At 43.4% G+C, this 144,179-nt stretch overlaps 2 protein-coding genes and 1 long non-coding RNA gene across 6 annotated transcripts; 2 read left to right on the top strand and 1 right to left on the bottom strand.

The window, feature by feature from the left end:
* The first annotated feature begins 18,836 nt into the window (after positions 1-18,836).
* Positions 18,837-111,644, top strand: RAPGEF3 (Rap guanine nucleotide exchange factor 3). 4 transcript variants are annotated; one of them, XM_075591698.1, is made up of 27 exons: positions 18,837-18,857; positions 58,538-58,591; positions 62,046-62,152; positions 70,529-70,650; positions 71,320-71,497; positions 72,554-72,638; positions 74,145-74,205; positions 75,377-75,453; positions 76,377-76,523; positions 76,663-76,775; positions 78,009-78,097; positions 78,435-78,513; positions 83,907-84,057; positions 84,910-84,992; positions 87,316-87,355; positions 89,581-89,662; positions 91,022-91,168; positions 92,945-93,042; positions 94,394-94,519; positions 99,888-100,069; positions 101,395-101,485; positions 102,247-102,297; positions 102,770-102,857; positions 103,715-103,779; positions 109,114-109,168; positions 110,122-110,193; positions 110,926-111,644. In XM_075591698.1, exons 2-27 carry the CDS (start codon positions 58,583-58,585, stop codon positions 111,045-111,047), a joined length of 2,520 nt encoding a protein of 839 aa, XP_075447813.1. In that variant the 5' UTR covers positions 18,837-18,857; positions 58,538-58,582; the 3' UTR covers positions 111,048-111,644. The 4 variants fall into 4 exon arrangements, with proteins under 4 accessions (XP_075447813.1, XP_075447810.1, XP_075447812.1 ...); XM_075591695.1 differs by lacking the exon at positions 18,837-18,857 and adding an exon at positions 26,297-27,812; XM_075591697.1 differs by lacking the exon at positions 18,837-18,857 and adding an exon at positions 50,783-50,843.
* Positions 79,511-83,114, bottom strand: LOC142489986 (uncharacterized). The gene is made up of 3 exons (XR_012799969.1): positions 82,665-83,114; positions 82,351-82,465; positions 79,511-79,842 (listed from the first exon to the last, which is right to left on the bottom strand). It is a non-coding gene; the product is annotated as an uncharacterized LOC142489986 (long non-coding RNA).
* A 17,342-nt stretch (positions 111,645-128,986) lies between the features above and the next one.
* LOC142491117 (baculoviral IAP repeat-containing protein 5.1-like) lies at positions 128,987-131,534 on the top strand. The gene is made up of 4 exons (XM_075593419.1): positions 128,987-129,124; positions 129,270-129,379; positions 130,150-130,267; positions 131,328-131,534. Exons 1-4 carry the CDS (start codon positions 128,987-128,989, stop codon positions 131,436-131,438), a joined length of 477 nt encoding a protein of 158 aa, XP_075449534.1. The 3' UTR covers positions 131,439-131,534.
* Positions 131,535-144,179: the final 12,645 nt, after the last annotated feature.

The raw sequence follows: 144,179 nt of genomic DNA on the forward strand, positions 1-144,179 counted from the left end.
ACGGAACTGCGGTCCTTCCTCGGTTTCTGTGGGTATTACCGTCGGTTCGTGGAAGGGTACTCTAGTCGAGCTAAACCCCTGAACAATTTGCTGAAGATATACCCTGAAGATACTGGGAGAAAGGCCACGTCGGCCCGTCAACCGTTTGGCGATAAGTGGACGCCTGAGTGTGAACGGGCCTTCCTGAACTTGAAGAAAAGTCTGACTGAAGCACCAGTGCTTGCATATGCTGACCCAGAACAACCATATGTCCTGCATGTGGATGCCAGTCTCAATGGACTGGGTGCTGTCCTGCATCAGAAGCACCCCGAAGGTCTTCGGCCTGTAGCCTACGTCAGCCGCAGTCTGACACCCAGTGAGCAGAAATATCCGGTACACAAGTTAGAGTTCCTGGCTCTTAAATGGGCGATCACGGAGAAACTTCATGATTACCTCTATGGTGTTACGTTTGAGGTAAGGACCGATAACAATCCCCTCACGTACATCAATACTTCCGCCAAATTGGATGCAGCCGGACATCGATGGCTGGCGACACTATGTAACTACCGATTCTCCATGAAGTACAAGCCAGGGCCTCTGAACATTGGGGCCGATGCTCTATCACGACGACCAGGATTGAGTGCTACCCCTGATGATGAATGGGAAGAGATCCCTGGACCTGGGATGCGAGCAATGTGTAGTATAGCGGCCGTCATCAATGATCAGGTCGCATTCTCTGAACTAAGAGTTGCCGATTCGTTAGGGTGCAAGTCGCAGGCGATCCCTGCTGCCTACTGCGACCCCGCAGGGATGAACATAACCTAGGACAAAGTCATAAGATGGAAAGACTTAGTGGACTATCAATTAAGAGATCCAGTAATCAGCATCAACCGACAAGCCGTTCAGCGAAAGAACCCCGCTCTGTTGAAGAGTGCTCCCCGAGATCTGGTCGCGTTACTCATGTGTGAGATGGACAAGTTCGAGATAGATAATTGTTTGCTCTATAGGGTAGTCCAATATCATAACCACCCTGATAGGCGACAACTAGTTCTACCCCAAAACTTGAGATATATGGTGTTGAAGTCTCTACACGACGAACACGGGCATCTCGGTGTAGAGAAGACTTTTGGACTAGTCCGAGACCGGTTTTTCTGGCCCAAGATGCGGGAAGCGGTGGAACAACACTGCCGCCATTGTTCCCGGTGCGTTCAACGCAAGACGTTGCCTACCCGAGCAGCTCCCATGGCCCATCTTAAGAGTTCTGGTCCAATGGACCTGGTGTGTATGGACTTCCTGTGTATCGAACCTGATAGTCGAGGAATCGGTAATGTGCTGGTCATCACGGACCATTACACCCGCTATGCACAGGCCTTCCCCACAAAAGACCAGAAGGCTATCACGGTCGCGAAAGTTCTATGGGAAAAGTTCTTCGTTCATTACGGTCTTCCAAACCGACTTCACTCCGACCAAGGGCGAGATTTTAAGAGTACTCTGATCCGAGAATTACTTAAAATGCTGAACATCGCCAAATCCCGGACGACTCCGTACCACCCCGAAGGAGATGCTTTGCCTGAACGATTCAACAGGACCCTGTTGGACATGCTTGGAACTCTGAAGGGAATGCAGAAAGCAGAATGGAGTCGTCACGTTGAAACGTTGGTACACGCGTACAACTGTACTCGCCATGAGTCCACTGGGTTCTCCCCGTACTTCCTCATGTTTGGGCGGGAGGCAAGACTCCCAGTAGATGTGCGTCTTCGAGTATCAACGGATGGGATACCCAATACCACTCATTTCAAGTACGTGCAAAGGCTAAAGGACAGTCTGCAACAACTTACCAACAGGCTGAGAAGTCTACAGCCAAACTGAATGCTGGTAACAAGAGACGATATGACAATAAAGTCAAGTATCGAGAGTTACGTCCTGGGGATGCAGTGTTACTTCATAATTTGGGAATCCCCGGAAAACATAAACTGGCGGACCGGTGGAGAGATGGCGTATATGAGGTAGAGTCACAGATGCCCGGCCTCCCGGTTTATCGCATCAGAGACACCGATGGCAGGGTAAAGGTTTGGCATCGTAATCACCTTCTCCCCATCCCCCAAGTGGGAGACGAAGAAGAGGAACTACAGGCCACACCGCTCAACGGTGGGTTCGATCTGTCAGAGGTGGGTCAAGAGACTGTAATTAACGAGACTCACTCTGAAACTCCGGAAGACCCTATGGAGCAACCCTCTCAAAGGGACCATCCCGCAGAAGGGGCATCTCCCGAAGGAGCTACGGGTAAAGGGCCCCGTAGGCCAATGCCTACTAAGGTGGCACCAACAGGCCAGCCTTTGGATCCACAGAGCCCGTGTTTTGTACCCTCAGAGACATTTCTCCCCTCAAGGGAAGAGGCTAGGCCTCAGGACTATGCTTATTACTCCCCCGAGGGAGTTGTCGAAGAACAACTCCGACGGAGTCAACGAGTTAGGTACCCGCCAACTAGGGTTACTTACGATCAAATGGGGGCACCCCATTATGAGGCTCAGCAGTGTTCTCGTAGTAAGATACAGTCTGTGATTGTGATGCTCAACGAATTATGCAATCTCGTTTAGAGTTACCTGTGCTAAGTTATATAGTTACTGCATTTTTATTATATAATTTGTGTACATTGTTGGGAAGTTATGTGGTCCAAGCGAGGACGTTGGAGTTTTCACCAGGGGGAGGATGTAGCCAGGTCCCCCTCGCGCACTCACCCCCTCCTTCCTCGTTGCGAGCACGCGGTGTGGGCGTGCGGCCGGTTGTCATGACGCGATCTGGTGGTTGCTATGGCGCGGTCGGGCGGTTGCCGGGGACGCGATTGGGCCGGTTGCCGAGGCCGCGATCGCGTTGCTGGGGTCCCCGGCGGCCGGTGAGCAGGGCGCCGCCATGTTAGGGCTGTTGTGCATGCGCAGTGACAGAGCCCAGCGCGGGAGGCCCAGATAGCTCGCGCATGCACGAGATGAGTCTGCCAGCCCCCAGGGTGCATAGGGGCAGAGACACCTGACTCCAGGGAGCCAATAGGGCTGAGGGATTGCCTGGGGATAGAATAGATACATTTCGCGGGGTTTTGCAGCCACGCAGGCAGTCAGGATCCGGACCAGCTAGGGGTAAGAGGTGGATGCAGGGGTCAGTGACCCTCTGCATTAGGCCAGCAGCCCCCAAGGTCCCAGTTAGGTCCTGAGCCACCTAGTAGCTTGTGGAGTATAGGGACAGGCCCTAGATAGGGACACTGCCCCATTTATTGGTAGCTTAGTCAGGGACACAGTGCTGAAGCCGTGCGGCCCTGCGAGGTGGGTTCTGGGCTCAGAACACCACCAAAGACCCTGGGACTAAGGTGATATTATCCGCGCTGGAATTCACCTAACGCGGTGTGGAGGACAACGTCGGATCGGGCGGATCTCCAGTGATATCGCGGTACCCGTGGCTGGACCCCGGGCAGGTAACCTGCAACTCACGTGCACCAACCAGGCCTATCACCAGACATAGTGGCTGCGCAGTCACACATACACATGCACAGTGGTATTTGACTTTGGGGGTGCGAGACATTTGGGTGGGGGTTACTGGACACGGGGTGGGATCACTCTGTGGGAGGTTAGCGTCCGCCGTGACGCCAGAGGTGGTAGCGTCCGCCGTGACGCCTAGTGTGATTAGCGTCCGCCGTGGCGCAGTGTGGTTAGCGTCCGCCGTGACGCCCAGTGTGGTTAGCGTCCGCCGTGGCGCATGAAGGTTGTGTTGTTATGTGATATATGTTTTGCTATGCAGTAAAGCCAGTCCTGTTTTATATTTGCTCACTTTGTGTGGTTGTTTCCTGTGAGGGCCTCCTCCCACTCCGTTGGGATCCCTCCCAGGTGGAGGCGTTGCACCCACAGATGTATAACATGCATGTACCCCAGGTTCCCCGTGGCGGAAGCTCAGCCCTCCTGTGAGCCAACAGGTAATGCACCACACCTGAGTAACCTTGTATGTTCCTACACCTCCACAGTATTATCTGCGAGCGGGTGGGGGAAAACCCGTTACACTAATATTCCACATGCCAGTACATATTCCTTGGGAAAAGCTACAGCATTCTTGTGATTCAAGGATCCTCTCTAGCCACCAGCCATCTTCAACCATGCCATGATAGAGCCATACAAATATTCAGTATTTTAATAATCTGGGACACCAAGGGTTAACAGACATTTTTAAATTAGCTATTTTTCTTATATACAAAATACAACTAGCATAAGGTATTTATTGGCTCATAAAACAAGGAGATTTTAGATGAGGGCGGCAGAGTACCAGGGCTTAACCTATGGATATCAGTGATGGCCCTCTAAAATTATATGTATATGTTGTAGAGCTGGGTGTTGGCCTGAAAGGGGACCTCACATTCTTAAAATCTCCCCTGTGAGTAGCAGAGAAAAGTGACATGAAGTTAATCTTTCTTTGTCCCTATACATTTACTAAATATGAAATATCTGGCATATGATAAAGTTCACAAGAAGGGGAAGTATATAATTTTAACCGATGGGTTACGCTATTTAGGGTAAGACCAAGAACCACAGGTTGATCTATGTTATATCTCTGTTATCTGACATCTCATACAAAAGTAGTAGAGCTGGCAAAAGTGGTGTCTACATGTGTATATTAATTATACATATGCAACAGTGAAAGTGGCATCCTTCCAGAACAAAAGTTATGGGTTATTTTCTATATGCAGACACCTTTTTGATTAAAAAGAAAAGCAATTTCTTCTCCTCCGGCCATAAAGGAGTCACTGGAGATTGATATGGGGGGCGATGAAGAATACACCAAGAAGGTGAGCTTATCCTGTCCTCAAGGCAGAGGATATGTCAGAACTATGACACGTGAATATTTTCAACTCAAGACCCTGTTATGTGGAAACATAATTAGATTTTCTATTTTTCTCCTGTTATTATATGAAACTGTTTCCATTTATTTGCCTGTATGTTTTTTGTAACATTCTTTTTTTTCTGTAAACTAAGCACTCTACTTTTTTGGGGGGATATTAAATCTAAAATGTAATAAGTATTGTTTTTTGGGTTCTAATTGAAATTTGCACGTTTTGAAGAGAGTGATTACATTTTCGGACACGTTTTGCTACAATAGATTTTTGTGTGGATATTCTTGCCCCACAAGTATTAGAGAAAGGGACATATTTATTCTGCCATATTTATTCTGCCATAAGACAACTACTGGTGCTTCAAGACACATTACAGTCCATTGACATGAATAGGGTGTAAGGTGTCTTCCGGCAGAGAATCGCTTAGTAAATATGGTCCCATTCTTGTTCTTTGTTGAGATCTCAGCAGCGCCTCCAAATGTAACAGGTTTTCCCTCACCCTTTGGTAGATTTCACTGTTACCTAGTGTTGTTGTGCGACTCACCTGCAAGGCTTACAGAATACTGAAGGTCTGCTGGTGGTAGTGGGGGCAGACCGGACAGGCTTTAAAACTCCCCTTAGTTCTTCACTTGGTGCAGCACCTCCATTCCCCGCAGACCAAACAGAACTGGGTGCAGTCCCTGCAGGGAAACCCTCCGGTACTCCCCCTGATTAACTGCACTCAGACAGGAGTATAAAACAGGAACAGCTCTTTAGGGCTGGGTCCCGCTGCGTCTGGTGGCGCGCAGCCGAGTGAGCGCTACTTACCATCTCCTTGTAGCCTCCCGAGCCAGTCCCAGTCCCTCCTCACTGCACAGCTGACTACTTGCTGTGACGCGTCAGCCAGCAGGGGATACACGAGGATCGTGTTCCCGTGCGGCGACGCGTCACATGGTGCGCGAGGGAGCCAATCACAGACTGGCTCCCATCAACCAATGGCAAGCCAGCTAGTGATAGCCAATGGGAGGACATCATTTTCAAACCAGGAAGAGGGAAAACTTCAAACTTGCAAACAGCAGTTACATTGCTTTTAAACACACCACACACACACACACACACACACACACACACACACACACACACACACACACACACACACACACACACACACACACACACACACACACACACACAGACACACACACACACCCTTGGGCTGCGGCAGTACTGTGAGCTCTACTTTGTTGTGCTTGTTTTGGTCCCGCCCCCGTGTAATGTCCGCGCCCTCTCTGACACATTTTGGCCATGCCCCCCCCGCTCGCAAAACTGCTCCCTATGGACCGCAGATAGCGTGAAGTGCCTCTCAACACGCCACCTGTTTGCAGTGCGGGCGCGCTGTCTAAGGCAGCGGGGTCTTAGCCTTATTCTTCAACAGCATACAACAGATACACTTCTTCCAAGGGTCCCTGGACTCAACCCAAGGACTTTGAGGCCCCGAAGGTCTATCCTTAGCTCCCTTATTCCCTGGCGGAATAAGGGGTAGTATTCCACACCCCTGTGGGAGAGGGTCGCTCCAGCACTCAGAACGCCTAGAATTTGGATCTGCAGCCCCTTTTGTACCCAGGGGGAAGGTCTTGGGTCTGAGCCCCTGATAGAGCAGAACACAGGCCCTAAATCCAGCTCCTGTCACTCAAGTGACAAACCCATCTGGGGAAAACCCAGATTAACTCTAACACTTCCTGCACTCGAACTCTGTCTTATGTGTTAGGCAGGGCAGATTAGTAGCCAAGAGGATACATGGCTACACACTCCCCCTGGTGGAATCTCATGGACCCCACTGAGAACTCAATTTATACATCATCCCTAAATTGGATAACATGGAATCATGCACAACAGTTTATGGCATAACATTTGATGACATAACAGTTCATAGCATAACCCTTTTAACCAATGAGGTATGTCTGGATCCCTCCCATAATATGGAGAATCCATACCCCCTTCAATAATAATATTTTGGATCATGCTTCTTAACCAACCTACCCTCTTGATCAGGAATGGTAATGGAGTACACTCTCTTGGGACCCCGTTCAGGAATATATTCTACCCGGTCCAGGCAGATATTTCTCTCTACCCTTCATACTCACATTAGATAACAGACTTTCTCTTCGTTGAAGTACTTAGAGATACTACACCTGGAGGCTAGGTACTCTAGGACACCTTCCCTCAACCACTCCTCTCGGTTGGCCTCCATTTCCCTCAGTATGGGCTCAGGAACATAGGGGTTATCATACCATGGGACTGACTATTAATTGGTCAGCCCGGCAGAGTTTGGTTAATTTATGGCCACAGGCCTTGCCCGGTAGCACCCAGAATGGTGGTTTGTGATAGGGCTGTTCTTGATAGGATCACCATCAAACTGACCCCAGTTTCCACAGTCCTGGGCAGATTTAGATACCTTCTGATTGTCCTGGGCAATGTCTGTGGAGGCCTTAAGCTCTGCAAGGTCTCTGGGTATGTCAGTCTCGGTATGTCTACCACGGCGTGTTTTATTCTCCTGCCTGAGAGTGCAGTTAATCAGGGGGAGTACCAGAGGGTTTTCCTGCAGGGACTGCACCCAATTCTTCTGGGGCCTGCGGGGAATGGAGGTGAAGAACTAAGAGGAATCTTAAAGCCTGTCCTGTTCATCCCCACTACCACCAGTGGACTCTCAGTATCCTGTAAGCCTAGCAGGTGAGCAGTACAACAACACTAGGTAACAGTGAAATCTCCCAGAGGGTGGGGGAAAACCTGTTACACCTGTTTGGTGCTGGAAGCAAGATTTGGTAAACATGTTAGGTCTATTATGTTTGCCATGACAATACAGCACCTGTATGCAGTAAAACGAGCGATGCAGAAGCGTGGTTTGGAGTAGGGAGATGGTGGACCTGCATAAAGACGTTGTGCCATATTTACCAAATCTGCTATGCTTATGACCCATTCACATGAATCAGTTGTAAGGTAACAGAGTCAGGCAGCAAGTTTCAGCTGGTTAAGAGGAGCAGAAGGCAACACAGGTAATGCTCAAACAGATTGCATGTGTAGCCAGGTATCCCCTGGGTTATTAATTTGCCGTGCACACATAAACCCTGGTATCAGAGCAGGTAGTGTTAGGGTTAAATCCATGCTCTTTGCTGCGGCAGTAAACAACTCCCTTGAGTGACAGGGGTGGGCCTAAAACCTGGATATTGCCCTATCAGGGGCTCAGACCTAGAACCCTCCCCTTGGTACAAAAGGGGCTGCAGCCTAAATTAAGGGCTGTTCTGTGGTATCTGAGCAACGTTGGAAGTATGGAGCCAGGGCTCTGCTTCACCTTCCTTCCCCTCCCTTAGGGGAGTGGGATCAGCTACCCCACATTCCATCAGGGAATATGGGAGTCAGGGATAGACCTTTGGGGGATCAAGCCCTGGGGGTTGAGTCCAGGGTACCAAAGTAAAGAGTATGCTGATATGTATGCTGTGTACTGAAGCGGCAGTTTCTTCAGGGAGGGAGTGAGTGTTTTCCACAGCAAACTGCACCCCTCTAGGCCCTGTGGGGATGGAGGTGCTGCAACACCGAGAAATAAGCTGAAAAGATCCCTAAAAGCCTGTCCTGATTATCCCCAAACAACACCGGCGGATGCTCAGAACTTCCTGTGAACCAAACAGGTAGCACCATCACCAGGTAACAGCGGTGATTCTCCTTAGGGTGGAGGAACATGGGTTACACATGTAAACAAAGAAGTTAAAGAAAGCAGTTTAAGAAATCTTTTTACTGAGAAATCCCATTAGAATGTGAAGAAAGCAATTGTCACTCCTAAGCATATCATTTCTGTTAAAGCTGCTGCAGCAAAGACTTCAATGATATCCAGCATTTATTAGTGCTCAAAAAGAGAGTTCGACAACAAGAACTGGAAGACTACACCCTGTCAAGATAAATCAATGGTTCAACCTTTCATTTTGTAAATCAAAGGATTGCCACAGGGAGAAGAATAACTACTTGAATACATTGATATGTTAGGCCTTGTGAGACTGGTCACATCTTGTGCAGTCAACCGTCTCGATTCTGCTGTTTCTAGAACAATGTATAACTTCCTCCATTTTCCTGGAAACCACTAATGATTTTGCTACAAGGGAGAAGGCCGACAGAATGCAGCCCATGGACCTTGTATGAAAGTTGTATAGAGAGGACAACAGGACAGTAAGTAACCTCTTTAGTAATTATCATGCCTGCTACCTCAAAGTCAACAGTGTTAGTGTTTAATGATCCAGTCCTGGTTTTGTATTCCCATTTGCTAGTCTATTTGCAAACTTGGTGTTACGATGTAAGATCTAATGAAAGACTGTCCTGTATTATTATCAAAATGTTAACTGACAAGTACTGTAAGATACTTGGGGTACATGTATTGGCAATGTAAAAGATACCCCTCATACTGGGGTGTGTTATTCAGAATTCCTTGGCAAAAATGTAACTCAGAGAACACTTCTTTAATACTGCTGGTGCTTAATGTATTTGCATTGAAGAGATTAGCTGTGATTAGCTGTGTTACTGTAATACAAACACCGTAGTACTGAAAATATGTATAGGACTCTAACTGCAGAACGTTCTTGCAAATCTCCACATCACTGATTTTAAATTGCTGATCAGTGTGGAGTGAAGGAGAAAATGAGAATGCCAAGCACATTGCATGTAAGATGTGTGTTGCAAACATTTTTCTTTGTGTCTCTTTTGCCTTCATAGAAAAAAAGGAACTATTTGCACTGTCAGCAGAGTGATGTTGAAGTCCAAACACCATCCTGTATGGCTGTTTTTGAGAAGAATAGAGGTTAACACACGGTTAACACTAGAACCCAGATAATTGCACTCAGAGTATTATACATTATTTTGGTAAGCTATAATAGTGAGAAACTGTACATAATACCGCGCTTCCCCCTATAGAAGTTTGCTGCAGGTAAAAAGATAGCCTTAACATATATAAAAACAAAAAGAACGATTCCTGCGCTCCTACCAATTAGGCTAAGATAAAATAATAATCTCATGAAAAAGGGTATTTTGTTAAAACCTTTGACCAAAGCATTTGTAAGCCTGCATGCCACGTCAAGGCATACCCGTTAATGCAGGTACCTACACACACACATATATATATATATATACATATATATATATATATATGTATATGTGTATATATATATATATATATATATATATATATATATATATATATATATATATATATACAGTGTTCGACAAACCCAGTCGCCCGCAGGCCCCGGGTGAGTGGATTTGACATCGTGGCGACCTCCTCGTGACCGCCCGAGCAGCGCACGCGGTTCTTTGAAATTTTCCCTGCTTGCGCTGAAAAAAAAAAAAATACATTTTAAATCCAGCAGCCTGATTGGCTGACAGGACTTGGCGGGCTGCCAAGATTTTTTTTTCCCCATCCAGGCTCAGACCACGCAGGTGCATCCTCTTCCTTTCTGGAGCTTGAAGAGGTTAGAACTCTATTGCATCCCGCGGCCCCGCTACCCGTGTGAACCCCGCCCGGCTTGTGTTCCCCCCATCCCCGTGTCTGCCCGTGGGGCAGGAGGTGGTATCGGGGGTGTTCCCCCCGGGTCTGCCCGTGGGGCAGGAGGTGGTAGCAGGGGTGTTCCCCCCGGTCCCCGCTTCCCCCACGGTCCCTGTGTCTGCCCGTGGGGCGGGAGGTGGTTCCCCCGGTCCCCACTTCCCCTCCCAGTCCCCGTGTCTGCCTGCGGGGCGGGAGGTGGTTCCCCCAGTCCCCACTTCCCCTCCCGGTCCCCGCTTCCCCTCCCGGTCCCCGCTTCCCCTCCCGGTCCCCGTGTCTGCCCGTGGGGTGGGAGATGGTAGCGGGGGTGTTCACCCCCCCCAGTCCCCGCTTCCCTCCTGGTCCCCATGGCTGCCCGCGCAGGGGGGAGCGTGGTGGTGGTGCTGGTCGCGGCCATTCCTCTCTCCTCCTAGAGAGAGAGAGAGAGAGAGAGAGGGAGAGGGAGTGTGTGTGTGTGTGTGTGTATGGGAGAATGTGTGTGTGTGTGTGTGTGTAGGACACCAGAGGTACCCCCCCAATCAGTCACCTCCTCCCCCCCCAGTCAGTCAGTCACCCCCCCCAGCAGTCAGTCACCCCCCCAGCAGTCAGTCACCCCCCCAGCAGTCAGTCACCCCCCCAGCAGTCAGTCACCCCCCCCCAGTCAGTCACCCGCTCTCTGTCAACCCCTGTCTCTCTCTGTCAACCCCCGTCTCTCTGTCACATCCTGTCTCTCTCTGTCACCTCCGTCTCTCTCTGTCACCCCCGTCTCTCTCTGTCATCTCCCGTCTCTCTGTCACCCCGTCTCTCTCTTTCACTGTCACCCCCGTCTCTCTCTGTCACTCTCCCCTATCTCTCTCTGTCACTCTCCCCTATCTCTCTCTGTCACTCTCCTCTCTCTCTCTCTCTCTGTCACTCTCCTCTCTCTCTCTCTCTGTCACTCTCCCCTCTCTCTATATATCACTCTCCCCTCTCTCTCTGTCCCTCTCCCCCTCTCTCTCTCTCTCTGTCACTCTCCCCTCTCTCTCTTTCTCTCCCCCCTCTCTCTCTCTCTGTCTCTCTCCCTTCTCTGTCTCTCTGTCTCTCTGTCTCTCTCGTCTCTCTCCCCTCTCTCTGTCTCTCTGTCTCTCTCCCCTCTCTCTGTCTCTCTCCCGTCTCTCTGTCTCTCTCTCGCCTCTCTCTGTCTCTCTCTCGCCTCTCTCTGTCTCTCTCACCCCCCTCTCTGTCTCTCTCTCCCCTCTCTGTCTCTCTCTCCCCTCTCTGTATCTGGATATCTTATTTACCCTGTATATCTTAACTGCCCTATACCTACACCGAAATAACCTATACTGCTTTCTTCCAGATCTGACTCTCAAGCTTCAGACGGGAGACATCGGAATCCCCCCTAACCCAGAAGACAGGTAGAGAACACCTTCCTCCAACTTATAACATTGCGGGAATGAGGTACCTGGACATTGAGGGACTGCATATCAGGTAAGATCCCAGGTGGGATTGCTGCTTTAGATATTGTGAAGCAGGGGCTTCCAGACACTGGATAAAGGGTGCAGGAAACTAGTCATTCACATCTTGCTTTTTTTTGTAAATCCGACATATATATATACTAGCTGAGAGACCCGGCGTTGCCCGGGATGTAAATGCGTAATAGGTAGTATTATTTATAAATCGTGGAACAAAAGGTGACTGTTTGTTGTAAAGGTTGGATAATAATATTGAAAAGAAAGATGGAAGAAAATGTAATACGATGTTGTATAAAAATGGTTTATTGTAACCACATCACAGTACAATGTATATTTTGGTGCCATAAGTGATGTAAAAATCTGAGTCGTGTGTCCTGCTAGGGTGTGAGGCGGCGGGTGGCGCGTGGGTTGTGAGTGTTGTCTGCGAATGGGGGTCCTGCTAGGGTGTGAGGCGGCGGGTGGTGCGTGGGTTGTGAGTGCTGTCTGTGAGTGGGGGTCCTGCTAGGGTGTGAGGCGGCGGGTGGCGCGTGGGTTGTGAGTGCTGTCTGTGAGTGGGGGTCCTGCAAGGGTGTGAGGCGGCGGCTGGCGCGTGGGTTGTGAGTGCTGTCTGTGAGTGGGGGTCCTGCTAGGGTGTGAGGCGGTGGGTCAGTGATGTCGGTGCGTAGGGGCGGGAGGCAGCAGGTGTGTGTGGCGGCAGGTATGTGTCGAGTGTGGCGGGTGTCTGTTGAGTGCGTGCAGCGGCTGTGAGGTGGTGGGTGAAAGGCAGAGGCGGCCGGAGTAAGGGCGGGTGAAAGGCAGAGGCGGGGGTTGGGAGGCGGTAAGGCGGGCATGAAGGCGAAGGGCGGCGGGAAGGGGAGGAGGGGGTGGAGGAGGGGGGCAAGGGGTGGAGGAGGGGGGCAAGGGGTGGAGGAGGGGGGCAAGGGGTGGAGGAGGGGTGCAAGGGGTGGAGGAGGGGGAAGGGTTAGAGGAGGGGGGGGAAGGGTTAGAGGAGGGGGGGGAAGGGTTAGAGGAGGGGGGGGAAGGGTTAGAGGAGGGGGGGGGGAAGGGTTAGAGGAGGGGGTGGAAGTGTGGGAGGGGGTGGGAGGGGAAAGGGGAAAAAGAGGTGGAGGGGGGGGAAGAGGAGCGGAGGGGGGGGTGGAAAGGGGAGCGGAGGGGGGGGGAAGGGGGGGGTGGAGGGGAGGTGTGGAGGGGGGGGGAGGTGAGGGGAGGTGATCGGGGGTGAGGGGTGGGTGAGGGGAGGTGAAGGCCGCTCACTCACCCGTCCGGCAGGTCCCACGTGGATCTGAGGCGGGAGGCAGCGTGTTGTGGCCGCTCCCCCGCTGTGTCCCGGGCGCTCACTCGCTCCCCCGCTGACTGTAGCGGCGCCGGGGGGGGGGGGGGTATCGGGGAGACACTGACACTGGAGGGGAGGGGGGTGGAGGGGAGGTGAAGGGGGGGTGGAGGAGAGGTGAAGGGGGGTGAAGGCCGCTCACCCATCCGGCAGGTCCCACGTGGATCTGAGGCGGGAGGCAGCGTGTTGTGGCCGCTCCCCCGCTGTGTCCCGGGCGCCGCCATCTTGGGTACTCGGCGCCGCGAGGCAGCCTGCCTGGCCACTGGCTGTTCCCCCGCCGGGGAGGGGTGAGTTGTAGCGCCGGGGAGGGGGGGGCATGTATATGTGTGGGGGGGGGGAGAGGTGGGAGATATAGAGGGGGGTCTCGCACAGCCGCTGACACTGGGTGGGGGGGGGGGGGGGCGCTGAAGGGGTAATAATAGTGTGTGTGTCCCGCTGACTGTAGCGGCGCCGGGGGAGGGGGGGGGGCGGGGTGAAAGCGCGGGAGACACGGGGAGAGGAGGAGGTGCGCGCGGGTGCTGCTAACACTGTGAGCTCCGCTAATGTAGGTAACACCCCCCCTACACACGTGTGTGTGTGTGTGTGTGTGTGTGTGTCTGTCACTGTGTGTGTGTGTGTCCCTGTGTGTGTGTGTGTCCCCCTGTGTGTGTGTGTGTGTGTCCCTGTGTGTGTTTGTGTCCCTGTGTGTGTGTCCCTGTGTGTGTGTGTGTCCCTGTGTGTGTGTGTCCCTGTGTGTGTGTGTCCCTGTGTGTGTGTGTCCCTGTGTGTCCTTTGGCCCGTCACTCCGCCTCAGGCCAATGAGAGGTGTGCGGGGGCGGGCGGGCCAAGGGACCAATGAGATTTCCCCTAGGGACACCGGACATCCAGGCAGGCATGCATGCATGCAGGCAAACATACAGTGCTTTCACTAATATAGTATAAGATATATATATATATACACACACACACACACACACACACACACACACACACACACACACACACACACACACACACACACACACACACACACACACACACACACACACACACACACACACACACACACCAGGACTAATTGTAGTATAATGTAATACAATAAATAAACTTATGTCAAAAACGAATGTTGTTCTTTATAGGAATTTATTCAATTAATTTTTTTTAAAGCGCGGCGGGACTAGGTGGCGAGTAGATTTTTTTTGTTCGGCGAGTAGATTTTTGGGTGATTTGTTGACCTCTCTCTCTCTTTATATACTTACAAATGCTTTGGCCAGAGGGTTTAACAAAATACCCTTTTTCATGAGATTATTATTTTATTTTAGCCTAATTGGTAGGAGCGCAGGAATCGTTCTTTTTGGTAAGCTGTAATAGCCTGGGATATCAATTGTCCCACTAGAGGAGTAAATTAACCCCTTCCCAATGACACACTGAAGTGAGTATTTATCTTACAAAACCAAAAAAATAAAGTTTTACTATTTATATTCAACAGCGACAAAGGCAATGTAAAAGATACCCCTCCTCTAGTGGGACAATTGATATCCCAGGCTATTATAGCTAACCAAAATAATGTATAATACTCTGAGTACAGTTATCTGGGTTCTAGTGCTAACCGTGTGTTAACCTCTGTTTTTCATATTTGTATATATCGCAGTGCACCTTTGTTTACTATTTGTGTGTATTAGGTTGAGCGTTGAGTTATTCTCCAAGTTGAGTACTGTTTTTGAGAAGATCAAGTAATATTTTTTATAGATACTAGTGTAGCTCAGTTTCCCCCACCCTATGGGAGATATGACGGCTACTGTGTGTGTGTGGTGTGTTACCTGTGGCTCACAGGAGGCCTGAACCTCCGCTGCAGGGAGCCTGGGGTGTACCTGATCCATCTGGCGACAGCGCCTCCACCTGAGCGGGATCCTACTATGTTGGATAACCCCATCATAGGGCCCCTTGCAATAATACACACTGATAAAGATAACAGTTTACTGCATGCATATGAAAAAGGTAACAACAATATAACATCCACACCAAATAGGCCACGCACGGCCGTAACCCCACAGTGCCCTCCAACACAGTGCCCACACCTGGATGGAATGTCCACAATGTACTGAGGTGCCCTATGGCACCCAACCACCCTGGTGTCCACAAGAGTCAACCCACCCAGAGTGTGTGTGACAGCGCTGCCCACAACCGCATGTGTGGTGGTGCACTTGTAGGTGTGATACCTGCCAGGTACTCCAGCACCTGGTAGCACCAACTGAAGACAAGGGGAAGTCGTCCGGTCCAACGCCGTCATCGGTGATGAATCCGCCTCAGTGTGGGGTGGTGTCCAGCAGGAGGGTCCCACCTTAATAGTCTCTCTCTGTTGGTGTGGTGATCTGGTCCCAGACCACCAGATGCCAGGTTGCCGCCGTGTCCTGGCTGTGTCCCTCACGCTTGTTGCTACAGGGCAGTGCCCCTATCTACTTGGATGGTCCCTGCAGCAGCCACAAGCTAAACAGGGAGTCGGGCCTAGCTGGGGCTTAAGGGGATCTCTGGCTTAGTGCAGTGGTCACAGACACCCTGCACACAAACCCTACCCTCTCCTTGTCCCAGCTTCGACTGTCGTGCTCCTCAGTGCGCCAAATGTATCAATCCAGCTGCCCCGTAATCTCTGCGGCCCTATTGGTTGTCTGGCTGTATGTGATCTATCAGCCTCGGTGCATGATGGGGATTGTAGTTCCGGCAGAGCCTATTCTGTATTGGCCGCCTCTAGGAGGTCCTCTGCGCATGCGCGATCTCGCACTGCGCATGTGCAAGCCTAGTAACATGGCGGTGCCCTGCAAAAGGAGCTGATGGCAACTCGGTTTAAATGGTTAAAAGCTCACTCCATAGCATCTCCCACTCTCAGGGGAACTTGCTTGCTTGCAGTATGATTGTGACAAATCTAATACAGAGTGCTTTTCCTGGTAATGTACAGGTTAATAAAAGCTTCAATCAGACTTAGAACTATGCAACTAATTTTGACAGATTTATTATAAATCATTCTTCCTGGTAATGCACAGGTTATTAAGAATTTATATTAGTGTTAGGGACCCTTGAGATGTGGTTTGCCGTGTAGTGGCTCAGGGGCTTTCAACACTTTGGCCAAAATGTTAAACTAAAAGACCATTTTATTTAATAGATATCAATACATATATATTTAGGCACTGTACCGTGTATAAGTTTCACTGGATGTGCACTAAGCTCTGTCTGTCTGTTTCATGTTCTGTCTCTGGTTTTAAATATATATTGCCATGCTCAGTAGCACTCCTCTGTGACACTTATATGCTTATATATATATATATGTTGTGGTTATTTGGGGGTTCAATATGAGCTTGTAGGTGTCCTGTATGTTTTATAATTACTGTCTAAATAATATTAATTCCATATTCATCCAGCTCTGTTAAGGTTAACGTCAGGAAATAGTGCTTCATTATTTAAGTCCTACCTAAATTGCGTTGCTCCCAGCCAGACCCTGAAGTAAGGCTGTTGCTGGAAGGGCAGAGAAACCAGTTTAGTAGAAGGCACATCTTATTTGCATATTTCACCGGTATCTCTCTCTCAGCTGTGTTAGCAAGTAGATGATGTCTCACGACATGGATCACAGGTTAACCCATTAACGGGTATATAAGTACGTTTCTCTCTCGTTCACTCTAATTTTTCCATATAACTACCTTAGTGAATAAGACCTTAACTCAGTTAAAATAATATCCGTTCCTGTTTTACGTAACATTATTTTTTTTTGCCCTGATTTAACAGAGCTTAGTGGATCTAGACCTCAGTTTCTGGCAGGTTTCTGAGAACTACATCATGTAAGTATTAGTGACTGAAAGGGCACCGACAATACTGTGTAAATAATGCAAATGTAAGAGTCAAGCACATCAAAAATGAAGAAAAAAAAAAGGCAGTAAAGTCAATAGAAAGATACAAAAAGAAAGAACGGGTTCCAAAAGACAGAACCTGCAGAAACGCCAAAGCAGGGCACTCGGGGTTGGTGAAAAATATTATAATAAATTTTGTAAGTACCATTGGTCGAATAAAGACAAAACAATGCTAAAATAATTAAAAAAAAAAAAACTTATAAACACTATTCCAGATTATCTAAATATAGTCATGACTGTTGGGAGGCTGTTAATTTGTCACACAGCACAAAACAGTAGTCAAGGAATCTGACACTAAATATGTCAGTAAATGAATAATCACAGCAATCACAGAAATCCAGGAGGGGTTAGAAAAACCTCTCCCTAATTAAGGGATGGTTATCCAGCTGGAAAGTGATCCCACAGATAATATTAAGCTTTCAACCCCTGGTGGAACAAGAGCAGTGAAGTCATGAAAAAACTGAACAATTACTACTTGAAAAGGCTGACATAGTAAAATAACAATGCTGTGGCAATTTGTAAACATGGCTCTTTACAAAATATCCAATGAAGAGTATAGCATGTAGCAAAAAAGCTATGCCACTACTGTAAAGAAAAGTCCTGTGTAAGTGCAACCTGAATGAATGAAATGAAAGCAATGAAAATCAAGCTAAATGGTCTTGGTTCCTTGGTACCTTGGTTCTCAGCATCTGGGTGTCATGTTGCCATAGCAACGTGACATCACATGACGCCACAGCGTCATTTGACGCCGCGTTGCCATGGCGATGTGTCTCCAGATGCCAGCTGAACCACGGTAAAGTTTACAGAGGCCTTCGCCGCTTCCCCGGCACTTAAATTAAGTGCCTTCGAGAAGCGTGCAGGGCCTCTGTAAACCCTGTGCCCACCGCAGTTAATCTGTCGCCCCACAGTTTGCGCACTGCTGCTCTAAAACACGCACCTTACGTTCCCTTGATGTCATCCCTATATATAGTAGGTTACATGGGCAAGATAGTACATATATTAGCCCTTTTGTGTGGCAATTAAAGAAATCTCTCACTATAAATGTTCTAGTTCCACTGCTATTCATAAAAGTCTTCTTTTTAGAAATGAAACAACAACACTTGCATTTTTCACATGGAAAGGTAACCTTAGATATTTTTTTTACGGGCACTGTTTTGTCATAATGGCTATGAACAAGTTGATCTCTTATGTTCTTAGCCCTTCTGCCTGTCATCTGTACTCGCGTACCAATAGAGCTTTCCGGACTCTTTTCACTTTGCAGGATACGCCAGTTACGCTGTAATACTGCCCTGATATCATCCCATTGTTGGGAAAAAGTTGAAATAAACCTTACAGGAGAAAATGAAGTAATAATAGGGTCTTTGATTTTTGGGACTGGTAGTGTGTTCCTGTCGATTTTGATTTACCCTATAGAGGGCTCTTTTGAAGCATCTATTACTATAACCCCTTTCATTAAATAAAACGTATTGGTCCTTAACCCTGTTATTTTAGGCTAGTGTAGTAGAAAAGTTTTTTTAAGGTGATAAAGCTGGCCAACCGGGATACCCCTTTTTAAAGAGATGGGATGACGGCTATTAAAATGCAGGAGACTATTTGTGGCTGTACGTTTACGAAATACATCTGTTGCTAACCTAAAATCATTGGTGATCATAATTTGTAAATCCAGGAATGGAACTGATGTATCTGATATTTCATGTGCCAGACATATGTTTAGATGGTTACAGTTAAGTATATTAATGAACTCAATACACTCACTGACGTCTCCCTCCCACATGAAGAAGACGTCATCGATGTATCTTATCCGTAAAGGAATTTGGTTAGTATATTTTGTGCGTTCATCAATGAAAACATATTTACTCTCCCACCATTCAAGAAAGAGGTTAGCATATGCTGGTGCACATTTTGCTCCCATTGCAGTACCTCTAATTTGGACATATTACAGCTGAACCCCGTTATAACACTGTGCTCGTGACCACAGAATGAGACCACGTTATAACCGGGATCGCGATAAAATTTTAAAAAATGGCCATCGCAATCAGGGGTTCCATGTCCGCTGGAGGGGGAGAGCTGGAATAACTCTCCCAGCTCCCCTGAAGCCGTGTCGCAACGGCGCCCCCACACAGGACTACACAGAGCATCAGCTGATCTATGTGCTGTGCAGGAGAAGCTGGTGAGTCTGAGAGAGGGGGCTGGGGGGAGGATCTCAAAGAGTCTGGAGAAGCCAGGATGTCAGCTGTCTGTGTGAGTCCCCTGGCCCGGAGACAGCTCCCCTCTCCTCTCCCCCCCCCCCCCCCCTGGTGGAAGTACAGGGAGGGAGGGGGGGAAAGTGGTGTGTATGTCTCAGCAGGGATGGAGAAGCAGCAGCATGATGGTGGGCTAATCGTCTGATGTAGCATGAGATGCGGCTACTAGGATGCATGAGGGGGGAGTCAAAAAGGCAATAAGACAGAGGCATGGGAATCAAGAGGGCAATGGAATGGATTGGGAGGTCATGAGGGCAGTGAGATTCATGGGAGCTAATGGTTGTATAGGGATGCATGGGAGCATCATGGTTGCACTGGGATACTGTTCTGTTTTCATTGTTTTACTCATAATTGTCTAATGGGTGAGGGTATACATTATGTAAGTATTATATCAGTGTAAACATGTGTGTATGTGTCAAAGTGTATAAGGAAGGATATATGTGTATGCATGTGTATCAGATGGGATAAATGTATATAATGTGTGTATATTTGTTTTTGTATATACTTCATAACTATGTGATGTGTAATAATTATTAAATACACTGTACAAAACAAAACACATAAAATCGAAGTGGCGCTGGCAAGGTCACTTTCTGTGTTTTGTAACTGATTTTAGTGCCTCCAGGACAGTTGACATCTCATCCTTTTTTAAAGTTTACCCTCTTTGTGAACACTGTTCCTTTCAAAGTGGGTTTTCTTCTAATATCCCTTACCAGTATCCTCTTTTTCAAATTGCCCTTCAAAGATGCAGTGTGCGCGTGCGTGCTATTGGTGAAGGTACTGTGATGTGTTATTAAAGTTTGCCCCCCCCAAAAATGGGAGGCACACTCAGACCACGTTATAAGCAGATCTGCATTAGGCCTGGGACCCGGTGCGCCCGGCGGCGCGGGCGGCCACACGCGAGTTCCCCACCAGCAGGGGAATCCTGCGGAGCCGGTCCCGGTCACCCCTGGCTGCACAGCTCACTACATGCTGTGACGCGTCAGCCGCTACGGGATACAAGAGAATGGTGATCCCTAGCGTTGACGCGTCACGTGGTGTGGCTGTGAGCCAATGAGGAGGGGAGGCTTCGGGAGGAGGAGAGGCTTCGGGGAGCGGGGAGGAGTGTGGGGGGAAAGCAGCGTGAGTGCCTGTCTGTGTGTGTGTATGTGTGTGCCTGAGTGCCTGTCTGTGTTTGTGTATGTGTGTGCCTGAGTGCGTGAGTGCCTGCCTCTGTCTGTGTGTGTGTCTGTGTGTGTGTGCCTGAGTGTGTGTGTGTGTGTGTGTGTGTGTCTGCGTGTGTGTATGAGTGCCAGCGCGAACCCGTGGAGGGAGGGGGGGGGGAGAGTAGCGGGTCCCTCCGCTCAAGCCACGCCCCCCCTCCCGCTCAAACCTCCCACTCCCGCCCACCTCCCGCTCCAGCCCCGGCTCCCTACAGACCGCATATCGCGGTCTGTGTCTGTCAGCGCCCCGCCTGTCTGTAGTGCGGGAGCACTGACAGGGGGAGCGGGGCCTTAGCCTTATAGCGGATCATGCTATAACAGGGTTGAGCTGTATTTTTTGTCAAAAACAAAATAATTGTGTGATAAAGGTGAGGAGACAGATAATTAAATCACATTGGTTTTTGGTATCTTAATGTTGCATACTCAAAAAATACGTCACTGCATTTAATCCGTCATTGTGGGCTATATTGGAGTACATGGACTCCACATTGCATGTAATGAGAGAGGTTCATTTACAAACCACAATATCCTGTAGTCTCAATAGAACATCCGATGTATCCCTCATGAATGATGGCAGACTCCGGACATGTGGCTGCAGAAATTAATCAATACATGTGCAGATCTTTTCACATAAACCCCATATCCCCGATACTATGGGGCACCCTAAGGGGCATTTCAAATCCTTGTGGATTTTTGGGAGACGGTACAGTGTCAGGATTCTTGGATTTGTTACTTTCAAAAACTTAGACTCCTTCAGAGTGATAGTTCCTTCTTCCAATGCTTCTGGGAATCACTTGGTCCACTTTGGCCTTAAAATTCACTGTCAGATAGAAAGTCAATAGAAAGTAATTTTAATGACTTAATGAAGTCATAGCAGCATCCAGCGTTTCGGTGCATGCAAGCACCTTCATCTGGGATATAGTATACATGACCAATATACAGTGGTGAGAAAAAGTTTGTGAACCCCAATGATAATTACGGAAATTCCATAGTTTTACCATGATAACCTTCTTAAATCAAAACCAGTCTTTTCTTAAAGATCCAATAGGGTTTATATTGATCAATTCCATGTCTTTTGAAACAAAATGATGTATGAATTAGACAAATAATGAGTAATTAAGAATCATGGTATGTGTAAAAGTAAATGAAACCCTGGTTTTATCAGCTAAATTAAAGGGGATAATTAGAATCAGGTGTTTAAATAATTAGGTAGATCTTCAGGCATGAGTTTGGGAAGCCCCACCCCATATAAAGATCAGAAACTTTGTGAGTTTGGTCTTCACCATACAGGTGTGTGGAAACACGTCATGCCACAATCAAAAGAAATCTCTGAGGACCTCAGAAAAGCAATTATTCATGCTCATCAGTCCACAAAGGGTTACAAAACCATTTCTAAGGATTGGCTCTCCACCCAATCCACTGTCAGAGATACAGTATAGTCTATAAACGGACAAAGTTCAAGACCACTCTACCCAGAAGCGGTCATCCTACCAAAATCTCTCCAAGAACAAACCGGCAAATCATCCAGGAAGACTCAAAGAACCTCAGAGTAACATCCAATGATCTGCAGGCCACTCTTGCCTTGGCTAATGTGAGTGTTCATGACTCAACTATCAGAAAAAGACTGAACAAGAATGATGTTCATGGCTGTGTAACATCTTAAGTGTCTGTAGAGTTAATTTTGGAGTTATCTCTGGGTGTTCTCTTTCTATAGCTTTAATCATGGATGCATTCTGAATATCTGGACTAACATACTGATTCATTTCTTCAAACAGTTATGTTTCTGTGCGCTGATTTCTTCGATCAATTGAAAGAGACCTTAAATCTAAGTAACAACTTTCTGGTATGTTTCTGTGCGCTGATTTCTTCGATCAATTGAAAGAGACCTTAAATCTAAGTAACAACTTTCTGGTATGTTTCTGTGAGCTGATTTGGCAAACCCCTCTCTTAATTGTTAGTCAAATGCATGTGATCAGAGTATTTAAGACAGTCTGTTTTGGCTTTGAGCCATATGGCTGTGTAACATCTTTAGTGTCACATTTAAAGTGTCTGTAGAGTTAATTTTGGAGATGAAGATTTGAGGAAGATCTGGACTCTGTACAACAACAACTTTGCAACTGTGAGAACTTGACTTTCTAAATCAGTGATTCCAAACCAGGGTTCTGCGGAAACCTGGGGTTCCGTGGTGCAGTCCCAGGGGTTCCGCCTATGGACACGGGCCACCCGCACTCACTGTACAGCCTGTGAGGGCTTTCCTGGCTCTTACCAGCTCTCCCCCACGCCCTCCCCCGAGCCCGCTCTCAGGACTGCAGGAGCATGCTCTAGCAGTGAAGCACTTCTAGAGCTAGCGTGCAGTCCTGCCTGTTCTGCTGGCAGCTCGTCGCCACATGCCCTTCGCCGCCTCCTGCCTGTCACCTCCTCCTTCCCGCTGCCGCCTCCTCTGCCGGCAACCGCAGGATAATTGGAAAAATACCCGGGCGCTATCTCTATCCGTAGTATGCAGAAGGTCTATAAATGACTAGAAAGAAGTAAAAAGGGTGTAATACAGCCTTTCGGTAATTCGTAATTGTCTTGTGATGTCCTCGTGTGACTCGAAACCCCAACAGGATCTATCCAGGACCCTTAATGGTAATGGAACACAGGGAGAAATGGGGGAGCACAGTATGAGGGAAGGTAGGTTAAAAGTGTATTTCCTTTCACTGAAAATCAAATGTGGTGTAAAACACCTCAATTGAGCCTTCAGTCTATGGGGTAAACTTCTAGGGTGGTAAACGTACGTGAAATAAAGTGTGTAAGTGAATGAGAGAATAAAAGAATAACTCACACGGTCTTGTGTGAGTTCTATCACATCAAGGTTTCTTTGACTGCTGGGTCTTCCTTTAGAATGCAGATCCTTCTTCTTGTCTTCGTTCCTCGCTGTCTCTTAGGTGTTCTTCGTTGGATAATTTGCTCCTTCACGATAATTTTTCTCTCATAGAAATGAAAAGGCAGCTAGATGTACATATGTAAATATTAACTGTGATACAGGGGGAGACTGTGAGGTGATATATTATCGCAAGTTAGTGCTGTTGATAATAGTAATGTCTCACTCACACGGCCTAATGTGAGTGTTCTCCTATAGCGGTGTCTTGTTATCACTCTGGTCAGGGATTGCAGATGAATACAGAAAGTATATCTAAGGGTCACCTGGTAATTTAGGTGAGGGAAGGGATTCTGGTTCCAGAAGCCTAAAAGAAACTTCTACAAGTGCGTACTCACACTGGCCCGTGTAAGTATTTGGTTTCATTTATCTTTCCGAATCCCTTCCCTCACCTAAATTACCCGGTGACCATTAGATATACTTTCTGTATTCATCTGCAATCCCTGACCAGAGTGATAACAAGACACCGCTATAGGAGAACACTCACATTAGGCCGTGTGAGTGAGAAATTACTATTATCAACAGCACTAACTTGCGATAATATATCACCTCACAGTTTCCCTCTGTATCGCAGTTAATATTTACATATGTACATCTAACTGCCTTTTCATTTCTATGAGAGAAAAATGATCGTGTTGGCAACCGCAGGATACCAGCCTCTCCTCCCGCCTGAGGTAGGCATATGGGGGGGTGGGGGAGATATGAGATCCAGGGTGCCGGGGGTGTTGTAAGTTACAGGAGGGGGAGGTGATGTGAGATGCAGGGGGGAGGGGAGGTGATGAGATGCAGGGGGGGATGTGAGATGCAGGGGGGTGGGTATATGAGGATGATAATGATGGGTGCTGGGGGAGATATGATGATGATGATGATGATTTTACCCGTGCAGCCCTATTTTTTTCATATGTATTGGGGGTGAGGGTGTCTTTTTAAAATGTATTGGGGTGGTGGGGGTCTTTTTAAAATGTATTGGCGGGGGTGGGTATTTGTATTATGTATTGCGGTGTGGGGGTGGGGTTTTTTGGTATGTATTTTGTGGGGAGGATTGAGTGAGAGTGGGATAATTGACAGAAGGTAGGGGTGAGTGAGAGGAGAGAAAGGGGGGAGGGATTTAGTGAGGAAAAGAGGGAGTAAGAGTGAGACGCAGCGGAGAAATACATGCAAGGCGGGAGGGGGGGTGAGTCCCCTTTATTTTTTATGTGGATCAGATCTACCAAATTAGTAACAGACATAAGACAACAGACACAGACACAAAAAGTTGGATTATTTAATATTAATAAAAGATCTAAAGAGATTTATTTTAAAATACAAAGTTCAAGGTTACTAGTCCCTGTAATCAGGGCTCAGTAGCAAGTTGGACATATATATGTATAATCCAATGATCAAGATCACAAATACGGAAGACAGAGCTATAATGAGAACTACGTGAGACTTAGTGAACACCTGTATTGATATAACTCCTTGTAGTATATGAATAAAGCAGTGTATAAGTCTCTTAGAGGTGGTAACAGACCTATATATAGTCATGCCTACCTTCTCAATGAAACCACCGCATTAATCAAAGGCAACATCCAGGAGTAATCAGGTAAGTACTCACTCATGTAGCAGCTCTCCCTTAAGTGGTGCGTGCATCACGCCAGCATTGCAGGGAAGATAATGTCCCATAGGGTCCAAAAAACGGAGCACAGCGATGTGATAGATGGGGGCTACAAACCAGCAAAAGCGATTAAAAACGATTTATTGTGTGGTAAGTGAGGGGTACAGGGCTACTCTGACGCGTTTCGGGAACAAGTCCCTTTGTTAATGGATATCAACTACGAAGTCTCCAAGCATGAATCTGATGCAGGAAAAACGCATTTTTTTTTCTAAGTGCCCTCTTGCTGCTTCTCACCACCATCTTGCTAACTTTTTGTGACGGGACGATTTGGAGAGGAAATCTCCATTCTAGAGAGGCGATCAGCCTAGATAAGCTGATCGGGAAAATATGAAAATATCAGACATGAACCAAGGATTTATGGTGTGGGGATTACCTGCAGATAACATAATTGTCACATTGATTCCAAATAGCTCTACATCCCTGTCCTGAATTAATGGTAAATTATGTCAGATTTACAGTTTTTAGTGATCTAATCAGTGCTGGGGAATGGATTTCAAACCAAAGTCATTTTTGACTTTGAATGTCAATGAAAGCAAGTTATTTTGTCTATAAAATTCCGAATATTATTGGGGCAATATATGTACATATGCAGAACACACATGCAATGATCAAATATCTACATTATTTTAAAATGTAATTAATAACAAATTCTTAATAAAGAGTACTAAAGAAAAAGGTGAATTTTGGACATTTGCAACTTGACAAAATATTAAAGAAATAAAAATGAATAAATCACAGTAAGCCATGGGTCCACCACAACACCGATACCGGGAGAAGTGCTTGATGGATTGCTATGATAAAGTCAGCACAAGATGAGTCGCTGTTCTTTCTGAAGAGGCTTATTATTTTTACTGGGACTCATCACAGAGGTCACCCTACTAGTGCCTGTTTCAGTCTATAACATAGTTCTCAAATCCCTTTAATAGTGGTTATAACAAATGTACTGCAGAGTAATGCTGTGGCACCCCCATCCAACAATTACAGGATTTATTACGAAATGTCATCCCTACACCTCTCCCTCTCCCTCCCATATTTTCTCACCCTTTGGACAAAACATCCATTGTATCCATCTCTCGTCTCCAATTCTACCTTCTATTCCATTATTTTACTTAATCTCTTTCCCCCTACCTTTGTCACTCACCCTTTTTCTCCCTTGCCCTATCTACTGTATATATTTATCTTCCTCCCCTCCCTTTTCGTGTTTCTCCTGCCTTCTGCTCACTTGGGAGTGTTCTGTTCTCCACAAAGTCTTAGGTCACCTGCCAAGTGTTTGTGTAAATGGTAGCACCGAGAGGCAGTGTCTCTGCATGACAGAACTTCCTCCCCTACTGGAAGTCCTTTTGCCAAGCAGCCCCTGTCACCGCTTCTCTGCCACAGTAACCTCAGCACCGCTGTCACTGGGAGTCTGTCTTCAACTTACCTGGAGTTTTCCAACCTTGTTGCTTTGTGAAAGGATCTGTAGTTTACATGCATAGGGGTGAAGAGCGTTTTAACTCTTTCATACTTGCTGCTGCCTCCACCAACATTCTGCCTTCTGACAACCTGCCTGGCAGCTTCTCCACGAGTGCCTCGGGCTTTGTAGTAATATGTACAGCCGGCTGAGATGTGTACATCAGTTTGAAGGTGGATGGGTTAAAACTTGCCTTATCAGAAGGTGTTAGGCTGCAGCCCTGTGCGGGTCTCTCGGGGAAGGACTGTGCAGAGCCCTCTACAAAAGCTACTGGCTGCAATGTTTATTATGGCTCTACAGCAGCAACATGGCTTTTAAACATCTCTACAATTATCTAACATCGCAGCAGCAATACACGAACACTTCTTTCAGACAGGACAGTGACATTTGGCTGGTTCCATCGCTGCCTCTTTCCAATAGGGATAGGGGTAAAGGGATTTGATAGGGGGGGGGGGGGGGGGCATATATGGTCAATGGGAAGAAGTCAGGAGGACTGATGGTTTACTAATGAGACAAATTGAGCTTTTTTATTAAATCGGATGCCCAGTATGCACTAGGAACCGAAAGTCTCTCCTGCATGTGGCACACTCCGCACTCCTCTCCTGTGCTGCCAGCTTGAGACCATCCGGAGACAGACGAGAGGAGTCAGCCTGTCAAGGGATCCGCTGCTGACCAGCTCCTAATCCAAGCCTGCATTTCCTCTCCTGGACTAAACCTTGCCTGTCCACACTAGATTGAGCAAACAGAAAGCACCATACTGTACTAACGCACAGCATTTTATTCAACAACACTTTTCATTGTCTTTTAATTCTACAGAAAAGTCTGCAATCCATCATTACTACAGTACTCTGTTATTGCTACATTTTATGTCTATAAGATTACTTGGGCTTCAGACAGACTGTGTCCCGATAGGAGACGATGAGACGTCTATTGTACAATCCAGGACCTTAAAGATCACATATATGATCCTTCACTGACGTTTTTTTGTTTGTACATCATGCCGTGTTCATTGGAACAGTAAATCACTGCCCCAAAGAGATTGCTATCAAACTCCTGGAGATAAAGTAACGTGGCCAAGGTCACACAGAGCTGATTTGCCTTGGGAGTGCTGGGTGGGAGTGGTGACACATGGTATTGTGCGTTTGATGGTCGTCTCTCCCATTGGGGTCTCGCATTCCGCAGTGAGATTCATCTGAAATGAGGAACAGGATCAAGATGCATTTCTTGAGGAATTACTCCTACCAAATCCAGGTGGAGCAGGGAGCCGAGGAAATTCCCAGCAGTATCCTGGGCACACGATGGGTATGGATTTTCTCTTTTTGTGTGTGCTATTTTGTGCCCATTTGTTCCTTTTTCCATAACTGCTTTGCTGCCAGACAGATCAGTAATGCATACTAGGAAAAGAGTTGCAGGGCAGCTCCTCCTACGAGCAAAGTGAACAAACAGCATGGATTTGTTTACTGTTTAGATCTATGTCATTTTAAGACATTAAGATTTCCGATGAGTATACTGTATTTTAAAGTATTTGTAAAATATATTTAGGGCCTTGTTTACTAAGCGGTGCTTAGTCATAAGAAACATTATGATGCTGTAAGATGCTGCATCGTCAATACATGCCCTAATGTTTCCCTGTTAACCTGCTTTATTAAAAGGTTATAGCATAAGACTGTTTGCAGCACCTGCTTTTCTGAATGCAAAGTGTCATGCCTAGTTATTGTCTTTTTTCTTCTTCTTGAGAAGTAATCATGATACCATCTTTAACCAAACAGTTAATGTTAGAAGACAATTCATTTCCCAGAAGGTTACAATTGCAGTGTTGCCACTGAAAAGAAAAACATATTCATTTTGTTACAGAATGCGAAGTGATAGTTTACATTTCAAATGCATTGCATCGTTTTCAGTACAGAAGAAAAGATCAAGGCATCACAGATTTGCAATGTACAACTACATTTAAAATCCATTGATAGCTTGATCTTTTACACTGTATGTTCCTTATGGAGAATGGCAGTTCACTCCTCTGTGAATTCCTAGCATATTATTGTACATTTTAGTCATCTGTATCATAATGCTTGTTACCCGGCTATTTATATTGTTTTAAGGAAACCAGTTTCATGGGTAGGTTGTTCACATTTTTATGTCTGTTAATAGTCCTGCTCTAGGGCACTGAAGAGCTTAGGCCCAGATCCACAAAACTCCATTACGTCACTTTAACCTAACTTAGTGTCACGTTAAGGCTTTGTCCATAGTGCAGGATACAGCACGAGCTACGTAGCTCGTGCCGAAACAAACACTAGGACGCCAATGCATATGTGCATAATGGGTGCTCACAAGCGCGTGCACATGCGCTACAGGGAGAGCGACGCATCGTAATAGAAACAACTTTGTATTTCAAGCGGGATGCCGGGTATGTATGCACTGTATTCATGTCTTTATTTATATAGCGCCATTAATGTACTGTACATAGCGCTTCACAGTAGTAATACACGTGACAATCATATAAATAACAAAAATTACAAATAACAGATCATGGGAATAAGTGCTTCAGACTTAAAAGTAACATTTAGGAAGAGGAGTTCCTGCTCCGAAGAGCTTACAATCTAATTGGTAGGTAGGGAGAACGTACAGAGACAGTAGGAGGGAATTCTGGTAAGTGCGTTTGCAGGGGGCCAAGCTTTATATATCATGAGTATAGTATTAGCCACGGTACTACTCGTATGCTTCTTAAAGCAAGTGTGTCATAAGGTGAGTCTTAAAGGTGGATAGAGAGGTATTGAGGGGAAGGGCATTCCAGAGGTGTGGGGCAATCAGTGAGAAAGGTTTAAGACGGGAGAGGGTTTTAGATACATATGGGGTAGAGAGAAGACATCCTTGAGCAGGAAACATAACGTCCATACTTGTTTAAGGTAACATCAGGGTATGGCCCCTGTTTTGTGGATCAATGTTTAAATGTTATTCCACATCACTTTCATTAATACTTAGTGAAATGTGGCATATGAGAGGGGGCCAGTGATAGAGAGACGATAAGCAGTGTAGCAATGTGCAAGGTTTTAGTTAACCTACTCTGTGGTTAGGGTTCATATATAATGTGATGATAATGATGATAATAATAATCTATTTTTGGCTTACCAGTGCACATCTCCTATATACCCATTCTCCCTTTGCAACGCCATTTTTCTTCAATGCTGATACTTTTCGAGTCTCCCTTAACCCTTCAGGTGCCCCAAGACATCGCCACTATGTCATGGGTCTGGCACCCCAGGGGTCCCATGACGTAGTGGCTACATCATGCCCGCAGAGTGCTTGTTTTCCAGGGGAGATAGCGTCCTGCGTTCCTATGGACATTTCCGGGGTAAGAGCCACCATGATCACATGACTGCTCTGAGGAGCGGTCATGTGATCGCTATTTTGCATTGATTGTTTTTTAGTTTAGAGCGAGGTCTCTTATTGCCCTTTGCAGCACGGTTTTATTTTTTTTAATCTGTTACTTCGTTCAGGAGATATAAGCAGTTGAAGTATTAAGTGTCCGGTAGGTTAAAATTAGACTCTCCCCAGAGCCCAGTGCTGTCTAGAGGTTACCATGGTAACTTCAGAAGCTTGAGATGAAGAAATCTTGATTGCTAAACACTAAAAGAGCAAGACATACTCAGGGGGCAGGGTACTAACATTATGGGGGTAGATACATAGAGCGCTGTTAAATCTGTTCGTTTCCCCGAGTTTAACGGGTATCCACAAAGCTAAATGTATTTGAAACCAATGGCCATTAGTGATCTCATTAGCAGAGACTTAATGCCATGTGAAGTTAGCCCTGGCTTGCGTTAGCTTCCAATAACAAGGTGTTAAGCCTGACTTACCCAGGTGTGAGGTTACTTCCATGCAAACCCTGAATGGGCGTTTAATTAAAGTAAAAAAAGAGAAGATAGGAGAGGAAATGAACCCGGTAAATAACAATATGATAGTTAAATAATAACTAACTGTGGTCTCACACATATCCAGCGCCTGTAAATGACCTACAGAATGTCCGGGTCTGGATGTGAGCAACGCCACATGTAGCTATGACCTAACTAACGTAACGTTAAATCCCTGCGTTAACTATAACAGTGCTCTGTGAATAGGTGTTAGAGGAAACATGTCTTTTGTATAGCATTAACTTCTGTTATAGTCGCGCAAGGGCTCATTACGACTGAAAACAGCACTTACCGCATCGTTACTGAGCTTTAAAGATCTCTGTAAGCACTTAACAAGACGTTAACTGAAGTGAACATCTCGTTAAGTCATTAACAGACCTCTGAGAAACTACCCCAAATGAGTTAAACTCATGTAGCACCCTTTTCCCCACCCTATGTGAGATGGTGTCGCTACCGGTGTATTCTTTGGTGTTGGTGCATACCTGGCTGGTAAACAGGAGGCCGGAGATCTCCATGATGTTGTAGGGCGGACATCAGGACAGGCTTACTGGTGATGGTTCCTTGGTCAGTGACAGTGCCTCCAGCCCAAGAGGATCCTGGCTTGACCAAGATGGACCTCAGGGGCAATTCTTCTTGATAAACCTGCTCAATCATTACACCAGATTGGGTATAACTGGATTTATTGGTACATGCATGATGGTATACACAGGTCACAGTCCCTGAATGCAGTACCCAGACTTGAGGCCTTGACTATCCTCTTCTTAGATACCTTACCCCTAGTGGGGCAAGTCCCCAGCCTACTGCCTCTGGGGAGAGGCTCTCTGCTGCGTCCTCATACTCTGAAGTACAACCCAGTATGACCCCCACTAAACCCTTACTCTATTCTATAGAGGAGAAACTCCCCTACTTCCCTGGGGAGAGGCCAGGCCTACAGACTGTCATAGACCCCCCTTACAATAGCAGGCTAATCCTGAACTTTATTGGTAACATACACACAGAACAGTATAACAGGCCCTGCAGAAATTACTCTTAACACTGCCCACTCTTTACTGGGACTTACAGTGTTAGAGGGATCAGGGAATCAGAATCAGAAGGACATGGCTACACTCATTTGAGGAGATTGCTGCTTTAAAGCTGCAGATCAAGCAATATCCTACATCTGTTTTTTTTTGTAATAAATCAGTTCTGAAAATACTTGTAGCATTTTTTTAAACAACTCTGAATGACATTTTTAATGCATTATAATGTAACAAGTCTTGTTTCTGTTACAACCATTTACAAAGTCACACCCCCTTCCTCTTATGAAACAGGCTCTGGCACACCCCTTTTTGAACCATGCCCTCTCTAGCAGTGCACTAGCTCAATTGTATCCAATTACTGCCTGATCACATGATCTTCCCCACAGAACTTTGTCATATTAATATGCTTGTGCATTCCACTAACTGCAGAATAGTCCTCTGCAAGCCATTTAGTGAACCCCTGAGCTGAATCGTCACCGATTGACCACAGGAGAATGGATTGATCGGCAACTTAGCTAATTACTTATTGTGTGGATTGTATTGATGCACATATTAAAGGGGGGGCGGTAGCTTAGACTGATGCTTTAAGTGAATAGTGCCTAGAAATGCATGGCAAAGCAAAGAACCCTGGCAATAAAAGTGTTAAAGCAACAATCGTGCCTGTTTAGGAGGGACCATCAGAACAGTATCACACTGGTCTTACCACAGGGAAACCTCTTGTTTAGTGGATATTTCCCCCACTCTTTGAAGCATTTTGGGAAGTAAAAGTCAAACATGTTATTGTAACTAAACTTTTATTTATTTATTTTTATTTATAAAAATATTTTACCAGGAAGTAATACATTGAGAGTTACCTCTCGTTTTCAAGTATGTCCTGGGCATAGTTAATATGACAAATAATACATGGTTACAAATACAGTTACATAAATGAACAGGGTATACATTATATACAATACATTGCATGCACAGTTAGAGAAGATGTATATTATAGGCTTATGTAACAGTTACAGACCAGATTAAATTGTGAGACAGCCTTAGTTTTGAAAGAACTTAAACTGGTGGTGGATGTGAGAGTCTCCGGTAAACCAAGGAATATTGGCAAAGCCATTACTGTCTGATGAGCAATGCACGTTTGTAGACAGCCATGCTTTCCTCCCTGAACTACTGGGTATAATGGGTCAATTTCCCAGGGTCTCATAATGGTAACACAATTGTGAAGTGATATGTCGTGTGCATTGTGTGAATTTTAATGTCCATTACTGTTAAACCAGGATATGTACATGGCTTATGGGGATTTGCAACCAACACACATCTCTGCAAGTACTGTAGTTAAATAATAGTTAAAAAGCTATGGGTAAATAAACATACGTGTTTCTCCACAATAAGGGAGTTTCACAAAAGACCGGGCCCAATTCACAACTTGCCAATATAATGGGTTTACTTAAACAAATGTAATCATCTTAAAAGGAAACATGTCAACTTGTCTGTTTCCTTTGCAAATGAAGGAAGCAGAATGCAGATGTATCAGCAGTTCCCTCTGCAGTGTAGGCCTTCACTCACCCGTCCCCATCTAAGGACCGTGACTGAGAGAGAGGGGCACTTTGCCTGTAAAAATATTTACTTTAAATCATGGGTGCTCAACTCCAGTCCTCAAGCCACCCCAAGAGGTCAGGTTTTCATAATATAATAATAATAATAGCATGTTTTTGTATAGCGCTGCTAGTTTCACGTAGCGCTTTACAGAGACATTTTGCAGGCACAGGTCCCTGCCCCGTGGAGCTTACAATCTATGTTTTTGGTGCCTGAGGCACAGGGAGATAAGTGACTTGCCCAAGGTCACAAGGAGCCGACACCGGGCTCCCCTGTTGCAAACTCTCAGTGCCGGTTAGTGTCTTTACTCACTGAGCCACTCCCTCTTCCATAATATCCATGCTTCAGCACAGGGGGACTGGAGTTGAGCACCCATGCTTTAAATAACCATCTCTATGACCATAAGATATTTCATTGCAGTAAAAGACTCTGCTGATGTGTGAGTGTAGTATATGCAAAGCTATGTTGTATATTACAAGCAGTAATAATATATTGAGCAATATAAGGTGCACTAATTTCCACAGATTGTGCCTGCTTGCTTTCATAAACAACATGGACAGCTGTATGGAACTGTAACAGAAATCAGGGGATGAGAACCTTGAACTATATAATATAATGATTTTGTGGGGTCACTTTATATCCACCTCACGTTGTCTAGTTTGCAACCACAACATCAAAACAATGAAACTCCATGGTAGCGTCTATACTGCACACACGCGTGCACGTGTGCGTGGGTAGGCGCGATGCGTGCAGAGACAACATTTTTCATCTTTCTCATGCTATGCCCTGGTCACGTGCGCGGTTCAGCCAATGAGGGCGGACCGCTCACGTGACGTCACGGAACGCCCCCCCACCTTGAGCACCTTCACCACACCCCCATCGCACAACCCTACCGGCCAGGAATCGCCCCAGCTTCTTCAGCGCGTGACGTCATGAGCAAGTGCGCTTTCACACTGGCAGCGTCCTGAATAATGTAACTAAGCTCAAACTGACTAGTCCAAAAGAAAGAAGAGCCATCTAGGAATGGGTTTTCTGCTCCTGTGCTCCTCCTCAGCCTATGCACTCTGTAAGGGCCGTTCTATAGTGTGTGCGGCCGTGCGCGCCTGTGCGAACGCGCGTGCACGTGCCGCACGCTTTTTGTGTGTATGCTGTGAGCGAGTGAGGTATTGTATCTATGTGTGTATGTATGTGTGTTAAATAAGTTTTGAAATAAATAAAGAAATACGTTAATAAATTGTTTATTAACATTGTACACACACACACTTCAGCGGCGCTAGCGGCGCTAATTCTTTATTTTCTTAATCTTCCCCCCTGTCGACCGGTTCCACGCTCACTGCCATGCGCGCGCGGCAGCATTATAGAAAGGCTGACTAACCTCAGCCAACTAAAACTGCCGCGCGCACATGGCGTAGTAAGCGTACGCAGAATAGAACGGCCCTAATAGAGCAAGCAGAAGCTTTAGGAACATAGAAATGTTTACAATCGATAGGAAGTAAATAAGGGCGAGCACTTCCACTCATGTTTCGGTTGTAAAACTATTTTGTGTTTTGGTTCTAGAAAAAAAAAACGTTCTGCTTTGGTTCTGGATTTGTTAAATGCTATTTGTTTGGTTTTAGTTTTGGAATTTATGGGGGGGGGAAATCACAAAATCAGCTGGAAAATGATAAAATAGTATAATAAATCAGAAAACCGTAAGGAATCTAAAATAAAACTGAAAAAAATTAAATAATAAAAAAAAAGAAAAAAAAAGAAGAATGTAGCAAGACACATTCAGAAATTAGCAGTTGGCCTGGTTTTCTGGGGCTAAATAATTTTTGGTAAAAATATTAAGGGTTTGGTTTTGTATTTGGCTTTGGAACGCAAGGTTCTGATGTCACATACCCGGTTTTGCCAATCTCAAGTAAATAGTGGAGCATTCAACGTACTCATTTGAATGTCATTATCTGGACAATGACGTCCATGTAATAATCACTGTATAACATATGCAAGTTTCAGAGTCCTGTGAAATACATGAAGATACATGCAGTTTCTTGTCTTTTGGATGTTTTCCTCTAATTTATTATATCTGTACATGGAAATCAGGCTACTGAGTTGTCCAACGAAGAATCTTGCATAAAATATTTGCGCGGGAGAAAAATAATTCACGTGGAAGCTTTAGGAGAGCATAGAAAATGATTGACATGGCGGAAGAGGTTTGAACAGGCTGCTTGATACATACACATTACAGAACTGTGAGTTTATTTTATTTATAAAATGTATTACCCGGAAGTAATACTGTACATTGAGAGTTACCTCTTGTTTTCAAGTATGCCAGTTTGCATTGTTAATGGGGGGGAGGGGGTTACCGCATTAAAAAAAAATGGTTGCAGGGGCATCTGTACAAAACATATGACCTGTGATATGGCTGTTTACTACCAATGGTATCTCATATTTTAACGTGCTGCCAATGTGTTGCACTTCTCAATGCAACATTAGTTAACCCCTTCACTTTTGCAAAGTGTTGCAGGCTCCCTGTCACCGAAGCCTTAATGTACCTGTACCATATGCTGCGATAGACTGTTTTCCGTGGACCATTGTCTTTGTGTTGTCTCTCAATTCCATGCATCCAGCTATTAGCTTTTCTAAGAACTCATTCTTATTTCTATTACAGCAGCCCTGGCTGTACCTGTTTAGTTTATAAATAGATGTTTTGGCAGAGTAGTGTGTGCGTGCGTGTGTGTGCGTGTGTGTGTGCGTAAGGAGGGTTGCTGTAGTAGTTGTCTGTATATAGATAAAGGTTTTAGCTTGAAGAGGAGTCTTACACTGCCTTTGTCTGCATTAAACATGGCTTATTTGGGGGGGGGGCAGGAGGATTTAAATTAAGTTGCCCCCATTTTGGGGTGTCTAGTTGCCATGTCACAGATCTGATTTAGGTTAAAAGAACAGCAGCTGTCATGGAACAAGTAAGCCAATTTCTGCTCTCTCTGATCACCTCCCCCCTTCTTTGCAGCTTCTGCTTGTCAGCTCCTTAAGTTCAGCTGCATGCATTTGTTCCACACACACACAGTGCCTGTGTGATGTATCAATATGTTGCCCTTTCTGCCTCTGAGCATGTAACCAGTGAGTTGCTACAGCAACCTCTGAGATTCTTCTCAGAATGGGCTATTCTGCCCTCCCCCTGTCTTTGCTGACAGTAGTTTGTCCCATCTCACTTCTAGTGTGACCCTTGCTCCTCACTTCCTTTTCCACCCTGGAGACAGTGAGTACAGCACCTATCTCTGTTACACTCCCATGGCAAGGCCATCTCTTTCTACCTGTTTCTAACTACAAATCACTACTACATCAAATCCACAAGTGCCTATATTTTCTGCTGCTTTTCCAATAAAGTGAAGGAAATATTATAGGACTTGGAGTGATTTGGAAAGGGAGCTGAGTTAATGCTATCTGGGGCAATTCACACATCACACGTGACCCTGGCTTCAGAATAGCAGCACTGATTTTTTTATGTTAAGAAATGTCAAACTCCGAACTGGCTGAGGTCATCTCACACTTTTATAAGAGCCCGTGGGGATAGAAGTGGCTGGAGGTAAGAGACGCAGAATGGAAGCAACTAGCTGAGTGGAAATATTTGTTCAGGGTGCTGACGTTCACAGGGAAAGGAACCGTGACATTAAGGGCCAAGGCAGGTAGCGATAGAGCATACCATTCCCTCCTCTCTCTGCAAACTGCACCCATTCATTGCACAACATCTCTGCATCGTACACACCCACCCTGCCCTACTATATTAGTGGGATCCCCCTCATCTAGAGACAATATGCAACCAAAGATATGTTCCTCTTGCAAGTCAATTTCTGGCTAAATTCTGAAGCCCTGGGGAATACTAGAATAACACATTTGTGAATTATATACACACTGTATTATTTCTAGTTATGCAGAGGATACAATACAGTGCTTTTAAAGTACAAGGGTTTCAACTCATGCATGGGATCTGGCTGCAAATTAGCAGTTTTCATGACAACTTGGGTAGTTGTCCTCCTGTGAGTATTCAGATAGAAGATGATGAGAACCAATAAAGGGTTTTGCTTGTCCCACACACTCTAGTTCTGAGTTTTTTGGTGAGTAACACGCTAGAAAAATAGAAATAAATACATAAAATAAACAGTAAAACAAAAAATATTTAGGTGATCGATTTTGCACTAAAACTTCATAGGTTGCAAACTATTTTTCCCTTCATTGCTTATTTGCCATACATCTCTTCCATCTCTTGCTGTGTTTCAGAAATGCTGTTGTATTTAAAGCAGCAAAACTACATCCCTCCATTTTTTTCTTATTTTTATATGTAAAGCATGTGACAATGTATCATTCTACATTCTTACCTAAACTGGCAATCGTTTGGTGCTCCAGTTATAAATCTGTGAAAATCCTTCTTGTGCGGCTAACATGATGGCTACCTTTTAGTTTCAATCAATCCTTGAGCCAGTGTAACTCAGTAGCTACAATGTATCCATATATTACTAATGTAATAGTCTGTTTATACAGTTTTCAGCTCAAACTGCTGGAAATACAACCCTAGTGCATTACTAAAAATAAGAATTTATTCTAAGGTAAAAAATGGTAATGCGCACTTACAAGAAAACAAGAGGTAAAAATCACATAAGGGTTTCTTTGCTTTTAAGAGGTACAATACCACTGCTGAGGCTTGAATTCATCTGGCACTCTGTTTGTAGGAAAAGTCAGTGTTTATTGGTGTCAAATGACACTGGCTCCAACTTCCACACAGCTCCAATGTGCTCAGTTTTCCTCCAGCCTCTGTGTTAAATCAATAGCTCTCTAACAGCTAATTACAGCAGCACAAGCAAAGAGTCCCTCAGTACACAACACAGCACAGCACCTTGTGGCCACGTGGTCATGTATGCATGATGACGTCACCCGACGACGTTTCATCAGCTTCAGCTGACTCTCTCAAGGGGATATATATATCAAATGGAATAAAATTACTTTATGCTCATTTGAATGTCTTAGACAGGTCTGCAACCCCACCTGTCACCATTATCACCCAGCACATCACCTGTCTAAGACATGCAAATGAGCATACAGCAATATTTCCATTTGATATATGCTTTGCTGTGGAGGGTTTTTGTCACTTTTCTTACCCATCATAACTTAACCAAGTATATATACAGCTCAACCCCATTATAGCGTGGTCCTCGAGGGCCACCCGATCCGACCGTGTTATTACCGGGGTCACGCTAATAAAAAAAATGGCCGCCGCGTGCCCTTTCGGAGAGAGGGAGGAAGAGGTGGAGTGAGGTGCCGGGAGCCCTACACATCCCCAAGCAGCCACCGTAACTCACCTCGCACTTCCCCCAGCAACCACCATAACTCCCCTCGCACTTCCCCCAGCAGGCACTGTAACTCCCCTCGCACTTCAATAAGCAGCCTCACTTCCCCCCTCCAGCCCCGCTCCGATCCCCCCCACCAGCCCCGCTCAGATGCCAGCCCCGCTCCGATCACCCCCCCACCAGCCCCGCTCTGACCCCCCCCCCCCCCACCAGCCCCGCTCTGACCCCCCCCCACCAGCCCCGCTCCGATCTCAGCAGCAGACACTAAAGGTAGGGAGGGGGAGGGGGGAGATGTGAATGTGCGTTTTGTGAGTGTGGTGTGTGCAGTGTGCAGTGAGTGTGTGCAGTATGCTGTGAGTGTGTGCAGTGTGCTGTGAGTGTGTGCAGTGTGCTGTGAGTGTGTGTAGTGTGTAAAAAAAACAAAAATTGTTTTTTTTAAATTCGGGGTCAATGCTAAAACCGCGCTATAAGCGATCCGCGTTATAGCGGATTGTGCTATAACGGAGTTGAGATATATATATATATATATATATATCAGGAACACTACTAGCAACCATGGATGTAGAATCACTTTACACAAACATCCCCCACAAAGATGGGATTTCGCCTGCAGATAATTTCTGGACCGCAGGAGCCATTCACAGGACAGTGACTAAATGCATCGAATTTATTCTGACCCATAACTACTTCACATTTGGAAATGACACATATGTCCACACAACTGGGACCACTATGGGCACTCAGATGGCGACACAGTATGCCAATCTGTTCTGCGCAAAACTGGAAAGTGACTTTCTTTCCAACTGTCACTTGAAACCCCTTACATACCTTGGGTACATCGATGACATCCTCCTGATTTGGACCTCTGGTGAACAGGACCTCCTACAGTTCCATGAGAACTTCAATACGTTTCACCGACCATCAACCTCAAACTCACCCATTCCGCAGACAAAGTATATTTCCTAGACACCACCATTCCTATAAAGAACAACCAACTACAGACTTCTGTATACTGCAAACCTAAAGACAGAGCCAGCTATTTGAGGGACAACAGCTTCCACCTGACACACACTAAGCATGCAAACATCTACAGTCAAGCCATACGATACAACCAGATATGCTCCGACACAGTAGACAGAGGCCAGCGGATTACAGCCTTGAGATCAGATTTCATAAACCATGGTTATAACCACAGAATTGTAGACCAGCAAATCCACAAAGCCACCAGAATACCAAGAAGTGATCTCCTTGAATACAGACAGAAAGAGACAAGCGACAGGGTACCTTTGGTGGTCACATATAACCCACACCTAGAAGCCCTATGCAAGATCGCCAGGGAACTACAACCCATTCTCCACGAAGATACAAGACTGCAACATGTCTTCCCTGAAACATCCTTGTTATCATACAGACAACCTCATAATCTCAAAAAAATTATGGTGAGGAGTAAAGTATTCAACAGTACAACTGAATGCGGGACAAGATCATTTATTTATTTATTTTATTTATTTATAAAATATTTTACCAGGAAGTAATACATTGAGAGTTACCTCTCGTTTTCAAGTATGTCCTGGGCACAGAGTTAGGACAAATAATACATGGTTACAAATACAGTTACATAAATGAACAGGGTATACATTATATACAAGACATTGCATGCACAGTTAAAGAAAATATATATTATGGGCGAATGAAACAGTTACAGACCAGAATAAAATGTGAGACAGCGTTAGATTTGAAAGAACTTAAAACTGGTGGTGGATGTGAGAGTCTCTGGTAGGTTGTTCCAGTTTTGGGGTGCACGATAAGAGAAGGAGGAACGGCCGGATACTTTGTTGAGCCTTGGGACCATGAACAGTCTTTTGGAGTCTGATCTCAGGTGATAAGTGCTGCATGTGGTAGGGGTGAGGAGCTTGTTCAGATAGCTGGGTAGCTAGCCCATAAAGAATTTAAAGGCAAGACAGGAAAGGTGAACTTTGCGCCTAGACTCTAGTGATGACCAATCTAGTTCTTTGAGCATTTCGCAGTGATGTGTGTTGTAGTTGCATTGGAGAACAAAACGACATGCCAGGTCGCAAGATGCAAAACCTTTGCAACAGTCCACACAGCGGGCACAATACAAATATCACACAGGAATCTAGAGTACAAAATCAAAGGAAAGGTTCACCTGTTCCTCCAGCAATGTCGTGTACCTCATCATGTGCAAGAAATGCCCATGGGGCTGCTACTACATAGGTGAGATGGGACAGGGGCTAAACAAGAGAATTAATCTGCATCGCCACAGCATCACACGTAGAACAAGAGACAGTCCTGTCGGCGGACATTTCTCTGACTCTGGCCATAAGATGAAAGATCTGAAGGTGGCTATACTGGAACCAGAGTCACGTATGATGTATGAATAATCCCAGTTAGTTTAACTCGTGTCTTCCCTTTCCAAAGCATCACAAGTCCTGATTGTCTTTCTTAACTTTATTGCAGAAGTAGAAAACAAAGGGTACTTGTAGGTGTAGTGTGAGTAGAGAGTGCTTCTCTATCTGAATGTTTGCGCGAGGTTAGACTACGGTAAAACAGAAAGGACTTGCCAGGGTAGTAGCAGGCAGGTCTGTATTCACTGTGTTCTTGGGTGGAAAAGAAAGTAAGGAGCAAGTGTCACAATAGAAGTGAGATGGGACAAATTAACTGTCAGCAAGGCAGGGGGGAGAGCAGAATAGCCCACTCTGAGAAGGATCAGAGGTTGCTATAGCAACTCACAGACCTCATGAACAGAGGCAGAAAATGCAACATAATGATACATCACACAGGCACTGTGTGTGTGTGAAACAAATACATACAGCTGAACTTAAGGAGCTGCCAAGCAGAAGCTGCAAGGAAGGGGGGGGGGGGCTGATCAGAGAGAGCAGAAATGGGCTTACTTGTTTCATGACAGTGGCCATACTCAAAGGTAATCTTAGAACACGAAAGAGTACAATATTATGCAACTGTTCGGGACACTTAGCGGTGGCCTAAGCCGAGACCACAGGTTCATGAGTCACTACTGGCACAAGAGAACTCTCTTCTCATGAATGCTAAAGGCCATGTCCACACATACTGCACTATATGATTGCACACACAGCTGTCTCTTACACATACAAATACTATATGTAATTCAATCCCTATATACCAATAGGGACCACATAGTATCTACACACACTTTTAGTACTGCAACACCCTCTTACATTTCCACACCTACCCACACCATTGGTATACACTCCCACTCCACACACACCTTTTGTAAAGCGCTGTATACACTGTGGGCGCTTTATAAATTTACAAACACACACTCTTACATCACAAACATTCAGAGACTATTTAACACCTCAAGTCATAAATCGCATACAGCACAGGGGGGAGGTATAGGTTTAAGTCACAGATAACATTCCAATATGCACTGTTTTTAAGTTAAACCTTGCCTGCTTTTTTCATTGTAACACCGCCGGAAGAAGAGATCAGTATATCTCAAAAGCTTGCACAAAAAAAGCATTTCTTTAGCCACAAAAAGAACGGTATCGCCTGTTCATTTTTGAGATATATATATATATATATATATATATATATATATATATATATATATATATATATATATACACACAAATATGTAAATATAACTGTATGCTCATCTGCATGTCTAAGGCCCTTCAGCCAGGATTAAGGTGCATACCCAGAAAACCTTAACCCTGGCTGTGCTCAAAGCTGTGACCATGCAGCAAGCTTAAGCCTATAGGGAACCATGTAAAAAATGGTTTTTGAAGCAAAAAGTGGCACTGCGTGCTCATTTGCATGTCATTTCCCAGAAACCCTTGCTGCAGTGGAAGTGCTGTGAGCTGGGTGATAATGGTGATTATTATTATTATTGATTATTATTATGGTGATAATGGTGAAGGGCGGGGTTGCAGACCTGCCTTAGACATGCAGATGAGCATACAGTTATATTTACATATTTGCATATTTGCTTTGCAATGGAGGGTTTTTGTCACTTTTTTTACTCACCATAACTTAACTCAGTATTATGGTTTATATATATATATTACTGAGTTAAGTTATGGTGAGTAAAAAAAGTGACAAAAACCCTCCACAGCAAAGCAAATATGCAAATGTAAATACAACTGTATGCTCATCTGTATGTCTTAGGCAGGTCTGCAACCCCGCCTTTCCCCATTATCACACAGCACTTCCACTGCAGCAAGGGATTCTGGGAAATGACATGCAAATGATAGGGAACCATGTTAAAATGGTTTTTGAAGCAAAAAGTGGCACTGTGTGCTCATTTGCATGTCATTTTCCAGAATCCCTTGCTGCAGTGGAAGTGCTGTGTGCTGGGTGATAATGGGGAAAGGCGGGGTTGCAGATATATACATATATATATATATATATATATAGATATATATATATATATATATATATATATATATATATATATATAATTTCACATGTTTTGCTGCTTTAATGGCTGGTCTCTTTCCAGAACCTTATACAAAGATATTGTATAGAAAAGGGGCAAAGAGAGAGAGCTGTGTCATTTGAGGTTCATTTACCATACAGTATATTGCCAAAGCTATTTTTGTTTATGATTGATAGTGTGAAATTGTGGTCTGTGCAAGAAACTCAGGTGTCAAATACCGCAAGAACTTAACCTCAAGTTGTTAGCACATAAGGCTCTTATTATAAGGAGTTATTTAATTGCAATTATCATATTTGGCTGGGAACCACACAATTTGACTCACTTTGGTGCTTTAATATTAATATCTGTGCATTACCAGAGCACTAAAGTGTTCTTTATTTATTTTTATATTGAGTGAACAATTTGCAACTGCAAAATTGTGTTGAAATTGCACAGCATTTGCTTTGCATCCAATTTTTTAACCCGAGAGCTTCTTAGCACTATAATAAGCATATCCAGCCTTAAAGTCCCAGGCTCACTTTGAAGGCCTCAAAACATATTGAAATATTTGCTATTTCTTTGCTATTTTCGCAGTTTTGGGGGCGTTTCTTTAACCCTTATGCTGCCAGTGCTGTGCAATCTGTTAGGGGCCCATCTGGCAGTGGAAGGGCTACGTTGTACATTTTTCAGCCGGCTTTACGCCTCAGCCCTAATCACTGCATCTGCATTATTTCATGTAACCTGCAAGGAAACAGCAGACACCGTCAATTCGTGGCTCAATCATTTTGACTGAACCACCTGTGCTGAAGCAGGGATATCCTTAAAACTTGACTTGTTGGGGTTTATTGAGGACCGGAGTTAGGATTTAGCTGGTACAGTACCCGTTTTCCCATCCTGTACATATTGAATACTAGCTGTGTGAGAACAGAGGTCAGTTTCACCTTCCATGTCCAGCACCCACTGGCTAAAGCTTGGAAAATTCAGCTAATCAGATCAGCAAGAGATTATATATATATATATATATATATATATATATATATATAATCAATCTCTTGCTGATCTAATTAGCTGAATTCCATATAACCTGTATTCCATATACTGTGATGGCATCTTCCCTGTGCTGGAGAAGTAGCATGTCTTTGAATGGAACAGAACTCTTCTCCAGCACTGGGAAAATATCTTCATAGCATAATAAATAGGGAACAACTTAATGAATTAAAGTGTACCTATTTTCAGATACTGAACGTTGGAAGGTCTGTGATCCTCTTGGGGAAGTGGTTAATTTGAGCACGTCAGAGAGCCTGGGATGAAATATAATGGGAAAAGCTTTGCAAACATTCCCTTAGAGCTGGGGGCAAGGCGGAGTGCCCTACAGCACACGGTGGGTAGCCATGGCAACACCACACTGCTGCCAAATACACTCGAGACCCGAGCAGGGAGTCTGGATAAGGGCCAAACTCCTGCCGGATGTCTCCTGTAATTCAGGATTTCTGGATCAGTACTGGGCAGGAAACCCTGCGTGAGGAGGGAGGAGGAAAAGGAGGGGTAGGCATCTATTGTATGGAGAGAGGAAACTCAGTTGGAACACGGCAGGACAATGTGTCTTATTTGTGACTGCATGAAAACATTGATAGTCATACCAGCTTAGAAGTCTGGCTACCGATCTGACCCCAGGCACAGGGGAATGGGGAACAGTTTGAGAAAAGGTTACCTGGAACTGTGTTGTAGTTAGGTGTCATTTTTTCTTCTTATGCATTAGTTAAAATACCACATTTGAGCTGGCGTTGACCTTGTTGGCTTTAGGAAATTTGCATCAAATGTGTTATAGCAGCAATCCTTTAAAAAGCTGAATTTTTCACATTACTTGATTCTGGGGAACTCATGGGTCAAACGCGTTATGGCAGTAAGTCTGGGAGGCCCACAGTTCCTCTGCTATTTACATTTTGTAGTTCCCCCAGCATGACCAGGAGGATAACACAACCTAATTCAATCCATAATGAGAATGTTGTGGGTCATAGTTCTCATTGTTCATTGGCATGGCAGCGATACAAATCTCCTGGTCGTCTTGGGACAGCGGGTGTAACTAGCTATTGAAAAAGGAGTCTCCTGGCGGGGACCAGAAAATGTGAAATAAATAAATTAAGCAGACACTAAAGACTGAATAACAAATACATGCTGATACAGCAATAAGTGAGACATTCAAATTCATCTTAACAAGCGATAGACCTACAGTAATGGATGTACATATGTAGTCAACGTTATTGCAACCCCTGGAGAGCTCCCATTGGTGAAATGGGCAATACTCCGCCCTATTCTTGAGCACAGCTGATTGAAAACAGCGTTCGCTTGTCCCATTGGCGCGTTGTCTATGTCCCGCTGCAGCCTGCTACCGTTCGCAATGATTTTGCCTGCATCTGTAGGCTCATATAAGTGGTGCTATTCCATAGGATACCTTCGGTGCTTGAAGACATGTTTCAGCCCATTGATGTGAATGGGTTGTAAGGTATCTTCCTGCACTGGAATGTGTTTTAGCCCAGATTAGTAAATAGGAGCTATAGTGCTCAAATATGTATGTATGTATGTATGTATGTATGTATGTATGTATGTATGTATGTATGTATGTATATATATATAGTCAGTTTATAGTGATAAGTGTGTTGCAAACACAAGTAACAAATGGGTTAATGCGCCTAGAGAGGAATGCCTCTTGGACAGCACATTTGTTGCAGTTAACAATGATGTCTCATGCAGGACTCACTAACTCATTGAAAGAATTCAGTACTGGGTCACAGAAGATTCCAGGCCTCTGGATGGTGCTTGGCTCACTGCTATTCTTGAGGCCTCTGATCTTGCAGGCCCCAGCCAGCCCAGGAGGACTGACTTGCCTGGCTCACTCCCAGTCGGGAGGAGCTTGACTCCACACGTCTCACCCCTAGGAGGAAGAGAGCTGGACTGACTACAATTTGGTCACTTCCTCCCTGTGGTTCAGAAGGGGAGGGCACAGGATCTGCACCTGGATAGGCTACACAGATTCCTAGGTCACCACCACCTCTGCTACTCAGGGGTCTAGAACATCCTGCCACAGCCTGTAACTACCAGGGATTTACATGACAGGAGGCAGTCTGGACTAGCCATGCTACACACACACACACACACACACACACACACACACACACACACACACACACACACACACACACACACACACACACTTGCGTGAAAAAGAATGTACACCCTCTTTGAATTCTATGGTTTTACATATCAGGACATAATAACAATCATCTGTTCCTTAGCAGGTCTTAAAATTAGGTAAATACAACCTCAGATGAACAACAACACATGACATATTACACCGTGTCATGATTTATTTAACAAAAATAATGCCAAAATGGAGAAGCCATGTGTGAAAAACTAAGTACACCTTATGATTCAATAGCTTGTAGAACCACCTTTAGCAGCAATAATGGTAGAATCCTCCGAGGAGGGGTGTGGAGCACAGCAAATGAGGAATAGACGGGGATACGGCACACCCAAAATGCGATGAAAACAATTTATTGGGTAACAAAAGAGAGAGACATCAAAAATTGGGTACAAAAAGAAAATAATTATGGTGCAATAAGAAAGAAATAGCATCGGTGATAAAAGTGATCTGGGCAGGTGAAAGAGATGACTTGTTCAGGAAATACTGTGTGGCTTGTATACCTTGTGTGTGACTTGTTTTGAAATTTGCCAAAATTGTTTATTTATTTTACAGAAAATAGCACCAATAAATTCATCAAAGGATTTGGTGCATGCGCAGCTAACATATTGCAAACACATTTGTGAATCTAACCAGGACACATTTAATATTTCTACAGAAATGTATACAAATAATAAATAAAATAAAACAGCCAAGCACTAGAAGAAATGTTATATCTTGTCAGGGGCTATCACAATCTTCAAGATACCATCAATTAAAAAATGCAATTGCTGTTGATAGGGTTCTATCCCTCGATTAAATTGGGTACAATTTGTTCGGCAGTCGTGCACTGGATTTACAGCTACTGGACTTTGATGCAAAACCATTATAGTTCTACATTTATCCACATTAATCAAATTACAGCACAAGAGTTGTTTCCTTGGTAAAGTCAATACCGTGCGGAGATGCATAATTACATATGTGACTCAGGCACTGCCTTTAGGCAATCACAGGCTGTTTTTACAAGCATATCCAACCAATTAAGAATCATAACCAAATCAACCAATTATATGCATATTAGGAGAAGAAATTTGGCGAAGCTATGTAAAAACACACTATAAACAATTATAGAAACATTAAAGAAAAAAGAAACATATAAACAAAAGTTTAACTTATCAATAATTCCTGTTACATAACAGGAATATGTGTTGAGAGGTCAGCAAATAATAGCTGCTCTCTTTTCTACATACTGTAATACTGTACATGATCACCTCGGGTAGCTTCCCAAGCTCTGCCAGCTGCTGTCGTTAGCTGTAGGTTCTGAGAAAAAATAGGACACGGCAGACAATAGATGCTCAACTCTGAACATTGTAATTGAGAAAAAAAAACTGAAATTGTAAGAAACGTACAGAAGGAACAAATCCAAAGAGTTTGTTGTATAAACAAACCACTTATATAAAACTGTAGCCTATAGCTGTTGTACATTTAAAACCACAAGCCCCACTGACCTCTTGTAAATCACTCATGGTTCCATATATACAGTAGAGGCAACGTTTATTCTAACATTTGCTGTAAACTAGCCGGGTTACATTCTGGGTATGTGCTGGGTATGTGCTGGGTATGTGCTGGGTATGTTCTGGGCTAGTTTGAGGCACGTTTAAGGCATTTCTGCATTGAATAACGACCCATAGGATTAACACAGCAGGGATCCCTGGCAGTCCAATTCAGTTTGAATGGGACTGCCAGGGACCCCCGCTGTTAATCTGATAGGCCATTAATCAATGCAGAAATGCTGGGGCTTTAAGGAAAGTTTAAGGCATGTATTCAGAATGTACCTGGGTGTTTCCTGGGTCTTTTGGGGAATTAGCCACTGGTTTTTGTTCGAATAAGAGTTGCCTCTACTGTACTCTTCCATCTGTGATGTAGATGAGCTCATTATGGATTTGTGAAGTTATATTTTCATACCGAGGCTTACTTTCGTAAATTGCTTATGGTTGAAAAGACATATATTTTTGTAAACTGTAACCAGCGCTGTCATTACAATTTCTCAAGAACAATAAGTTCCTGTCACAAAAAGCTTACAATCTAATTTTGATGCACGAGGCACAAAAAGATGAAGTTTTTTGTCCAAGGTCAGTAGAAGATGATTTTAGATAGGACCAACCTACTTCTATTTGGCCGAGGAATGAGCTCGGCCGATCCCGGAAGTTGCAACCTACTTCCGGTCTGGGACAACTTCCGGGTTTTGTCGGGTGAGCCCCCCTCAGCTGCCGGGCGTGGAACAGGTTTCCCAGAGCACACCTCCTGGTGGCTGCGTTGGTTAGGATTGGAAGTGAAGACAATGGGGGTTATGCACTAAGCAGTGATAAGTGCTTTTAAGTGAGATAAAAAGCCATGATAGCATGATATTGCCTGCTGTGAGATTCACAAAGCAGCGATAAGTCTTTTAAGTGAGATAAATGCCTTTATAGCGCGATACTGCACTGTTATAACTGCTTTGTGAATCTCACAGCAGGCAGTATCACGCTATAAAGGCATGTATCTCACTTAAAAGCACTTATCACTGCTTTGTGCATAGCACCCAGAAAACCCACTTATCACTGCTTAGGCCTTAGTGCATAACCCCCATAGCCTTTCAGGATGAAGTAACACTTCAGCATCACTCTTTTCAGTATGCTATTTCATGGTTAATTAAGTGTTGACTTTAAAGCGTGAGATCCTGTTGACGTCTGTAAGATGTAGTGGTGACAGATACCTCTGAAAATTAATAGACGTGAATCCGACAGGTAAAAAAAAACAACACATTGGTAAACTCTATATAAAAAAGTATTGTACATTATTATATGGTAAATAAGCCCACTAAGTGTACCAGTTTTATTGGGAAAATCTTGTTTTGAAGAATTGTATCCTGACATCGTATTCCAGATAGAGCTTGTTCAGCTAACGAAATATGCTGGTTCTCTTGAACCGCCCCGTTATTGTAATGATGCATTTTGTATTATTCAAACAATTACAGTAAGTTAATGTTAGCAATTCTAGATATTTGGCCCATATTTACTAAGCGGCGTTATGCCATGCGACAAAAGGCGAGACACTGCCGGAGTGGGGTGTGTTCACTTGAACATAACAAAGATAAGAATTGTAGTATGAGCAGCAGAGGAGCCCATGTGACACATGGGTCTATGTATTAAAAAAGTGGAGAAATTATGAGGGGGAAAATGTATTATATGTATCAAATAAAAACAATCCTAGTGCTTTTAATAGGATTTTTACTAAGATACATATAGTGCAGATATTTTGCCCTTCATACAGAGACCCCTACTGTACATATCTGCTACAGCCAGTAAGGTGCTTGGATTTAGATGGCTTACTTTGGTTATTTCAAATAAGTTCATATTTAATAAGGTTCGATGTGCCTGCAAAATTCTATGTAAAGTGCAGAGTACACAGTTAGCGCTACGAGAGAAAAATATTATTAATATACTAATGATTAAAGCGAATAAAAGTTTTTTTAAATGAAAAGGTACAACTTATGGGTTGGTTTAGTGGGTTTTTAAATTGTCTGTAGAAGTAAAATATGAATCCCCGGAAGTCAGCTTCGGATCCATGGGATAGCAACTTGTTATAGTGGTAAAATGTTGGCTAATACCCCGAGTGCAAGACAGGCCAGCACTTCGCAGTCAAGGGGATAAATATTCAGCCAGCTGTATTCACCCAATTTTTTTACATTTTTATAAATCCAGTATGTAATCTCAGTGAAATCGCCTTGTCACAATGCCTCAGTTTATCCATCGGTAATTGGGCAACAATAAGATCATTGTTCCTTTCTTTCCTCTCTTATTTAGCGTAAGCTGTGAAGTCCCCAGCAGCAGACACGGGCTTTCAGTATTAACCCACACGTGGCTGCATGAATGCTTCGGAAGTATATTTTCTAAAGCATAGTTGCAGTGAAAAGGGCTATAGAAATAGCAAGATAATAATAGGGTATCCAATATATACAGTAGTAGGGGGCTAGTTAGAGGCGTTCACCAAACTGCAGCCAATCCAAAAGTTGCAAGTATCAATTCAGGGGGAAAAAAGCCAATCTTAGACAAATGTCAATGACGCCCATTTCTTTGAGTTGCTGACATTTTAGTTCTTCAAAAGAGCAGGGTTTAAACGATGTGATAAGGATGAAAAGAAGAAATCTGTATGTTTGTGTTACATAGTAGACAAGGTTGAAAAAATACATCAACATTTAAACAGCTGGGAGACACAAGGATTGGTGCTTTCTTGAGGAAAGTCCCTATGGTGATGGGGAGTAACATTGTAAATTCTGCTAAGCAGTGAGATACTGTGCTTGTCTTGTATCCTCTAATCATATATTTGAGTAAGGGGCTTCATAACTTACTGAATAGTTTGGCGCATGTTTACTAAACAGTGTTATGGTTTATTGGGCATCTTTTAGTCATTCAGGTGAATTGGCTATATGATGTCATAAGGCTTAACTCCATATATAATATATCTAGCCCTTTGTCTCTCATGAATAGATGAATTATGGTTTTTACATTCACTCAGGATAAATGAATATCAAATATGTTACTGTTCGTTATCATTTTAAACTTTAAGGATGTGCCTCCTGTTGGCTTCTTTTGTCAAACCATTGAAATTTTGTCTGCATACTGCTCCTAAATAACACAACTGGAATTGCTAGAGATAACTGTGGTTTAATACTGGTGTATGCAGAGTTCATAAATTATAATCCAGATCCACAAAAGTTTGCTAAGCTTTAGCACTCCTTAGGTCCCATTGATGTGAATGGAAGTGTGGAACTAGGCCTACAAAGGGAAGAAGTGCTGGAGAAAGCTTGTCATTCCAGAATTTGAAGAAGATGTTGGAGTGATAGGGGACAATGCGTATTCAGGTATAGTGCTGTGCTATACAATGGTACAATTGCTACCGGCATCCTAAATTGACCTCAGCTATAATCATTCACACATACTGTAGATAGCATCCTACAGCAATCCCAGCTTGATCAATACATGCACATGTACATGTACAAAGACAGCGTCCTTTTCTCTCCAAACTCTTTATCTACACAAAACAACCTCCGACAACCCTTCTACCAGAAAAGTCCTATTGCAATCGTAGCTTCCCATCTGCATTCACACAACGGCATATATTCCAGATGAATATAGAATAATTACTTTCTGCCACAAAACAATGAATAAAGCATCATAGGCACCCCAGATAACTGTCTATACACACACACACACACACACACACACACACACACACACACACACACACACACACACACACACACACACACACACACACACACACTGTGTCCCACACTCTAGCCATCCTAGCTCCCTTCCTGTGTAACATACAGCAGCACCCTATACGTATTCCAGCTCCAGCCTTTTCAACTCCAATTACACAACAAGTACATAAACACACAAAAAGCACAACGTGTAGTTTACTAGGCCCCATGCTGTAAAATATGTGTTTATAATAAGAAAGCCCTTGAAGGTGACACAAACCTTCATGTTACATGAAGCCATGTAACCATGGCTGTTACATCAGAGAAGCAGGGTGTGTTCTCAAATACCTGAGTACATGTTTGCATTGCTCTGGCCTGATAATTCTGCTACGGGCCTGATTACAGCAGGTTCACTTACTCACCCCACACATCTGGCACTACAGGTATAATATATAAATATAAGCCGGTATATCACAGCAATGACAAGCAGCACCTCACAGCACAAGCACAGTAACTCGTGGCATTTTCCATGTTAGAATTGCAGGTCGAGCAGCCTCAAGCTCACTCCCGAAGGCCGTGATTATATATAAGGCTCGCCCAGAGCGACGCCGCGCAGCGCCAAAACAAATAGTATGCATCCCGCAAAGTTCTTATACCTACCGCGACTGTCGCGCCGCTTGCTACTGCAATACGGGAGACAGTTGAAGCGTTTTCCAAATTTGTTTTCAGGTTGCGACGGCCGCGTTACGTGACGCAGCCATCTAATCACAGAACAGATGTCAGCCTCGTCTCCCCTGCAGTCGTGCACGCAGAAGAATGTGCTTAAGCACATGTCGCAAATGTGACGTCACAGATGCGCGCACATTGCAGTGCACCTGTATAATCGCAGCCTTACACAGGGTCTAGACGTATCATAAATGTGTAGGGCATGTCATTTTTAACAACCACGACAGCCCACCAAACATACATATCAGCTGCAAGCGGCAAAGGGTTAAGAACATTAGGAAAGTGATACCTGTGCAGGAGAAAATATGTTGGCTTAGCAGCCACTTTTCCTTTGGTAGGGCTGGGTGTTTGCTGTGCAAACAAATTCACCGTAAAGGAAGGCAGCCTGCAGGCAACAGCTGCATAGAAGGGAGCTCCACAAGTGACCTGTTAATGGGAGGGAAAAAGAGAAAGTATGTGAGTGTTTACACCGGTGCCGGTAATTAGGGAGGGGCTTTTTGTTTCACGAAAGTTCATGAATCAGACAAAATGTGCCAGGCTGTTTTTTTTTTGTTTTCTTTACAAAAATATGGCGCAAAGCAAATTTGAGGACATTAGCACAACACTATGATGTTAGCGCAGACACCTGTTATACACAAGAGAGATAGGGAAAAGCATTACTACCAAAAATAACTGCTAACAACTAAACCTCATAAATGAGGCGGTGTCCCCCAGGAGTATAATCAGACTAATCGCAAGAAAGGAGAGGGGCAATTCTTGAAAGACCTGTTAGACACAGCAACTTCCACAAAATGAGGGCGAAACTCGCTACATTTCATGGCAATTTAACATAAAATGGCACATGGGAACTTATGCAAACCCCCCCCCCCCACTAAATTAATGGGGAACAAAATCACAAGAAATGTTGAGAGAGAGTGTATATATACACACACACACACACACACACACACACACACACACACACACACACACACACACACACACACACACACACACACACACACCACCCCCCCCCCCCCCCTCTTTCCCCCTAGGGGAACAACCTTTTATTGAAGAACATGTAATAAACAGTGATCACCGGATAATAACTCCTGGTTACAGCTACCCCTTCGCCTCGCAGGGCCTTATCCCACCACCGTGTAACCCACACGGTGTCCACCGTACCTGAGGGACCCTCGGGCACCCAACCACCCTGGTGTCAACACAGATAACAGCCCCACCCTTGTGTGTGGTCAGCGCTGCCACTCCTGTGTATGTACTCTGTTGGTGCACTTTAGATATAGGTACTTGCCGGGTGCTGTAGCACCCGGGCGCGCTGATTAGGCAACAGGGAGGATCCGCCGATCCAGCAATGTCCTCCGCGACGAGTCCGCCACCTCGTGGGGTGGTTCCCCGCTGGAGGGTCCCTCACGAAGACAGTCTCTACTCCTTTCAGGGTGATCTGGTTCCAGACCACTGTTGTCAGCTGTGTCCCTGATTTATCAAATAGCTAATGGGGCAGGGTCCCTACCTAAGGGCCTGTCCCTGTAGCAGCCACAATCTTATTGCATGAGTCGGGGCCTAGGTGGGATCTGGCCTAATGCAGAGGGTCACAGACCCCTGCACATACCTCTTACCCTGTCCTTGTCCCAGCACCGACTGACTAACGTGGTCTGATTGCGCAATTTCCTAGTTCCCCTCACAGGAGTACCCTAGAGCCCTATTGACTGCCGTGGGTCAGGCGGTGCCTTCCTAAGGCTCATGGGACTTGTAGTCCCTGCTAAGAGCCTCCCCTGATTGGTCGTGGCTGCGCGTGATGTGTAAGGGCCGCCGTGACTCTTGGCACTTACTGCGCATGTGCGAACCTTGCGCAAGATGGCGGTGCCCTGCAGAGGGATCTGCCCGGTGAGCCCGTCGCCATCTCCACCTCCCAGAACATCCCCCGTGCATCGGAGGTAGGGGGGGAAACGGAGAACCGGGGAGCCATGGGGGACCTGGATATATATATATATATATATATATATATATATATAGTCACATACTGCATGATTTCTATCCTCTCCCCTGGGCTGGCATTGGGCCTATCTTGGATATGTGTATAATGACCACTATAGACACAGCTAAGCTGACTTGCCAACCTAGAACAGGTGATAAAAAGACATAATATTTACAATGTTGGACCTTTTAAAATATTAACCCTCTACAGGCCCCAAGTGGCCAACCATTTATGGTCAACCCATTACTAGCCACCCACTTGGGCTATTAAAGGTTTAATATCGGCCCATACAGTATGTTATGCTTTTTCTATTATATTTATAGGGTGTTTATGTTGTATGTTAACTTTGTGGTGCCTGAAGGCATTTCGTTGCAATGCACTAGTAGCCTCTGGCATCAAAAGGGTTAAATAATTTTGTGCCATAGGGTTTTGTTAGAAATCCTATTACATATACACAAATCAGTAAGGTTTTGGACCAAAAGAAAAAAATATTTTAATAGAAATAACTGAATTTTATTAGTGAGGCTCCATTGAAGTTTATGGGACTGTTGATGCTTAAAATGAATGAGACTGAATCCAAATCAGTGAAACGCACAGAAATCCAGTGAAAGTAGGCAGGCCTCCTCTTTGTGTGCAAGCCTGTTAATAAAGAGAACATTGTTGTGACACCAGCTTCTTTTCCAGTAACTCAAGCCATATTACTGTGCAGTAGATACTGGAACCAAAAAGGGACAATATCAACTGAAAATGTCAGTTATCGTTATAGTTAAATTAGTTTTTAGTTTTTGAAATGGCATCAAGATGTAGGCCCCTAAAGGAAAAAAGAATGGTGTATAGCACTAAAAACCTAATGTGCAGTGAATGTGAACAACAATAAAATGATATGATAAATCACCTATATGAGGCAAGGCTGCCAGGAAAACTAACCCAAACACAGTTAGTGAGGAAACACAAATGAACAATACAGACCGGCGCCTCAAAGTCCAATTGGAAGGAACATAGGTAAGTCCAAAGAATAGCTGCAGTGTCCAATGGAGGGTGATCCAATCTTTAGACAGCAGACTCCACAGCAGCAGAAATGGTATATAGTGCAAGGGAGACAAAAGGAAAAATCATAGCGTAACAAGGTATGAACTGGACATATAACACATAGACAAAAACAAACATAAAACAATGACAGATAGGCTGACAATTATTAACGGAGTATTTAATATAACACAATAAAAAGCAATGAACCAGTGAAGAGCAGATGTGGGATCCGGTGTGTAAAACCGGAATCCTACTTACAAGAAGTCTAAAAGGTACAGGCAGGGGTATAATGTGAGCGCGATCCGGCGGCAGCTGCTGGTAGACACGTGGCACTCGGGGGAGACTGCAAACACTTCCTCAGATCTGCATCAAGCTGTGCGTCACTGTGGGCTGCTTCTCCTGATGCCGTCTGTCCGCGACCGGAAACACGTCACTGTGGGCGGGACCAATTACCGGAACTCCCTTCTCCTATTGCTGTACACCGTCGTATTCTTGTGTTGATCTGCTCTGTTCTGCTCACTGCTAAACTCTCAAATTCTCAACTGCCCAACGCGTTTCGTGCGCATGGGCACTTCTTCAGGGGTTCGCCTGAAGAAGTGCGCATGCGCACGAAACACGTACAGACAGCATCAGGAGAAGCAGCCCACAGTGACGCACAGCTTGATGCAGATCTGAGGAAGTGTTTGCAGTCTCCCAGATTGCAGATTGGATTGCAGATTGGATCACCCTCCATTGGATACTGCAGCTATTCTTTGACTTACCTATGTTCCTTCCAATTGGACTTTGAGGCGCCGGTCTGTATTGTTCATTTGTGAGGCCCCTAAAGGAGCAATCCAACCATTGTTTTTTCTTCCTTTAATTTTTGGTAATATGGGTTTGAAGCCCCTATAATTTTAGGTCCGGGAATCCCCTCCTTCCAGAGATACCGGTATCTCCTGCAGTTTAAAGCCCCCTATCACATGGGCCAATAGGAAGCCGCACCGGAGGATAACATCACGGTTTTCTACTGGAACACAGGGCAATCTCCTACGGTGAAACGGTTACCTCTCCCCCAGTAAGATCACACACCAGGCCGGAGGTATATTCAACTGGAACCAATTTATTGGCCTGTACACACACACAGCAACATGTGGGCCCAATGCAGTTACTGCAGGTCTCCAACTTCAGATGGTCCCTGGACCTACACTACGGGTCAAGGGCCCCCGCAGCAGTCCCTGCTCTTCCCTGGCCCTCTATCAGAGCCAAGGTAGAAGGTAAACACTCACTCTCCCCCTAAGGGAAGAGGACCAGGGCTGCCAATGCACAGCAGCCCCGCATGTTACCTGTCTACCAACGGTAGAGACACTGCTAAATTTGGGTGGTGCAATCCCTTAAGTACAGTAGGGGGAAGGTACTAGGTCTGAACCCAGGATTGGGCAGAACACTGACCTAGTCTCACCTCCTCCCATGTCACTCAAGGGAGCTACCTGAGTGGGAAAACCCGTGATTGGTCCTGACACTGCCTGCTCTTACCAGGGCTTGCATTTCAGGGAGGGCAGACTGGTAGCCAAAACCAGGCATGGCTACACGACAATTTTGATTTTTTTTAACTGCTTAATACTGTAAATCATGATCATTGCAAATATGGTACCAAAGAAGCATACTTTGGGTGTTAAATTTATTAAATTAACCACCGTAAAACTATACAATGGGGAGATTCATAAAAGTGCGATATCCACAATGGAAGAGCAATTGAGTATTAATTGCCGTTCAAGTCAAAGGCAGTTGATGCATTTTGTTTTATTTTACCACATATACAGTATGTCAGTAAGGGACATGATACCGCTAATGGTTCCTTTGTGATGGGAAAAGCAGTCTCGTGAGGCTATGTCTTCTGAGCCATCCCACCTTTTGTACCTTTTGTTTCAACATTGTTCCTCTAGACCAGGGGTGCGCAAGTTTTTTGGCCCCTGCACTCGCGCCTCCGCTCCTGAGTGACCAGGCGTCAAATGACATCGAGGGTTATGTGACGTGACATCACATGTCCCTGCAGCGTCATTTGATGCCGCGTTGTCATGGCGGCGTGAGCAGAAGCCTGTTGAATCCTGGTAAGTGCAGGTTGCAGAGGCCTCGCGGTCCCCTGGCATTTAATTTAAATGCCTCGGGGAAGAGTGCGGGGCCTCTGCAAGCGCCCGCGCCCACGTGCTTTAGACCAGCGGTGCGCAAACTGGAGGGCGCAAGATTTTCTAGGGTGGCGCGGTGGTTACAGAGGCCCTTCCCCAATGCATTTAAATTACATTTCGGGGGAGGTGTGCGATCTCTGTAACGACCCTTACCTGCCGCCAGCCGGGTCTTCGGCGACGTGGCATCAAATGACGTGATGTGTCGCCATGACAACGTACGTTAAATGACACTGTGGGGCCACATGACCCGCGACGTCATTTGACGCTGGGTTCTAACCAAGGGGGGCACAAACGCTGGGGCTCCCAGGCAGGGGGGTGCATGCCCAAAACTTTGCGCACCCCTCTTCTAGATCCTGTTCTTTTTTCCCTGCCGGTTGTCCCCTCTCCTCACGCACCCCCTTGCTTACCTTGGTTGTGGCGTCATGACGTCACATGACCCTGCGGCGTCAAATGATGCTGCGGTGCCATGGTGATGTGTCACCAGGAGCGTCTGAACCAAGGCAAGGAAAAGTTTACAGAGGCCTTGCAGCTCCCTCGGCATTAATTTAAATTCCTTCGGGAAGCGCACGGGGCCCCTGTAAACCCCGCGCCCCCCACTTCGCGCACCCCTGCTCTAGACTGTAAGCTCTCACAAGCCGGGCCCTCATTACCTCTTTGTATCGTTTGTGCATGTTTGTCCTTATTTGCATGTAACTGTTTATTTAATTATCAAATCTCTGTACCCCCATTGTACCGCGCTGCTGAATATGTTGGCGCTTTACAAATAAACGATAATAATAATAATATTTATCTCTCCTGCCGTGGGAAAGTCTGCATACAGTATTTGTGTAGCCGTACATCTCATCATTGGCGTATGGTTTTTTCAAGATTGATTTGTTAATATAAATAAAGAAGTGTTTGGGTCATATGAGTTAGAAAATGTATCTAATACTGTATGTGAGTTTTGACTATTTTGCTACTATTGTATATAAATTACTTTTTTTTACTTACCTGTGCCTTTGTTGCGCTCCTTTCTTGTTTCTCTGTTCAAGTTTTGCCTCGTTGATCATGGCAGGTTTTGGGGCAGCAGGAGGAATCCTCATTGTGCATTATTAACCTTGGAAGCCTTGGGCTCAGCGTGTGTGATATTTTGTACAATCTTCAAATCACCTGAAAGTTGCAGGGAATCCTTTCGGGATGCCCGGAGAACCCAAGGGTTGAAAAACCCATGTTGAAAAACACTGGTCTACATTATCCTATATTGGAAGATACTGCAGAAGACTTGATGATCCATTACTCCCTTCCGAGTCAGTGATACTTGATACAAGTATAATTCTAAGTAGAATGTCCTTCTTGTGTATTTGTTCCCCACTTAGAATGCAAGGGCAGATTTAAGATTTAGGTCATTGATTCACTAGGTTTGTGGTGGTGTGATTTTTCTTCTCTCTTTTAGCTAATCCAGTTTCTCTTACTTTTCTCAGACCCCGCTTCCTGATATCAAATCTCAGGTGGAATACAGCCAAACCATGAAACAGGTAACAAAATAGTCTTGTTTACATAGCGGTATGCACATTTTGTAGGTGAATGAAGCAATCTCATAAAAATAAGCATTTGCAATAAGATTATAGACTCCTTGTGACCTTGGGCAAGACACTTTACTGTATGTCCCTCCCAAAAAGGAGGTTTTAAGCTCTTTGAGGCAGGAATTTACTGTGCCTTCAAATTGTGATGTAACTAGTATATAAGGAAAGATAAATATTACAGGTATGTTTCAGCAAATGCACATTTGGCACTCTTGTACAGCACTCCTTTTAATTTGCCAATCTTATGATTATAGAAAGTAAATGTAGGCGTTTATCAGCGCTTATTATGAGTATTTATACTCCCTGCCCTGATATATTCACAGTAACGCTACTCTTCTAGTGCTGGCGTCGCGCTTACTATAAGCGCACACAACGGCGGCAATGCATTTGTTTTGCCGCGACGTCGCGTTGCCGTCACTATAAACGCAGCCTAAGAATGCATTGTTCACTAGAACAGCCAAAGAGAGGTCACTTTAAAAACAGGAAGTTGTGACTATGATGAAAGGTGCATATATTTTGTTCCATACCTCAAAAACCATCGAGATGAACCACTAGTACCTTTATTCAACACAGAAGCGGGGGATTAAGTTAACACATAGTTAACAATGCAGCAACTTGCTTTCAGTGATGCACAATTAGCAATGCAGTTGCATACATTTAGAGTGGTGCACAGTTGCAGCAACTTACTTTCAGGTGGTGATTAATGTATTGTTAACTGTGCATTACCCTGCTTCTCACCATATTAAATTGGGGCCAATGTCTCTTTTGTGCAAATTGAAGGCAAAAATGTACAGCAAAAAGCATCAAAGAATAACAATCCAATACAAAGTTGTAGGATTGTTGTTTAGTAGATCGGTGACAGTTTATTGCACCCCATATTTGCATCAAAGAAATGTTGATACATAATCCCCATGTAAAATTACATAATTCCCATGTAAAATATGTACAAGTCTATAGCTACTGTATCCGCAGAGCAGCATTTTTTATGAACAATACAATGTTTTGTGCAGGGACTACAAACAGCCCGCCAGCCTTAGGAAGGTGCACGTGTTTGCACAACACGTTACATTAAGACACAACCATTCACAGGGTAGAAATCATTTTACATGGCAGCAGGCTTTTAGACCAGAGGTGGGCACCTCCTGTCCTCAAAGGCCATCAACAGGTTAGGTTTCCAGGATATCCCTGCTTCAGCACAGGTGGCTCAATCAGTGACTCAGTCATGAGCCACCTGTGCTGAAGCAGGGATATCCTGGAAACCTAACCTGTGGGTGGCCCTTGAGGACTGTATCCCCCTCTCCCTGTTTTAGAATATTGTAACTCCAATTAACCACTGGTAAAATACACGGTAACACTTTGACTGTCAATCAGCAACAGTCTGTGGGCTAAAAGTAGAAATGATTAGAGGTGTGGCAAGGGCATAAACCAACACGCCCTCTGTTGAAATCAGATGGATAGAAAGCTTTTCAGGAAGGGACTCAGAGGTGAATAAACGTAATTGTTTACATACATTCACTGGAAGGGAAATAGATACATGGCTCTATATTGTGCTCTGTTTATGAACCAATCCCTGTTAAAACACACAGTGGGGTTTAAGGTAATCTGGGAAAACAACGTGCCAGTTGAATGTCAGAAGATTTATTTATTATTTATTTATTTATAAAATATTTTACCAGGAAGTAATACATTGAGAGTTACTTCTCGTTTTCAAGTATGTCCTGGGCACAGAGTTAAGACAAATAATACATGGTTACAAATACAGTTACATAAATGAGCAGGGTATACATTATATACAAGACATTGCGTGCACAGTTAAAGATAATATATATTATAGGCGTATGTAACAGTTACAGACCAGACTAAAATGTGAGACCGCTTTAGTTTTGAAAAACTTAGACTGGTGGTGACTGTGAGAGTCAGAATGCATGCCACATATTATACCTACCGGATGATCCTCATGCAACAGTATCACAACCCCAATATAAATAGCATAAATACACCCCTATTTGTAGGCTGGGCATGGCTGATGTGACAAGATGTACTGTAGAAGCGAAACTGGGCTGTTCTGGCATGTCATCCCCATGGGCAACCACACCCCCTATTAGCTAAAAAGGCTTCACACACCCTTTAAACATATTGCAAATATGTAATTTATTTACACTATACAGTGTGCAGTAAGAATAGGCTGTTCTGTAAAGTGCGGTGTATTTGGTCGCCCATATAGAAATATACATATTTAGAAATTAAAAACCATATGATTGAAGATTGTAACACAAATTAAAAGCCAATGTCATGGGACATGGGACATAGCCTAATGTGGCAATGAAAATATGTGCTTGGGTATTTGATACACTAGTATTAGACACTTAGGTCCAGATTCACCAAGTTCTGCTACCATCTTCAATGTTACGAAAACCTAATTTGGTCGGTTTTAATCACAATGCTGTATTCACTAAAGCCAAATAACATGATGTTAACCAGGATATAGTGTCTCTGTCTACCTCTAAGTAGGTAAAACATTCATCATACTATTCTAAACATCAAACAAAAGATGTTCTCTCTCCTTTTTTCTCCTCTCTTTTTTTCTCCTCTCCAGCAAAAGCTCTATTTCCCTGTCTAGATGGGAGGAGTAACACCAAGATCTGTTACTGTTTTAGGTAATGTCTCATTATCCTGATGTAACAGAGCTTGGTGACCCTGGGCCTTAGAGTTAGGGGTTCAGAGTCTGGTTTCTATGCACTTGAAGAATAGACTACAATGGTTTTTAAAGTTGTGTATCCCACTTCATTTAATTTATATAGAACTCCCGTTGATGCATTTAAAGGCATCACATTTGCAACACATTTCTTCTTCTTCTTCTTCTTCTTCATTTTTTTCCATGGGAACAAAGCCCACTGTCCTTCGGCGACATAGTTACTATGCAGTGCTAAGCCATGAGACACATGATGGCATTATAAAACACCTCACAGCCCTGTCAGTGCTTAGCACCACTTAGTAAATATAGCCCTTGCTTGGTGAGGAATTGTTTTTATGTTTTGATGCCATCAGGCTGTTTCCAATGGGGAACAAACAAACAACTGCACAAAAAGTGGCAAACCTATTGGTTTCTTTTTATGGCTGCAAAAGGAACCAACGTTGCACATCTTACCCTGATATAGGGTCTGACAGGCTAGCGTATCTGTGACACCGTGCCACCCTGTACTGCCATTGGTACCAAATGTATCCACGATATTACCACGAGGTAGGAGACATGGACTCAATAGTCCAGAGGCTCCTTTTTGTCTCTATTACCATTGGAGGTTTAGCCTGAATGGGTCATAGAATTTGAAATACAGTACGTCTTCCCTTAGCCTTGATTATGCATACAGGGTTGCCCTAGAGATGTGTGTCTCTTTGTTTCCTCTAGGTGGTATCACACAAGATTTGGAGAGCCGCAAAGGTTTTACGCACTTACCTGCTCAGCATGTCCCCAACATTAATACGTGATAGGAAACATCATCTTCGCAGCCACAGGTACTAACCACACATTTCATGGACTAGCTATTGATTCAAATGTATTTTCATTTGTTTGCTTTGTAGGACCTTCCACGAGCAAGGAGGGGAATGAAATGATCTTTGTTGGTGCTGAGTTTATGTGCAGCACAGTGTGTGTGTGTGTGTGTGTGTGTGTGTGTGTGTGTGTATATAGCCATGTGTATGAGAACTTTGTCATGGAGAAGCTGTAGAAATCCACCTCTTTTTTTTTTTTTTTTTTTAAATGCTACAGTATATGTAATGTGGCCATATGTACAATAATTTAAACAAAAATAAAAAAAACAATAATAATAATACAAATGATACATGATAAAGTTTTCTGGTATATTTAAAATATGAATGCATGAAATCAAACAAAAACAATCTCCACACAGTAATAAATTGATATATGGACTGAATTCCAAGGATATCAAAAAACCAAGACGACATCAAAAGTAAAATGTAAGGCTGAAATTAGATTATTTGTTGGAGCAACGTGGAGAAGAGGCTGGAAACCGCAGCACCTGGAAGGTCATTTGGGAGGCTTTCCTCCAGCAGTGGATCGACTTGTGGTGTGGTGTGTGTGTGGTGTGTGTGTGATGTGTGTGATGTGTGGTGTGTGTGGTGTGTGTCGTCTTTGTTTTCACTCTCATATACATCTCTGAGAAATGATGTCCTTTTAGAAGACACCCTTTGATTAATTATCACCTAATTTATAGGTCTGTAGGTATCCCTTTGGTTTGCAGGCCGTGGTAAAGTTTGCATGTAAATGAAGTTGGAAAAGTATTTAAACTTATTAAGCACAATTAGCATACTGGTGCTTGCCATGTAACAATAGACCCTGTCTAAATAACTAAAAGCAGAAAATATTATGCAGCTCAGTGAGATATTTTAACAAGCTTCTCTGACATGAGATTGAGTGCTACACAACACATCTCAATCTGAGTGCAATTAAGTGGCCTATCCTATATGAGCAGAAACTCTCCATTGAAGTTAATGGGGAATTTTGTCTGAAAACGGACCGTTTGGCCGCTTAAGCTGACATACAAGTCCTCCAAGTGTCATAAATATGCACATTATCCTGCACCAAAAATAGAAGAAGTAAAAAGAAACGGGGATCAGGTGTAACACGGTATGCAAAAAAGACGGGGGATGTGCCGAGCATGCACGTGCTTAGTGAAACTTCTGTGTTTTGACACTGAAATTGTATTTTGATGTTTTTGATTGAATGAAAGAGTTTTGAGAGTATAATGTATTTTATTTATTTTTCAGCAGAAATTTCCATAGTATCAGTTGGAATAGATGATACAATTTACTTAGGATAACTAAAGTAAGATACATATGTTTTGGATTGTAAAGTATCTAAATGCCGTACTGTTACTGTGTCAGGTTTGGATATAAAAGTACTGGTACTGTGTCAGGTTTGGATATAAAATTACTGGTACTGTGTCAGGTTTGGATATAAAATTACTGGTACTGTGTCAGGTTTGGATATAAAATTACTGGTACTGTGTCAGGTTTGGATATAAAATTACTGGTCTGTGTCAGGTTTGGATATAAAATTACTGGTAATGTGTCAGGTTTGGATATAAAATTACTGGTACTGTGTCAGGTTTGGATATAAAATTACTGGTACTGTGTCAGGTTTGGATATAAAATTACTGGTACTGTGTCAGGTTTGGATATAAAATTACTGGTACTGTGTCAGGTTTGGATATAAAATTACTGGTACTGTGTCAGGTTTGGATATAAAATTACTGGTACTGTGTCAGGTTTGGATATAAAATTACTGGTCTGTGGCAGATTTGGATATAAAAGTACTATTACTGTGGCAGGTTTGCTTGTAAAAGTTCTGGTACTTTGGCTGGTTTGCTTGTAAAAGTACTGGTACTGTGTCAGGTTTGGATATAAAAGTACTGGTACTGTGTCAGGTTTGGATATAAAAGTACTGGTACTGTGTCAGGTTTGGATATAAAAGTACTGGTACTGTGGCAGGTTCGCTTATAAAAGTTCTGTTTGCTCGCCTGATCGCATCTTCGTCTGCATGAACGACTTTGAGTGCTGTGTGAATTTTCAGCCAGCGGGGCTCGCACGCGTTGATCGCTTTTTCGTCTCCATCAAGGACTTTTAGTGCTGTGAGAAGTTTGAGCCATCGGGGGGCGCACGCGCGATCGTGACGCATTGTCGTATCCATTAAGGAGTTTTAGTCCTATGAGAATTTAGGTAGGGGCCAGCAAAGAAGTTTCACTTCAAAAACGCTCCATTGGATTTTGCAATTTTGCACCTCGTAAGCTAGTGTTTCCTTAATACATCACAAAATAAGTTATGGTGTCAAGAAGTGACAAAAAAACGTCCACCGGACAGTGTACAGCTACATGCAAATACAGCTTGTCAGCACATTCACGTATCAGACAGGTCTGCAACTCTGCCTTTTCCCGTTATCTCTGAGTGCTTCCACTACAGTCAGGGATTCTGCAAGGAATTGTATGGATTGTATGCTAGCAGATAATAGGAAAAGGCAGGTATGCAATCCTGTGTGAGACGTGAATGTGCTCACAAGGGTTATTTTTATTTGCTTAACACGTGAATCATAAGACCCTGGAACAATAACTGTGTCATGAGCCCCCTCTAGTGGCTGTACAGTAACTCACTATCACAACTGATGTGCATGGACTCAAACTGAACCATAACCTGGTCGCACTGGGGCAGTGATCCCCAACTGTTTCTCACATTGTGCACCCATGCTACAAAATATTTGTCCCGCGCCCCTGATTAATAAATCTTATTGTCTGCTCATCAGACGATTACTAACAAAACTGTTTGACCAATTCCAGGCAGTTTAGTGTCCTAAGCTCGTGTGGGAAACACACATTTAATAAGGCCCCAAACTGCGCCTCAGTGCATGGGTGGTATAGCCGTCAATTACTTTGTGAGCTTCCAAACGCATGCCCTACAATGCCTTGCCGCTGTGGATGCGACCCATTGCAACTTTGGAAGCTCCTGCTGTAATTGACAGTTTTATCACCCACACTAACATGCAGTTTGGGGCACTTTTTGTTTGGGGGGGGGGGGGAGAGGGGGCAAACACCTTGGAGACATCTCATGAACCCCTAAGGGTCTCATTCTCCCTGTTGGTAATCACCGCTAAAGGGTTATTATACAGAAGTGGTTCTCATATTATGGGCTAGTGCTCTTAAAAGACATGGTGGTTAGCCATAGAGAAGGGCGGACTGGTCTGAAACCCCTCTCTGGATTTTCCTGGATCTTTTAGACCAAATACAATCCCCGCACCATTATCCGTCTGCGGTTTGGTTACTAAGAAATATGAACATATACATCCGAATCCACCATTAGAATTTTTTTTTGGACGGAATGGTTTTATCACTGTAAATCCACCCTGTAAAAAAAATATTATATATATATATATATTGTGTATATATATATATATATCCCATCAAACCTCACTCAAAATACGTTAGGGAGAGATGCCTGTGCTGCAAAAGGAGCACACCTGAGGTACCCTGGGAGATATGTGCAGACAAATCACCCAAAAATCTACTTGTCGAACCAAAAAATCTACTCGCCACTTAGCCCCGCCCCCCAGCTCCACCCCAGCCCTGCTTTGTAAAAAAGAAATTGAATAAATTCCTAGTACGAACTAATAACAAGATTCGTTTTTGACATAACAGTTTATTTATTGTATTACATTTATACTTTACTACAATTAGTCTTTGTTACATAGGTGTGGGGTGTGTTAAAATGTCGGATGACCTCACTAATCTAGAAAAAAAATCCAGATATGAATGACTAGTTTCCTGAACACCTTAACCAGTGTCTGGATGCCCCCACTTTACAATTTCTAAAGCAACAATCCCACCTGGATCTTACCTGATCCGCAGTCCCTCAATGTGCAGTTACCCTCATTCCCGCAATGTTATATATTGGAGGGGAGGTGTTCCCTACCTGTCTTCTGGGTTAGGGGGGGATTCCGATGTCTCCCGTGTGAAGCTTGAGCGTCACATCTGGAAGATAGGTTATTTCCGTGTAGGTATAGGGACAGAAACAGAGAGAGCGACAGAGACAGAGAGAGCGACAGAGACAGAGAGAGCGACAGAGACAGAGAGAGCGACAGAGACAGAGAGAGCGACAGAGACAGAGAGAGCGACAGAGACAGAGAGAGCGACAGAGACAGAGAGAGCGACAGAGACAGAGTGAGCAACAGAGAGAGACACACAGAGGGGGTGGGTGAATGACAGAGGGGGTGGGTGGGTTAATGACAGAGGGGTGGGTGGGTGGATGGGTAACTGACTAGGTGGGTAGGTGACTGACTTGAGACAAGGGGGGGCATGGGAGACAAGGGGGGCAAGGAAGGCCATGGGAGGCCAGGGGGGCGCATTTGAGGCCAGGGGTGCCATCGGAGGGCACTGGTGCTATGTAAGTTTTGGAGGGATCAGGGGGGCCATCGGCAGTTGGGGGGCCATGTGAGGCAAGGGGAGGGGCCATCAGTGGGCAGGAGGGGCCTTCAGCGGGCAGGGTGAGCCATCGGCGGGCAAGGGGGGCCATGTGAGGGCAAGGGGGGCCATGGTGGGCCATTGGTGGTAAGGAAGGCATTGAAAGGGATGGCATAAGAGAGGCATGAGACTTTAATTACTTGGTCCTTGCAGGAGAAGGGCATATAGAGCCTGGCTGCACGCCCCCAAAAAATCCTCGGAGTGCGCTAAGTCGTGTCAGCCAAATCAGGTAGGGGGATATTTTTTTTCCCGGCAAGCAGGGGAATTGACACAGAACCGCGTGTGCTGCTTGGGCAGCCATGACAGATTGCCAGCGTGCAAAGTCCTGTCGCCCATGGCGACCAGGTGACCGGATTTGTTGAACACTGCTAATGACTATACAAAGTATATTTAAATGAGTCACATGAGTTGAAAAGCTTAAAGGCACCTAATGACTGGACTGGTGTGAGACCCAACAGGATTATAACCCACAACCTCTGTGAGCTAAACGAGCTGATAGCTAGCACCACTGTCACAGCATATTTACTTTTGAGCCATACTTCTCATTGCATGCTCAAACTTGTACAAAACACTTTACCCTCTTCTGGGATAGACAACAATATCTAATAAGCAGCCTTCTGCCATGAGACACCTTGTGACGTGGGAAGACACCCCACAGTCCATTTATTTGAATAGGCGTATCTAACTGCAATCTAACGTATTCCAGTGAACAAATAATCACCCGGCACTCTAATTGCAAATTAACAAATTCAAACGGACAATATCAAATATATTTGACACCGTGAAAAAATCATGACTTATTAATAATAGTGAATAAAGTGATAGAACAAATCTTAAACAACCAGTTTGCAGCTCTGGGCCCACAAAGAACCGTCCTCTGTAGTTCTGGAAATGAGTGTCTTGGAGATGAGGGGAACCAGGAAAAGAAAAGGAATAGAATATTGTGAAACAGACATAGATATTTGGTGTCTTTAAAATGCTCACTCACATAACCCCCAAGGGTAAAAAGGCAGAAAGGATATGAAACCCTTGATGAAATCTCCTTTGCTGGTCTTGGAATCCCTCAAGGAGTGGGGTATTCAGAGATTTGGTATGCGTTCCTCCAGAATGAAGAGAGAGAGCAACAATTGGCGCAGATCGTCGTAAAAAGTGTATTACTTTATAAAAGCATCTCACAAATGCACCTTTATAGTAATACTGCTCTTTTGAGGTGATTAGGTAAATAAGTAAAACGGAGGCTGGTTCTCCCTGTTCTGGAACAGCTCGGTGTTGCACCACTCATGCACCGAGCGGCTGATCGTAACGCCAGCGTCTCCTCTGATCTTGTATTGGCTGGCGTGGTGACGCCTCCCTCCTCCAAGTGGTAACTGTGACTGATGACTCAACGTGTTTCGCTACGTGCTTCGTCAGAAGTCTTCTACCATAACACTGAGCAGACTCTTATATACCTCATTCCTTCCAATCCTAAACTGGCTGGTATCATATTTCAATTAAGGTGATATAGTAGTGTTACATGGTGCATGAGCTTGTTAGGCTTTGAATATAAAAATAGAAACAATGTACAAAATCAACTCATGTATATATCATAAAAGGTCCAAACTAGCACGCCTATCAAACATCAAAGGCACTCAAAAATACAAAATACACGTTATTATATTAAACAATTAAAATACAGATCAACAAATCGATCTAAAGCTATCAACACTATGAATAGAACAATAATTCTAACAGAATACTCTTAATCAATCTGAAAGAACAGAACAGAATAAAAAACAGAATTAAATACTTATAACAATAGACTGCAAATATAAAATATCACAAAATAATATAAAAAAAAGAGAACCATGTAAATAATACTGAGGTGTGAGTTGAGAAAGCAACGTCCAACCTAACTTGAGATCTTAATTCCCAAAGTGCTAGTGCTTACAAATGGCTAAGTGGATCCTACTAAGTTAATAGTGAGAATTGAGAATAAAAAGTATTTGTAAAACATGGTAGAGACTGCCAATTGTCCTTACAAAACCTATTGAAACGCCCCAACTTCTATATCGATATGTAAACCCTCTGGTACAAGCATCTTTAATCTGAAGATCCAATAGGTCTCTCTTTGTGCTAATTTAATGAGCCTGTCTCTCCCTCTCCAATGGTGATCTACATGTTCTATAGCGCTATGCTTGAGCCTGGCCAGGTTAGATTGGTGGGCGCATCCAAATGCATTCATATCCTCTCTGCCTTTTTACCCTTGGGGGTCATGTGAGTGAGCATTTTAAAGACTCCAAATATCTATGTCCACAATCTGTAAACACTATTACACTATATTCTATTTCTTTTCTTTTCCTGGCTTTGCGCTCCCCTAGACTCCAAGACCATCTAATGTATTCCAGCACTGAAGGTGCCATATGGAAAAACATTGCTTAGAAAATATGACCTACTATTGTTATCCTTTATACAATTAGAAGTACTAACTAAAGTCACCAGGACACTTTGTTATATTACATTCTCTCTTCATCTGCTTTATTTGCTGCGCTTCACTTTGTTTTTACGTGTGTCAGAAACCCTGTTTTCTTTAATCTCACCTGGCCTCAGTAACTCATAGCCCTCAGTACATATTACTTTGTCTTTTCAAGGTTACAAATGAACAAAATAGATATCCCTTGGAGATACGCTTGTAGACAGTTACAGTAATAGTACTACAGCAGTTGCTTTAGCTCACACTGCTAGAGTTGTTGCCTAGGAAAGTGGTGGTTGTGGGTTCTAGTCCTGTTAAGTCTGACACTAGTACACTATTCCAGTCACTACAGTAGGTGCCTTAGGCTTGTCAAGTCAATATAGTTCTTATGGAAATCCTTTTAGGAAGTGTGGGATGTGACTTATTTAAATATACTTTGCATAGTCGGCATATCTCCCAGGGTACCTCAGGTGTGCTTCTTTTTGAACATAAGTGTCTCTAAATTATTTGGAGGGAGGTTTGAGGGGATATATATACAACTGAGATTCCAATTGTGAATTGGAAGACGTCCTCCTCCTCCTTTCTCCAAAATAGCATATGACCATGGATTTGTATCTCTCTTGGATTTTCAGCGATAGGAAAAAAAACCTGGCGGATATGACTTTAAGACTGATCTGCGAAATTCCTCGGCTGAAACGAACTGGCCAAACTGTGTCAGATTCAAATTCCAAGAAATAATTTGCCCATTTCTACAGTAGTTATCAACATGGAGCTATCTCATTATCTATATAGTTCTCCTCTTTAACAGCTATTAAAATAACTTCATAGACCATTATTGAGAATTCTTTATAAGTTTAGTAAGCACTTGAGCTTTAGAGACCACAAGCATTTTTTTTAAAGATACTTCTGGATTCTTTGATGCTCAACTAAACCACTGGAGACATCTCATATAGTTCTAATAAAGTCTAACACTATTTACAAAACAATATACTTTTACCCAGAAGCAACATACAGTATCTACCACAGCTCTGTATATCAATCTGAAATTAGATGATTTTGACAATTAAACACCTAGAGGGCCAAATAGCCAATTAAGTGATCCCTGAAAAAAAGGTTTATGATTCCAGGATTGCAGGCAATTCCAGCAATGAAGGGGTTAGCTCCACTTTGAACACTTGGAAAAATAAAGATCTTAGGTTCTGCTTTTAGTTCAAAGTTCTAATAGCCGTTGGTCAAGTAGACCAACTCTAATGTTGGCCCTGCTTTAGCAGAGATTTAGACAATTCAACAAATGCTGGATCCTGTGGCTTGAGGTTAAATAGGCATCCTTGTTATTATTGCAAAAACCTCAGGAGCCAAACCAGATGTGTTTGTTTGTGCTCAGCAAACTGCCTGTCTATCTTCCCTTCACCACAGGCAGTGCTGTTCCGGAAAAGAGCTTGTTGACTGGCTAATTGGCATCAGCCCCGGCCTCCAGTCGAGAAACCAGGCTGTGGGGATATGGCAGGTGCTGGTGGATGAGGGAGCTCTGGTGCACGGTAAGCAACGTTATCCTTCCACGTCAGTTTTTAAGCTATATTTCTAAATTTTAGATTTTTTTCCTAAAAGTATATTTGATGTGGGTTGTGATATCTTCTAGTGGACCAACATTAAAGTTTTAATAGAATAAGTTATAGTGTAGACTACAAAGCTTTTGAAACGCATAGATTTTTACTACTTGTACACTTGTAGAAGCAACTTATGAGGTTCCAAAGGCTCTGTACACTTGGACATCATCTATGAAAAACTTCAATGTTGGTCCACTAAAAGGTTTCACAACCTAAATCGAATCTACCCTTTTAAATTACGGCAAGGTATCCCAGACCCCCTCTATCAGACTTCTCCCACCCTAGTTAAAAATGCTGCCTCTAGTTCCTCATATGACTGACACACCACCCTTCTGCCAGACCTGTATACAAATTTGGTCACAGATCCCCAGTAACCTTTAAAATTGAAACAAAATTAAGATCCTACACCTCACACAAAAACTGTATATTAAATTGTTATTTCCAAAATGTAATATCTCAATTCTGAGTATTCCTTTACCTGGCCCTTATTTTGCAAATTACCTTTGATTTACCCCACCACTGCACTTTGCTTAAATTATGTTGTTGTCTGCGATGATTGATGATTGATGATGATGAGGCAATTACTTCTTCTTGTTATAGTGAGACAAGAGCCGAATTTTCAGGATAAAGATTCCCAGTTTTATCGATTCTTCAGGATAGAAATATTTCTGGAGCCTACACTGAGTGAGCAAGATATCCAGGATGAACTACAAGTGTCACTGGGATTCCTAGCACAGCTAGGACCTACAGCCTTGCTAACCATGATTCTGCGCAAGCCGTACGTGCATTAAACTTCATGAGAGTCTCTTCCACCTACTGTTACATCGTTCTTCTCATACTGAAACTCTACAATAAGGCTCTTCAACTCAGGACCCATGGGCCATATACTATCATTTCACAGGCACAGTCCATTCCTAATGCTCTTATACAGAAACTCACAGGGCACATTTAAGGAATTCACTGGATTAAAGGGTTAAGAATGGGTCCCTTCTTATACCAAGGCACTCAATACTATATCCAAACCATTCCTACACCTCTGAGATTTCTTTGTCCCTCAAAACACTCCAATTACTGAGATGCCACAGTCCTCTAGTTCCTCTAGAATTCTAAAGCCACTGTATCTGGGCACATGAGCACAATACTTTTGAGTCCTCTAAGAATAAGGCGAATGTGCAGTTCCCATATGACTAACTAAACTGACCTATTTTGGGCACAACTCCATTTTACATCTCAGAGTCCCCTGACACCGTCTGTTTTTAACTCTCTAAAACATGGAATTCATGGATTTTAATATTCTCAAAACTTTAAAGGGGCAATCTTTCATAGGATCAAAGTGAACTAATTCCAGTGATGTGTTTAAAAGGTCTCATCTGGGCAACTGATGTCTTTTTTATCCAAATCTAAAACCTATAAGTATTTTTCATTCATTTTTAATGTTAGACTTGGGAGGGGTTTGACTTCCCCTGGTTACTCCCTTTTGTGTGAAATCACTGTGTGTTCAGTAAGTGCTTGTACAGCCAGAGTCCCAATCCCTCCCACAACTTTATTGGTTCTTTGATGAGGACATGTTGAGATAAGGGTAAATTGAATCACTTGATTGACATTCACCATTCAGGGGCCCCAAGAAATTCAACTGGCTGACTATGTGAGATTGCATGTTTAATTCTGACACTCTTGCAAAGCAGCTCTTACTGTACGTCTATTTTTGTACCCAAGGAAGAAATAGGACATAAAAGGCAGCAATGTAGTATGGTGAAAGGTGGCAACGTGTGAGAACTGGACTAGGTTAAAAAAAACTAATCTATCGTTAATATTTTTGTTTCCTTATCATCAGTCCTAATCAGCGCACAGAAGAAGAGCTGGAGGTGATATTTGAAGAGTTACTGCATATTAAAGCAGTGTTCCATCTCTCCAACTCGGTTAGTGTCTCTTATATATAAAATGGGGAATTTCTTAAACGGCCTTAATATTCAGCAACCCCATATATTATTTTATATAGCCCTAAACAACAGGCAGTCTTCAAAAGGTTGATTTTACATACCGACAAGACGGAGGAAGGTCTCCTAGACCAGTACTCTAAGGTCTGCAAATGTGTTCATAATAATAATTATTATTATGTTATTGGTTTTCCAAAGCCAATATTGTATCATGAACACACATTTGTTGCTGTATCAAGTATATGAATGTGAGTACTATTTGATAAATGGTCATTGAGGCTCCCATTTAAGGGTATGAGATGGTGTTTGGGATGTCTAGGAAGCCCATGTAAATGGGGATGCGGACCCCTTAATCCGCTGAAACAATAACCCCTAGAGCTAGATCAATATTATGTAAACTTGAGAGTCCATAGCATATCAATCAAAAATAAAGTACTCACAACCTTTTGTTTTCCGGAATCCTGGAGGGAGCGTGCTCTCAACCTGAAGTAATCATAAAAAGAGTTCTCCCAAGGGGAGGGTAATGGTGGTGCACAGTGTGCCAAACGGTGCAGGAACTGCGTTTCAAATGGAGGAAGTGAAGACGGATGCTGGATCGCTACGTTAAAAGTTATTTATTGAACAAATGGCAACATATAAGCTAACAAGAGTCTTGAGAAGAAACTCTGATGCGTTTCGTGCAATCCGTGCACTTTGTAAAAGTAAAATAACTTAACGTAGCGATCCAGCATCCGTCTTCACTACCTCCATTTGGAACGCAGTTCCTGCACCGTTTGGCACGCTGTGCGTCGCCATTACCCTCCCCCCTGTATGCTCATCTGCATGTCTTAGGCAGGTCTGCAACCCCGCCTTTCACCATTATCACCCAGCACACAGCACTTCCACTGCAGCAAGGGATTCTGGGAAATGACATGCAAATGAGCACACAGTATGCTATATAATGTACTGTACATATATATCAGGACAGAATCCCCTATTGTATGGCAGAACGACATGTTTAATTATTAATGGATAATTAATGATTTGGAGGTAAGTGGTCTTGGGCGTTGAAGATGAACACAGAGATGATACCAGCACTGACCACAGGAGTAGTAAAAAATGACAATATGTGTTTATTTAATCCATAAAACACAAGGTATCTCGATGTTTCGGTCACCAGAGGATGAGGGTTGATTAAAAAAAAGTACTTGGGAACAACACAAGGGTGTTTTAAATAGGAAAACAAGCCAGGAGTCTTTACAGTAGGTAGGAAAATATGTAGATTGGGTATCTATTTGTTATCAATTTTATTTCCAACTTTACTAGCAAACAAATGGTTGTATGAAGGAAGTTAAATGTAGATTTGATAAGAGCAGCGATAATCAACTCTACCAAGTAACATCACACTTCAACAAATGCACAAATACTGTGGTCAGGACATGCAATTCCATGCCACTTGTTTTAGTGTTTATCCTGCTTAATCTGATACTATGTGTGTGTATTTTGCAGGTAAAGAGGGAATTGGCCGCTGTGTTGGTATTCGAATCGCATGCAAAAGAAGGAACCGTGTGTAAGTAGTTGGGCACAAAGTTATTTTTATAACTACTGTGTAGACTCATCCTATTTGCTCAAGTTGTTTTTTCACTTACTGTAAGCCCATTTGCATCCTTACAAACCCTGTATTCTGCCCTTGTCCGGGCCTTGCACATAATTGGACTATACCATTTTTAAATCTGGAGACATGCATATATTATTTTACAGTAAGCAGTATTACAGGAAGGACGTACAGTAGGTATAATTGAGTTGTCCCTTGAAATTTAGTACGTTTTACATTATATAAAATCCATGGTGCTGTTCAGGCATTCGTTAACTTTTTACTGTCACGGTTGTAGATGAAAATTAGCAGAAGGATAGTGGGGTACAGTAGACAAAAAGAGCTACTTTTTAAAAGTAAAAAGCAAACGAAAATGGAGTGGTTGAAAAAAAGGTCAAAAGGGAAAATGGAAAATAAGCAGTAGCATATGTTTTGCACTGTTGCCTTAACTTGAGCACCGAAACATTGGATGTCAAGATGACATTTAAGTCACTAAAAAATGACTTTCATTTGACCCTATTGACTTGCTAGTTTTTTGGTGTGCTTGATTCCTGCCTTTTCATTACTCTTCTATCTTGACCAATACATTTTTTTTTGTTTTGACACCCTCTACTGATCTCTTTGAGTCTTTACACCCCTGGCTTGGGGCATCCCAAATTGCTGGCTTCTCGGTTCTTTTTTGCTTCACTTAATCTGGCAACGGTCTTGGGAAATCTTACGTGTGGGAAACTTCTTCTGACTACTTTTGTGTAGGCAGTGGACTTGTCATTAACAAAATGGAAAGCTCTTTGACTAATCTCTACTACCTTTGAGCATAGATTGTAGTCTATAGACATTGCAGTTATTGAAGCTCAATACACTCTTTGGAGCTAGTGTGAAAAGCCCTGACTGCTGTTATGTTCAGCATTTAGGTGGTAAGGGAAGACTGCACAGATGTATCCCTCCACATTGAATTGTGAATACGTTGAAACCATTCTGTGCCATGCATTATAAAGATATTCTGTATTACGTGAAGAGGGAAGTTATGAAGACAGAGCAAATTAACAGGGAAATGAACAGGTATTAGGAGGTACAGTATCAACTCCCTATATAATAACGCTAAAAGACTAACAGCCTCCTACTACTGGCCTTTTCTTTCTCTTTGCAGTGTTTAGTCAGGGGGATAAAGGCACTTCTTGGTATATCATTTGGAAAGGTTCCGTGAATGTAGTTACACATGGAAAGGTAGGTTTGACTCCAACATGTTTAAGCACCAACATAGTATTGTGTGTATGTATAGAGATTGCTTAAAGAGGTTGCTTGATGATAGGACTGAGTCATTACATTGGCATTATCAAGAGTGCTAGTGGGTAAAGTCAGCACTGAGTGTGTGGTAAATATAGCTACATCTGTGTGTTACATAGTTACATAGTAGATGAGGTTGAAAAAAGACGTAGGTCCATCAAGTTTAACCTATGCTAAATTTAGATAACAGATACTTTATCCTATATCTATACTTAATTATTGATCCAGAGGAAGGCAAACAAAAAAACCCCTGTGTTATTTCATCCAATGATATCCCATAAGGGAAAAAATAAATTCCTTCCTGACTCCAAGAATTGGCAATCGGATTAATCCCTGGATCAACATCCTTCCCATGTATACTTATTTGGTATATCCCTGTATACCTTTCCCATCTAAAAAGATGTCCAACCTTTTTTTGAACATATCTATTGTATCTGCCATCACAGTCTCCATGGGTAATGAATTCCAAATTTTAACTGCCCTTACCCATTGCAATCTCCGGCATCTTCTCCCAGACCGCACAATGAAGCGCTGTGCATGTGCTGGGCGCTCGTGCTACAGTGCACACTGGGACCGCAGCCTTAGACCTGTCTAAGACATGTGAATGTGCTCACAAGTGATTTTTTTATGTGCTATATGCTATACGGTGGATGTTTCTTGTTGCCTTTTTCCCTCACCATAAATTAAAATGTGTATGGTTATGTATGCATGGCTGGAAATACTGTAGTGTGGAGCAGGTATATTCAGCACATTGAAGGTGGATGTATCCATATACAGGAGTTGCCACATATGTGGGTGGGTGAATTTGGCCTTTATCACTTTGACACCCTCCCTCCTCATATCATATGTATTCCCTGGATTAGGGCGTGGTCGCAACACTTCATGAGCGGGATGATTTTGGACAATTGGCACTTGTGAATGATGCTCCAAGAGCTGCTTCCATCGTTTTGCGTGAGGACAACTGCCACTTCCTGCGTGTCGACAAGCATGACTTCAATCGGATCCTTCGGGTATGTTCACAAAGTCACATCACTAACGGAAACCATTTATGAATGCACAGAACAATGAGAGCAGCAGCTGTATGATCCCTTTTGTCTCTTTAAACACACACACACACCAATATTCACACCTATGTGGTTTCATCTGTAGGACGTAGAAGCTAACACAGTGCGACTGAAAGAACATGGCAAGGTGGTGTTGGTGCTGGAAAAGAGTTCCCAGGTATCTGGGAACAACCCGCAAACAGCACCCAGCAGCCAGAAGTGAGTGCATTCAGAAGCTTGTATTATTCATCCTGACAGATGCGTGGGAGAGATCATGCTGCTATTCATTGAGCAATAGAAAGCGGAAATGGGGATGGAGGAATAAAAAATAGGCAAAGAAGAGGACTGAGAGAAGTGAAAGAGTGGCAGAAGTAGAGCAAGAAGAGTAAAGGAGAAAAAAGAGGGATTGAAAATGAGGAGCATGGAGAAGACAAGGGAATTGAACAGAGGATAGAGGGATGTGAGAAAGGTAGGAAGAATAGTATTGTAAATGTGAGGAGAGAGGATTGAATGGAAACAAGGAGACTATTAGGTGCTGGATAATACAGGAGAGATAGAGGAAGAAAACCTGAACAAAATATATTGTGTAGAAGTAGAAATAAATACAAACCAGTATAACAGACAGGAAAGGGAAAATAAAGGGGGCTATTTTGGATTAAACTCTCCATCTCTGTAATACTTAGTTACCATTACTTATAGGCATATATTTTCTTAAAACATTCAAAAAGTTAAGTTCTGACATCACATATTTGTGTGTTCACCATCATTCAAATGTGACTGTTGAAGAGCAGGACAAATAGAGTTGAATTGTAATGCTTAACAATGTCCTCGTATGTTACTATTCTGACCAAAATAAGTACTCAATATGTCTAAGAAGGTACTTCAACATAGCAAGAAATATGTTTTCCATGACTCCAATAATTCTATAACACCACTCACCTTCTTGTCATATAAGAGGTATATCAGTTTGACCTCTTGCCTTATTTTGAATCTGGATTTTAGTTGAAGAACGATTAAACCAGAAATGTGTTATTTGATCTAAACCATTCTAAAGCATCGATAGTGAGCGGCTCATAGTGATCCATGTATGAAAATTTTGCATGGGGGCCTGTTTTATGGAGATATATGAATTTGTTTGAATATAAATATATTTTGTTCCATAACAGCACATAGAATTTTGCCCTGAAGAGCTTACAATTTATTTTTTTTGCTCGAGACAGAGCGAGATAAAGTAACTTGCCCAATGTCACAAGGAGAGGTGACAATGGGATTCAAACCAGTTTCAGATGCATCAATGGCAGTGTTCTTAAACACAAAGCTGCTCCTTTACCCCATATCAATACTACTACCTTCTTAATATTAAGCCACATTTTGCCCTCCAATGCTATAGGGTGATTTGATTGGAAAATATACCTTATGTTGTGGCCTGATTTTGTACTCCATGCTTTATAGGTATACAGTTATGTCTGGGACAGCCGATAAAATTCTAGAACATTTGCTAGAGACAATGAGGTTGGATTCAACTCTCAATAACCCAGAAGGTACGGTATCTATGGGCCTATACTCATTGTTCTTATGTCATTGTGTTAAACAGTGGTGAGAAGAAAATCCCTAATTCCTTTCTGAGTACATGGCACCTTGGGGAGGTTGGGGAACAGTAGTATTGCCTACAAGCCATCATGAGCTTTCGATCCAGTTTATGTTTTCCTGCTCTGTTGATCTCAGTGTATTATGGCTGTCATGACTACATTTCTATGGAAAGGGACATTTTAAGAGCAAATACTGGATTGGAATCTCAAAATAACCTGGGATTTGTTGTTGATGCTGCAGGTTTCACATGTCCCTTACTGATGTTTTCTTATGCTTTTTTCCGCACAGACTCCTTTGCTGGGGATTTCCTCTTGACACACAGTATATTCATGCCAACGACACAGTTGTGCCAAGCTTTGCTTCATCAGTATCCTGACATAAAACTCTAATCTTCTTAATGTGACACAGATTGGGATGGTGTTGATTTTGCAAATTAATTTATTGTATAGTAACCAGAATGGAGCATCAGGAGTTCTGAATGCATGATATAGGCTGATTTTAGGGTTATTTAAGTTTACTTTACTCATTGTTATCTACCATTCTCTTACCCATACTCCTGTGACAGAACCATAGAGGAATTTATATTAAGAGGTATTCTGGCATACAGTATGGCAACCCAACTTGTGTGTGTGGGTTGGGGCATTAAAGCTAAAAGAAACAGAGGTCACTATATAAAAGCCATAACTCTCTGATGACCAACTTTGCTTACAGTATATTGCATCCCAAGCTACTCAAAATAAAATTGGGTATAAACTCAAAGGATATGCAAGAATGGGGAACATTCTGCTAGGCATTGTTCTGTAGTAGCCAAGCTAGTAATTAAATTGATAAGTGGAATTTGTCCATGTAGGCTATGGCTCAGATCCACAAAAGGGTGCTAAACTTTGGCACGCCTTTACTCCCATTCATTTTACTCCCATAACTCCTTTTGTGGGTTTGGGCCTATGTTAAACTGTTTTATTTTAGTTAATGCTGTTGCCTTGAGGAGAGAATGTTGTTTACTGCTCCTTAGCTAAGCCAAGGCTATCTTATTAACATTGTGATAGTTAGAACCAGTTTGGAAAACGAATTCTATTTGATTGCCTCTTTAAATGTGTTCTTAAGCAATAGCAGTGGTGGGGGGCAGATCCTTCTGAAAATGAATATGTTTCCTCCAAAACAGTACAGGTTACTGTATGTTTGGGAAAGAGCTGGAAAATGTTTACTGGATATTTTTAGAGTGACAAACACAATGGCAATGGACTGAATGCTAATGCAAGTAGATCAAATTATTGCAAACTGTATGGTCTTAAAGTGCGAGTTCAAGGAGGAAAATCACATAACCACATATATATATATTTTTATTTAGAAAGAAAAAAGTGCAAATGCGTAGTCGCAATAAAAATTGAATTTTTTAATGTTAAATAGTGTAAAAATATCACATGAAACATTATGAATGAGTATCTGAATTAGAGCTTATCTGAGTAGTGTCCTGGTCTCTGTCTGTTCTCCGCTGGCTCTGAAAGCGTCCTTACACAGCGGCTTGGGTATTACTCCATTGTCAGGTGTCGACGTCCTCCTGCACTGTTGGTCATTGCTGGTCTAGGAGCTCGATGTTAACGCTGGTATTTCTGGCCACGCAGTGAGTGCCTTTTAACCTTTGGTGTCGGTGTACCTCTGCGCTTGCTGTAGCCTGGTGACGTCACTGCGGGTGCCCCTATTACGGAAATCAGTTTCCCATGAACACTCTCTGATTCAGTAGTTCAATAGTACAGCGTGTGCATCAGCGTCCCAGTGTCTCAAGGATTCTTCTGATCCTCTGCACAGATTACCTGTACCCGGAACAGCTACTGGAATTTACAGGTCTAAGCAGATTCCTATTCGGACTTCTATCATTTCCCTCCCCCCCCCCGGTCTAACCTGAACCTTATGACATAAACTAATGTAGTGACAATGTAGCTATTCTGGGTTTGAAGTCCTATACTTACACGGTGATCCCATAGATTGCTCTCGTTCAGATGAATTACAGTTACAGTAGGTGTTGAGAACAATTGAATCTCTGAGCTATAGCTCAAACTCCGACTGTTCACTAAAATCAAAAACAAACTATTTAATCAACAATTATGCCATAATATATACAAATGTATGTGTTGCTAATGTATCAAGAGCAACATCCTTGCGACCAAACTGAACATGGTACTGGTATGCCAAACTGAACATGGTACTGGTATAATGCGCAAATCGTTAATAAAAACGCGCCACACAACCGTTTATCTTGAAGATCATTCCGACTCAATTCACCATGTTGGCGTCACTATCGTGACATAGTGTGTTCCTAATGATTGCGAACCTTATGCAGTTTTGAAGCACCTCTAGGTAGGATATAGATCAGTATATAGATATTCCTGTAACACAAATACACATTACAACCAATAGATGGCTGTGTTCCTATATACTGTACGAACTGACTGCATCTTCTTGAAGACCCACTATTCACCATTGAGGAATTTTAAACACACTATTGTGTGTGTGTGTGTGTGTGTGTTTGTGTGTATATATATAATCACAAAAAGACAAAAGATAATGATACAGCGCCTCTAATATATCCTAAACAAAGCTGTGAAAGAATAACCTTAATGTGAATGCACTCAATGGGGTGGTAAGAAGCTAATAAAAACTATGAACCATATATTTCAAGGATAAAATTTTTGGTGGCTATGACAACATTTGTATTATTAAAAATGATAAAAATTAAAAAACAGTAAAAATATATTACCACAATACAAAAAAAAATTATTTGTACTAAAAAAATATTTAAAAAGTCCTTTGAAAAAATACTGTCCTGTTCCAAAATTAATGTCTCCAGGTGATTTGCAGCCCGTTTCAAGGGTTCACTACTCGCTGAGATACCTATGAAAAAGAAAAAAGAAAACAGGCGCACACCTAGTGCATTAACGTAGTAACAAGTGTTTAAACACTTGTTATTACATTTATGCACTAGGTGTGCGCCTGTTTTCTTTTTTCTTTTTCATATTTTTTGTATATTATGGCATAATTGTAGATTAAATAGTTTATTGTTTTTGCTTTTAGTGTACAGCTATAATTTGAGCTATAGCTCAGAGATTCAATTGTTCTCAACACCTAGCTGTAATTCATGTGAATGAGTGCAATCTATGGGATTTCTTGTGTCTCCCTGCCTAGGGAAACATTTGTGTTCTATGTCTCTATATATTCCCTTGCACCTCAGTAACGCTATAAACAGTTTAAGCGGTCGGACAACTGTTTTTCTCGATACTTACACGGTGGTCCAAGAGGGATCAAAAAAAGATTAATATCTGCACTCAGCCACAGAATTCCTAATACCATAAAGTAGACAGATAGTCTTCAAATAATGTCGGTTTTAATTGGTGTTAATACACCTGGGCTATATATCAGAAATCTGTCTGATATGACTGATAACTAAAAACTATGTGGTCACAACAAAATGTCTAAAAACATTAAAAAATAAAATTTAACTAACCAAATAGACTCACTAAGTGCAACATATATCCACGCAGTGTCAATTGTTACAAACCCCCAGTGGTATATTGAAACAATGTCAGTAGACAGATAGATATAGGGAGATCATCTGTTTTGTAACAATATCCCCTGAGAGCAATTGTCACAAACCACTTGGTTTGTATCAAGATAAGTAGATAAATAATCTTATGAATCCAAATGATGTCAGTATGGATGCCTCAATTAGTGTAAAGTATTAGGTCATAGCGGTGATTAGTAGCATATTCAGTGTTCACTGAATCATAGAAGAAGAGGTACCATTTAGTATTGGGAATGTATCCTTATGTCCCTGGCTGTTATCGAAGGGGGTTAATCATAATAGGGGGTAGTGATTCATTCAACTACAGTACAGTATGTCTGCATACATCTCTAACACAGCAGAGCAGATTCATACAATATGGTGTCATTCCAAACTTTTTTTACACCCTAGGTTCTCTCTATATTCAGCAAGTGTAGTGACTGATCAATTAGAAGGTACAATGTAACCCATGAAAGATCCCCTGTATTTATTAAAACGGGTAAAACTTAAGTCGATACTGTATATTTTCAATTGCATAGTACTTGCGCACATATTTTGCACTTGCAGAGAAAACCTATTTAAGCTGTAAGGTGATTACATATGTAGCCCCCTTTCCCCGTGACTAAGGGAACTACACATACTGAATACCTGTTTGGCGTACAGGAGGCCTAATCCTCCGCCACTGGGAGCCTGGGGTGATCGCGTTCTTTCAGTATATAGCGCCTCCACCTGAGGGGGATCCTAGCACTGCAGGATAAGCCCTCTTCAGGAAAAATAAAGTAATGAATAAAGATACACACACTGGTATGACTACCTATCTTTACTAACACATATCTATTACAAAATAACAATACAGCCCCACATACAGTACCCACACCATATACGCGCCCCGGTGAGATCCCCCAAAGTACTGAGGTGCCCTTGGGCACCTAACAACCCGGTGTCCACAGAACCAAGCTCACCCAAAGTGTGTGGGGTAGCGCTACCCCCTGTGTGTGGCTGTTGGTGCACGTGGGTACCTTCCTGGTCTCCGTCCAGACCAGGGTATGGGGAGATGATGAAACTGCAGAACCGCACAGTGATCCCACGACGCTGTCTACCGTATACTTTCTCTCCACCTGCTGCGTCCGCCTCTTGACGGAGCTCTGGTTGGAGGGTGTCCCTTAATGTCTATTTTGTGCCTGTGGTCTGGTCACCGACTGCAGGCCACACACCGCGTGGCGTCCGTTCGGCGGTAATACTCAATACCACTATCAGCACTAGCGTAGGGACTACGGGGAAGCATCCCTATTTGGGGCCTTCCCTACAGCAACCACAACCTGGAAGGGACTTAGGGCCTATATTGGGCCTCGGGGGGAAATCTGGCCTAATCCAGAAGCCACTGGCACCCGGACACTACCTTCTCCCTTGGTGTCCCTGCTCCAACTGTCAGCAACTGTCGCAACTGCCAGCAACATTCTATCCTGCATCTGTGGCTCTTTGCGCCCTATTGGCTCACCTGCCCATGTGGTTTTGCAGCCCCTGAGGCTGCTGGGACTTGTAGTCCCTAGGTCTCCACTGCGGAGCCTGCTCTAAGTTGGCCGCCACTCTCGCCCGTACTGCGCATGCAAAACAAAATGGTGGCCCCCACTGTCAGGTGCGCCACAGAGCTCCGGCGACTTGGTCGCCACACAGCCCTGCCCCTGACAGCCTGTAGCCTTACCGGAGCACTCCTTGCACCTATGTCGGGTCTGCCCACAGCGCTGGCAGCACCCGAGCAGATTTGCAGCCATCCCCCCACCCCACAGACCCAAAAGTAGGAGACACATACATATATACATATACACATACGTATGCTGCATTGCTGTGGATCTCTGTGTAAGTCTCCAAAGTCACTCTTAGCTACATGCCCCTCATAGAGTCAAAGTAACATCTGAACAGAAGGTATGTATCAGTCATGTTCACGCTAATAGTATAAAACCACCGCTATACAACCAGTTTGCAGGAGTGTGCTCTCAGGTGCGTCTGTCCCCACCACCCGGCGCCATCATCATGGCACCGGTTAAAACTCGATGACCGTTTCACGCTTCTTCAAAGGGGGGAGGAATGATGACAAGTTGAGGTATCTAAGCTTAAATAGCCCTGTCTATAGGGGCAGGGTAGGGGTGTGTCTAGAAGCTTAATTGAATTGAATTCATGTGAAGTCCACCTTAACAGCTGCTCAGGTTCCATGTGGAGCCCTCTGAAGTGAACGAGCCCGAAAAGGCAACGTATTCCCGTCACAAGAGGCAGAACATTCTGCGACTCGTTAGCCTGTGGGTGGCAGTCTATGGCAGACTACTAGATGCTGAACCAGGTGCCAAGATTTTCCTGGAGGTGAGTCATTTAATAGTTAAAGGAGAGCCCACCCTCAGTGCAGATCACATAATTAACCTCTGCTTTATACTGCTATTAATTCAGTGATAGTTGGGTGATAATACAGTATGAAAGGGCTGCAATTGAATGCTGCAGTTTCACAGTATTCAATGAGAACTACATACGCAGAAACATTGTAACATCAGAAACAAAACTAATTTATATATCGTTTTTTGGTTGGAATTGGAATCGTAATCAAAGAAAAATTAAGTTATATATAAACTACAACAAATAATGCAGTTTTATAGTAAAAAAAAATGTAAATGAAAAAAATAAAACTTACCCACTTCCAGTTAGTATTTCATACCCACTCATAATTATTTATTAATCACAATATGCAGTTTCTTGTTGATCACTAAAAAAAGGTGGCTGTAACCCCATATAAATATCCCCGTATAAAGCTAATCCTAATACAGAGGGCTACAAAATATAATTATTAAAGTTGAAATCCCATCAAATTGAACTAACTAATGGGATTTTAACTATCTGTTTCAAATATTCAAGAGTACCTTATGCCTAGCTTGTCTGTGTATATATCACCCACCCTGTATACAAGAACACTAGCTTCTGTATATAAACTACAGTACTTGGAGTAGGTGATACAAATCGGTGGTACTTAATGAATACCCAACATTAAATCTCAGGTGGCATATAAAACTACGTCACAGCAGAGCTTTTTTTTGTCCTAAATCAGCCTATTTCAGAGGCAGAGGAAAGATCTGTCTTCAGCTCATTCTGTACATCATTTCTAGCCAGGATATAGAACTTAAAAGTAATACTTTGATGTCAACTAGTTCATTTCTTCTTTCACAGAAACTTTCTGAACTCGTTAGTACAGATTCACGTCTCTCTGACTTTTTGAGGGAAAATGTCCAGGAACGGCGGAAGAACCGAACGTAAGTGCCAGGTTTAAAGTGTCCCACCCCATAGGTTTCCACATCCCCCCCACCCCTCTCGTAGTTAAGTACCCTTGAATAAGAAATCTGAGGCTTTAATAGCGCTGTTCACGTTTAATTTTAAATATGAAGAACTCATATCGGCAAAAATCATCATCATCAGATCTCCCCCAGTCCCCCTTAGCATGCTCAGATCTCTCCCCCAGACCTCCCGCTCACAACTCCCCCAGTACCCATCTCATCTCCCCAGATCTCCCTCTCAGCTGTCCGGGCGGTGTCTCCCAGCATGCTCTGGCATCGCATGTTCCCCCTGCCAAACTTTTCAATATGGCTGCGCGGCAGCACATGGCACCGCGTTGCCATGATAACGTGATGCCACCGCATTGCCATGACAACGTGATGCCACATGATGTCACGTAGCATCCCGTTGCCATAGCAATAGGGTGTCACGTAATGCGGTTATGTCACGTGGCGTTCCTGTTGGCATGGCAACGCGGTGCTATTTGATGCCACGCGGCCATATTGAGAAGGTATGCTGGGAAAAGATGCCGGGAGATGCTGATAAGACGCCACCCGCCGCCCCGGACAGGTGAGAGAATTAAGCACCGGTTCGGCGAACTTGTGAAATGTTAGTAACAGGTTCGCACGAACCGGTGCGAACCGGCAGAATCCCATCACTGCTCACGAGCCCCCTCTATTTCCCCTAGACTTCCCATGTATTTCTCTCACCTCCGTCTCACTCCCTCTCTTCCTCACTCACCCCCTCTCACTCTCACCCCTCCATCAATTACCCCACTCTCACTCAATCCCTCCCCACCTTGAATGTATTTCTCTCCCCTCCGTCTCTTACTCCCTGTTTTCCTCACTCACTCTTACCCCTCTTTTCCTCACTCACCCTCTCTTACCTCACTCTCCCCCCTCCATAAATTACCCCACTCTCACTCATTCCCCACCTCACACAATCCCCCCACAAAATACATACCAAAACAACTATCCACCAATACAAAAAACCTTCCCACCTCGCAAATACATACAAAACAAATCCCCAAATATATACAAACCCTCCATATACAAACAAAAAAACTTACCCCCAAATATATAAAACTCCCCCACCCCCAATTACATATATAAAAAAAAACACAGCCCAAATACATATATATTTAATAAATTACCTCCAAATACATACTGTATGTAAAAAAAAAACCCAACCCCTAAAAACATATATATATATATAAAAAAACACCCCAAATACATATTTAAAAAAAATCCGCCCCCAAATACATATAAACCCCTTAACCCCCAAATACATATAAACTCCACCCCCCAAATACATATAAAAACAACACCTCCCCCCAAATACATATAAAATACACACTTACCTTTGGGATGGTTTTAGGCCTCTGGCCGTATCGGGGGTCCGGCTGACAATCCTCTCGTTGCCGCTAGGTCTGGCTCTCGCCCAGCTGTGGGCCTCCTTCACTGACTGTCCCACGCCGAGCTTCTAATGCTGGTACGGGCCGGGCCTCCCTCTCATGCCGGTGCACGCCGGAATCTGAGCCCAGCATGTTTCCGGCACACGCTGACGTCAGAAGCTCGGCGTGGGACAGTCAGTGAGGGAGAGGCCCACAGCTGGAGGAGAGCAGGGCCCGGTGACTAGAGGACCAGCAGCAGGCGCACCCTGAAACTACCAGCCTGGGACACTGGTCCCGGCTCTCCCCCCCTATCGGTGGCTCTGGCTCCAGTCTTCAAGGACCACCACCAGGTGTCTCAATCAGTGGCTCAGTCAAAGACTGGGGGGGTTTTCATCTGTGAACACAAACGTTTATTACTTTATAGTTCGTTTATTCGGAACAAAAAAAAAGAGAAAGAAACAGAACAAGGAGGAGTCTTTTGGATCAAGTTTTTCTCGGGTTTGTCTTGTAAACAAAGTTTGGATTTCAAACCTGCCCATCACTACTTACTATTCTTTCTGTCAGGGGTGCTCAACTCCAGTCCTCAAGCCTCCCCCAACTTGTCAGGTTTTTATCACTGCTTCAGCCCAGGTGGCTCTATCAGTCCCTGCTTCACCACCTGTGCTGAAGCAGGGACTGATTGAGCCACCTGTGCTGAAGCTGGGATATCCTGGAAACTCATCCTGGAGTAGAGGAACTCTGGTCTATGGTATTCAGGTACTATATTCACTTACTTCTTTATCAGACCATGCTTATTAGTCTTTTTCTTCTAGTATGTACTGTAGTACACATTAATTGTGGTACGTCCAGAGTTGGACACGTGTGTTCCTATCTGTAAACATGTATGTCCTTCTTTCCCACTACACCTACAGAATGGAGATAAACAACGGGAATAACTCTCCCCACATAAAGGTATGTGAATCTAGGATACCCAGTCTCAGGAGTCACTATGTGAGTCTTGTAAACCTCTGTAAATGCCTTCAAATAAACTGGTTCCATTCGTATTTCTTTTTATGGAGATATTCTAGTACTTTTAGAGTTTTGAAGGTGCTGAATTGTTTGTGATACATGCATGGCTAAATATCTCCATTTTAAGGACTTTGGTGAAGATTAACTGAAGTGATAGGTATTATCCAAAAATCATGGCCTTTAATGAACGACAATTATTATTGCACTGAGCAGACTGCTTTGATATGACTCAGGTGGATATACTGTAAAGGAACAAATAACTCACCACCTCTAGGAATCTGAGATGACTGAATAGATTAAGGTTTGGTTGTGAGTAGAGATGGGCACATTTTTGGGGCAGGTTTAAATCCACAGCGGATCGGCCGGTTTCTTTTCGTCCGCGGATTTCCGTAGATCAATCTCAAAAAGGGCGATTTGCGTTTCGCCGTGTTTTTTTTTTTATTATCGCCAATACACTCTGCGGATTCCGCAATCCGTTAACGGATTTGTAGAGTGCAATCCGTGGATTTAGCAATCCTTTGGCGGATTCTTAAGAATCCGTGAACAGATTGTGTACAATGGTGGATTTTGATGAACCATGCAGATTAAAACCCACCACATCCATCCACGGATTTTACATAGCAAAACGGATTTTGGGGGTAAAATGATAGACAGTCCGGGAAACGGATTTGGGCAGATTTGCCCATCTCTAATTTTGGGGAAACAGCAGGGCCGCCGAGATGGGGGAGAGCTGGGTCTTGTGTCCCGGACCCGCTGCCTGGGGGGGGGCCCGGCCGGTGCTGCAAATTTCGCCCGACCTCTGGCCCCGGTTCTCAGCTGCCTGTAGGACCTTTTCTCTCTCTGTCACACATCGCTGAGCTTCCACTGCCAGCGCGCGATGGGGTTCTCTGACATCAGCGCGCCGGAAGTAAGCTTGGCCCAGCTTCCAGCATGTCAGAAAGCCCCATCAAGCACCGCTAGTGGAAGCTTGGCGGCGTGGGGCAGAGAGATGAAAAGTCCTGCAGGCAGCTGAGAGTTGGGGCCCAGCCGCGACCGGCAGCAGGGCTTGGCCAGAGGTCTGGGGAAATTTGCAGCACCAGCCGGCTGGCCGGGCCCCCCTCCAGCTAGCGGACTCCCGCAGACAGCGGGCCTGGCCTGACCCAAGGTAAGTTTGTATTTTTATATAGAAAAAAGGAAAAACCTGGGGCACTGCTAAATTGAAAATAGAGGCTGGTAGTAGGTAAAATCAGATCTATTAGGGCATATTAGCCAAAGGAATAAAACAGCACACATCCCCTGACGCGTTTCCTGCCTCTCAGGGCGCTTTTTCAAAGGGTGATTAGGTATGGTGAGGCAAGCAGTATATATAGTTCCTCCCATCGTCCAGGTGTAGTCAAGTATATATATTTATTTTTTTTGTATGTGGGAGAGATTATATATATTTGGGGGGTGAGGTTTTTTTGGTATGTATTTGGGGCTGGGAAGTTTTTTGCATTGGGGATGGAAAGTTTTTTGGTATATATTTGTGGGGGGAATTGTGTGAGGGAGTAGGGAATGAGTGAGCGTGGGGTAATTGACAGAGGCAGAGGAGAGAGGTGGTGAGTGAGGAAAAGACAGAGTAAGAGTGAAACGCAGGGGAGGGAAATACATGTGAGGCGGGGGGACAGGGATTGCGTGACAGTGGGGTAATTGATGGAGGGGCGTAGAGTGAGACGTGAGACTGAGAGAAATATATGGGAAGAGGGAGGAAAATAGAGTGGGCTCGCGAGGTGGGAAATGGGGGTCGCAACACTGCCGACAGGGGGGGGGAGCCCGGTCAGAACTGTAGTCCTGGGCCCTGGGAAACCTATCTGCGGCCGTGGGAAACAGAACCAGTTAACATGACTTTCATGGTCTGGGAGATGCTTGCTATTTAGATAGTGGTGGTTACAGGGCAGAGAGAGAAACATTTGGAGCGATAAGAGGTACACAAAGGTATGAAGTACTAGATGAGAGGAGAGCACAAGAAGGGGTAATAAAATGAGTATGAGAAAGACAGTGGCATTAGAAGAACACAATGCTGCAGAATTATTATGTGGAGAAGTCCACATTTGCTGCTGTATATAAGACTTTTCAGTTTTCATGCTGTCCTATTATATTCTGATGTATCTTTCTCAGACTCTACTTAGACAACTCTTCTCTGTCACTAGATTCGCAGCTATGAGAATCTTTTTTCTTGCCTGGAGGAGGATCAGCCTGGTAACACATACACAATTCGAGCCCATGACGAAGGTAAGGCAGTGACAATCATTATGGAGCCATGTAAGAGATGTGTGCAGAGGTATGCTAATGGAGACCGTTTAGGGTGAAATTAACAGAAGGCTTTATTGTCTGTTCCTTTAAACAACACAACAAACAAAAATATACATAAAACAACAGACACCTATCCCTGTGTAAGGGTTAACTGACTCTCCAGTCCCTATCTGTAAGGCTGGGGTGAAAGGCCATTACAGCATACCAACCCCAAAGTCTTAGCCGTACCTTAAAGTAGGTGGCCCTTCAGATCAGTGGTGTTCAGGTGTCTTGTGTGGTTGAGGGTCCAGCCTCTGGCAGGTTCCTGGGTCCTCTGTGTCCAGAAAAAGAAGTCTGGTCCCCTTGTGTCTTGCTTTCAATAAGCAGTTCTCCTGTGCACTCAAGACCTATTTCCTCTTGTAAGCACCCTTGTGTGCTGACGAAAATCTCCTTCTCTGTTTCCAGCAAGGTTTTTCTTATCCAACTTGATTACCCAGGTGGAGCTGGTTAATTGACTATCTCCAATCAACCAGCTCTCTGCTGGATTTTCAGAACACTAGCGGCAGTTTCTAAAACAGGGATAAGTCCCTTGTTACAAGCCAAAAGAAGATTCTCCTATGTGTTTCATTTAATACCAAATTAAGCAGAACAGACTCAAAAAGCCCATTGTACTTAACTAGAGAGAAATGAGAATAGAGAAATGGGACTCGTATACCGTTCCTTGTTCCTGCAATGCATAATTACATAGTACATAGAAGAAGTAATCCCCTAAAGCAGAGGTCTCCAAAGTACGGCCCGGGGGGCACATCATGCCCCCCACAAGATTTTATCCGGCCCGCAGCAACTTGAAATATATATATTTTTACTCATTATATATAATTTCCGAGTGTAAGCACGGCATCCTCTCTTTGTAATTGTCACATTTCTCTTTTGTTCTGAATCATATCATGCTGATTACCCCAAAAAGATTCAAATCAAAGTTAATAATTCATTTATAAAATATATAAATATATAAAAATATTTTTTTCATTGGTCCGCAAAAATGTGTAGCATATACGATGTGTCCCTCGTACTGAAAGGTTTGGAGACCACTGCTCTAAAGCAGTAATATTCAACCGTCTCCACAGGGAAACTGATGGCACCACAAATAGAATATTCCTTGCTTATCCCAACACTTGGTCTGGCTAAAGTTCCTCAAGGAAAGGAATGAAAAGGACTGCTATAGAGCCTGCCATATTCAATTTATACAATAGATTTCAGTTCCATAGAGTGGCCACGTTTTGTTTGTGAATATGTTTCCCTATTATAACTAACTCAGTCTAGTGCAGGAAGATTCATTATATGTGCCTCTTGTTCTAGTGCCTTATGACATCTATCAACCAGACCACTCTTGTATTACCACTAAGCTTCCAGTGAATGCCTCCGTGCAGGAAGTGACAACATCATTAACAATAACACATGGGTGCCATAAAGATAAAATCCTAGTCAAAGTGAACTCAACTGGAGGTGAGTATGGAGATGGTAACATGGGAGAAGATAAACTATAGGATGTAAATATATCTAATGAATTACATGGTGTCAGGACAGAGCAACTTAAAATCTACTATTTATTCATTATTTTCTTGAGTGGAAAGTTTTCTCTTTTTAGGAGATTCTAAATATTGAAGCAAACACTCATATTAGTAGGTTCCTGGCCTTGGAGTACAGCACAATGGGGCTATTTCTTAAGTAGATCCATGAACATCTTTGAATACAAATCTCTGCTTAAAACGTATACCTTTGGAACTTTCTGGAGCATGTGAGAATACAAAAATACCATTCACAATGACCTGTAGTTAGTCAACTGATCTTGGCTAGAGTATAACATTGCGTAGAGTTGCGTAGTTGGTAATACAGTATGTCCAGGTATTTCCAGTATAAATATTAAGCAAGGGCCACAACTTAATTCCTTTGGTTTCATTATTTCATCGACATTCATTTTTTAGGGTTATCTATAAAATGGAAAGGAAACACTAACTGAGACAAAGTATCCCGCTATATCCCCAATGTTGCGGTGCAAACGCTTACATTAACACTTACAATCAAAAGGAAGAAAGGACCAGAGGCCTATTAAATCTTCTTTGTTCACCAAAGGATGAAATAGTGACAAAGAGGCAGACAGAATTTATAGTCCATCAAATGAATTCCTTTTTTCACTCTTTTTTTCATTACAGTTGTATATAAAAAAATTATATATTCATACCCACACTCATTCTACAATTAGATGCTATAGCGACATACAGTAGGACCATATTTACTAAGCAGAGTTATTCCATAAGACACCTTACAGTCTATTTGCAAGGCTCATAATGCTGATATTGGTGACACTTAAGAGCACATGCTATACATAGCAAACTACTTTGATTTAAACACAAACATATGTTGGAGGAGACAATTACATAGAGAAGCTTAGGCGACATATTCCATTCCAGCTTTTAGCTGCATCAGTTTCTTAAATGTCTTCACAGATTTGTTAACCAGGCAGGTTTAAGCAAATTGAGACCTACAGCATGAGACTTTGTGCTGCAAGTGAAATAGGAAAGAATGTACCTAGCAACATATACGCAGACATGTATATATCCCATTATAATGTGTGTGCTCCTATTGACAATTCCCAGATGACAAATTGGAGTACACAGGGCAAACAGGTGCAGGATAAGGCCTCGGCCATGTTTACCGCTTGCTGACGGAAGCGTGCTGAGGCGTGCTCCCGCACAGCACTGAGCCCCTACAGCCGCAGTCGGCTTTAGTAGGGGCTCACCTGCGCTTCCGCGCGCTTGCGGAAGCGCAGGTCTTCCCCCGCTTGCCGGAGCGTCAGGCCGGTCACGTGAGCGGTTCGCCCAATGAGGGCGAACCAGCTCCGTGACGTCACTGGCCCGCGAACTAAGTGAAGCGCCCGCCCCCGGCCCGCCTCCTGACGGCCCGCTGACAGCGCGTTCGGTAAGCAACCGCAAGGCCAGGGAAAGCACCCGCTTTCTCTGCGCCTCAGCGCGCCTCAGCGCGCCTCAGCACGCCAGCAGGGAGCATGGCCGAGGCCTAAAACTTCCTCTCTTTGCTCCAGCTCTGCTCCAAAACCACCTTCATACATTTCACTCCTTATATCTTGTAATGTAAAATTCTATCACAGGCTTTTAAAGGTAATTACTGTTCTAGCACAATCACAGACTCTTTAAGACAAATACTGCTCTCGGGACACTTTCTTGAGCTCCATTTACATTCTGCTTGTGCTTGTCTCCTTGTCAGAACAAGTCTGTCTAAAGCACGAGGATACAGGTGTCTTCACTTCTTTGGGGGTCAACGAGAGACTTTTCATCTGCTATGCAAAAGCATTGGGCACTTTGGTGAGTGCACAGAGATGTCACTGCAAGAGGTTAAAGCATACACACATTACACAGAGAACCAAATATATTAAGCCTTAGTACAGCCCCTTCCTCCCCGAAAAGTATATTTTTATTTAACCTAACCTCAACTGTGGTGTACCCGAGGAGCTCATCTTGGGTTTTCTGACCTCTTGGGAGTTCCCAGTTCCCGATAAAAAAGGGATTCAATTTTATGTAGATTTGTTTAAAAAGTCACCAATAGAAATCCACAATGTAATCAGCCAATAACAACACAGTTTTCTATTGGCCGCTGGAGTGAGCCCTGACCCTGTGGCTATTTTCTGTCCAGCCGGTACCAGGGGGTTCCTGAAAGATGGGAACAATATCAGGTATGAACCGCCCCCCCCCTCACACCTCCCCCATTATAAAAATAATGTCAAGTAGCATAGATTTCTACTTTAGCTTCTTCAGTGCCAGAGGATCTTGCTACCTCCGTGACCAGGAAACCTTCAGCACTGGTGGATTACATAACCGCTTTACCAAATTATCACGTGATTCCTTCCGGGCTCCTGTCACCGGACGGTTCTCCCCTTCAGTATAGTTTGTGATGAGTGCCGATTGCATTTTAGGACACACAGAGCCTGTCACATTAAAGTCTCTTAAGTGATAGATTAAGATAAAAATTCAAGGTGGCAGAACCTGTTACCTTTTGTACTCTAAGGGCTAAGTATGAGTTTGATGATAGGTGAATGCATATATATGATAGGGATCTGAGGGGACTGGGCTTTTCAGAGGACAGACATACTGTACCTGTAGATAAGTAAATGTTCCACTTCTAGATCTGGATAAGATATTATGGAATGGATAATTTCTGCTTTAATTCCTCTATAGTAAATGATTTGGGACCATCAGATACAATACGTTCTCTTCTATTTTACCCTCACGGCCATTTTAGCTTCCAAGGGTTTCATGAATTTTTCATTGGGAAGACAGAGGCCAGATATATATTGCATTGCATTGCAATATATACCTGGCATCTTCCTTAGCACATGGCTAATGTGAGCTAGTGTTACTGGTATCTGTCGTATCCTGACGTTAGCTGGCTAACGCCACGTTAGCCGTATGCAAAAGAGGGGCCTAACTGGCATTGTTTTTGCATATATTTAGTTTTGTGGGTCCCCATTAAAAATGTAATGTGAGTAACACTGATTTAACGGAGCTTTGTGGATCTACCCCTTAGTGCGCTATTCTTGTAGACTTGTCCTGTATATAACCCATATTCCGGAGTTCCCTCAATGCACAACACTGTACAAATTAAGTAAAAATGTGTTGTGAATAAATAACAGCTCAGTGTCTTTAATGCTCTATCCAGACCCCTCACCCTGAACAAATGGGGCCAAACACCAGCAGCTACGATATCCTGGATCTTATAAGCGCAAAAGACCTTGCAAACCAAATGACAGAGTATGACTGGAACCTGTTTAACAGCATTCATCAGGTATTTATATTTTTAATGTCTTCTTTTCAAATGTAATCTGTAACAAATCAATCTTTTATTTACTCTTTCAGTCACGTGCAACATCTTGATCTTGCTGAACCAAGGGAAAGGGCAGTTATTTTGCAGCAGATACAATAGCTGGCCACATCCAACTAGGGCAAGAAGATCTCTCACAAATATTAGCTGCCACTTGGCTTGGGATTTATTAGCTAAGGAAAACCATCCAATTTATTCTATACCTCATACATATTGCATGTATGAACATGTGGAAAAGTCTAATGAGAGACTTCTTATGAGGAACATATATAGTATAAGGCTGCAACATTATTACGGGCTCTGAAGGAGGTCACATCAGATGAGTTATATACAATGCCATTGTTCAGTCTATCAGGGCCGTCACAAGATGTTGGGTAGGTGCAGGATAGGGGTGGATAAAAGAATAGGAAAGAGATGGGCACCAGGAACTTTTATAAAACAAAAATGTGTTTTATTGACATCCGTCCAAACAGTAACTTGCGGCAAACAATACATTTCAGTACTTCATCCCCTAATAGTTTCCATTCCTATTCTGGGGAGGTGCATAGCTTAGTGTAGTTGCCCATTAAAAGGAGAGAGTGGAAACAGCTTGCAGGGAGACTGATGGTGGTGGCAACCTGCTAGACAGGCAGATTCAGAAATGAAGGGATGCAGTGTAGGCAAACCCTGCGAGAACAGTGGCGGTCAGGCAACCCTGAGAACAGGAGAGTTGGCATCTCTCTCCCACAATCTTGGGTTTCCCGTTGCTTTAATAGGTGCTAACGTAGAAAGGGGCACATTCCTAACTGAAAACAATAAAGAATGACAGGACACATCTTAATACATATTTCTAAACACAAACCTACTGTATATACAGGACTCGCAGTGAGGACTACAATCAGGACCCTGAAGAATCTGTTTCTCGAATATTAGGGGTCTATATTTATGCTAAACTTGAAATCATACTGGACACCTAACAAGCTCCTATTGAACCCCCAAAATGACCACAACATATATATAAGCATATGAGTGTCACAGAGGAGTGCTACTGAGCATGGCAATATATATTTTAAAACCAGAGACAGAACATAAAACACAGACAAAGCTCAAAACTGAGCTTTGTCTGTGTTTTATGTTCTGTCTCTGGTTTTAAACTTGAAATCATACATCACATGATGGAGAGGGGAATAACGAGTGAGCCCACACATTTAACCCCTTAAGGCAATCAATCCTTTTACAGTTCTAGTAGTCCCCAAAGAGGGGGCTACATGAAGATACGAATCAAATAAAGCATGTGCACCAGGACACAATTATGGAGGAGGTTATGTATCAGTCTTTCAGGGGCAAACTGGAGAAAAAAATGCTGCACCAAATGTATCAAAGGAAAAGGTCTCATCGTAAGCAATGATTTTTTTTTGGCTTTGATAACTTTTTTTTTTTTTGCTCCAATTTAGTCCTGGTTTTGCCACTGGGAGACTTTGAGCCATAACCCTTTGAATCCAAAGCTTTTTTACAGCTGTGCTGAGACAAAAGATACACAACCAAGTGATCATTTTCTGATTAAATAACTTAACACACCCAACGGGCACTATTAGCTTGATAGGTGATGGATAGATAAATATATTTATTTATAGTTCACATGTTTATCTGGTGCTATTGAATAAGTCTTCAAAAAATAGCTTTGAAAGGAAGAAATATCACAAGATGTTAATAGCTTTTTTTTCATTCATATTTTCACATATTAATGCAAATACAAATACGTTTTATGCTTTGATAAATGGAATCATAAATTATGAATTGGACTCTAGCGAGTCATGTACAGTATATAAATAATAAAATCAGACCAGCAAAGCTTTTCTGGGAATCTGAGAGATCTTACTAGGTAAATCATTTAGAAAACTATACTGGTGGCGGTTTCAACACAGTTAAAAACTGAAACAGTTACATATAAATAGATTAAACAATAGATTGATTTTGTTACTCAGTTGAATGTTAACTTCCCCTAAACGTTTTTGGGGGCATAAATAAGGACTACAATATTATTTAACTATTCTGTAGTATTAAAATAAAATGCAGCCGGATGTCAGTATGAATAAATGAGAGCCTATTTTGGTGAATCAGTAAAAGAAATCTCAGAATTGGTAAACATGGATTTTACAAACTGTTTCTACACAATAATATACCCAGTATTAATAATCAAAAGTTAATCCTTACTGCACTCCTTCCACATATCTCTGGTGTTTCTCTGATCGTAGCTTGTTGGTGCTGGCCAGAGGGATGTCCCAGAATCTCCCCTCCACCATCAAACAATGAATATCAAAAACAAATCTCCTCGATACCTAAATATTACACCTGAAGAAAGGGGTTCCCCCAAAATGTTGTGTGTTTGGTAAATAATTGTGCAAATAAATGTTTGAAAGACTCAACTAAGACTTGTGATTGAACAGTGCGGTGAACAAGAAGAGATTTTTTTTGATATTCAGTATTAATAATCAAACAGATATATTTATGATTAGTTGGTCAAACATACAGTATGTCTTATTTATTTCTATCTTGCAACCAAGCCAGCCTCGGCTTCTTATATCTATCTGAAAAACAAAATCAGTCCTAATCTAAATAAACAAATCGTGTAACCAAAATAGTATGCGGATAATCACTCACTAGCTATAAATGTGCTAAAAGTACACTAATTACAGAATAAGATATTACAATAGTGCATAAAACTTTTTTCAGACCAAAAAAAGAGGAGGACTTTAATAAAGAATCCAAATACTTCAGTGAAAAGTCTTAGGGATAATATCCAAATATTATGGGACCCCAGAACGGCACATTTATCACACACTGATCACATGGAGTGTTTTCTTCTGAAATAAGTTAATCGCTTATGATCTGTATGGGTGTAGGAGGATATCACTTTGTGAAATCACTGCAGCCACTTGGACTGACCTGATCCCCAAATTAGCCTAAAGAGTAATTAGAGAGGCGTAGGTGGCTCCATAGGGTAACATCTTTATGTATTGCATGGAATAGAAATAGAGCAGATCTACTCACAAATGTTTTGAACACAAAGCACTGTTCAGTGTCAATAAGGGTAGTGGGTTGTATGGGTTTTGGCGGTGTAGGTAATGCTGATAGCGTCCTCGTCCGTATCTCTGCATAGCTCCTCATCATATAACAGACCAACGCTTGGCTGTCACTCAAAGCATTTACAGTTGCGACTGCTTCAGGATGATTAAACAGCAGGGCAAGTAGTTCTTACAAAGTCTGAGCTTTCTATACTGTAGTAACCAATTGATTAACTTGTAGAGATTGTCCCAGGTGCACGTTGTAACAGTGACTGATACATGTTACATACTGTAGCAAACATTGTGTCTCTGTACAAATATATATATACTGTTAAAAATGCTGCATGAATAATATATATGCAACATAATATATAATATATAACAAAAACAACTCTTAAAATACAGCGAATCCGATAGAAAGTGTAACATGAAAATAAAGCATGAAAAACATACTCTGAAACACTACATAGAATTATATAAATGTTGAATATTATTATGCAGAGGAGCCTATCATAAGCAACTATAAATAGAGACATATTTACACTCACAAGATAATTGATAAATGAATAACATGAAAAATAGATGGAGGAAAATATATTATTTTATTTGTGTAGAATATGTCTACCTATTCTGACGAATAATAGCACCATAATTACTTTCTGAAAAAAAAGCTACGTTGACAGTGTTAAAGACTATACTGTATAACATCTTTTAGTGATAAGATAATTTGCTAAACATTGAAAAACCATTTGTTTACCATGGAGATTTTAAAGGTTTGAAAAGTATAAGTATTTTCAAATAATTTTAAATCTTTTAAAATAAAATTGTCAAATCATAACCGTTTTAACTAGCCACTTTTATCCTAAATTGGACTGCCCCATTTAAGGGTGAGTGAATCTCTCTAAGGAAGCTAATAACACTGATACATTATTAAACTTAACATGCTAGCTTGAAGTGCCCCATTAAAGTTGTAGTCCCATGTACTGTAGCTGGTAAAAAAAGAAGAAAAAAACCACATAACATTAAAATACTCTTGTACAAATATACAACATTCTCCCCCACCCCACCCCAATATTAGAAATGCTAAAATAGGCATTTATTACTCAACTTTTATCCCATTGACTTCTATATTGTAGTTACAATGGCAGCATCTTAATTTCAGTCAAAAGTGACTGATTTTGGAGGCTGATCTCTCCGGGTTACAAAATCATAGAAATAGAAGGAAAATACAACACGAGCACAATAGCTAATAGCACAAAGAAAGATTTAAGTACCCTTGGAAGCACCTTTAACTAAAGCAATGTTTGTCTGTTTTGCAACCTGGGTAGAGTTGGAATGTAGGAAATGACCGAGTGTGGCTCAGTGCCAATTTGGGGGTCACTCATTAGTCGCTACCCGAATTCTATCCTTAGAAGTGAAAATATGATTGAAAATAGGATTTAAAGAATATGCGTGTGAGATCCTTTCTGTGTAGCAGTTTGGAATAAGGTATCCCGGAGACAAATGTATTTCTTATCTTAGCCGTTCCCCTGTTTATTCTTTTGAGGCAAAAGCTTCGTACAGTACAGGCATATAGAATTTGGTTATGGAGTGGTGAACCTATACTGTACATCATAGTTGCTAGATGGTAACAGTTCTAATATGTACACCCAGACAATTTTAAATACTCTTTATGACTTCTCGCCAAATGTCCTTTACATTTCTTGAATCAATCATTAATATTAGAACAATTTAATCTTATTATTAATCTTTGTTCTGGTTTATAAAACTCCCTTATTCTATTACTAATTAACTACTTCTAATCTATAGGATTTACGGGGTTCCTAATCTCTGAGGCCGATCTTTATTATATTCTGTGCTTAATTAACTCTTTCCAACTGCTTTTACAGTCCAAGCCCCAAGAGCTTATACTATTGAACTTGGCAAATCTTAGAAATACCAAGTTTTATACAAAATGGAAGTGAATGCGACAAGATGAAGTCTTATCTACAATAACCTTTATTAAAACAGGAACATGTATAATGATGAAATGAAAAGACAAGAGTTTAGTCATGATACTGATTACGACTCTACCCGGCCCTTGATTTGGATGCCAGATAATAAGGCATCGCTGTGTTATAACCTGTATAAAAGTTTCGAGAACTCCACCCCAATAATCATGATGCTGAATTGCCCTTTTTTTCATACGCAGTACACTACATATCTCATACTTGTATAAGTAATTCACTCTGTCCATAATGTATATTACATTGTTAAGCATGCTCATGATGGGTCTCTTTTATTTTGAGGTGGAACTGCTTTATCACACCTTTGGAAAGCAGAGGTTCTGTAATGCAACTACCGCTAACCTAGAGCGGTTTATGAGGCGTTTTAATGAGGTGCAATTCTGGGTGGCTACCGAGGTGTGTCTGTGCTATGAGGATGAGCGAAGAGCCCAACTACTAAGGAAGTTCATCAAGCTGGCAGCCCAGTAAGTTACCTCTACAACCCCATGACAACAGATAATGAAGATGACAGGATCAGCATCGACCGGCTTACACAACCCGTATGGCTTTGACTAGGTGACCTAACGCCCCCCAGGCTCAGACTCCTTGCTTGTATTATTCAGTCTTTATAGCAAAGTAATAGAATAAGAGGAGTGTCCCCTATGCAATGCTCACAAGGAAAGTCCATGCATAAATATACCCTTATATCATAATTGTCTTTCCAGAGAAAACAGCATACTTAAGTTTAGACCTCCAAACTCCACAATATCCGCAATCAATAATGTCACTATCAGACCCTTAATAGCCACTCTGTGTGGACTCCCAATAGCCTTACATAGGTATATCTTATATGGGTGTCACAGGCTATAGGTACAATTAATATAGTGTAACTTGATGAACTGAATAGCAAAGAAATGGAGTTAACTCACATGAATGATTTGCTGGAGGTCCAGGTGCTGTTTGGCGTGCTCCTACCGAAGGAGTTCAAGATGCAGGAGGTCGTGGATGGCGGTGCATCTGCCTTGGAAAAAACGTTGGACCTGAGATTGCAGGGTACTGGGTACAAAAGTTTATCGGCACATAGAAAACAGCACAGCAAGCACTCTGATGCGTTTCAGCCGCACGGGCCTTTGAAACGCGTCAGAGTGCTTGCTGTGCTGTTTTCTATGTGCTAATAAACTTTTGTACCCAGTACCCTGCAATCTCCGGTCCAACGTTTTTTCCAAGGCAGTTGCACCGCCATCCACGACCTCCTGCATTTATAGCAAAGTAGATTTTACTTGTAGTTTAATGTGAAACTAAATGAGTAATTATAATAGCGCATATGTGAGGACAGCCTAATTCAACAGTAGAGATGGGAGTGAAACAGGCACACTGACGTGCTCATCAAAAATAGTTTATTGTGCCAGAAGAAACCAACATTTTGGCCTCATGTACCAGCCTTTCTCAAGATGAGACCTCCCATTGACAAAGGCTGATTGATATATGTAGCTGAAACGTTGGTTTCTTCGAGCACATTAAACTTTTTTTGATGAGCAAGTCTGTGTGCCTGTTTCACTCCAATCTCTACTGTTGCTTTCTCTGGGACCTCTGAATATCTTCTTGATATGGAGCACCGGCTGATAAGTATCCTGTGGATTTTTGTAACAGAGTGCCTGCATTACCCTTCTGACAGCATCATTCAATTAGATACTCCACAATTATTGTGACTCTTCCACTGACACTGAAGACTACATCAGGACGAAACATTTGATCCAATAGTGGCCATGCTGTTTTTTTCATTTTAACACTTTCTGTGATTTGGTTCCAGCCTCAAGGAGCAGAAAAATTTGAATTGCTTCTTTGCTGTGATGTTTGGCCTCAGTAATACAGCCGTCAGTCGCTTGTCTAGGACATGGCAGGTAAGCAAGAGAGCAGTCACAACAACACGCCAGAAACAAATAGAGGTGATGACATTCAAACCTACTTAGTGTTAGCTCTTTATTTACATTATTATGTATAGCCAGGATGGCTCCTTTCATTAACATATTCTCTCAAAATGTTATGAAGTGGCACTTTTTACCTTCCTCTCGGGCTCCCCTATCTGATATTGTTTAGATGACACTACTGGAAATACTCAATCTGAAATTCCTGACTAATATAACTCTGCTGCTATAAAGACCTAGAAAATGGCGGCAGATACAAATTATCTGGCCCACCTCATTTGTCCATTTTCCATTCCTACTGTTGAACTTTCATATAACTATAGTTCTGTGCCATGCAGTTTTAAATGTATTGACTGTACATATTTCTCTTCACCTCCACTGCTGCCAGGATGTCTTGTTTACCAGCACCCTGTCAGCAAATTACTACCATCACCTGAGTTTAAAACACTTGTTCTAGCATTTCTTTTTCTTTCCTTCCAACACCATATAAACACAAGTTTTTTTTTATTGTCCCTCAACCTCATTTCTTTTAGAGCTTATATGTTGAACTAAGTAGTACTGGCTTAAAGCTTGTAATTGATCCATATCAGCAATCATCTTGGTTTGTGCACCACATGTAGATGTTAGGCATATATTAGGTATCCTAACCCCACCTCCACTACTTAATGTGTGCCCATTACAAAATGAATCTGCACAAACACAGAAAACAAACTCTGGCATTGTGTGTGTTTTTTTAGAGGCTGCCAAGCAAAACCAGGAAGTTATATTCCATCTTTGAGAGGCTCATGGTAAGTATATCTTCATGATAGACATGACCGCAACTTAAATCTCACGCTGACTAATTACAGAGCTGGCACAGTTCCCATACTGAACTTTCATATGGCTCTTAAACTCGTTTTCTCTAGTGACAATAATCCTTATGAATTTTGTTTAACTGGACATTGTTTTCCTTGATTTTTATTTTTTCGACTGTCAATTTTTGTGGGGTACAGGAAATGGAAAGGGGAAAAGCAATCAACATGTGGGAGCACAGGATATGCCACATTTGAAACCTTTTCATTATCATTTAACATGTTTTCTTGATTTTAATATCTGTATGGAATTTTGTGCAGTACATAATAATTTACTTAAATTAATGAAACTGTTCCCTTGCACATTCCTTCTGTTTTAAACTGTTAACAACACAAAGCATTTTATTTTTATTTATATATATATGTATATATATGTATTTAAATACTGTATATGCATTCTTCTTTGCAGGATCCCTCATGGAATCACAGATCTTACAGGCTCGCTGTAGCTAAAGTCAGCCCCCCCCTTATCCCGTTCCTCCCTCTCATCCTAAAAGGTATCACATCTTGCACTATTGGAGATTTAAAAAAGTGTCTTGGGCAATGTGTTACAGTAATGAAAAGAGATGTACATGGAATAGCTTAATTAAAAGAGCTGTGATGTATAAAGTGAGCCTTTACAAATGTCCGTTTGAAGCTGCATGTAAAGTCTAACTTGTTATAGCATGGAATAGGAAAATCAAGCATTCTCTCTAGTTAAACACCAGGCTCTTCAGGGGCTGGGGCTCTGATCGTATTATTCTTCCCTGTACTATATCCTGTGTAATATCTCTGTAAAGCTCCATAGAGACAGAGGGTGTATTCAGCTCAGCTTGCAGAGTACAGTAAGTGGCACATTTTCTGTAGTCATTCATATCATCCTTATTAGCCGTTCAATAACACAAAATACAACGTTTGGTGGTGTTTCATACTCTAGTGAATACATTGAAAACTCGCCATTCCTTATTAAACGTATGAATGTCTGGGAAGTATGTGCTTTGGTTTGTGAAGCCAAAACCAGGGGAAGGTAGACTATGGCGAAAGGCAATAGCAGTAAATAAATGGAGAGGCAAGGTCACCTGAAGAGAAAGGGCAAAGACACTAGCATCTTAGGCAATTATGGTTTACTAGAGGCAGACACACCCAAAGGTAAAGTAAAGCAAGTGGTTAGCGTCAGAGAGATGACATTAAGAACAATAATGGATTAGAAGAGTTATGGTAGCAGTGTAAGGAATCTGGGAACCCCCATACCCAAAACTATAACATACAACAGGAGGGGATTGTTCATTTTCAGGCTGTTTCCTTGGGGTTTTGTAAAGAATCTCACAAGTCTGGCATGTATTACGTTCATGTATAAACGGTGATTCTCTTGCAGACCTGACTTTCCTGCATGAGGGCAACAGAAGCACTTTGGAAAACCTAGTGAACTTTGAGAAAATGGTGAGTTAATCGGGCAACTTCCACGTACTAATCAGTAGGGAGGGTAAGTGGTCTCTGATACTAACTTAGGGCATAGGGGATTTCTAACAGACATTACACTTTTGTTGATTCTGTATACTTCCAGTCACTATTACAATGTCATTATAATCTAATAAAGTGGAGAAAGGGCCACCCCATTGTGAAGAACACTCATGCAGGGCTGTTCAACTCACTATAACACTGTAACGCTCGTGCTGCACACAAACCTGACAAGACCCCGGTACTGAGGTGGGAAGGGGAAATAACACACACCCACAGCAGCGGGGGCATGCCCGAAGTGTGGTATAGAGCAGTGGTTCCCAAACTTTTTCGGTTCAAGGCTCCCCAAGGCGATCAGGATTTTTCCGCAGCGCCCAAAGTAAAAACAAAGTTGTATATACATACCTAACGGTTGCAGTGCGCAGTTGGTGTCTCTCTCAGGCACACAATCTCTCAGACACACAGTCTCACTCTCTCAGACACACACTCTCTCACTCTCTCAGACACTCTCTCTCTTTCAGACACACACTCTCTCTCAGACACACTCTCACTCTCTCAGACACACTCTCACTCTCTCAGACACACTCTCACTCTCTCAGACACACACTCACTATCTCAGACACACACTCTCACTCTCTCAGACACACACTCTCTCAGACACACTCTCTCTCACTCTCTGACACACTCTCTCTCTCTCACTCTCTCACACACTCTCACTCAGACACACTCACTCTCTCAGACACACTCTCTCACTCTCTCAGTCACACACTCTCTCTCAGACACACTCTCTCACTCTCTCAGACACACACTCTCTCTCAGACACACTATCTCTCTCAGACACACTCTCACTCACACACACTCTCTCACTCTCTCTCACACACACTCACTCTCACACATACTCTCTCTCACTCTCTCACACACTCTCTCACTCTCTCAGACACACTCACTCTCTCAGGCACACTCACGCTCTCAGACACACTCACTCTCTCAGACACACTCACTCTCTCAGACACACTCTCTCAGACACACTCTCACTCTCTCAGACACACTATCTCTCTCACTCTCTCAGACATACACTCTCTCTCACTCTCAGACACACACTCTCACTCTCTCAGACACACAATCTCTCACTCTCTCAGACACACAATCTCTTACTCTCTCAGACACACACTCTCTCACTCTCTCAGACACACACTCTCTCACTCTCTCAGACACACACTCTCTCACTCTCTCAGACACACACTCTCTCACTCTCTCACACACACTCTCTCTCACTCTCTCTCACACACACTCACTCTCACACATACTCTCTCTCACTCTCTCACTCACTCTCTCTCTCACTCTCTCACTCACTCTCTCACTCACTCTCTCACACACTCTCTCACACACTCTCAGACACACTCACTCTCTCAGGCACACTCACTCTCTCAGGCACACTCACTCTCTCAGACACACTCACTCTCTCAGACACACTCACTCTCTCAGACACACTCTCTCAGACACACTCTCACTCTCTCAGACACACTCTCTCTCACTCTCTCAGACACACACTCTCTCTCACTCTCAGACACACACTCTCACTCTCTCAGACACACAATCTCTTACTCTCTCAGACACACACTCTCACTCTCTCAGACACACACTCTCTCACTCTCTCAGACACACACTCTCTCACTCTCTCAGACACACACTCTCTCACTCTCTCAGACACACACTCTCACTCTCTCAGACACACACTCACTATCTCAGACACACACTCTCACTCTCTCAGACACACACTCTCTCAGACACACTCTCTCTCACTCTCTGACACACTCTCTCTCTCTCACTCTCTCAGACACACTCTCACTCACTCTCACTCGTTCAGACACACTCTCTCACTCTCTCAGACACACTCTCTCACTCTCTCAGACACACTCTCTCTGACACACTCTCTCTCTCACTCTCTCAGACACACACTCACTCACTCTCTCAGACACTCTCTCACTCTCTCAGACACACTCTCTCACTCACTCTCTCAGACACACTCTCACTCTCCCAGACACACACTCTCACACTCTCTCAGACACACTCTCTCACTCTCTCAGAGTCTCTCTCAGACTCTCTCTCAGACACACCCTCTCCCACACTCTCAGACACACACTCTCTCAGACACACACTCTCCCAGACTCTCACACTCTCAGACACACACTCTCCCAGACTCTCACTGATACACACACACAGTCACTGATACACACACACATACACACAGTCACTGATACATACACACACACACACACACACACACACACACACTGATACACACTACACACACACAGTCACTGATACATACACACACACACACACAATCACTGATACACACACACACACACACACACACACACACACAGTCACTGATACACACTACACACACACACACAGTCACTGATACACACACACACACACACAGTCACTGATACACACACACACAGTCACTGATACACACACACACAGTCACTGATACACACACACACACACACACACACACACAGTCACTGATACACACACACACACACACACACACACACAGTCACGGATACACACACACACAGTCACTGATAACACACACAGTGGAGAGCAGTGGAGAGCAGAGGCAGCGATGGATGTGAGTGACTTGAGGGGGGGAGGGGGAGGAGGGAGGAAAGGCAGGAGATCCGTGCAGGCGGCTCCCCGCCTCCCCCTGCACACAGTCACTGATACACACACACAATCACTGATACACACACACACACAGTCACTGATACACACACAGTCACTGATACACACACACACAGTCACTGATACACACACAGTCACTGATACACACACTGATACACACTGATACACACACAGATACACACACACACAGACACACACAGATACACACACAGTGGAGAGCAGAGGCAGCGACGGATGTGAGTGACTGGGGAGGCTGCGGGGGGGGGGAGGAAAGGCAGGAGATCCGTGCAGGCGGCTCCCTGTCTCCCCCTGCACCCACTGCCAGGACACCCACTGCCCCCCCCGCTACCTTCTCCTATCAGAAGGGGACGGGACACCGTGCAGCCACCAGCAGAGAGAGGAGCCAGGAGCGGGAAGGCAGACACACACACTCACCGTGTGCTCTGCAGAAAGCGGAAGCCACGCCCCCGGCTTCCTCTGACCTGCAGCCAATCCCCAGCAGCCCGGCCAGCATTAAGGATGGATGGTGGGGAGGGATAATCAGAGGGATGGTGGGGAGGGATAATCGCGGCGCCCCTCTAGGCAAGCCACGGCGCACCAGGGCACCGCGGCGCACAGATTAGGAATCACTGGTATAGAGCGTAGCCGGGTCTTGGGCTGTAGAGAAAGGTTAGTCGGTACTTGCCGGATCCTGGGTTGTAGAAGGTAGTGCAGTTGAGTCTGTAAGCCAATGGTCTGGGAGTAGAGAGAGCCACGTAGTGAGTGTCCGTTAGCCGAGTCCAGGGAGTAGAGAGAGCTGCATAGTGAGTGTCTGTTAGCCGAGTCCAAGGGGTAGAGAGAAAAGGTCGAGTCCGTAAGCCAAAGGTCGAGATCCAGAGGAGGTACGCAGTCAGGCCAGGTCAGGAACGAGGGAACTGGAATACAAGAAAAAGAGCCAAGCACAGGACCAGGCAGCACCGAGGAACAGAAGGTTATGCTGAGCACTGACTGAGTGGGAAGGCAAGAATTAAATACCTGGCAGCGGCCAATGAATGGGGAGGAGGAAGGGAGGAGTTTCCCCAGCGGGGAGTGGGATAGGAGGAAGACCAGATGACGCCAGGGGCTGTTGTATCGCTCGGGTGTGTAGCGCGGCATCCTGCGATGACCAGAGGCGGGGCTACCCACGGCTGTAATAGTACAAGACGCGCGGGTCTGCGTGTGCCCTGTAATGTTGGTGGGCGGGCGCGCGCGACCCGGAAAAAACCCGGCAGAAGCGGGGAAAGCAGGGGGGCCCGAACGCACAGGAGCAAGCCGGGGATGAGAGGCAGTGGCGGCTGCGGGACCCAAGGTAGGAGCGGAGGGTGCCTGTCGTGCGGGACATACCCACGGCCCCTCATAAACAGTGTGTAGGTTCTTTGGAAATAAGATATATATTATGGTTTTTGGTTTTCTACTATGCATAGAAATTTCTGCACTCATTTGCTCAAGATATTGTTTGCGAGTTGTTTCTTTTTGGGGCACATAATGCACCTTGTTATAGTCACTTATTATTTTATTCAATATTAGAGGATCCTGCATTTCATAACAGTAGGTTGCATGTCCCTTTAACACTAAAACGTTTCATTTGTATTAGAGGAAGTCTAATCATTGACATTGCTCAGGCAGTCACATTTGCAATATTTATTTGTTTTCGGATTTTTTTATTTAAGATGTATAAATATATTTTTTTCAGGCACCTCTGAGGTGTCACTGGGGATGTACAACTGGTATTGAAATTCAATCGAAGGATTTAGTGAACACCATAAATAAATCTGGGATTTAAAAAAAAAAAAATATATATATATATATATATATATATATATATACAGGCATACCCCACATTAACGTACACAATGGGACCGGAGCATGTATGTAAAGCGAAAATGTACTTAAAGTGAAGCACTCCCTTTTTCCCACTTATTGATGCATGTACTGTACTGCAATCGTCATATACGGGCATAACTGATGTATATAACGCATTTGTAACAGGCTCTATAGTCTCCCCGCTTGCACACAGCTTCGGTACAGGTAGGGAGCCGGTATTACTGTTCAGGACGTGCTTACAGGCGCATGCGCGAGCTGCAGTTTGCCTATTGAGCGATTTATGTACTTACTCGCGAGTGTACTTAAAGTGAGCGTCCTTAAACCAGGGTATGCCTGTATATATATATATATATATATATATATATATATATATATATATATATACAGTGTTCGACAAACCTATACATTTGCTCGCCCCGGGCGAGTGGATTTAACCCCCGGGCGAGTAAATATTGGCCCAAGCAGCACACGTTTGGTACTAGGTGGCGAGTAGATTGTTTTGTGTGGCGAGTAGATTTTTTGGTGATTTGTCAACCACTGTATATATATATATATATATATATATATATATATATATTTTTTTTATTTTTTTCTCCCACTGGAGCACAAGACCTTTTGTGAATCAATATTTAGGAAAAATATTATTCTTTATTTCAGAAAGAGATTGTGAGATTTGTACGTAGTGATCTTTAAAAAAAGGAAAGAAAACTAAGGTTTCCACTGTTCCACAAAACAGCCTCGGTTTTACATGTTTTATTGGTATTGTTTTTCCCCCAGCGTATGCTTGCAAAGACAGTGAGAATGTTTCACCGTTGTCGCAGCCAGGCTCACAGTAAGTAGCATTGCGTTGAAGCATTTATTTTGTTCTCTGTAGGAAAGTAGTATGAGAGACACTAAATGATTAGTGTTCAGAATAGTTCAAATGAGAACTGAATATACCGTATTTGCTGCTTGGATAGAATGACATGACATTTCTCCAGGTAGTCCAACACGCTATTTTTAGAGGAAAAATGTGTAATGGTAAACAAAGTAAAATCTTTGTATCTTGTTGATACGGCCACTGTCATTTACTAAATTTGACTTCGAGGTATCCGAACTCAATCCAGTGCTATCTGCCATTGACTTGTATGACAGGTAATGTGGGATTGCGCTTCAAAACCACTTAGCGGAGTTTAGCCTTTGTGTCCATATGCTGCGGTGTTAGTGAGAGTAGTGGAGGCCATGGGTACACCAAGACTTTACTCACTGATTATTTTATGCTAGTAAATATTGCAACTGCAATAAATTGTTTTGCCCACGTATGACCAATGTAAAACCAAAGTGTTCAAGGACGTCACAAATGTGCCATTAAGTCCGCCACTCACCACAAGGAGACCTACAGTAATAATATAGAAACCGACGTTATCTATGGTCCATGGGCTAATAGTCTTGCCCCTTGTAGTGTGACTGACAGACTGTATTAAAGGTGTTTGAGCCAAACAGGAGGAGTATCAATGATCGACATCTTGAAAAATAGCTATGTATAGGTATTCTCAATAGTCACAAGTAGTATTTTTATTTGCTGTATACTGATTAGTCTCGACATTTCTCATTGATAATGAGGAAGAGTGGTTGTGGTTCATCTTTGTTATCCTCTACTAAATCTGTTGACTCTTGTAGATATCTCCCTGTATCACCTTCAAAGTTGGTACTCCTGCCTAAATTGTGTGTTCATAAATAGGTTTTGAAGGTCTGCACACACTGAATAGTGTGTAATAATAACAACAACATGTTTGTTCCCCACAGTCCCTCTCTCACCTTTGCGATCCCGGCCTCTCCACCTTCTTGAAGAGCCCAACGCTGCTCGACTATCTGCCTGTGAGTTGTGTTTGCAATGTTGTGTGGTTTCAACCGTAAGCCACAGGGGAAATGGGAAGTTCGAAAGTTAGCTTTTTACATTATACCTCTTCACTATGGCTATATTTACTAAGTAGGGGGTCTCCTATAAAAGACCTGCCATGGAAAGACCCCTTACAGCCCATTCAAGTGATTGAATGTGTCTTCTGGCATCAAATGGTGTCTTCTGTAATAGCACTGCTTAGTAAATATGCCCTATAACCTTTATGAAAAAGTAGAATACACTCCTGAAACACCGATGTTTTCAATCTTCAAGTATAAGACGAAGCAGCAACAATAAAATTACTTTATAAGGAGATGGAGCATACGCCAGTATATTGTATTTATTTTATTAGGTCTCTACGGCCCGGTGTACCCTACATTGTCTGGGTAATACATTGTTCCCCTTTTAGGTAGTTACGCATACTTGATTATAAGCTCTTATGGACGTGACCACTTTCCCCCAATGCCTGCTTTTATACGCTGGGCACTTATACCATTAAGATATTTGTGAAACTTTGAAACATCTGGGCACACTGTGTTCTCTTTTAATGGACCAACAAGATAGATTCACAATACATTGTTACATCTACATCACTCCAGCATCAGTATTGTTACTATAACCGTACCTTTTTATTACATTGTGCAGTGTACGAGGGAAAATCCAGACATTTCTCTAAGCCATTGCATTTTCTCTTTCCGTCATTTCTTCAGGTTCAGAGCATTCCGTGACCCTAAAAAGCCCAGTCTCAATGTGGGCTTATTTCCACCATATGAATGTGATAGATGCTCAGAAGAGACTAATGGAGCTTTCTCGCAGCCTGGAGTCCTCCTGATCTGCATGGACATTAGATGAATGATCCACAGATGTGGGATATAGCTTATGCTACTGCTTTTTTTGCCTTGCGCAATCCCTGTATCAGGGGCACAAACAAACCGCTTGCCATTGGTAGTCCAATATTTGGGCTCTGCACAAATATACTGTTCTTGCATATTCAATGTATGTTCAACAAAATCCTGGCTTCCCTCCAGATACCCTGGTTTAAGCCTTTGCTACTATTTGTGAGGCTGTGCCGCTGTTTGGAGCACCTTAAAAGGACATGAGTTCCACTTCCTTACACACGGATCATTGTCTCCATCTTTCTAACTTTCACACACTGCTATCTATTTTTGTATCACAGTCAAGCAAGAGCTTTCAAACTTTTTTTATTCAATGAGAGACAGTATGCAAACGCTTCCAGCAAGTTCTCTCTTCAGGGTGAAGAGCATGGCCGCTTTTTTTGTTTGCCCCTACAGAAGCAGCTTTTGGGATATCACAGAAGAACTTGCACTGACTTGTGGGAGGCATTGTAAACCAGACTTTCACTTTCTGCTGCACAGAGTATTACTGAAGATTAATCCCCTTATATAGGATTAAAACATTTCTAATCAGATGTCACAATTGTCCTGTTCATGGGTTAAAGAACAAATTGATGGTGTACCAAGTACCTTACTGTACATCTGCAATTGCGTGACGTTGTTTGGTCTTAAATACCTAGGAAAGATATTCCTGAGTACATTTACAAGCAACTTGGACTATTAAAACCTTTGGAAGGGAATATCTTGCATTAAAGGATCCCTTCCGCCTTTGAAAGGATTTATAAATGTAGTGAACCCCACAGAAAGAAACCCTACAAATATGATGAGACCAGTGGCAGATTACGTTGTAAAATTGGGTGGACGTCTTAGCACGTTAGGTTTCATATAGCTGCAAGTGACTGCACGTGAGCAACATTCTGCCATTGGATCTTCAGCTGTTCTGGGACCGGTGCGGGTGCTTAAATGAAGATATTTAATCACCTATAGCAATTTGATAATTCAGTCTTCCCATACCACTTAAATGACTTTTGTTTAGCCCACACAGGAGAAAAACGCGTAATTGCTTTCCGACTAATAAGCTCTAAGCAGAAATGCCCCTAAGCAATGCATATAGAGGTTGGAGTAAAAGCACGTACTGTATATAAAACAGATCTGCCACTTGTGTTTCATGAAAATTGCATCTTTTGCACGCCCAGGAATAGACCTGCAAGCTTAATACTATGCCGAATGTTCATATTTGTCCAATCAAGGTGTCAGTACGGGCATCAGATCACATTTATTCAAATTAATGTAATCCGCAACTACTACAATTATTCTGCGCAAGACATTTTCATGTCCAAAACCAAACGCCTAATGTTTAACATTATGGAAAGTATCAAGATATGAATTTCATATAATGGTTACATTTGAGATGCATGTGTAACTAAAAGAACAAAGGAAGCGGTAGTTACAATGCTCGTCTTGGCGTATTCAAGGTTCAGGTATGCAGACAGAGAAAGACAGACACATCATTGTACATAGAATTATAAATACACAATCCTAGCAAGCTAAAAACCCAAACTCAATATACACAATAATATATATTTACATAGTTAGCAGTGCCAACTGTAGTACTATTGGGAAAGTGACCTAAACTATAAGACAGTAAACAAAAAAAAAAACCAAAGTGACATTTAGTTCATATTTTTTCTTCTCATAAGTACAGTATGGTCATTTAGTTCAATCATTTGGCCAAAACATTTATAAACCTGCAACCATGTCAAGGTAGCCCCTTTCCGCAAGTTACTACATTACACCACTTTATTCTTTGTATTCCCTTCACTTAATAGATAAAAGGGGGGGAAACAAAACAACGATAATCAATAGAATTGGCTGTGTGACATGCCTGCAGTGCTTAAGGGATTAAAATGTACAGTACAAGTGCAGTGCCGTTAAAAAACAGAAGAGAACACCAGAAAGAGACTGATTCACAATAGACTGGCATTCAATTTACCTTTAACATATGATTTTAATACACAATTGATACAAATATATAATGTGCAGATCTTATCGTGGGGGTATCAGGCACTCAAGGTGTCATCTTGCTTGCCACACATGCGGCACGGTTCCAAAAACTTTGAACCAGAGGTCCCATTCTCACCATTAGGCAGACATTCCCTTTAACCGCATAGTTTGAGTTGGTACAGTGAATATTTCTCTGTGACATCTATTGGTCTCCACGTGTACAGCATAATGGGAATGTGTATGTAGCCCCTTTCCCCAGTGTCTAGGGAAATTACCTGTGGTGCATTACCCAAGTGGCTTACAGGAGGCCTGATCCTCCGTTACAGAGAGCCTGGGGCGATCGTGTTCTATCTGGTGACAGTGCCTCCACCTGTAAAGGGATCCTAGCGCAGCTGGATAACCCCTTACAGGACCCAATACATGCAGCAAATAATTACACACACACACACACACACTGGTATAATTAACTAATCTTTACTGATACACGTAACTCTTAACACATAACTGCACAGGCCCCACAATGCAATACCAACACACAATGTATCTACACACCCCAGTGAGATTCCTCAAAGTACTGAGGGTGCCCTGGGCACCTGTAACCCGATGTCCACAAGAGCAGGCCCACCCAAATGTGAGGAGTGGCACTACCCCCCGGAGTGTGTGGTTTAGAGCGGAGCTTAAAAAGGTCCTGTGGTTGTCTTAAGGGCTTACTCGTATCTGACGTGCCAATGGTATTGCTAATGTAGTAATGCAGACATTCAGGGGTTTGGCGGGGGGGGGGGGGCGGGGGCGGGAATGAAACACACCATGTATATTAAGAGACTGGTGTCCACCCTATCAAAAATTATTTGTATTTAAATATTACAGAGTAACAATTGCAATTTAAAAAAAAATTATATATAAAAAGCATTCATAACCAACACTCGTCTGAAGAGACTCTACATTTTGGGCAATGGCCCTTTGTCAAGAGTGAAAGCGCGAAACGTTGAGTCTTTTCGGACGAGTGTCAGCTACAGCAAAGACTGCGAGTATTCTAACACAAACCAGTGGCAATCGCTAAAAAGACCCAGGTACACTCTGAATACATGCCTTAAACTAGCTCCATCATTTCTGCATTGATTAATGGCCCATCAGATTAACAGCAGGGGTCCCTGGCAGTCCCATTCAAACTGAATGGTATTGCCAGGGACCCCTGCTGTGTTAATCCTATGGGTCATTAGTCAATGCAGAAATGCCTTAAACTAGCTCAGAACATACCCAGAATGTAACCGGGCTAGTTTAAGGCAAGCTTTAGAATAGTCGTGGTCTCGTCTGTATGTACTTTTTTTACTTTTTAATTGCAATTGTCACTCTGTACTGTATGTACAATACTGTAGTGCCGACGATTATTCTAAAACAAACCTGGGGCAATCTCCAAAAAGACCCAGGTACATGCTGCAACATTTCACACATTTATGCAGACAGATTAATGGCTCATCAGATTAACAGCGGGGGTCCCTGGCAGTCCCATTCAAGCTGAATGGGACTGCCAGGAACCCCTGCTGTGTTAATCCAATGGGCCATTAGCCTCTGCAGAAATGTCACTGAAATGTACCCAGCTAGTTTCAGAATACTCGTTGGCTCGTCTGTATATGGAAAAACAAATATTTTTGATAGATGGAGTGCGTTTTCTCCTCCCCTGCAATCTTGTCCTGGATTCTTTGAAGGAAGTTACCATAGGGGGATTTGAAGACACACACACACACACACACTTTTTATACCAGCAGATGAGTGCACTTATCTACTTTTGTCCATTGCTCAGGTCTTAACCATTCCATGTTCTCCAATTGGACTTCATTGGTCAAGAAACTTATCGGAGAAGGCTGTACTGAAGGGCAGTATTGGATCATGAATGTGTGCAAAACTACATACATGTACTTTGTTAAATTACAGCCATTTGTTAATCCGAAATACAAAAACAACTTTTATTTTGAACATCTTTAAGGTGGAGGGCAGTGTGCAGAATTTCTTATGCAAGTGGTGTGGGGAACTTCTCCCAAACCCAAGTAATTTTTATGGACACCTTCCCTGAGGTTAGGGCGAGTTCCAGACACTGTGTTTATATGTATGAGGTCAACACAATTGTTTCCCCCAATAAATTGTAATTTAGAGAAAGTGAGCAGCAACTTCTGTAGATGACCAGTTTCTACAAGCTCAGTCACAAGCCAATTCAGAAAAAAGGAACTCATTTTACAAGTTAAACATTTATTTAAAAACATTTAAACAAAAAAAAGCATACCATATAGGTCGTTGTAAAATAAAAAAAACAAACACATCTTCAGTTTTACCACTGCTCTAAGTGCCTTCAAAAAGAGGATTGTTACTCTGATAATTAAGAATTGATAGTTAAATAATGGGGTAAAGCATTTGGGATGTAGTGATCAAACCTTTGAGGTTTGCTCTCAGCACAAAGTTCATGAACAAAGCTGTCACTTTACCAAGTGCCACAAGCAAAATGTGGGAAACGATGAAAAAGTAAAGGCATGTGGTACCAAAGGTTTGCAATAAATGGGGTAGGATCTCTGGCTGGGCATAGAGAATAACTTATATAAACAAGGAAAATAAATGTTAAAAAATGCTTCCCATCATAATAGATCAGCAGCAAACAGAAGAGACCTGAAGACACTAAATGACATCCCGGCTTGCTGATTGGATCATTTGTAAATACATTCTGGTTAGATGAGGGATTACCAGCACATTGTTCTGAAATACAACTAGTCGACATCCTCCACAATCACTCATCTAGCTGATCCCAATTAAAGGCCGATCTTCCCTTTTCTGCCACAAGGTTCTGCCGTAATGTTCCTTATTTAGCTTCCTAGCAGCCTCTTGGTGAGATATTTGTAGTTCTTGGTTCTCCTCATGGGGTTGGTCTGTCCTATGTATTTGACCTTTTCTAGCATCCTCATCTTGTTGTTCTTTGTAAGTCTTGAATGTTATATGTCCATCCATTAAACTTGGCCAAGTTGACTTTGAGCCATTGTTTTTAGAGAGGCCATCACATTCCTGTCTCACCTGAACCTCAATGATATCCACCCCAGAGTCTAAACTGGTTACATTATTGAGCTCTTGTTGCCCAAACACAACTTCTTCTGAAAGAGGCCTGTTCCCCAAAGGAACGAACCAGGCCTTTGATTGTAAAGCAACAGGTTTCCGTAGTTGAACCAAGTTCTGTCTGCAAGAATCCCTTTCTACTGAAATGTGAGACTCTCTTTCTAATGTACCAGGAACAGACAAAGACTCTGTATGTGCAGAACTGTCTAGGCCTGATAACCCATCAGTGTTCCAGGTAAACTGTTCATTGCTATCCTCACAAAGAACAGTACACTGGCTTAACTCCCTAGGTAGACTGGCTGCTCGAAATGGTCCATTCCCAGAGTTAACTGGAACTTGAGACTCCATAGAGACCAGCAAGATATCGGAATCTACTCCACTTTTCATGGAAGAGCTGCGCCTTTTAGCCTTCAGGTTGAACATTGAGCTCTTATCTAGCACACTGTCAAGTAGAGATGCTCCAGAGGACAACACATAGTGGAGTGTTGACATACATTCTGTAGTGTCGCTGGTTTTCCAGGCAGATGTGTCAATTAGCTCTGAAGTGTTCCCTGTCTGTGAGCAGCCATCTTCCTCGCTTCTGCTCAATGTATGTCTGTCTAGAGACATGAAAGAAGATGTAATAGTACCTTTTTGGCCCACTGTTATAGGGAGAGAGTGGAATGTTGGGTAAGTCCTGGGGCCATTACAGAGAGGCCTAGGGTCATTCAAAGTCAAAATGACACTGGTCATGGAAGTTGCTTGATTTTTCATTAGTCCCTGTAGTCTCATGGATGATTCTCGATTCTTAACCTTGAAGCAGTTCCCCCTGTCAAATAAAATGAAACTTGGTACTGGAAAGATGCAATGCCACCCAAGATAATCTAGCTAAACATGTGTGGAAGAGTAGTCCATTATATGGATTACTCTGAAATTTTCCATTTAAACTCCCCCCCTACCCAAAGCTATGGATTTTGAAACAATCAGTTGTAAGAATAGCAGTAATTGGGGGTTATTCAATCAAATGTGATGGTGCTGATTTGAGGCACTATCGCAATTCAATGAATAATCCCCACCGAGTTTACCCGATACAGTGACAATTTCCTTGCCCCATTCCCAGTTTGTCCCTTTAAAGAGATGTCATCAGACAGTGTCGGAATCTATGGTGTCCTGTTATTCTATTCAAGCCAGAAGGATTTGATTTTTATTTTTTTTGGAGAGCTGTGTTTCATTTACAAAGGCTCTAGGACCATTAGGATGTCTTTTCAAAAGGATAGGAAAATAGCGATTAGGAGCTGTCTTGAAAAGGGCCATATGAAATCATACAAGCCAACGCTCCTTTTTATGTGGAAAACTAACTTTATATAAATTTCCTTAAATTTAGCACTTACCTTTCTCCCTGAAAAAAATTCTTAGTCCAATGAAAGTTAATACAAATGAGAATAAATGGTTCTACCAAAGCGCCTCCAAAAATATGTTCGACATCATGTACGATACACTATTATTTAAGAGCCAACATCAGTTGCTTGATATTTTGACCTTACTTCTCCCTGTATCTATCAGAGTTTAAACTGCAAGTGTTGTGTTGGTATAATAATACAGCAACAATACCCCATCTACAGCACAACATACAGCCTTACTGCATTATGGAAGTGCTCACAGCAGCATTAATGCCACCACTGCAGGAAGTGTCTGGAATGAATTATTCTCATATACAGTAACATGACCATTCCTGCATAAAATGTGTTTTCATATCGGTTATATAAAATAAGGCCCATTACAACACAAACGACCAGTTTCAGTTATCCATTCCGTCCCACCCCACAGATTACCTCCAGTAGCACATAAAAAAGGCAGACACCACAAGAAAAAGCAGGAGGATGCAGATGAGAATGGCCAGGAGGAATGCAGTGTGGTGACCAGGATCCATAGTTCAGGTGCAGAAGGATAGCCGGCTGTGAACAAAGGAGAATGTTTGCAATAGTATCTTATAGAACGTCTAGCTGGTTGTTGCACCTTAGATTTTGATACTGAAATAATTAGACCAGCGATTCCCAACAGAGGATTAAACAAAATATGTAGTTGTAGATCACAGAGCCCATGTAGGGACTGTGCACTTAGTAAGGCCCCTACTGTGGGTGGTACAGCTGTGAATTACAGCATGCGCTTCCAAAGTCGCTCCCCATCATGCTTTTTCCATCCACTGCTGTACGGCATTGTAGTGGACAGCTGTCTGCACACACTCAGGTACAGTTTGGGGTCTTCAATGTGTACTCTCCCTACAAGTGCAGGACAGTATACTGCCTGGGATTGCTCAGTTTGACAAGTAAACATCTAATGAGCAGGCATTAAAAAGATTAGGCGTTTGCAAAATAAATGGTTCTCTTGAGGTGTACAATGTATTAAAAAAAAAAAAGAAAGCTTGGGAATGGGAACCACTGCGTTAGACTATTGAAAACACTATACTGCATATACAATTAAAGTGTGGTTCCTGTTAGGAGACCCTATTCCCCAAGCAGAAGGTTTCCCCCCCCCCCTTTAACAAAATGAAAAATCGATATTTGTTTTTTTTTGTTTGGGGTTTGCAGTTATTTAATACCTGGAAGCCCTGTTTTGTTATCAGGTATGGAAAAGGACATTAAGATACCAAATAAGGCCTAGCAGTTTACACCAAAACCTATTACACACTTTTTAATGGGGAAACATGGGTTGCGGTATTAACCCTTTTGCTACCAGAAGTCCTTTTAGCCCTGCACACAGCCTCCAGCACAGAAGGAGTTAAGCGGTATAAAGCCTTTTGGCATTACAGGCCTTCTTACCCATTTAATAGCAGAAGGATCCTTAGGCCGCCCTGTCGCTACATGCACGGCCAGGACTCCTACCTATGTTCCTATTGTAGTTTCTCAAGTGCCCATGGCGCATCGACGCTGCTACATTTTGGCCCGACAAGTAAATTTGTGATTTTGGGCTGCAGTCATGTGACATCGTCACGTGAGCTGGTTCAGCCAATAAGGAGTAAACCAGCTTTGTGACGGGTTTGTCACACCCACCCCCACCCTCCAGCAGCCTACAGCACAGACATTTAAAAAAATAACACAAAATTTACATTTACTGTGAGAAGAAATGTGATTAAAGCATAAATCGCCCTCAATAAAAAAATAAAAATAAAAAAAACCCCACCAGCATGTGAAGATTAAAGAATTTAAAGTAATGAGCTCTGCTTGAGAAATTATACAACAACCCCTTTTCTGCATAAGCAAAGATTAAACTGTGGTCTGGGGTACACAGAGGCCTTTTTGGGGTAATTTATCAGGATCTCCCAGGTGCAATCCTGGTTAAAAAAAACAAATGTACCACATTTATTGAACACTGGTTTAAATGGGATTATTTTCCTTTAATACGCTGTACATCCAGTGCAATTTCTTTGTCCCAGTTTGCAGCCACGAGATTTGCTAAATAACCTCCTGTGATCCTGCAAAGACTATTTTAGCTGGATTTTCTAAATGAAGAGTTAATCAGACACACCATGCAGGCTCTAAACTCCATACTTTTGCAGCCTCAGATAGACAAGATCTTTTGATGCATCGTTACCCTTTAAAAAAAAAAAAAAGACTACTCGATCCAAGCCATTTTATGAAACCTCACATTTTTTCAGACAACACAGTATACAGTAGGATTTGATAACAGGAATTAAACCGCTTTGGTGCCTTAATGTAAACTATTTTACTGCTGGAGAGGGCTATGGCAGCAAAGCAGATAAACAACCTAATGCACCAACCAGCTTAACCATTTGTCAGAATGTATTCGCATTGATCTTGGTTTTTCCCTTTAAAAGAGGGGGTACATAAGACCATTGCAAGATAAATGCCTCTTCCATACCATCTGATGCCCCTAGCAGAACAGTCACAAGACATCCTTCCTGTCTTAGTCACATCACCCTCAAGTAAATACAGGGCTATGTACAGAAACTTTTTTTTTTTAAAGTGCTTTTACAAAACCTTCTATAGTGTGTCCAAGAGGCTCTCAAGAAATAGATTACCATAATGCAACTTGTTACAACTTGCATTACTCTGCTGGAAAATTAAACTAGTTGAAACCCATCACGCTTAAATGGTTGAATTCCCATCTACTAGAAAATAGGCTGTGGCAGCTTGACTCCCACTTACACATAGTCAAATTGGGACCACCCTCTGCAAACAAGGATGTTCCTCACCAGATATTCATGGGATTCTGGTCTAAATGAAAATACTTCATGAAAATAGAAACTACAATGACCATCACCAATGGCTTTAAACTCTCCCATTTAAGTGCAAGACATAAGGTACATAAAAACATTTTTAAACCAACATGTAACCACAGCACTATTATCATTGTTACCTCTGCCCAAGGCAACAATTGTTGTTAATGGCCAAGTGAAGAGCAAGTTTCAAGCACTTCCTTTTATTGGCTCATTTAAAGACCAATTATTCAATCAGGCCTGACTTCCAAGCTGTTATGACCTAATCCCTGTGGTAACTGAATCAGTCAGTGAGAGTCTGAGGTGCACTAGAAATGAGTGTTCCTGTATATGTTTCGCCTGCCTTGATTACATATTTAACTCCTGCAACTCAAGAGGGGCAAGATAGGTAAAAAGAATGCAGTATCAAAAACATGGAGTATTTTGGGACCTTTTTGATTTTTTTTTGCCTGAATAAGTGCAGCCAATTCAAACAATGTGTTTCTGGCTTCTCCTGGCAATGAAGATATTAAAGCGAATTTGTGACTTAAGGCAGAGGGGCTCAACTCCAGTCCTCCAGCCTCCCCCTAACAGGTCAGATTTTCAAGATATCCCAGCTTCAGCACAGGTTGCTCAATCAGAGGCTCAGTCTGATTTCTGATGGAGCCATCTGTGCTGAAGCTGGGATTGAGCACCACTCACTTAAGAGATTGGTTCAGTTATCTAGGGTAAAAGGGTAAAGAAATGGTCCACCTGGAGCTTTCTCTTTATCGATAGGGAGATATTAACTGGTTTGCTGCCACTAGATGGGAGTGCAACCATAAGGACATAGAGGGTGGTAAAAGAAGCACTACTCATGTATCATTAGCTGTACCCCTTCCAGAGCTATCTCCTCCCAGTACCAGTACTACAAATGTACCCACCCAGGCATACACATTCTACTGCACCTCTACCCTACCATAAATGGTACTTTCATGCAATTTTGTGCATTGCACAATACTGTGCTATAGTAGTGTTATGTCAGATGCAACATACTGTACTGTATAATTATTCAGATTTGGAGACCCATCCAACTCCTTTAGCAATTCAGGGTCAGAAAACCTGCACCGCATTTCTTTGGCACTGAAGAGGGTTTAAGACAAAATAACAATGATTTGTCCTTGTCTTTTTTAATTTATTTTCCTATTCTATTCTACTATTAGAATTCCAATTGTAATCTTTACAAACAAGCAGTAAATTAGTGTGTGAGACTCATACTTAGTGACCTACTCTCAATACTATACTGAACATATCCTCCTGTAGCCCCCGTTCCCCCTTGCCTGGGAGACTACCTGACCTGCCGTTACCTTAGTGCCTAACAGGAGGCTGATCCTCCGCTGAAGGGACCCTGGGGTGACCTTGTTCACTAACACACAGCGCCTCCACCTGAGAAGGATCCTCAAACAGGGGGAAAGGCCCTTCCAAGACTATACAGCAGTAAATATACACTCTTGGTACTACAAATAAATATTTACTGAACATATGATCAACACAGTACAACTACACAACACAATATTAACCACGTGGAGTATCCCCACAGTACTTGAGGTGCGGTGCCACCAGTGTCTGTCCCACAACGTCAGTCCCCACCCGAAGTATAGGGAGTAGCGCTACCCCTGAGGACTGTTGATGCACTTAGATGTTATACCTAACTGGACACTCCAGTACCCGGGTAACGCTGAATTAATAATTAATTGGCTTCAAATAAATCTCAAAGCTCCAGTCCCTCAATATGTTTTAGTGTAGAAAAGAGAGAAAAATCTTCTCTTACAAAACCTAGCATCTTATGGTTTGTAATGTGTAGTTGTAGTAAAAACATAAAGGCACAAAATAAATGTAGATATTTCCAGACATCAGCATGAATAAGTAAGGCCGCGATTATACTCGCTGCGCACGTGACGTCACGCGCAAAACTTGCACTGAGGTCGGGGAGACGTGGCGTCACGTGAGCGGTTCGCCCTCATTGGCTGAACCATGTACGTGGTGCGGCAAATACAAAATGAATTGTCTTGCCGAGATATGTGCGTGCGGTCGCACTCAGGGAGTATAATCGCAGCCTAAGAAAAACGCCATGTTTGAAGTTTAACCTCAACATTAAATAATGTTGAATTCTATTAAATAATTCTATTAAATAAAGGGATATCAGTATCAGAAATAACCCCAACCACTTCGTAGCCAGAAATCTAAAATATATTTTATCTAGTAGCCTTTAATATAAATGTCATTACAGCCTTTGCAATATTGGGGGGGGTTGTGTTTGTATTATGCTTACTTATTTAGTTGCCTCTGCTGGGTGCGGATCCCTCAAAATTACCTCAGCATATAGACAGTCAATGACATTCCCGGAATCCTCCAATCCCCTGCGGTCCTGCATCCTCCAAATGGCCGCCCGTGGCATCCTCCAATCTCCTGTGGCCTGACATTTTCCAAAGCCCCGCCCCCCGGCATCCTCCAATCCCCTGCGGCCTCACATTCTTCAACCCCCGACCCCTGGCATCCTCCAATCCCCTGCGGCCCGGCATTCTCCAAAGCCCAGCCCCCTGGCATCCAACCAATCCCCGATGCGGGTGCGGGGGAGGGTGTGGTTGCGGCCGAGCTGCTGGGACTGCAAGATGGCCACCGCGGAACTCCGGAGACTCGGTCGCCCACCTGCAGTCCTGGCAGCTTGGCCGCAACCTCACCCTCCCCTGCAACCGCATCAGAGGTAGAGGGACCAAAGGGGGACCTGGTTATACTCCAAAGGAATATAACATGGAACTGGACTTTCGTCCTTCCTTATAGAACCTGCTTACATTCTGTAAGTAACCAGAAAACATACATATGGCTGCCCTACATCTCAAGTCATGTCCGGCTGCACAACTGTATTTTTATCCCTACAGACCCTTTGCAAATAAATACTTTTAATCAATAACATTAAAAGATGGATAATGCACAGTTAATGATGCAGCACCTTTCATTTACTTCAGTTGAAGTTACTGCATATTGAATAGATCCCAAGGAATTGTCACAGCATTTCATTCTATGCAGCACCCCTTACTTTCCCATATTACAGTTCACCAAAACGCTATGTACACCTCAATCTCATCCTTCAAGATCCCCTTCTATTCTAGTGCAACACACGGATATCGATGCTTCACCTCAATCATGCTTTTCCTGCACTGACCTCATAAAGTGCATCTTAGAATTTCCAGGGCTATCTCCTCCCAATACCAGTACCAGTACTACCAATGTACCCTCCCAGGCACAGGCACTGGCACTCCACTGCACCGCCACCCTTCAGTAATTATAGTCGTTAAAGGTGGAAGTATTTAATGCTGGTGATGGATGTTAATAAATAGGACAAAACACCTACCAGTCAAAGCCTTGTTTCTTCTGCCTCCTCTTTGTTGGGCCCAATCACTATGACATGGAAGGTGGTGCATTACTGTGGCCCGTATTTGTGTGTGTCGTTCTCCAATTCTTGATGCCAAGAAATAACTATTACAAACTGATTCAAAACAAGAGACAGAAGAGGATCAATTGTAGCGTGGCTTACACAAAGCACTGCCAGTTTTACTGCAGGTCTGGGTAGGATCTTGTGCTAGTGTGCCTAAAAGATTTTTAGCCTGTCGCTGTTGGATAGGACTGAAAATGACTGCAGAGCAAGATAATGGTGGTCCCAGCAGTGAAGGGGTTATGGGCTGACTTGGCCACATAGGAACAGGAGGGGAGTGGCAAAGAGTCTTGAGCCCTAGGGGATTCTCCAGATGGGCCTTCTTAGGGTCAGGTTACCCCCATTCCACCGCCATAACACTGTAAGAGGTGGGCAAGTTCTTACCCACATGGTAATCTGCTTGAGATGGGCCTCTGGGGCTTGGAGTACAAAGTAAACTGAAAACAGACAGGATAAAAAATCTGGGGGCAATATGTTGTCTTAGTAGCTTGGCTTAAAGGGGGCGTATTTTTAATGCTTTCATCCTGTATGATGTTGGGAATGATTAGGTTAACCTCTTCAATGCCCGACTAGTAAATGCTTCACAGGTGCCCATGGTAATGAAGGAGTAAATATGAAAGACTAGATACACATGTATCACGTGTGCAACACTAACATTAGAGCAATTATGACCTTGTAAATTGGGAATAAACTCAATTGATCACGTCTCCTTAATCACCGTGTCTTACACTACATGACACCCTTGAGCCTTCTACAGGTTTGTATAGCTACTGTAGATTAAACAACTGTGAAAACACCTCAGATTTGAACTTGCAGACTGTACACAGCCACCCACAGACACTTACAGGTGAACATTTCTTTGTTTTCTTTGTTTTTCCAAGGACACTGTGTGTATTAGGCAGATAAAGTGATGCTGCATGCAGTGTACTTGAGAGAATGGGTTTGCTGGGCATTGTGTCCTGGGTAACTACATGTGGGCATGTCTTGAAATGCTGCCTTCTTTATCATGTGAAATTTCTAACGTCCATTTTGTCTATTGAAGAGAGGAGGGAAACGTTTGCACCAAACCATACGGTAAGCCACTAAAGTTGACAATGAGTGATAATGTCATGATGTGTCTATGAATGGAAATTGGAGTGTACTACGATGCATAAGGCAAACTGTTTCCAAACAGCAAGTGCTTGTGTAACCCCCGTTTTGGATTATAAGGGATTTAAGGGGTGAACTGTGTGGGCCCACACACAGTAACGCCCTTTCCCATCACATGGTGCAGGGGTGACTCAGCAGAGGTTAAGCCTCACCCCTTTATGCCTGGGGACAGTAACATCAGTAAGGGGAAGCTTGTGGAACTCAGATCCGAGGAGGAGTTAAAGAAGAGGGATCGCACGGTATATAGTGTAAATACGTTTCTATGTTTAGGATACGGTAAGGATTCCCTTTAATTGCTTTTTAGTTAAGGAGATTACCCTGTTTAGATAGCATCCCACAGAAATGGCACCCTACTACTCTAAAGGTTCACAGAGAGACAGCCTTGCCCAAAGGGGGCTCATGAGCCACAGCCCCATAATTGGACCAGCCTCATCGGAGGGTCTGTAGCTGGATTTCAACTACAAGGCCACATGGTGGCAAGACAGGGAGGCTGATCACAAAGGGAGTAGTGCCAGGCTGGCAAGGGGTCCAGTGGACATGGAGCACTACCAGGGCTACAGAACAGAGGGACTCTGTAAGTAACATAAGAATTATATAGCCTCAGTACCTTCCTAGTGGGCCAAGATAGGGGCAGCTAGGGAAGCCAAATAATCAGTATAGAAGCTATACAAATGCACTATGTATAATAAATGTGAGAACACCACTCACCTCAGAGCTTCCCAGCTTACCGCGTTTTTGTATTCAAAGCATCAGAGCAGGAATATGCAAAACCGTGGCGTTTCAGGGCAGACATGTCCTCTCCTCAGACCATACACCTTCTAAAGGTTCACAGAAAGACATGGGGGACGACCGAGGAGAGCAGAGGGAGGTGCAACGGAGCAGAACCGGTGGGATACAGTGAGACCATCTGGCGGACCAGACTAACAGCCTGGGAAACTGCATGGAGCACTAGACGAAGGTTTGTGGCTGCGGGTTGTGGGGTTGGAGGACGACTCGGCGGAAAGCTGGGGCGCTGCAGTGCTAAACTGATTAAGCACAATATAAAAACTTGCAGCGTGACGGCCCCGTTACCCACTTCAACCTATTAACATCCAGCAAAGTGATTGAGGAACACTGGTTTCAATCATTTAACATTGAACACTCCCTAAGCTGACTCCCATTTGAACTCTCCACTTATAAGCACAGAGACATTGCCATTCATCTCAATTTTTTTCAATTTTTCCTAAGTTTATGGACTAATGATATATTTGTCACAATGTTGTCAGTTGTTTCAATACTGATATATTTCAGTGCAATTTTATTATGTATATTGGATAGAGATACAAGTATCCTACTTTCTTCAAATATTACAGTCATAAAAAACCTTCTATAATTAGATTTGCTTAAAAATTGTTATATTTCTAAATTGCGCCGGATGCTATTTGTATGTGTGTATATATATATATATATATATATATATATATATATATATATATATATATATATATATATATATGTATGTATATATGTATATATATGTGTGTGTGTGTGTGTAACAGTGCTTCCCCCGCCCTACGGGAGATTCCCCTGTTACCAGGTGTATGGTGCATGCTACCTGTTGGCTCACAAAATGTTGAGTGGTCCACCGATGGTTGTGGGGACTTGTGGACAGTCTTCTGGGGTACATACCCGACATTTATCTCTGGTGACACAGCGCCTCCATCTGCTGCAGGCTCCAAGTGTATGGAGGCTATCTCCTACAGAAGAAACATACTCCACTCCCCCAGAAAGATTGCACACCAGGCAGGAGTTATAGTTAACTGGAACTGGTTTATTCTTCTGCATAAACAGTAACACAATACAGCTCAATGCAGGTCTCCTAATACAGCTCAATGCAGGTCTCCAATACAGCTCAATGCAGGTCTCAAATATTCGGATGGTCCCTGGACCTCCACTCCGGGCCAATGGCATCCAAAGCAGTCCTTACTCTTCCCTGCCCCTCTAGCAGGGACAGGGGAATGGTAATCGCTCACTCTCCTCCAAGGGGAAGAGGAACAGGGAATGCCAATGCGCAGGCAATCCTGTGTGTTACCTGTCTCTCTCAAGGGTAGAGACAACTGCCTAGGTGGTGCAGCCCCTAAGTACAGTGGGAGGAAGGTACAAGATTGGATCCCAGGATTGGGCAGAACACAGGCCTTGTCCCATCTCCTCCCCTGTCACTCAAGGGAGCTGCCTCTGTGGGGAAAACCAATGATTGGTACCGTCAGTGTCCGCACTCTTACCAGGGCTTGCACGACAGGGGGCAGATATATACATATATATATATATTATACATATGGGGTGCTGTGTTATGCCAGATATAACCACCCTTAGCACATTAAATCACTGCTCCTCCAGAAAACCCCAAACCAAAGCAACTGTCCGATCCGAGGGGGATCCAAATCTGTAAAACCAATGTGCTGTCTCTAATGATCAATAAATCAAGCCTAGGAGTCCATGGTGTGAGATTATCTGAGAGTAAGCCCAATTCTAGGGTATCCTATCTATACTGTCCACTTAAAGCCTTCCCAGGCCGACCGCTGTGCGCCTTTCTGCTGTTTCATACTGTGAGTTTGCAGGGGGAGCGATTATCAGGATTCATTTGCCAGGGTGTACATGTGTACACATGGTATGTGTTTGTTCAAATTACTCAGTAATATTTTGTCGAGGAAGGAGATCTTGCGACTGGAAGTATATTATGATATTGTTTTTCATTATAACATTGAAACATTAACAGTGTGAGCAGATAAGTACTATTTCTTCCATCCAACATACTCATTTTCATAAACTGCCGTAAAGTCGATTACTTGGTTCTCATTTAATAGCTAACTTGTTTTAATACTTAAGACAATCCTCTGTTCATCCCAGCAACCATATTTGGTTCCGTTGTAGCATTTCTCACCTCTGCTGGGTTACTGCTCCATACACCAACAACCCTTTCAGTGAAGAACGCCCTCACTGTTCCAGCATCCCCTATTCTCTGCATATTTATTTAAAGGGAATTAAACTATAGACTCAGTAGCTATATTAACCTTGAACTCAGATCTGTGACTGAGACTAACAGAGTATTAGTTTGGGCGTTGCTGTACATGTCTATACAGTAATGTGCATCCTATAATTCCTTTGCTTCAGAGTACAAATGGGCATTTTTTTGGTTACTATTGTATTACGTATCAAACAATATTCTTCATATTGGAATATTGCGTTCCCTGGTTCCTTTTTTAAACCAAGTCATAAAGAACATAAACATGTTTTTTTTTTTTTTTTTTTTTTTAAAGGAAAGCAAAATCTGTGGTGCTAGATTTTCACAACCAAGATGCCCAGTTTCAACTCATGACACGGAATGGGAAGTTTGCCCTTCAAGACACACCTGTTCTATGCTCAGCATTTGTGCTCAGATATCTCCAGCTTGTGAGGGGAACACACAGAGCCACCCCTGGTTTTGCGGCTCTCATGCCAAAATTATGTTGATTCTACAGCAAAACGTCAATTTTCCCTAGATTGAAATGGAGTGTAATAGATAGTGTAAGGCAAGGCAAGTGAATGCTAAGTGTGTCACTAGTAATCTGTATCAACTGGTTTAAACAAATCAGTTAAATCATATAGGTTTTAGCTACAGACCATCTTTAATTGTGTCCATTACAAATAAACTATATCTGACTCAGTTCAGGTTTTTTTTAAAGCACTATTTGCCCTCATATTATTAGTGCCACTGCATTGGTCAGTGAATGATTTTCCTCCATAACATTTCCTGCCAATTTTCTCCAAAAATTCACTTTCGTTTAAAATGTTGGCTGAGTGCAGTGTTAAAGAGTAGAAAGGGTTAACACAACCGTTCTCATTGTTGGGAGGACAGATTCAGGTGTGGTTGATTAACCATTCTCCCACCTTTGCATGGTATATCAGGCTGTAACTGGGAGAAGCCAATGATTGTATTGAATCTCTGCTGAGGTTTTTCTTTTTGTTTGTTTTGCTATTGTGCCGTCATGCACGCTACTAAGAAACTCTTTGAGCTGTCCATCAAGCATTTGCAGGAGTATGGGAAGATGTATGAATATGAAAACCGGCTGCAAACTTTTGCAGACTGGCCCTTCACTGAAAACTGCAAGTGCACCCCTGAAAATGTGAGTTGGTGTTCTAAGGAATGGGGCTTATAGATGATGGAGTTAGTTTCCAATGTCACTATCACTGAAGTATTGCAACCCTATATGCATGCAATGTTTGCAAAAAAAAGTCTCCACAGCATTCTTTTAATCAACCTCTCCTTAGATGGCTAAGGCTGGTTTTGTGCACTGTCCCAGTGAGAATGAACCAGATGTAGCTTGCTGTTTTTTCTGCTTGAAGGAGCTGGAGGGCTGGGAGCCTGAAGATGACCCCTGGTAAGTGTGCAAAGTGAGGTAGGGGAAGCAAGTGCCTCCAATATCTTTTGGGTATGTGTCTTGCATACATGTATCTGGGTAAAGGGTACACACAGCTGTACTATGGACCATTTGTGCATCTTGTTCTGTATTGTGACAGTTGCACACCTTACACAAATATGGTTGGCACAATTGTGAAACTATTGTTGCTTTAAAACAAATAGAACCAATTGGTGTTAACTGAACAAAACATAGAAAAGATCAATAGCGTTTTTTTACACGTCTGAACACATGGTGACTGCGGTTCTATTGGAAAATCCAGATAAATATCTCTTCATACAGATACATTTAGAGCACATACTGTATGTCTCATTGTTTACCTGTCAGGGGCCACTCTGAAATAGGGAGAGCTACTTGACACCCAATATTAGCTGATTTCAATTTTTATACTAAATAAAATATATATTTCAATGAAATCCAACATCTTTAAACGCATTGTAAATAATGCAGCCACCTCATATGTGCTTTGGGAAAGTAATACAATAATGCCATTGTGTGGCATAAACAAATGAGCAGTAGGTAAGGGAAACCGCTGATTTATGTTTTGAATTGATTAACATCTGTCATTTCATTACTCTTAAGCAGTGTAATCCATAATTGACTGTACTTTTAGGAATGTGGCTTGCACCATTTTGGACATCCAGGGCCCTTCATTGCTGGGTGGAACAATCCATAACCTGAGGGGCCTACAGTGAAATGGTTAATCATTTTGTCCCTTCTGGCCACTGCAGGTCGGAGCATTCTAAACGTTCTGCCACGTGTGGCTTCCTTACCCTCGCAAAGAGCATTGATGACCTAAGCATGGAAGAATATCTGCGTCTTGAACTTGCGCGAATCAAAAGTTTCAATGTGAGTCTGGTGCTCTGTACTGTAAAAACATCCTGGAGATGTTGTACTCAAAATAGGGAACTGTGGAAGGGGTCATGTTTAGCACACCTTTCCATCTTAAGTATTGGCCATGTGTAATTTATGCTATATGAAAAACTTTTTGGGTCTGTAGCCTGTTTTGGTATTTTACCAGTGGATCTTGATGCATAGCAGGCTGCTTCCTGTCATTTCAGTTGTCGGTGTTTTATTTTTAAATATGTTTTCATGAATGTTCCTGAAAATGAGCAAGTGGATTAGGGGAACAAGTGTTGAAGTATAATAACATGGCCAGAATATGTACTGGTAGTTGGAAACATTTCCAGGCACTCCAAGCTGTGTTTTAAAGACCCCTTTTTTTTTTTATGGCTGAAACATTTTTTTTTTTTCTTAATGTAAAATAAACACTGTTTTATATTGAAAATACAGCGTGAATTACATGGAGATGTTTCCAACTGTATCAATTTGTGACAGGTGGCTTCTTGTCTTTCTGGATGCACCCAGTAACCTTTTCTAATATATTATTGGCTCCTTTTGTGGTGTACATTACTTTTTGACAGGCTGTGTATGGAAAGATATTTATTTTATGGATTATATTTCCAGACCCTCCAACATTTGACACATGAAAACATGTCTCTTTTTTTACTTGGCACATTCAAGCATGATAGAGGAGCTTCCAAACAAGTGACACAACCTTCTGGTAGAGGCCCTGTAACACCAGCAAATTACTATATGCCAAGATCCTAATAAAATGTTTCCTTGGACGTGTTTGTATACACACATAGCAGTGGGAATAAATCACCCATAGCCATTCTCTGATCAGTCACTAATCTTTCAGCTGCTTTAATTAGCTGACGGTTCTGAGCTTCATCCACTGCTAAAAAAATAGGTACAGCTGAATTTAATGTGTATGAGAGCTAAAAAAATAAATGAGTACAGTTGGATGGTATGTATTTTCTCAACTCATGTTTTGACTGATTTTTAAGCAATTATTCTTAATTGTTTTAATAAATTTGACGGTCGCAAACTTTTTTTTTTTTTGTAGAGCAAATTTTGTAACGATGTCCTCAAACACGTTGAAGAAGAAATGGCTGCTTCCACCAAACGCTTGATAGATTACGTTTCCACTCACCATCAATACTCCCTGGATCTATAGAAAGGACGCCTTCTCTGATTTAACATAAATTCTAGTTGTGCAACAGCTAAATAATCTGAGCCATCAAATTTATGGTTTTTGGGGGACTTTATCAACTTGAAGCAAAATGTTTGTACTGCACTTCCTGCTTTTTCTTTGCAGTGGCTAGACATCAGGCGTATAAGCTAAATGTTCTCGCATGCTTCAATTTCTTATCTTCTCTTCCAACTTTTATGGAATAACCTCTTCCCTTGAATATTATAGAAAGAGTGAAGGGACCCTTCACCATTGACACTTTTACACTTGAACCTGGCTCTCTGCTTTCAATAAACAAATATACATCTCTAAAAACAAATATAGAGATTTTATATCAGGACACTGGTCAACTGGAAAAAAAACCTGGCCTTTATTGTGTACTAAGTATTCATGATATGATTTTTGTAATGGATGATGGTGTAATAGTTCAGTACAATTTAAAAAAAAATATATATATTTTTGAATAAAATGTTTTCACAATGATCTTGATTACTGTACTAAATCAGTTCTGCTGTAATCTCCCAAAATCTGATCCGAACGTAGGCATTATGTATAAAACGAGACAAACCTATTCTAATTAGCTTGTGTATGATAGTGTAGTTTGTTTGGATGAGGCTGTGGTGGCTGAGGTATGTAATCATCCATGGGTTTTGTATTTGACACACAGGGTAGCTCTATCTCACTTTGCACACTAGATGTCACTAAAAGCTTAGATCTTAGCGTGTCGGAGTTAGAAAGTTGCCCTTTCAATTTAATGCTGTCAAAACCTAGCAGTCTCTTGTCAAGTGGAATGTTTGCATCCTGAATCCTAGTGTTGTGTAGGCTGTAGCATCTGCTGGGTACAGATTTACTCTCATCCCTGAATTATCTTGCTATGCCCTGGAATATAAAGTTTGTTCTGTGATACACATTGCAGACCAGCACTGTAAGTAGTATAACAATATGAATATTGTGATTTTGGTAGTAAATTCTTACACTTTAACTTTAATATCCGATATCCCTCCATGGTCTATATAAACTGCAGCACATTGCTATTAATATGTACTGTACCCTTTGAGCAGAACCTGTTTAAGGTATTTGCCTTGTGTAGCCAGGTCCCCTCTGGTTTCCCCTTTTCTCTCTCCCTTACCCTCACTCGTTGGGGGCTGCTGCGCGGGCGACCGCATCGCCGGGGCCCCCCGGCGACAGTTACGTGTAGACGCCAGCCCAAGTGCTCCGGTCGCCATCTTGAGAGCCCAGCTGCACGCACCAGATCATTGCCTGTACCCTTCCAGCATTCTGTGAGTAGGGTTGTAATTTTACCCCTCCGGATGCGGTTCATGCACTTTCCACACAAATAAATTGCTTTTTATTAATATTTAGGCCGTGCTATTGTTTCATGTTTGTATGTCTTGTTTGTCATTATCTGTAAATTATCTGTGCATTTCCCCCCCCCCCCTGTGTTGATTTACTGCACCATTATCTTTTTCTTTTCTTTTTCCACATATACACTGCTGAGTTGAAATCATCACTATTCAGCATCCCAAGGACTGTATTTGGACTGTCACACCCTCCACTGGTCTGGTATTTACCCCCCTTTGGCGCCGGTTTAACCTTTTTTCTCACATTGCAGACCAGCACTGTAAGTAGTATAACAATATGAATATTGTGATTTTGGTAGTAAATTCTTACACTTTAACTTTAATATCCGATATCCCTCCATGGTCTATATAAACTGCAGCACATTGCTATTAATATGTACTGTACCCTTTGAGCAGAACCTGTTTAAGGTATTTGCCTTGTGTAGCCAGGTCCCCTCTGGTTTCCCCTTTTCTCTCTCCCTTACCCTCACTCGTTGGGGGCTGCTGCGCGGGCGACCGCATCGCCGGGGCCCCCCGGCGACAGTTACAGTGTGCCGTCATCTTGGCCGGGTTCGCGCATGCGCAGCAGAGTTGCGGCAGCCATTACAGCGATCGAGGCAGGACCCAGATGGCGCTTCATAGTGCAGGGCTTTCCTATGGATGCGCATGTGCAGTTGCAAGCAGAGGCAGCCATTACAGGATCGCACATGCGCAGTAAAGACAGCGCATGCAGCGCCAATAGAGTAAAGGCTCTAAAGGAATTACATTACCCAGAAGCCTCTGGGGACTGCCCTTTCACCTATATCACCTGCTGCATTACAGCCAATAGGGCTTACAGATTCTCCTGCTGCAAAGGGGATACATTGTTGCGTGCTGGAGTCAGGAAGTTAGTCAGAGCTGGGAGCAGGTTAGGGAAGGGTGTGTGCAAGGAGCAGTAGCCCTGCACTAGGCCAGGTTATCCCCATAGGCCATGAGCCATACCCAGATTGTGGTTGCTACAGGGACAGGCCCTAGGTAGGGACCCTGCCCCTTTAGTTATTTGCTGAGTTCAGGGACACAGTTCACCTGCTGTGCGGCCCTGATCATCGTGTCTGGACTCAGACCATCACTCAAGATAGAGACTATCTTCGTAGTGGGACTGTCTGGTGGGACGCCACCCCACTTCGCGGAGGAGGCGTTGTGGATCACGCTTTCGGATCCTTCATCCAAGTACTGCATCTGCGTGCCCGGGTATGGACACACTCGGCAGGTACCTTCATCATACACCAAGTGCACCAACCCTCATCACAACTTAGTGGACAGCGCTGTCTCACACGTGGGTGGGGGACCATTGGGGATATGGTACGGGGTTAAGGCCAGTGTTACAGAGTGTCATATGGTTATTGTTGTGTTGCATATAGTAAACTGTTTTATCCATAATCTGGTTACTGTATGTGGTTCCTGTGTCAGGGGTTATTCTACACACTAGAATCCCTGCACAGGTGGAGGCGCTCTAAGCATCGTATCAGGAAACACCCCAGGCTCCCAGTGGTGGAGGTTCAGGCCTCCTGTGAGCCTCTCGGGTATTGCACCATACACGGTAACACAGGTATAGTTCCCCACTTGGTCCCTAACTGCGATTTGGAGGGGAGGGGAAATGTGTTACACTTGCATCTTCTGATATTAGGAAAAGCAAAGGCTTAAGTGTTGACATCTTGAAGGGCAAAGATTTGGTAACTAAAAAGTGTAATGTAGCCAGTTCCCCCATGGCTCCCCGGTCCTCCTGTTCCTCCCCCCCCCTTGCCTTCTGCTGCAGGGGTGGTGCTGCGGGCCATCGCAGTGGGTGACGGGCTGGCCGGAGGCTGCAGCGGCTCACTCTTGTGCAGGGCTCACGCATGCGCAGAGTAGCAGCCGGCGGCCATTACAAGGTTGCGCATGCGCAGTACGTTTGGCGCACACTGCGGCAGCATAGGAGAGGCTCCGGGGACTACAATTCCCAGCGGCCCCTGAGTCATGCAGTAACATGGGCGCAACAGGCCAATAGGGCGGCCAGTATCACGGGCAGCCAGGAAAAGGTTTTGGAGCGCTCAGGGCTGATAGTTAGTCGGTGCTGGGACACAGATAAGGGAGGTTGTATGTGCAGGGCGTCTGTGGCCCCTGCACTAGGTCAGCGACCACCTATAGGCCCCACCAAGGCCACGACTCACCTACTAGTAATGTGGCAGCTACAGGGACTGGGCCCTTAGGTAGGGACACAGACTCTTTAGTTGGTTATAATAAGGGACACGGCTACATTGCTGCAGAGCCTGTGAAGAGTGGTCTGGGCTCAGATCACTTAGCAGGATACCAAGACTGTAAGTGGGACACTTCAGCGGGATACCACCCACGCGGAGGAGGACCCCCAGCAGAAGCATCGCTGGATTGGTGGATCCTGCAAAGCTATCCATCAGCGTGCCCCGGTGCTGGAGCACCCGGCAGGTACCTATATCTTTAAGTGCACCAACAAAGTACACCCACCATAGTGGCAGCGCTGACCACATACAAGAGTGGGGTTGTTATTCTTGTGGACACCAGGGTGGTTGGGTGCCTGAGGGCCCCTCAGGTATGGTGGACATGGTGTTGGTTACACGGTGGTGGGATAAGGCTCTGCGCGGCAAAGGGGTAGCTGTAACCAGTAGTATTATCCGTCTATGTACATGTTCTCTAGTAAAGGTTATTATTATTATCATATTCTGTGTGTGGATATAAGTATTGTGGTTCCTGTGAGGGGCTCCTCCCACTACATTGGGATCCCTCCCAGGTGGAGGCGCTGTACCAAGTTGTAGTGTTGTATCACCCCGGGCTCCCCGTGGCTAAGGTTTGGGATCTCCGTGAGCCAACGGTTAAGCCAGCACCCGTAGGCTCTTTACCCTAGGGGGAAAGAGGGCTACAGTATTATGGAGGTTGTGGCTCTTCACAGTAGAACGACTTCCATGTTTGTAGTAAGTAGATGCTATGGAATACAATCTCATGTTCCATGAAACAAAGGTTGAAGGTAAATGCAGAGCACAGCCAAAAAATAGCCAGAATTACCCAAAAAATATAAAGAATCCAGGGCAACTCAAATATATGGATCAATGTATTGCAAGCTCAGCAACAGATGGACAAAATTAAACGCACCTACGCGTTTTGTGCATGAAAACTTTATCAAGATATATTGAGAAAGTGCTCACACATAGGTGCATTTCGTCTGTTGCTGAGCTTGCAATAAATTGATCCATATATTTGAGTTGCCCTGAATTCTTATATTTTTTTTTTGGCTGTGCTCTACATTAACCTACAACCTTTGGGATCTTCTCAACTTCGTACTGCACGCCCGGGATTATACCGGACTGTCCTAAGAAGCTGGCAGGTAATGGGCTATAGTTCCCTACATTACATTGTTAACATTTTACATTTGTATACTGCTATACCAGACTGGGAAGATATTAGGGTGCCTTATGTTGTGGTTGTCAAGTGGACATCACTAGACACATACCCCTCTGTCGTATATTATATATGTCAAATTGGACACTCGCTACAGTATCCGCACATTAATGAAGTTTTTATACACAAAATAATTATTTATTTTTTTATTTGTGTGTGTGTGTGTGTGTGTGTGTGTGTGTGTGTGTGTGTGTGTGTCAACAGTCACATGTGGTTCTGAGCACCACCTATACTAAATGACTTGCCTAGGCGCCACAGCTTTCTAATAAATTATAAAGTGTGATACAATAAATTAAATGATGTTACCCGACAGGGTACTTCTCAAACCTTCCAGGGAAATATGCTCGGATTTCCCGCAAGTACAGTCGTGATTGGTTGTGGAAAGTGAGCGACCCAGTCAGGAAAACAACATGTGAATAAAAAACATATAAAAACAATAATTGTGCAGTATTGTGATTCAATAATGAATTAATATGCGTGAATCTTAGCTCTGGGGGAGAACCTACTTACAGCAACATATAGGGTAAATTCGCTTTTCTCTGACTCTGTCAGATAGTGATATGGTACTGAGGTTTCTTTGGGTAGGACTTTTATCCCCTCTTGATCTTCCCTTATGAGGGTTACTTCAGGAATGGTGTAGCTCGATTTCCCATGGAATATATATAAAAGAAGAGCAGAAGAAACGGCCAATAGTATAGCTTGCAAAAAGCAGAGTTTTATAAACAGTGAAATTGTAGGACATGTACTCACATTCTGTACACAAATATCAGGCACATAAAGGTATCTTTTGCGCTCAGTGCGCCCGCTGTGCTGTCTCCCCGTCCTCCTCTATTCCTAGTGCTGCCATCGCCAAATGGCGTCTGACGTCACTTCCGGGTGGTATCTGGTCGCATCCGATGGCAATGGACTGCGAGGCGCCGAGAGGGGGATCACTGGAGAGCACAAACGTCTGGAGTCTTTGGTCTTCGCTTCCAGTCAGCTGCTGGGTCGCTCACTTTCCACAACCAATCACGTCTGAGCACCACCTGCCATACAAAATACTGTAACTTAATGTGTGGTGAAGACCTACTCATGTCACAAGTTGCAAAGCCAGTACAACCAACCTTGCACTGATCAGGCTCACAAGGTCGAAACAGTCTGTCTGTGAGTGGGGTTATTGGCTTTGCATCTCATCCCAGGTTATGTTTAAAAGCTGTGTTTAAAGCAGCATGCATTGGCTTAAGGGTTTAACCGTGTAAGGTGGTCTTGAGACAAAAGGTGGCACTGTGTGCTCATTTGCATGTCATTTCCCAGAATCCCTTGCTGCAGTGGTAGCACTGTATGCTAGGAGATAATGGTGAAAAGCAGGGTTGCAGTCCTGTCTAAGGCTGCGTCCAGGGTCAGCGCTTATGCGCTGACCCGTGCTGAGGCATGCTCACACTCGGCACTGCGTGCGGAAGCGTAAGTCTTAGCCAAATTTAAAGTCAAGGGCCGGTCACGTGAGCGGTTCGCCCAATGAGGACGAAACAGCTCCGTGACATCACTGGCCCGCCCCCCGACGGCGCGTGGCCAAGGCCAGGGAAAGCACCCGCTTTCCATCAGCCTCCGCGCGCCTCAGCACGGCTGCAGTCTTATGGACGCAGCCTAAGACGTGAATGTGCTCACAAGTTATATAGATGGTACGATTGGCTAAAGACCCCCCATTGACTTAATGGTGTTTTTGGTGCATCTAGGATTGGCCCTTAACCTTCTATAGCAGGATAGACCATGTTCTCAAAGTTCTTCTTGAAATAAAGGGGAAATAGTAACTAGTCAGGACCCCAATACGTGTCTAATTTGCAGAAAGTGCTCAACTGGAGGAATGGGAGAATTATTTTAACAGTTTTTTGGGGGGGGGGGTGGTCGAGGAGAAATACATTTTTTTATTATTTTTGCATAAACCAGCATCTTTCATACAATTGGGCAATTTCATTGAACTTAATGGATATATATTTGTATTGTAAATTGTCTAATTTCTCCCCTCTCCATGGAAGGTACCTTGTATCAGTTTGATGTTGGAACCACTCTTGTATACTCTCACCCAGGTAAAGCCATGATGGCTTACATCATCCATGTCAAAGTACAAATCAATGGGTAATGCTATGATCATCATTTTAATTGTTTTTTTTCCTATGAGGTGGTAAAGCTATTATCTTGTGCCCCTAGTTCCCCACTTTCATGTAAAATTAGACTTTAAATGTACAAGACAAAAGCCTTAATCGGTACCGCCAAATATACATGTGTAGCCAGGGTCCCTCCGGTCCCCCTGTCTGCTGGTTTCTTTCCCCCTTGTGTGTGTGCATGGGCGGGTGCGTTCCCGGGGTCTCCCAGTGGCAGCTGCGGCAGGACACCGCCATGTTTAATGTGTTCGCACATGTGCGGAGGCTTGCGTGTAAGCAGAGCAGTCACGGAATCCATGTTGAGGTTGGCGCGGGAGTTCGTGTCTGTGCAGTTCAATGCACAGAGGTTTGCAAGGGTAGCGGTGGCCATTCACCCAAGTGAAGCTGAAGCATCTGCTGCGGACCCTGCTGTGGGCTCAACATCCCTCGGCAGCAAGCGCTGGTGCGGCCGGCGCCGCGGAAGAGTCCCACGGCCGTGGCGACTCCCAGTGTGTTGGAGGGACATCCGGAGATGGGACCGGAGGAAGAGGAACCCATCGCAAGCCAGCGGAGTGGTGAGGAACCTCCTTACTCCCCACAGGCTCCGATGGAGGTGGCCGTGGAAAAGGCCCCAACTAAGGCCCATGACCTGACGGTGGGCCCGTGTGACTCTATAACCACTACCATGACTGAACTGAGTGTCAGCCTGTGCGCTCCAACTTAAATGGTCCCAGGACTGGGATCCAACGCTCCCGAGTTTCCAGAAAGTGAGTGGACTGCCCCAGAAGTGCCGGGGACCGGTCCCAAGCCAGTCGAGGTGGTAACAGTCAGCGTTCCTGATGACCTGCTGGCCACCGTGAAGCAATGCAGTGGTAAGGTATCAACCCTTTTCCCCCTGCAGGATGTAACAGAGACTTTGAGTACAGAGACATTGCTAATCGCTCGCTTCCCAGTGGAAGTCTCCCAAGTGCGTAGGGACAAGGACTGTGTTGTGAGTGATCCAGTGAAATTTTCCTCCTTTAAGCACAAAAAGGAGCGCTCCATTCACCATGTGGTGGACCGCGGAAAAGGTCAAGATCTCCTGGCCTACCGCATCCATGACGCGGATGGCCGGGTAAAGGTCTGGCAAGAGACACAGTGCTATTCCTTCCACCAGGGGGAGGAAGTAGTATGGAACCAGTGACTGTTGCACATGACCACAATCTCAAAGAGTCTACAGAGACTCCAGTGTCGGTAACGGAGACTACCCATGCGGAGGCTCACAAAAGTAAAAGTGAGGTACCCCAACATTATCAGTTAGGGGCACCCCACAATTGGTCTCGGCAAACAGCTAACACTCAGCTGGCCTCGGGTATAACTGTTGTGATTAAGTTATGCACTGTTGACGTTAAAGCACCTGTGATAAGTTGTATATACTATGCACTGCATTTTCATTACATAACTTTATTGTGCTGTTGACGCTGTCCTCCAAGCGGGGACGTTGGTATTTCCACCAGGGGGATTCCTCCGGTCCCCCTGTCTGCCGGTTTCTTTCCCCCTTGCGTGTGTGTTGCTGCTGGGGTGAGCGCGTTCCCGGGGGCAGCTGCGGCAGAACGCCGCCATGTTTAATTTGTTCGCGCATGTGCAGAGGCTTGCGCGTAAGCAGAGCAGTCGCAACGGCTATGTTGAGGTTGGCGCAGGAGTTCGCGCCTGTGCAGTGCAATGCACAGAGGTTGGCAAGGGTAGCGGTGGCCATTACATGTGTGCAAGAGGTCTTGGAAGTTGTGCATGCTCGGTTAAGAGTAGCGGCGGCCATTACAGTTTCAGACATGCGCAGTAGAGATCGCGCACGCGGCGCTAATAGAGAAGAGGTCCTGAGTGGACTACGATTCCCAGCAGCCTCTGGGGACTGCCCTTTCACCCCTATCAAATGCTGCATTGAAGCCAATAGGGTTTACAGATTCTCCTGCAGCAAAGGAGATACAATGTTGTGTGCAGACAGGGAGTGTCAGTTAGGAGCTGGGACACGGAGAGGGGAGGCTTCGCCGCTGGACACAGACGGGTCCTCTTCCACAGTTCTGCGGTACCCGGTTGCAGGAAGCACCAGGCAGGTATTATCCAAGTCACCAAGTGCACCCCCTATACATTTCATATTAGTGGTCAGCGCTGTCCCCATATAGTAAACCTGTGTTATATATACCTTGGTGTATGTGGTTCATATATGTGGGTCCTGTGTAGGGGACATTCTTCACTCCTAGAATCCTGCACAGGTGGAGGCGCTGTAATTATAAGATCGTTCTAGAGGATTCATCCCAGGCTCTCACTAGCAGAGGCTCAGACCTCCTGTGAGCCTGACAGGTATATTGCACCACACCTGGTAATATATAGGTTCCCCCTCACATACACTCTATATGCAATTGGGTGGGGGAATACCCGTTACACATGAATCATTGATGGTTTATCACCTGAGTTTACTTGGCAGCTAGCAATTTATTAAGGATGCAGTGCCTTAGCATGTGTTCACCTCAATAGTTCTTAAGGCAAAGACCAAGGTCCTGATAACCAGAGAACATTTTATTGCCACTCACAGTAGGGGAAAACATTTGTGTGACTTTGACATTTGTACCCTCCTCATGCTAACCAGCCACTTCTGCTAAGCAGAACAGTCTCTCTCTTTATTGTGGCTCCAGTATTACCAGCATTTGCACAAGTCTCTCCAGGGACAGTGTCTGTCTAACTTTGGAAAATGTTCTTTGAGTTATAAAGCCATTCCTGTATTTCCCTATACTTGAAAATGTTGTTTAGAACCTCATTTTACGTTGGGAGCCATATAAGGGTAACCCTCCTTGCCTGGCTCTAAAGGAGTTTACACCAAGTTTGATATATACATGGCTGTGCTCAGTATCATGTTTTCAGGGTGCTGGGCAAGGATAAGTAGATAGAATAATGATGGGCGCCAAGAACATTTATAGTACAAACAAACTTTATTCATGCGCACCGTACAAAAACAGACCACTTCAGACATTAACTGGTGGCAAATAATGTGGTTACTCTGATTCCATTTGGTTAACTCTAATGCCTACACTAGGGAGGTACTTAGACGTAATTTCCTCGGTTGCTCTCCCTCATACACTGAGGAGATACTTATATTTGTGTCCCTTAATATTGGTTAGATTCGCAATCTTTTGTATAGCATTAATCGTTCCCCATCTCATGGGGGGGGGGGGAGAGGGCACTGTGGTGGGAGTACTCTACTTTTCAGGGATCAATATCCCATCACTCTGGTGCCTAGGTACTGCCTACCTTTTTGTTCCATACATATTGGATAGCGAGTTTACCAAGGACCTGCTGGTGGGGCCGATCCGATTATGCTCTGGAGCTATGACCGAGAACTCCTATTAAGCAATGCTCGCTCCTCTTCCTGAATGAGAACAATCTTGGTCCATTACTATAGGCGCTAACTAAATAGGGCATGTTCCCTAACTGAAAACCATAAATGGTGAAAGAACTCCCTTAACACACAAACCTATTTACAGGACTCATGGTGAGGCTTCAGTCTCTAGAACATTGGGAGGATCTATATACCCTTCTAGCTCCCTATAGTGACATCACTGGTCAGGAGACGTACAAAGGAGTGGCTATGCCTTTCTGCATAGTCATCCTGCATCACATGGTGAGGAGAGAGAAACCTGAGTGACCACACACAGTTAACCTTTTAAGGTGGTTAACTAGTCCACACAGGGCAGAGGCCTACATAAATAATGCCAACAAGCTCTTCTCCAAGGCGTAATGCATATAATGTGTTTGCTTTATCATAAACAAAGATTTCCAGTTTCTAAATAATGGTATATATGCAGCCTTTTGCTTTTACGTTTAGCAGCAACACTAAGAGCCGGAGCCGTACCTTATTCTCACTTTAACGAAGGTGGGACACCTACAGACATGTCCTGCATGATTTGTCATGTTCCTGCGTTTAGTTTCTCGATATTACAGAAGTAGTCTTCCCAGTGCAGGGGAAGAGATTTAGCCCCGTTCAAATGAAAGGGACTATTCTTCTATATCAGATGGCTTCACATTTATACTTAAAATGGGCCTTACTTGATATCCTGAAAACCTGACTTGTTGGTAGCTCTTGAGGACTGGAGATGGCCACCCCCTGCGCCAAAACCTGTAAAATGATTCATGGTCATGGCTTACACACCATTGAGTGATGTTGTACCCCTTCTAATGGAGGAGGGAGGGGGCGGGTAAGGGTTAAACGTGTGCTTATAACATTTTTGCCCTGTCTGACTCCCTTGATAGATGAAATACAGTAGCAATTTATACAAGAGATTTTCCCTTAACCCCTTTCCTTCATGGAGGTCAGCGACTCACTGCCGTTGGTACTGTAGGTGTTTTTAAAGGCCCTGAACAAATAAGATGCCAGGCATTTTAAATATAACAAACTGAATGACTTAAACACTTTTTTCACACACAAAGGTTTCTGACAACAATAAGAGCAGTGTTTTCTTGATAGCATTTGCAAAAAAATAAATAAACGTGTTCTTACTTTGTGTGGGAGGAAATTAGACTTCAAATATTTAATTTTATTTCCTTACATCTTTGTTCCTCCTATACTAAAAGCTAGAGTGTAAGCTCTTGGGGAGGTTCTCTGAATTCTGCGTCATTGTTCACATTGACCATCAGTGCTATGCAAAAATTACAAATGATCTCTTCATTATACTGTCATTATCAGGCACATGTGTTTTAATAAGAGGTGTAAACAGAAACCCAATAAAAACCAAAATGTTGGGCACTGACATGGCTGGGGGATGAAAGGTCAGCTTGCAAGCCCAGCCGGTCATCAAAGGGTCAGTAGAGCTTAAACTTGTCCACTCTCCAAAAACAAATATAACTAATGGCATTTGAGCTGCAACTTTCCTCTGCCCTAAACCTAGCCCCCAGTCACCTGTGCCTCTTCTCTGACAGATGGCAGAGAGCCCAGCCCCCTCCTCAAACTGTTGCAGTCAGGCCATCTGTTCTGTGTGTCCCGTTAGGCCTGCCGGGCTATGTAAGTGCAAAGGGGGGTGGGGGGGGGGGGTCTAGGCATAAGGTGCTGAGACTAATATTTAGCCTGGCCTCCTAGCCTGAGAAGGGAAACTATTTAATTTTATTTAGAGACTGGAAAGGGTCAAATGCAATTTTAGTTTATTTATTTATACATTATTAATCAAACCACCAACATATTCTGCAACCTTTTACAATGAGGCTCCTTTTACTGTGATCTAATATAGGAACAAAATGTAATTTACAATAGATCCAGTAAGTAGATCCCTGCTTCAAGAGCTCAGAATATAAAGAGAATGTGTCCTCCCCCCCCCCCCCCCCCCCCCCATCCTTTCTTGTATGGGGTAGTCGATTTATTATTATTATTTTTTTTTATGGCAGAGTATATGCAATGGTCCCAGTGAAACCTTCTTCTCAATGCACCTCGCACAGAAGCATCTCTGCAACCCCAGGAAGCCCACTTAGCTACTGCTGGCTGAGAATGTAGAGGTTCTGGCATATACACCATTACTCACCTCCACATAAACTATAACTGCCCCAGTCTGCCTGCACACTTAATCTGGGATTCTGCAACTGCTTTTTTTTCTTCCCCCAATGAAAATAAAATACAAATAAAAACTAGTGAGACACGGGTTGACATCCTTCAAACACTATACTATAATAAATGGATTCTTTTTTTGTTTCTCTACTAATCGCTGAAAGCCGAGGACAAGAGCTGTTTGCACGGTGGGAGTAAAAAGCAACACACAAGAACACATTTATTTCAATGCTCAGTGAGTAAAGGCGCTGACTCAATGACA

The sequence above is a fragment of the Ascaphus truei genome, chromosome 3, assembly GCF_040206685.1.
Source record: "Ascaphus truei isolate aAscTru1 chromosome 3, aAscTru1.hap1, whole genome shotgun sequence".
NCBI lineage: Eukaryota > Metazoa > Chordata > Amphibia > Anura > Ascaphidae > Ascaphus > Ascaphus truei.

Bases quoted from the DNA above. Each gene is read 5' to 3' on its own strand.
- RAPGEF3 (XM_075591695.1), top strand. From the start codon at position 27,708: ATGAGGAACAGGATCAAGATGCATTTCTTGAGGAATTACTCCTACCAA. The intron at 70,651-71,319 runs GTAAGCAACGTT...TTCTTGTTATAG, and splicing joins TGAGGGAGCTCTGGTGCACG to TGAGACAAGAGCCGAATTTT. The intron at 84,993-87,315 runs GTAAGTGCCAGG...CTACACCTACAG, and splicing joins GAACGGCGGAAGAACCGAAC to AATGGAGATAAACAACGGGA.
- LOC142491117 (XM_075593419.1), top strand. From the start codon at position 128,987: ATGCACGCTACTAAGAAACTCTTTGAGCTGTCCATCAAGCATTTGCAG. The intron at 129,125-129,269 runs GTGAGTTGGTGT...ACCTCTCCTTAG, and splicing joins GCAAGTGCACCCCTGAAAAT to ATGGCTAAGGCTGGTTTTGT. The intron at 129,380-130,149 runs GTAAGTGTGCAA...TGGCCACTGCAG, and splicing joins GAGCCTGAAGATGACCCCTG to GTCGGAGCATTCTAAACGTT.